We start from the raw sequence: 144,179 nt of genomic DNA, 5'->3' as shown, positions 1-144,179 counted from the left end.
ACTCGATCGCAAGATTATGGTAGTAAGGCTCCTGTTGATGGTAAAGAAGCAGAATCTTCTCACTCTAACCCATCAACCTCAGCTCCTGGTTCCGATCCACTACAGATCGAAAAACCTAACCCAGACTTAGTGATTAAGCCGCCCGCCAAGGGTGTACTTCGAAGGTCTGCTTTCAATCCACATGCGAGAGCAGCCCAGAATTACAACATTGTTGAAGACTTAGCTGTTTCACCTTCAGCAATGTCGGCACTCGAAGTGCTGCAATCATGTCCAGCGCAACGAAAATTGCTTTTGTCGGCTATCGGAGCTGTCGATGTTCAGGACCCGAACCTAATGATCTTTGATCTAGAAAATAGTACACCACGTCTCCCCCATCAAATGGCTTTCCAAATCCCAGTGATAGTCAAAAACAGGCCTATTCATCGGACTGTGATTGATGAGGGAGCTTCTACGTGTATTATGTCGATTCAATGTTGGAGATCGCTTGGTTCTCCTTCGTTGAACCAATCCCCCACCATCCTTAAGGCCTTTGATGGCCGTGGGTTCCGTCCGTTTGGTATTCTACAAGAATTGCCTATAGGGGTCGAAGGTAAAACCGTTAGTCTGGATGTGGAAGTGGTTGATGCCCCTCTAGACTACAACCTTCTTTTGGGTCGAAGTTGGTCATATGCTATGACAGCGGTCGTTTCATCGGTCTTCAGAGTAATTAAGTTTCCACATAACGGTAAGATCGTGACTATTGATCAGCTGACATACTTTTCATCCGACCCAACCTCTTCAGAAACTATCCAACATGTTGGTAAAACGACAATCCCTTATAGGGACATTGGTGTAGGTTTAGTTAAGGATTCCGGTTTACTGGGAACTTTTCCTCTCCCTCCACTCAACGTAGACCCTTCGTTTGCAACGATTCATATGATCACGTCAGAAAACATTATTCATGATGATCCTTGGTATGTTCCCTCTGACTCTGAGCTAGATTCATTCGGTGATGTTATGCCGTTGAGTCCGTATGAAATTGCTTATGAAGCTCTTATGTCTTTTACCGATTTTCATTCAACCGAAACCGACCAAATGAATGTGGTCAGTGAAGAGTCACTTTTCACCTCACCCTTAGAACGGATAACGTTTCCCGAAGACGTGTCATCTGACGAACGACTTCGCGAAATCCTAAGTGTAGATGATCTACCATGGGAAGATCTCCATCACAGATCTTCGTTTTTACCTAAGGATGATGCATTTGAAAATGATTTTTCATCTATCTTTACCGCTGAATATGTCAAAGACGCTCAGGATCCAACGAAACATTCTGATTCAGAGTTGAATTTAGGGAATATTTCTCGTACTATTCCCATTGATATTTCAGTGAAGCCCGGAATCGAGGAAAACATTCATATAGGTGCCGCATGTACTGAAGAAGAAATCCAAACTTACAAGGCCCTATTCCAAGAATTCCGCGACGTGTTTGCCTGGTCTTACGAGGAAATGCCAGGAATTGATCCTGCCATTGTTGTTCATGAAATCAAAACCTACCCGGATGCTAAACCCATTCGGCAACGGTTGCGTCAGATTCACCCTCGAAAAGCAGCTGCAATTAAAGCAGAAGTCGAAAAGCTGTTGAAAGCAGGTTTCATTTATCCGATCCCGTTAACGGATTGGGTATCGAATATTGTTCCCGTCAATAAAAAACAAGGAACAATAAGAATCTGTATCGACTATAGGGATATCAATCGAGCTTGTCCAAAAGACAACTATCCTACGCCTTATATCGATCAAATTATTGATGATTGTGCCGGAAGTGAGATGTTTTCCTTCATGGATGGTTTCTCAGGCTATAATCAAATCAATATTCTACCTGCCGACCAACCAAAAACGGCATTCATTTGTCCATGGGGGACATTTGCTTATTGCAAATTACCTTTTGGGCTTAAGAATGCCGGCGCTACTTTTCAACGGGCAATGTCTTATGCATTTCATGACATCAAGCACATTGTGCAACCCTATCTCGATGATTTGCCTGCTCATTCTTTACATCGAGCTGATCACCTTGTCCATTTACGAGCAATCTTTATGAGGTGTAGGCATTATCGAATTCGGTTGAATCCCCACAAGTGTGTTTTCTGTATAGAAACAGGTCGATTGCTGGGATTTGTTGTTTCAAAAGCCGGCATTCGCGTCGATCCCTCGAAAGTCGAGGCTATCATCAAATTGCCTCCTCCTTCGAGTTTGCGCCAACTCCAAAGTTTGCAAGGGAAAGCGAACTTTTTACGCCGATTCATCCCAAACTACGCCGAGGTCACTAAAGGTTTTACACGGTTGTTGAAACAGAACGTACAATTCTTTTGGGACGAGATTGCCCAACAATCTTTTGATGCATTAAAACACGCGTTGACCCATGCACCGTTATTGCATCCTCCCAACTACAACCAGGACTACTTCTTATACCTCGCAGCTTCGCATTCCACCATTGGAATGGTGTTAGTTCAAGAAGATGAATTCAAGGCAGAGCATGTGATATATTATCTTAGTAGAACCTTAAATCCCACTGAGTTAAAATATTCGCATGTGGAGAAATTGGCCCTGGCAGCCGTTCAAGCTGTCCAGCGTTTTCGTCACTACATTCTTCTCCGCAAAACTACGGTTATTTCGGATTGCAACCCTATGATTTATATTTTGACAAAACAACTGCTAGGGGGCAAGTACTCTAAATGGATTGTCATCCTGCAAGAGTTCGACTTGGAGTTTGAGAAGTCCAAGTCTAAGAAATCTTTAGTCTTTGCGGAATTGATGTGTGATTTCCCGAGTGCTGACACAGAGACTGTGGCAGAAGAGTCCATTGCGGACGAATCTTTGTTTCTTATTAGCACTGTAGATCCGTGGTATGGGGATATAATCATCTATCTCCAAACCCAAACCTTTCGGCCTGAAGCTTCCAAGGAAGACCGTCGAAAAATTCGGTTTCAATCCCAGCAATACAGAATTATTGGAGATACGCTTTATCGCCTGGGGGCAGACTTAGTTTTTCGACGTTGTTTAACTCACGAAGAGGCTGAGAGAGTTTTGAATGATTGTCACTCTGGAGCATGTGGCGGTCATATGTCTGGGTATGCCACAGCTCAGAAGGTGTTGCGCGCTGGCTATTTCTGGCCGTCTATGTTTAAAGATTGTATCCTTGCCGTCAGAAAATGCCACAACTGTCAAGTGTTTGATCGAAAGATGCGCGCTCCACCTGCTCCTCTCCACCCTATAATTGCCGCTGGTCCATTCGCCAAATGGGGTATTGACTTTATTACTTGTAACCCTCACTCGGCCGGGGGGCATGCGTATATCATCCTCGCGGTTGATTATTTTACTAAGTGGGCCGAGGCGATGCCTACATTCGACGCAAGCGGCAAGACAGCTGCAGTTTTCGTATTCAATCATATCATAACTAGGTTTGGTGTCCCACAAGCAATCATTACTGACCATGGGAGCCATTTTCGAAACGTCATGATGACTGAGCTTACAAGCCAGCTTGGTTTGCGCCACGATAGCTCTACTCCTTATTATCCGCAAGCCAACGGTTTGGTTGAGTCAATCAACAAAGTTCTAGTCATCATGATTCGACGGATCATTGGTATCCATCGAACGAATTGGCATAACATGTTATTTTCGGCGCTATGGGCATATCGAACTTCAGTGAAAAATTCAACAGGTTTCACCCCTTTCCAGCTAGTTTATGGCTTAGAAGCTGTGTTACCTATTGAATGCGAAATCCCATCACTTCAAATGGCTGTCGAATTACTTCCAGCTACTTCCGAAGAGGAGAAACGGTTATTATACTTGGCTAAATTAGATGAGACTCGACGTGACGCTACTTTAGCTATCGAGACTCACGCGAAACGAATGAAAGCTCAGTACGATAAAAATGTAACCCCTCGAAGTTTTTCGGAAGGAGACCTAGTACTATTATATGATCAAGCTAACGATAAGCTAGGTGCCGGAAAATTCGTTCCCATGTGGCATGGGCCCTACATTGTAAAGCGAAAGCTAGCAAAAGGGGCTTATGAGCTAGTTGATTTTGATGGGGACTCTTTGGGTAAACCCAGAAATGGACTTTACCTAAAGAGGTATTATGCTTAAAATGATGGGTATGGAGAAATTTTTAGATAGGTTAGATTTTCTTTCTAGCTAGCAAGTGTGTTAGTTTAGTCAGTGTGCTTAGCTTAGCGAGTGTGGTTTTTCGTCATTATTCTGGCTTATCTTGGTTTTACTCTTGATATTGTAGATGTCGACGCCTCTCCAAACATACATTGGATTTGCTGATGGTGCTTGTCGTAGTACACGGAATATCTCTTCCGCAGCTTGGGTTATCTATTCGCCCTCTGACGAGTTAGTTTCTATGCATGGGGTAAGCCTCGGTCAAACAACGAATAACATTGCAGAATACAGTGCAGTGGTTGAATTATTATCCGAATCTATTTCATTTGGAATTCGACGTTTGATAGTGAGGTTAGATTCTGAACTTGTTGTATTACAGCTTAATAGAGTTTATGCCATTAGAAATCCTGTGTTATTAAGGTTGTTTTTGAGAGTGCGTCTCTTGGAACGTGAATTTGATTACATTGAATATCAACATATTCCAAGGTCCTTGAATACATTAGCAGATGCAATTGCTTCTCGAGTGTTGGACAGACATTTACAATAATCATGCAAGTAAATTTAAAAACATTTCATCATACATGTTAAACAAGATAAGCCGGTAATAGTGATATATATAGATAGGAGTGTGTCAAAAATATATACATCGTCTTCGATCATAGGTTGAAAACACCTTATGATCGGCAAAATGATAGTACAAAAAGTCAAAAATGTCACATGTGACTACAAAAGTGACTAGTCAATCACTGGTGGTGCTCTCTGTACGACACCACTGCGCGGGCTACCTTACGCAAAAATCTCCTAAACGGTCCAGGGACCGCGACTACAAAACGCTGAAGCCTGATAGGAATGTCGTCCATAGTAGTCTCAGGTATGTCTACCGTGAGACGCTCTAGATCATGCTCCAACTCAGCTAGTACGTCTGCAGCCGCATCCTGTGGGGCCGGTACCGGTGCAGCTGGATGTAGTCTATCATAAGGCCGGAGGTTGGCTGGACGCTGTGGACCAACATCTGCATTTTGAAAATTTTACTGTTAGTTTGAGACGATATATATGAAAAATAAAAAATACATAATTAGAAAACTTGTGAAAATAAAAGTACCTCTGTCGTCCCATTGTTCTCCCTGTGGAAGAACCATGTCCGGATCACCTCTGAAATCCATTCCGGCATACGGAAAGTCCTGTATCACAAAAAGCTGGCCCTCTAACCAGTCAAAGTAACTGTCTGAGAATCGAACCACTGCCGCACCCTCGTCAGGATGCCGGGCCATCACCGCAACCCATCGTATCAGCTTTGGCTCCCGAGGACCCAAGTCATCAACAGTGAGTTGCTGAGGGATCAGCATTGGAACTCTCTCCAAGGCAAAGCTCACGACTATAGGCCCATATCCAAAAGTCTTTAGTCGTCCGTTCTTTGCCTTGGTCAGTTGGCTCTTCATATGAGCCGACACAGCTTCACACCAGTTGAAAATGGTGCCTTGGTAACAGTCAATTGCCATCCGCATTTGGGATCCGGAAGCAATGTGTAAAGCGGCCGCGCCGCAAATCCTGGTGACCGTGAACGCTATGACTTTGAGTTTAGGCAGAGTGATGTGTTTTATCTCTATGCCTTTTGAATGGTGAGCCCCACGTGTGCACCAATCCTCGCGGAGACTATCAAGGGGTTGGCCACCCGGCCTAGTCCCCGCAAGATTGAGTTGCTCACCTCTGTTTGGCAAGCCAGTGAGAAAGTATACATCCGAGGGCTCTATCTCGAGCTGGTGCCCTCCTATGTAAAAGCATTGTTCTTGAACGTTCCATCGCTCAACCAGCCATTCCAAGAATCTTACCTGGCCCCTCATGCCCGGTATGGTCCAATATTTGTATAACCCGCATGTTCTTAGGGCATCCAGAGAAGGTTGGTGATTTATTGCAGCTTCATCTTCCTCTACATGCTCTCTCTCTCTCCAGTCTAACATGATTAATGCCCTGCATATCAAAAAAGGCAATTAGAAATTGATTTGAGGATTTTTGGTAGTTTTTTGAGGGAGTTGGGGTTTTGAAATGCACACTTCTCGGAAAACGCACCCCAGCTTTGTAGCACAGGGCGTCCGGACGCAGCTGGCCTGAAGGCGGGTTGCGTCCCCCGACCGTTTTCCCGTATGAGAAAAAGTCGGGGGATGCAGGTCACCCGAAGGGCACCTGCCTCCGCCGAGAGGCGCATTATAAAACCAAAACCCCCCCAAAAAATGAAACTAAAACCTAAAAATTAATTCTAAACGGATAGAAATGCAGAGTAGGATGTGTAAAATACCTGGATGAAGCAGCGTTCGATTCCGACGGTCAGATTTTCCGCAGCAACCACGGGAAGTTTCTTGTCAAAAGCTCCTTTTTCAACCTCCAACGTCAAACGGTAAAAATGACATGGTAAAAGGTCTTTTTATAGGTTTTTTGGATGAATTAGTTCATTTTTTACCATGAAAAGATGTTTTTCGACGTATTTTTGCCTATTTTAAATAGGTATGAGTAATGTGTCGCTTTTGTGCAGGACAAAGGGATTTCGAGGGAAATTGTAATTTTCACAAATAAAATATCAGAGTCATCTTTTAAGCCCTTTTCTGACTCCTAAAACATGAAAAGATCGCCGAGTGTTTCTTTTTCACTCGTTAAAACGGAATTAAAAGACGGTCCCCTTTTAGCTCTTTTCTGACCGTAAAATCAGGAAAAGATTGCCGGGTTTTTGTCGTTTCAAACTCGATAAGGAAATAAAACGACGTGTCCTTGATCGCTTTTTACTTTTCAGGTCAACGACACTATCATGAAAGTACTCCTTGGTCGCAAGATCAAGCGGTTCCCCCAGGTATTATTTTATACTTTTTCGGGCTTGAGGGACACAAATTTACGAAAAAGTTCAACTTGGAGTTTCCTTAAGTTTTTCAGACTCTCTAAAAATGAAAAACGCCGAGTTTCTCCTATACTGGGCTCGTTAAACTTTTACAGTAAAGGACCTGTTCAATTACAAACAGGAACGAACCACTCCTTCCTAGGGTTCGAATTTAAACTAGGTTGGACTCGTCCGAAGGATGAGCTTATAACCAAGCATATGTTATCCTCCTCAAGCTTGTTAAAAATAAAGAGGTACTTGCCAGAAATGGTGGGGGAAAGAGAGAAGAATGAACCTATTTGTCACCTTTTGTCTCAAAAGAAACTTTATTACCACTCTTGAACACGACACTTTTCATTCACCTGGGTTGGGAAATCTTTTACCTCACAGTTGACCAAATCACTTTGAAAGTCTTTAACCGGGTTCCGGGATTAACTTTGAGTTATTCGTCACCAAACCATCTGTCGTGTCGTTATGTGTTCAAGAGGTCTGCAAGCAAAACTTTCATCTGCAAAATACTTATCATCCATTTGACCATCCCTGAGTCAGTCCTTACAGCAACATTTCTTCAACTTGAACAATGATTTCGTGTTGCAGGCTTGCCTGCAACGGGTCGCTTTCTATCGACATCGACACATTATCTAGAAAGATGACTTAGGAATCGACAGTACCTTGAAGTCTGCATGCATCAATGGCAGGTTTCTCGCCTTTGACGACAGTTTACATCATTGACTTTCGATCAAAGGATTCCGTGAAGTGTTCGACATCAAAACATCTATTCACATTTCACGGGTTGTGCTTGGTACTTTGAGAACCATTGACATTACTGGTGGTCTCTCTCACGCTTGTTAACAGTTTACATCATCGACTGGTAATCAAGTGGTTTCTAACATGTTCGACATCAAATCATTTAATCACATGGTTAGAATCGTACCAATTCGGGAAGTAGAAGTGAAGACCCTGGATCTAGTTTCTACCATCCAGGGTGCGAGGAGTTTTGTATTCATTATCTATGTAGACTAACCATAAACAGATGGCTGCGTCCATACTGTGTCTACAAAAGTCTATAAAATGATGTACTGCAAGATCATTCCTGTATCAGAATAGTTAGTCCATTAGTTAAAGTTTTGAATCTGAGTATGGGAATGCCTACCTCAGTGATGATATAATCTTATACATGTATTTTGTGTTGAAAATTGCAGGTTCCAACCAGGTCATCAACAAGACAATCCTTGAAATGATAAAGCGCTTCACCCTTCCTAGAATTACAAAACCCTAATCTATTCCAGGCTTCGCACTTTAGGGGGCAATCTGTTACACTAAAAAATGTCACCTTGACTACTTACAGTTAGTATGGCTCAAATCAATAGTCATGCTACCCTTTTAGGCAATTCTTATGCCTCTGTTATCCATCTCAAACTCAAAAAAGAGAGAAAGTCTTGTAAAAACTATGTTTATCTCTGGGGTCGCAGGTTCTCTCTAGCCTTACCTGCGGGGACGCTGACCATGTTCACAAAAGCTGCGTCCATGGACGCTCTGTATGTTAAGAGACAGGTGCGTCCTTCTGTAAAAGGCAAAATGCGCGAGTTTCATCTTAAAAAAGTTACTTGTGGTTACTTCTAGAACATTCTAGAGGTCGGTTTGATGAAATGGATGCGCCTCCAGTTGGTTCATGTATCTCTATTAAGAGGGAACTTATCCCATCAATAAGGGAGCTATCCCACCCAAAGAGGGGGATTATCCCATTGATGGTGGACCTGAATAACCTCTTTACAGCACTATAAATAAAGACATTGAGCCAGAGGGAGAGGAGGTTGGAGCTATACATTTTCTTTGGGTAAATGCTGCAGGATTTAAGTCTTCCATTAGAACCTTTGTGAGGAGAGATTGTCTTCACATGATTCTACTTGGAAGTGGGTGAGCTTTGTCAAAGTAGAGGAAAACACTTGATGGACCCTGGGAGGAACTTGCACAACACCAAGGCCAGGTTGTAAGAGTTTCTTTGTTTCGTTATTAATACAAACTGGTTTATTTTTCTCAATAGCTTATGTTAATGAGTTATTTCATGTGTTCCTTGGTCTGCATGTTGAATGTATGTTTTATTATATGAAATACAAGTGCTTGGTAATTGTTTGATTGTTTGTGGTTGCAGGAATTGACTTGAAGGAGGAGCTCATCCGGATCGGCAAGGACGGACTACAACAACAGCATTTTGGAATAAGGTAAGCCTAAACACTTGTAGTTTTCATGTTGTAAAAGGTATATTTAGAGAAAGATTACTCCATTTTGTCTTGTTTGTCGCTAGAGAGTTTAGACTCCTAGGGAGGTCAGTTGTGTCCGCCCAAATGACTTTTTCCGCCACGACAAAAAGAGAAGAAGTTCAGTAGTAGATTGGATGAATGTGGTCAAAAGAAAACCTGATAATGAAGTGTTTTCTCAATTCTTGTCCACCTACATGGCAACTTCTTACACTATTTTGAATGTTGCACCACCCCTAACAATTTTACCATAATAGAAGAAATTGTTACATCTTAGTAAGGATATAAGGGTTGGGGATTGGTACCATTTTGAATATTTTAAATAAATAAGGCTATATTGGTGTGAAGTGCAGCCTTATCAGTTGTCAATCTTCCTACTTATAAGGATATTCTCCTTGGAGTTCATAAGACAGAGCCTGCATGTACCCCAAGTCCATTTTCTTCCTAGGGGTAGAGGATACCTATTCAATGGAAAATGTTGTGGGTCATTTCTTAGCAAATTCTAGACAAGCTCTTTATCAAGTAAAGGAGATGATGAAGGAATTTCATTTTGAAATAGGGGATAAATGGTAGTATGACCCTCGCCAATTAATTTATGAGAGAAGGAGGAATGTAAATTTAACACCATACTCCCATGAAAGCAGGCCTGAAATTGAATGGAAATAAAATCAAGTTGTTTGGTCAAAGAAAAATATTTGAAAAAAAAATTGCAGAAGCAATGGATGTAGATATCATGGAGGAGGAACAACCATCAAAGAAATCCAAAATACAGTCTAAAGGTGAGGAGGAAACATAAGTGAAGTCGACATAAGAGATCTTTGGTCAACCAGGTTTTCAGATGAAGCTAGGAAACCCTAAGCTTGGTGTGCCCTCCAATATCACAGATTTGATAGTGCCCACAACTGAAGGGAGCTATTCTATGATAGCTAAAACATTAAAGGATTACAAAGACATGATTGAATAGAAATGTCAAAAGTTGAAAGGGGAGACAATTTCTTAGTTGACAATCCAAGCATCCTCTTATTTTTAGACCAAATTACTTTCAACAATGGACCTAGATAGAAATCAACTCAAACTCTCTCTTTTGCATCCCATTATCTAGTCACTCTCCTCGAGTGTTGAGTTTAAGGTCGTAGATTTATCTCTTAATGTTGTTGATGTTCCTTTAACTAATAAGATAAATTTTCACAGGCGGACAAGAGAAATGTTATACAATGATTTGAGTAAAGCCTCATTAATAGTCCGCAAAGCAGGATAGTCTTAGAAAAAGTCTCAAGCATAGTCAAACAAGAAAAGGACAATTCTAGAGCTCTATATTTACAAAATGAAGGTTTTAAGGAATTGATCATTAAGATTGGTGTTGACCCCAATGACAGAGAAGGCATGAAAGTCCTGATACACAAAACATAATCTACAATGTAGTCGCTAAGGCAAAAGTTAAAAGTGCCTGTGACAAAACATGTTCAAACTGTTGAGTTAGCCTTTGTGGAAAAAGAAAAGGAACAATTTAAAAGAAAAATTCTAATACCTGGAGAATACTATCAAAAATCATGTGTGTACCATTGTTGTGTCTAGTGAGTCTGAAGATATTGTAGAAAAATTGTCACAGTTAACAACCAAACTCACACTATCAAGGGTAGAGATGAAAAATCTCCAAGACAATCCAACATTGTCTCAAGAAGAGTTGAGTGCTAAAGAGAAGTAATTGAGCTCTGCAAAGATAGAAAATGAACAAATCTATGAAAAATATAAGTCAACAAAAAAAGAGATAAAATATCCAAAGGATAGACTGAAGGGTAATATGTCCTTATTTGAAGATAGACAAGTCATTTGGGATGACATCATCCAATAGGTGCATTATACATGGGTTTTATTTCAAGTTATTTCTGAAGAGAGAGCGACAATCACTAGTATTACTAAACTTGTAACTTCATGTAAGCAGGAGATGCAACAGGAAGTGTAGAAGAAAATAAAATTATTAAATTCTTGAATGAAAAATCTATAGTAGAGTTGAAAATAATGCATATTGTTGAGAGGGCTACAATTATTATGGAAATCAACAAAATCATTGAGAAAAACCACCTACACATTTAAACTGAGGGAAAATTGGAAATAGTGAAAAATTTTGTTGTTACTTTTGATTCCAAATTTGGTCAGAGATAAAGAGTTGGGTTGCCAGGATGCTAGGGTATAGATGGGAGCTTGTTGCCTTGGGAAAACTATGAGCCATGACTAATAGCTACCAAGTGTAGACTGGACTCATCACTTGAGAAAACTGTAGTGTTGAAGCTAGATGCACTTTTCAGATTTACTATCCAACTTTGTTCTTTTCTCCTTTGGAACATGTACATATGCATCACATCCAAATACCCTCAGATGTGAAAGAGAAGGTTTCTTACTAGTCCATACCTTTTGTGGAGTCTTATCCTCCAATGCTAATGAAGGTGATCTATTGACCAGGTAACATGTAGTCTCCACTGCCTCTGCCAATTCCTGTCCTAACCGACACCACTAAGCATGCTTCTTGCCCTCTCCATCAATGTCTTGTTCATTCTTTTTGCAACTCGATTTTGATGAGGTGTGTATGGAGTAGTCTTCTGCCGTGGTATACCACAGTTCTTACATAACTCTTCAAATTCCTTCTTGCAAAATTCTCCATTGTTATTTGTCCTCAACACCTTTATCTTCTTCTCTGACTGGTTTTCCACCAGAACCTTAAATTCTTTAAACCTGTCAAAGAATTTAGATTTCTTCTTGAGGAAACATATCCATGTATTCCTTGAGAAGTCATCTATAAATGATACATAGTACACAGACTTTTCCAGTGATGGAATCGACACAAGCCCAAACACATCACTATGCACAAGCTTTAATATCTGTTTTTCCCTCTTACCACCAGAGGGGAAACTCACTCGATTCTGCTTCCCATATACACAATTTTCACATAAATCAAAATACAGAGAGATATTAAACATACCTTCTACCATACCTTTACCATGAAGTATTCGAAGGCCCTTCTCTCCAATATGTCCAAGCCTTTGATGCCATAACATGGTCTTTTCTCCAGAGACCACTAGATTTTTTGCTCCACTTTCAGGAACCACATAACTATTGCACCCATCAATAACAGTGCTACCTTCTGATCAGGAGCTCAGGACCAAGTGTCGTAAAATGGTAAAAAAATGAAAGTGATCAGAACTGATTAGAACCTGAACGACCGGATAGAGCTCGTCTTCCTGATTCCGGCGCCGCAAACAGTTCGAAAAACGGTCGCCGTATGAGAACGTTATGCCAAAAATAAGAATTGCCTAATAACATTAGAATTTTGAATTTTGAAAAATAAAATTAAAAAGGAATATTCCGTAGAATATTCCTTAGAATATTCTAGGGAATATTCATTTTCAACAACCAATCACAGGCTGCCACGTGGCAAGCCTGGAGGCCGCCACGTGGCCCAGGATGACGTCAGCAAAGGTTGTTGGGTGCGTTTAAAAGTTTGGTCAGATGGAGGATCGAACCCACGACCTCCATATTACAAGCGAACTAACTTACCGTTGGGCCACAACGGCAGAAGTTGAATGGATGGCAGAACAAACTTTATTTAAAAGTTTAAATTTTCATTGGCGGGAAAGGAAGGGGGCCAGCCCCTAAGGGCCAGCCCCGCATGCCATATGACCTCAGGCTGAGAACTAAGGGCTTAAGCCCCAACCGCCAGCCCAAACGGTCAGCACGAAATCCGAGGCCAGCATTTAATATAATTGCAGTCAAGTTGGCGGGATTCTTGGCGGACCCGCCATAATTGGCGGACTTATCTGGACCTCCACTACAGTTAACTGGAGTTTTTCTAGGGACAGACTGGAGAAACATTAAATGGCCATAACTTTGGCTAGGAAAGTCGGTTTTGGACGATTTTTTTTTTATTTTGCGTCTCTTAGACCTTCTAAAGCCATTGGCATAGGTTTCACAACCATCTGAGGTCATTTTCAGGTGTTTTAGCTTCGTGGAAGTTCCAGGAGCCACCAGGGCCAAATCAGTATGGGAGCTGCATTGGGAATTGTGCAGCCAGTGAATGTGGAACGAAGGTCAATCCTGAAGTTTTCCAGCCTTCTGAATCCATTTCTACAGCTCGTTTTTCCTTTTGAGGCATTCTTTTCACTGTTTAGCTTTAGGGAAGCTTTCAGGGCCACCAGGGCCATTTCAGTGTTGGAGCTGTTTGGGGGCTATGTTCATCCATTTTTGGTGATTCAAAAGCCTATGTCTGCTATTTTCGACCTCCTGAGTCTAATGGCAGAGGTTTCAAAACCAATTGAGGTCATATTCACCTCGAAATTCTCCATGCAAGTTTAAAGGGCCACCAGGGCCAATTGGGGAAAGTACTGTATAAGGTACCAAATTCACTGTTTAGTGTTTGGGAAAGAGCATGTTTGGCTAATTCCTATCTTCTTATTCTGTATTTACAGTCAGATCTGTCCTTTGAGACACCCATATTCTTGTATTAGCCTTTGTAGCAATTTTAATACGAGAGGACAAGCCTAGTTGGAGAGGTTTGGTCCAGCAGATGTAGCCCAGGAGGGGGTGAACTGCTTTATCATTTTGATGTCTTTATTTGCTGAAGATGATATGCTAAACACAACTGATATAAAGTATTAAACAAAAAATAAATATAACTCTCATACACACATAATCACCTTTTCAGCTGCAGAAAGTTACTTGTCTTTTTCCGCAAGACTTTAAACTTCAAGTATGTGTATGTCAAAGACTTCTCAGTGTTTACTTTGTTATTTCTTTAGGCAGAGCCTGTAGAGGGCCAGGTAGCCTTTGGAACTCATCCTCTTTTTAGAGGTGACATGTCCGGTGAATGCCCCTACAGTCTATCTCTGTATAAGAAATAAGAAGTTTACACACTTTCAGAGGTCACTTGGAGTGTATAGCTCACAGTTGAAATTATGGGAAATGGATACCTTGCACCCGTAAACAAGTACATTCCATTTTCAGATCAGATGGTATCAGAGCACTAGGTTTTCTTGACTGACATCACTAGCTTGATTGTGTAGCTTGAAAGGTGTCTTAAGCAGTGTTGAAGATTGACTGCTTCATTATTCTGCAAACTACTTGTTGTTTGAGTTGTTGAAGCTCTTTTGTTCATTTCTATAATGACAACTTCCATAAGTGAGTTCTCAAAATCGTCCTCCTTCACAAGATTCTTTGATGAAGGCTTGAAGCAAGAATTTTTCATCATGATGAATATGGTGAGAGAAATGTATGAGGATGAAAGAAAGAGCTCTAGACTTCAAGAGCAGTTGAATTCCATGAGGGAAGAGAATCAGTTGCTTTCTAACCAATTGCAGGAAATGGAAGGCCAACTTCATATTGCAAACATGAAGTTGGAAAGGATGCATGAGTTGGAGACACAACTCCTTGTTGACAAAGAAGCCTTAGCCAAGTATCAGCTTGAAGAAGAGGTAAACAATTCTAGTTTGTCTTCAAATTCTTATAAGAATGTTTATGTTGGTTATTTTGAGAAACATACCAGAGGCATAGGGTCCAAGTTGATGTCCAAAATGGGATATGAAGGAAAAGGATTGGGCAAACATGCACAGGGTATAGTTGAGCCAATAATGGTTGAGGTAAGGCCTAAGAATTTGGGTCTTGGCTATGGACAATCTTGTGGGGAAAGTTCTAAAGCAGCCATGAAGGCAATTGAAACAATTCCTAGAAGGAGTTTCATTTCAGGTTCTCTATCTCAAGGTTGTAAAGGTTGTATCCTTGATGAATGCAATAGTTTGAAACATACCTTGCAGGAAGAAGGTGTGCATAAGCATACACTTGAACAAGAGAATTGTGAGAGCTCTAAAACCATTGAAGGGATTCATGGTGTTACAAAAGGAGCTTCTTCCTCATTTGATTCACCTCCTCATGAAGGTAACGAAGGTGAAAGAGAAAGGTATAAATCTGATTTCAATCATATTTCCTTTGATCATGTAAATCATGGAAAATTTCCAGACAAGCATTGGAAAAGAATTGCATGTTCTTTCTGTGGTTTGTTTAACCATAGTATTTCTAGATGTTGGAAAAGAATGGCAACATGCAGGAAACTTTTGAAGGAAAGGAGGCAAGAAGCCAAACTTCCATTGAACCATGAAAATCATGCTGTCAAGAAGATGAACATGTGTTGCACTTATTGCCATAAGCATGGACATACTGCTGAAAGGTGTTGGACTCTGAATCCAACCATGCTTCCACGAAAGTTAAAGAAATTGGAGCAAGAGTATGGCAAAAATGGGAAGGAAGTTTCCATTATTGATATGTGTCAGGATGATACACATGTTGATATTGATGTGCAGTTAAAGGAAGCGCCTTTGAAATGGATTGGTAAGAAGTGGTTAAAATTCTTATCCAATTAAAGTTGCATGTCTTTTGGTTGAATGCATTTCTTGGTTAAGGGAATGCAAGTTGCAGGATGGAAAAACTGAGTATGAGACTCACTCTATCGTAGCGAAAGTTATATTCATTTCAGTTTTGAAAGTACATGTACATGTGATTGAGGATATTGTACTTATGATTGTACTTAAGAGAAAGTTGAAGGATAAACTGCATGCATGAGAATGATATGCATGAGCACAGGGATCATGATGATTTTCTTGTATTTTAAACATGTATGTGTGATTAACTTGAAGGGTTGATTACTTTGTTTTTAACCATGCATGTAATGTAATATTGACTTGGAAAAAGTTATTTTCATCTCCAAGATTGTAAAGAGGAGAAATGGTGAGGTGTTTCATCTTTGTAAAAGCCTTCTCATTTGGGAGGCAGCTCTTCTTTTGGAGCGGAGGTGCCATGGATGGGCATCGTGACAGCTGGCAAGCCCAGATATTCAGGGGAATACTTCAGCTCATATATTAGCAAGTTTCATTGCTGGTTCCTGCAAACTTTCATTTTGTCTGGCAAAACAAGCTTGGTCGGGATTCAACGAGTACTTGGTTTATACAGCAACATTCGCCATGACGATAGTTGATAAGGCAGGACATTTTGGCATCAGTATGCTATTTTGGCTGAATGGAAGAGGATATTTCTGTTCCTCAAGTGCTGTGCAGTTCAGTTCAAAGATTCAGTAAGATTTTGGGGACCAAAAGCCTTCTCATTTGGGAGGTGTGATCAGGAGCTCAGGACCAAGTGTCGTAAAATGGTCAAAAATGAAAGTGCTTAGAACTGATTGGAACCTAAACGACTGGATAGAGCTCGTCTTCCTAATTTTGGCGCTGCAAACGGTTCGAAAAACGGTCGCCGTATGAGAAAGTTATGCCAAAAATAAGAATTGCCTAATAACATTAGAATTTTGAATTTTGAAAAAAAAAAATTAAAAAGGAATATTCCGCAGAATATTCCTTATAATATTCTAGGAATATTCATTTTCAACAACCAATCACAGGCTGCCACGTGGCAAGCCCGGAGGCCGCCACGTGGCCCATGATGACGTCAGCAAAGGTTGTTGGGTGCGTTTAAAAGTTTGGTCGGATGGAGGATCAAACCCACGACCTCCATATTACAAGCGAACTAACTTACCGTTGGGCCACAACGGCAGACGTTGAATGGATGGCGGAACGAACTTTATTTAAAAGTTTAAATTTTCATTGGCGGGAAAGGAAGGGGGCCAGCCCCTAAGGGCCAGCCCCGCATGCCATATGACCTCAAGCCGAGAACTAAGGGCTTAAGCCCCAACCGCCAGCCCAAACGGTCAGCACGAAATCCGAGGCCAGCATTTAATATAACTGCAGTTAAGTTGGCGGGATTCTTGGCGGACTGCCAAATTTGGCGGACCCGCCATAATTGGCGGACTTATCTGGACCTCCACCACAGTTAGCTGGAGTTTTTCTAGGGAAAGACTGGAGAAACATTAAATGGCCATAACGTTGGTTAGGAAAGTCGGTTTTGGACGATTTTGTTTTTGATTTTGGGTATCTTCGACCTTCTGAAGCCATTGGAATAGGTTTCACAGCCATCTGAGGTCATTTTCAGGTGTTTTAGCTTCGTGGAAGTTCCAGGAGCCACCAGGGCCAAATCAGTTTGGGAGCTGCATTGGGAATTGTGCAGCCAGTGAATGTGGAACGAAGGTCAATCCTGAAGTTTTCCAGCCTTCTGAATCCATTTCTACAGCTCGTTTTTCCTTTTGAGGCATTCTTTTCACTGTTTAGCTTCAGGGAAGCTTTCAGGGCCACTAGGGCCATTTCAGTGTTGGAGCTGTTTGGGGGCTATGTTCATCCGTTTTTGGTGATTCAAAAGCCTATATCTGCTATTTTCGACCTCCTGAGTCTAATGGCAGAGGTTTCAGAACCAATTGAGGTCATCTTCACCTCAAAATTCTCCATGAAAGTTTAAAGGGCCACCAGGGCCAATTGGGGAAAGTACTGTATAAGGTACCAAATTCACTGTTTAGTGTTTGGGAAAGAGCATGTTTGGCTAATTCCTATCTTCTAATTCTGTATTTACAGTCAGATCTGTCCTTTGAGACACCCATATTCTTGTATTAGCCTTTGTAGCAATTTTAATACAAGAGGACAAGCCTAGTTGGAGAGGTTTGGTCCAGCAGATGTAGCCCAAGAGGGGGTGAACTGCTTTATCATTTTGATGTCTTTATTTGCTGAAGATGATATGCTAAACAAAACTGATATAAAGTATTAAACAGCAAATAAATATAACTTGCATACACACATAATCACCTTTTCAGCTGCAGAAAGTTACTTGTCTTTTTCCGCAAGACTTTAAACTTCAAGTATGTGTATGTCAAAGACTTCTAAGTGTTTACTTTGTTATTTCTTTAGGCTGAGCCTGTAGAGGGCCAGGTAGCCTCTGGAACTCATCCTTTTTTTAGAGGTGACATGTCCGGTGAATGCCCCTACAGTCTATCTCTGTATAAGAAATAAGAAGTTTACACACTTTTAGAGGTCACTTGGAGTGTATAGCTCATAGTTGAAATTATGGGAAATGGATACCTTGCACTTGTAAACAAGTACATTCCATTTTCAGATCATCTTCAATAATACAAAATGAATAATTAGTTACTTAAAAAACAACTAAAATTTGCATATAAACGATAATTTTTCAGTCGGTGACCAATAGTATCTGATTTATAGTATCTTATAACACGACCAAATTTTAGCCATTTTTAGCTCAGTCATTAATTGGTTTCCTCAATTTTACCATCTAGTAGTATATTTAGTCATAGATTTGGTCATTATTTTTCATTGGTTTAGTCATTAATTGTCTCAATTAATGACCAAATATACAAAAAAATATATTACTATATGAATCCTCGAGAAAACCAATTAATGACCAAAATGTTGGTTGTGTTATAAGATACTGTAAATTAGCTACTAATAGCCATATATATGCAAATTTTAGTCATCATTTGAAACCAATTAATGACCAAAGAAATATGACTAAATTTTAGTCATGTTATAAGATATTGTAAATTAACTACTAATAGTTGTATATATGCAAAATTTAGTCATCATTTTAATCAAAAATTTATGATTGCATTAGTCATTTATCTTTTTTTGGTATTTTCATATTCATTATATAAACGATTGATTTAGCAGTTTCTGTTCATTTTATTTAATTTCATTCATAATCATTATAAAAAACTAATTTAGTCATATATTCATTTTATTTGTGTTCATTATTAATTAATATAAACTACTAATTTAGTAGTTTTAGATTGATTTTATGTGTTCATTATCAATCAACATAAATTAATTAGTATGATTTTGTGACTAAATTTAAAAAAAAATCCATACAATGTGCATGTTTATCTAATATGATAACACAATGTTACATATGTTAGTTACAAGGCTAAATAATATCAAGTGCAAATAAAAATAATTTCAACCATATATTTTTTATTATATAAAATATCAAGTATTACAATATGAGTTTCCAACTTAATATCAGTTGGACCACAATTTACATATGAAATATTATTTCATCATTTCAAAACATTATCACTATGTTTCCAAAGCATTGCAAGTGAATTCGCCAACTCTAAATGCTTGACCATCAATCACTATGAGTTTGTCTTACGCAAGATATTGGCTCTAAGGGTATCACTAGACAGATTCTCTTCTCTCTCTCATTTTTCATTTGTCGCTCCAGTGTTATTGTTCTCCTCTTTCTTCATTTGTTGCTTCTTACCATCAATATTGAGTTCCTCTCCTAAAAATGAAAGAAGATCCAATGCAGAGTATAAGACATGAAATAATATGAATACTTGAATATAAGATAAAGTAGACTATCAAATATTTATACGACATATACCTCAACATTCGATAGTGGCCACTATGTGGCTAGATCATGAATTGTATAAACAAAGAAAATAAAATGTCACCATTGAAAATAACACCTTAGGAACTTAGTATTCAACCTTCAACAAAACCTTAGGCACAATCATACCAACTAAGTTACATGTTAAAAATATTAGGCAATAGATTACTTGTGAAAACAAATGGAAAAAAAAAAATCAGTGTAAAAAATATTGCTTATTCTAAAAGAGTCATGTTCCTTAAATTTAGATATTCTTTTTCCCATTGTAAAAGTTCCTCACTATTATGACCTATGTTTTTAGGATCATGAGATTGATCCAACATCATATTGGATTGTGGAGACAAAATGATTCAACTTTCCAATAAGAGTACCTTACTTTTTTTTTGTTGAATGAAGGTGCTAGCTGTGAGTAGTGTCAAAACCTTAGGGAAACAAAACAATAATACCTAAGAAAATATATCACCACTTGTCAACTGAAAGAAAAAATTTCAATCCCACGATGGCCTCTGGGAGTACATTTCATTGGATGGATATCACACTCTGAGATATGATTATCTAATACAATGAGAAGTGTACATATATTGTCACAATGCACCTCACAGTCAGACCCTATAGTTGTGTCCTATAATATTAATCATATTATACTATTTAATTATAAATTATGACTATCAGATAATTATTAGTTTGAACAATTAGTCTAAAATTGCATTTTTAGTATTTCTGTATACATGAAAATATTCGGAAAAAAAAGGTACCTTTTGTGACTAGTTAATTTCGAGTGAATCTAAATACACAAGAAATTATGGTGCCTCGGTGTTTCTCTAGCAGTTATCCGCTCATTGTAACAATTGCTCCCATGTCCTCTACTGCTTTTGGTGAGTTCTTCTTTGATGATTTCCAATGCCAATGCAATGGACATTTATCCTTGATGTGTTTTTGAGCCAAAGGGAAACTCCACAAGTAACAACCAAAAAGTAACCTGAAATACATTATTGGGGGCCAAAATGCAATAATTATATGACAAGCCAAGAAACACTACACGCTAATCATCTTCCCTTTAATATTGATTAATACTTTATTTGCATGATCATGTAATATTAAAGTGTCAAGTAGGGACATTTAAAGTTAGTCTTCCATCAATATCACCTTTGAGAGTGCTTAGTAGTTAATACTTCCTATTACACACATAGTAGATCAGTAACTTCAAGGATATCAATATAAATGTTATAGAAATTTTTGTGCCTTACAGCATAGAGCATGAAATGTCAATAATCTGAGGGATCCAAAGTCCCTAAACATGTTGTTCCTACCCCTAGAGGAACAAGGTCAGCAAACCACAGCACTTCAGATCAGTTCTCCACTAAAAAACACTCAAAAACAGGTCAATTTTGGATCAAAGCAGCTGCTCCACTAAGCATCTGCGCTGAATGTAAAAAGCTCTATGGTGTACCTGCGTTGCATAGCAAGTGAAACAAAGGCTACCTGCGCTGGGCGTACTTTGACATGTGGAGGAATCTTTTCTCAATGTGCCAGTGCCCAAGAAGCTTCCAAAATGACACTTGGATCAGAAGATTCGCCTAATGATGAGTAAAGAGGTTCTAAAACTCCAAGTGGAAGGTAGAAACTCCGAGTGGACTCAAGGACTGAAGAACAACTGGAGTTGAAGAGGAAAACAAGTCACACATCAAGCTGACTTATCTTCACTCCAAAACTCTATATAAGGATCTCATCCCATGGGATCTGGAGGCCGGAATTTAGTGCAAAGAATTGTTGTTGGTTTACAGTGGAGAGTATTGGGTGATTGCTTGAGGGAGGTGAAGAAGAGATTTCTCTCCGTCGGGAAGGTGATGCTGGATTGGACCTCTCACGGTTGTATCACCGCCTGAACCTTACTTCCATATATTAATAAAGCATTTGAGGTTCTTCTATTCGCATGTGTTTCAATAGTGTATTGTCTTACTTGCGTCTTTGGTTTATGCTAATCCTTGAATCGATTATGAATGCATGCTTCTTGTAGTTTCCTTTTCTTGTCTTATTTGCAGGATCTCATGTAGCTGGGCCGGTGAAAAGACTTGGAGCTGGGAGCAAGCAGCAAACAGAGGAGATTGGATCGACCATTTGCGTAAGACATCGGTAAGTGGATCTCTTCCTTTTATCTCTTGCATGTCATAAAGAAGAAACTTTAGATAGCTTTGCTTTCAGCTGTTGCTAAGGAACTGTCACCCTTAGAGTGGGATAGGGTCATTCCGTGTTGGATACTTTTCCCCACAACAGACTGGAGACTCCGCTGGGGATCGTGTCTTGTTGGTAGCTTGTGTATTCTTGCTATTTATCTCTTGAACAAAGGGAGTACCGAATCGAACTGCATTCGAATCCTTCGAATGCAAAGTAGAGGGCAACTACTCTAGCCCAGTGTTGGGCATGTTCATGATTTAAAGAGCTGATCCACAAGGACTCTTTTTAGCTCTTTGTGATAGTGTTCACCTTCCTCAGTCATCCTCTAGAGTATACTTGACTGATAGCTTCTGATTTGGCCAAAAACTGTTGATTTTTGAGCAAACTGTGACCCGGAATCTGAGAGAGACGAGAGTTGTCTCATTAGTGCAGCTGCCACAAAGGCTACCTGCGCTGCAACGCAGGTCCCGAAGGGGCTACCTGCGCTGCATGTCAGATTGACAGTGCAGTACCTGCGCTGATCCAGTTTTGCCTTGTGCAACTGGGGTTCCCTGCTTTCTGTTGCCCAGTTTTCAGTATTGTTTTTGCAGCCTGCTGTCAACCTGTATACCCAGCTGAAACTACCTTTCTTTGCCCTCATTCCGCCTCAGTTGTATGTTGAAACCGTGATTTTTCTTATTGTATTTCTTACTTTCATTCACAGTTTCCCATAGCGAAAGTGAACTAGTCTTGCTGTGACCTCTTGGATCTAGACCTGTGAGAAAGTGTTGTTGTGATTCTAAGAGCTAGTTTATTGTTGTTCATAGCTACTTGAGCATTTGCTTTCGTTATATGGTTCGAATTTCAGTATTTCTTGTGTTTGAAACGAGTGAATCTTAAGGTGTTCTTTTGGTTATTGGACAAATACTTGTTTGCTTTTGCTTGAAGTTGAATTCGAAATCGTACAACAGCTTTCTTTTTGTCATACACCAAACATTAAGAGAGAAGAAAAGAAATACTTGCATTGTGCATGTGCATTTTGACAGTTTGCATGTCGATTTAGGAAAGTGCATCAGTGTGTGCTCTATGATCTGTTTGAAAAGATGATGTCTTTCTTTTCCCTCAGTAGTTAAGATTTTCAAAAGTTGAAAGAATTGAAAAAGCTTGCTTATCATTCTTAGACTGCATTTAGGAGTTGTATCATACATCACGTGGTGATCCATAAAGGCAAACTGCTAAGCAAGATCAACCTAGAAAGAACTGAATTTATCTAACAACGCTTTGAAACATAACGAAACACAGTAGAGGTCTAGGTAGAGACGTGAACCGGCGTCGTTAAACATAGTGACTGTTGATCTCTACGAAGGTGGGTGATTCCTCCTGAGGGACGATAGCACTAATACGTACTTGTGCCCCCGCGTACCGTCGCGTATATTGGGGGACCCCTATAGGAACAAAGCCTTTATCCATAGGAAGCTGTGTCGGCCGCCCTACTGATCGCGATGCAGTGAACACAGCATTCACGAAGATCGACCACTCGTACCGTAAAACGTATTCTGTGGTTTCGCGAAAGGTTTGGCACACCCTTGCCTAGAACTCCAGAGTAGTTTCTTTTGGCCTTTTTCAAACTCTATAACTGAAAAATTCCATCCGAGCATTTGTCACTTCGGGCTCGTTAATACATCGAAGGAGACTAGAGTCATCTTTAGCTTTTTCTCGACTCTTAAAAAGTGAAAAAGCAAGTTGTGTCTAAAGCGTCGTCATATAAAATTCATCTTAAACGGAACATAATTACCCCTGATTCCTACGTTGATCTTAAAGTTGAGAACATGGAACACACCAACAAAGGGATTCCACATGATGGGACCCCTAGCCCTTTCTCCTCTTGGGGAGAAGTTGGTGCGCCCCACATGGCCACATTGTCGCTTCCAGGACTGACAATTGGCCTGCCAGTTTGGCTATTCTCAACCGCTGTAGTTCAGACCACCACAGTTCCTGAACAGTCGAGTCAACAGTTAGACCAATCTAGAACTACCCTCCAGCCTTCCACTTCTTATGAGCCTTCCTCTGATCCTTCTTCTTCGAAAGGTCAAGCCGCCAAAAGCGCGGCTCCCATAGAAAAGAAGAAGGAAAAGAAGAAGAAAGGAAAGAAGCAGAAGGAGCCAAAGGCGCCTGGGGGCAAGTAGAAGGTATCTAACAAAAACCCACACACAGCACGGACCGGGCCCAAATCGCCATGTGTCATATGTAGAGGAGACCACCTCCACCGTGATTGTCCCAGTATTCCCCGGATACTAAGGGACTGGTCCCCTCGTTTGCACGAGTCGGAAGCGTCAACCTATGACAACTAGGTCGAATGCTTACCGTCGACCAACGAAAGTGAAGGTCGCAGGCGACGAAGGGGAATGAGATTCCCCTGCGAACTGTGTGAAGGCAATCACACCCTTCGCCGTTGTCCCTTTTTAGACGAAGCAAAGAGAGTTTTGGAAGATCAACCGGTTGCACCGTTGCTACTTCCTCCTGGATATCAAAAACTCGCGCCAAGTCCTTTGTTGGTCGAAAATACAGCTGCCCCGATCATAGGGCCAGCTGAAGTGTCAGTCACTGAAAGTGAACCTACTGAATCCGGACCGGATGAAAGTCCCAAGGTAGAAACGACACCTGACCCGGTTCTCCCTTCAGAAGTTTCATCTTCAAATACCACAGACACTGAGGATTCATCTTCAGTTGACACCCTCACCGAAGAGAGTAAGGATGACACCGTCCAGATTCTCTTCATCAACACCGATTCTGATGAACATCAGGGCAATGTGCCCACTCCTTTATCACAGGAAGGAGCATCGTCAGGATCATACCCGGCCGTATATTCGGTCCCACCACCAAGCAACCTAGTTGTGTCCTTTGATTGGAACCAACTAGGCAGACCCCGGTTACCAGCCAGTATACCATTTAGAATTATAGTCCAAATATACAAAATGGTGATGGCTGGAACTATCATTGATGAAGGGGCATCTGTGAGTATCTTGTCCTCTATTTCTTGGAAAGCACTGGGTTGCCCGGCGCTTTTGCCTGAGATAAGGAACCTCCCGGGTTTTGACAAAGGAACCAGTCGACCATTAGGGATTCTGCCTAATGTGCCTATTACCTTGAAAGGGAAGGCTGTCAAGATGAATTTGATGGTCGTCCAAGGACCCTTGGATTATAACCTACTCCTTGGACGAGACTACATATATTGCATGGAAGCAATAGTCTCCTCACTCTTTCGAATAATGTGTTTTCCATACGAAGGAAGGATGGTCAAGCTCGTAGACCAACTTTCACTTCCGGGATCACGCATCGCAAGTAGTCACATACCTATCCTCAATGGTCTTTTCGATCAAGAAAGGTCTTTTCCTCCGGTTCTTCTTCCTGATGAATGCGAGTGATTCGGGAAAGGAAGGCTGGAACCCAGGGGGCATGCATCCTGGTCTGCTCTGGAGGCAGAAAAAACCTTGGGTGTAAAGTAGAATTTCCGCGGAAGAATATGGCTAGTCCGTACCCCGTCCCCCTCCTTCATCTTTGTGAATCTTCCTCTGAGCCATCTTCATGGAGAAGAAGGACAAGAAGACAAAGAGAGAGTTGGACTCTCAGAAGGGGCTGTTAGGAATGCGGTTGTTCTGGAAAAAGATTCTTTTGTTAAAGTTAAGTGTCTAACGTTAGTCACGTCATTCACCGTCGCCTAGTCGGCGTCGCCGAGGAAAGTTCTGTTTGAAAGAATTAGCAGAACAATCTTTGGGTAACCTGAAAGAGGTAAGCCTCACCTGTTGAAAACAAAGGTTTTTGATGGAAAAGTTGGGGCGACCTTGAAATTAGACTTACACCTGGGGGCATGCAAACCTCTTGGAATGCAAGCACGGGCGGCTTTTTAGTTTTAGGTAGGACTAACCCCGCTAACCCGTAGGATGGGCCGATACCCAGCTTGCATGAAGAGAGGATATGGAGCAAAGCGTAGGGAGATGAAGCTCTTTAAAAAATAGGAATCTTCCATGAGACCCTACTACTTTATGACTGGTAAAACGAGCAGTTTTGGCAAAGTTCATGCTCGTTAAAAAATAAACGCAAAATCCGAGCAGTTTTAATGCGGAAGTTCATGCTCGTTAAAAAATAAATGTTAAGCATGTGAGCAAGCTTCCCCCAGAGTTCAAGCTCACTGGAAAAAATGAACCGGTAAATAACCATTTGAGACCGTAAATTCATCAGCCATAAAAGCCTTGGTCGTGTTTGTGCACCGTCACCTCCACTTTTCATTTGGTCGATCATTCACATCCACTTGATTGTTTACCTATTTTGAGGAACAGCTGCGAAGAGTGATTTCACCTAGCCATCCTTGTAATACTGCCGTGATTGGAAAATTCCAACCTGTACCTGGAATCTGTTGTTATCCCTGTTTATCACTCGTTCCTCAAAAGACGAGTCTTCTTTGAGCTCTTTTCACTGACTCGTAAAATATGAAAAGTTTGCCGAGTTTTGGCCTTCCAGCTCGTTAAAAGGACTGGAAGAGCTATCCCTCCTCTAGATTTTAATCTTTTTGGACCTGAGGGATTATTGCACAAAAAGATCGAGCGCTTGTCTAGTTCGGCTCGATAAAGATATCGAACATTCATCCCTTCTGTATTGTTTTATACTTTTTCGGACTTAAGGGATTAGATGACGAAAAAGGACCCCTGGAGTCTACTTTATGTACCCTTTTCAGACTCTCTAAAAATGAAAAGGACCGAGTTGTCGTTGTCGCTAGGCTCGTTAAAAATATTGGATAGCGACAAACTTGTCTTTGGACGAGAACGAGTTTCCCTATCGTTAGGCTCGTTAAAACATAGCGATGGGCTTGCCCGAAGGGCAGGTTATAGAACAATCATATGTTATCCTCCTCAAGCTTGACAAAAATAAAGAGGTACTGGTCAGAAATGACTGGGGAAAAATTGGGAAGAACCTCAAAGCTTAATGGTAGCAAGTCGCTCTTGAACATGACACTTTTGCCTCCGTAAATATCGGGTTGGGTTATTATCATTCACCGGTCCCTTCACCATGGTCTCGCCATACCATCCATACATGGGGTAATGCTACCGATCCATCACATCAGTGTCGTTATATGTTCAAGAGATGTCATTCAGAAAGTGTCAACTGGGTCCCATCCACTAGCATACATCATCTTTCATCCTTCCATGACCGCCACCCTGAATCATATTTCACAGATCGTTTTCACCATCATCACTAGCTCCGTTCCGTGTCACTGATGTGGGATTCATTAAGGCCCTCCTTTGACGGATCACTTCTTGTCGACATCAGCTCATTATCCAAGAAGTTGATCTAGGAACACCCCCTCAGTACTTTGAAACTTGCATGCCTCAATGGCAAGTTTCTCACTTCCTGCGATAGGTATACATTAATGACCTTCGACCAGGAGACTTTGCGTGGTGTTCGACGTCAGATCCTATATTCACGCCACGTGAATTGTGCTGCAGTACCTTGAGGGTCATCATCATTATCGGTGATTCCTCTCGCGCTTGTTAACAGTTTACATTATTGACTGGTAATCAAGCGATGTCTTTCCATGTTCGACTTCAAGAAATTCTCACATGGATCGACTTGTACTAGAGTGAAGATCGGACAAGTTTGAAGACCTCGGATCTAGTTTCATCCATCCGGGCTACGATATATATTCAGGAGATAAAAACATAGACATGTGCAGCAGATGATCATCCTACTAAAAGGATGATAATTAAAAGTAGAGAATTATCAGTCTATTATCAGACGATCGTCTGTTTATGTACAGCAAATGTATTTATAAAGCTGAGCATGGGAAATTCCCGCATCAGCTAGATCATGAAAAGAAAGTATGAAAAGATAATGTATTGTATTGTATTTTGTTACAGGTCACCTCCCGACGATTGAATGAACTTCGGATCCTCCTAATAAAGCATTTCACCCGATAAACGACCTCATACTTTAGGGGGCAACTGTTATAGACATTTTTGTGCCTTACAGCATAGAGCATGAAATGTCAATAATCTGAGGGATCCAAAGTCCCTAAACATGTTGTTCCTACCCCTAGAGGAACAAGGTCAGCAAACCACAGCACTTCAGATCAGTTCTCCACTAAAAAACACTCAAAAACAGGTCAATTTTGGATCAAAGCAGCTGCTCCACTAAGCATCTGCGCTGAATGTCAAAAGCTCTATGGTGTACCTGCGTTGCATAGCAAGTGAAACGAAGGCTACCTACGCTGGGCGTACTTTGACATGTGGAGGAATCTTTTCTCAATGTGCCAGTGCCCAGGAAGCTTCCAAAATGACACTTGGATCAGAAGATTCGCCTAATGATGAGTAAAGAGGTTCTAAAACTCCAAGTGGAAGGTAGAAACTCCGAGTGGACTCAAGGACTAAAGAACAACTGGAGTTGAAGAGGACAACAAGTCACACATCAAGCTGAGTTATCTTCACTCCAAAACTCTATATAAGGATCTCATCCCATGGGATTTGGAGGCCGGAATTTAGTGCAAAGAATTGTTGTTGGTTTACAGTGGAGAGTATTGGGTGATTGCTTGAGGGAGGTGAAGAAGAGATTTCTCTCCGTCGGGAAGGTGATGCTGGATTGGACCTCTCACGGTTGTATCACCGCCTGAACCTTACTTCCATATATTAATAAAGCATTTGAGGTTCTTCTATTCGCATGTGTTTCAATAGTGTATTGTCTTACTTGCGTCTTTGATTTATGCTAATCCTTGAATCGATTATGAATGCATGCTTCTTGTAGTTTCCTTTTCTTGTCTTATTTTCAGGATCTCGTGTAGCTGGGCCCGTGAAAAGACTTGGATCTGGGAGCAAGCGGCAAACAGAGGAGATTGGATCGACCATTTGCGCAAGACATCGGTAAGTGGATCTCTTCCTTTTATCTCTTGCATGTCATAAAGAAGAAACTTTAGATAGCTTTGCTTTCAGCTGTTGCTAAGGAACTGTCACCCTTAGAGTGGGATAGGGTCATTCCGTGTTGGATACTTTTCCCCACAACAATAAACACAACAAAAATGAAATTAAAAGAAATGCTAGGAAGTCAAATGCGAATAATCTTGATTCAAGAAAATACCAAGCCCTTTACATTAGCAAGGAATTCTTAGGAACTGAAACAAAAAATACTTCCATTGCATCATTTTCACTTTTTCTTTAATTTCTTTAATTGAGAAGAAAAAAACATTGAAAAAGGTCTCAAAATCCTAACAAATGCTCGAGTGATTGTCGTATCAATGTAACAGAAAGACAATCATTCGATATGCTCTTAACTTGTGGAATATATTGAAGAATATGAATATTTCTCATCCCTTGCTCCTAATCAAATTGTAATCTGTGGGTTCTAATCAAGTAATAAATTTCCCTCCAAGATAGTTAAGAGATCACTTTGGATAAGGACTTCTAGAAGCATTGGGATAGTAGAAATGGAATTAACTAGGAGGAAAATAAAGCACTTTAGTGGGTGCTCCAAAAGATTTGAATGCAACTGCAAATGATTTTATACTCGCTCCACACATTTTAAAACAGAAACCATTCAGACGCATCTCATATATTTTCCACCTTTCTGTAATATGTAATTCTTTGAGCAAGAATAGAGCATTCATAATATTGTCACGAAAGAGGATTCTTCATAATCCTAATAAGTTGGGCTCTAACAAATAAAAAATTTCATGTAGTGAATAAATCTTACATGGTAGATTTTAGTGACTAAAATTACAACTTTATTCTTATTCTCGTTACAACAAAAACAAATTCAAACCTAACTAGTTCGGATCTAACAAATCAAGAATTTCATGTAGTAAAGTAAACTTACATGGTAGATCCCAATTATTTGGAATGACAACTTTATTCTCAATTTTATTACAACATAGATAAATTCAGGGGTACATACATATTTCCTTATCTGAGACAAGCTTTGAACACATTCTGAGATTTCATAGAAATATAATGATACAGCTTACCTATAGGACATGAGAAAGCTATCTACATCTAGCACCCGTCACTAGACAATATTGTTATTGAGACACCATCTCATGGCATTAGAATCATGTAGATAGATAGTGTTATAGAGATACCTTGCAACACATGTTCAACACTACCTTCAAGCTTCAAATTCATCAATTGATTTACTTTAGTAGCAAATTTTAGTGGGATTTCATTAAATACAACTCGACAAAAGCCATTTATGATAGTTGTCATTGCCTTCTCTAGATCTATTCCCCTCTAGAAATAGAATAACTGATATTCCCCAGTTTTTGTGGTACTTGTTTCATGTTCAACATGGGCTATTGGGTTCTTCACGTGGAAAAGGTTGCAAATATTAGATGTATAATGGAAACAAACATGCAATTCAAGGTTTCTCCTAAAGTTTTCCGCCTGGGGTAGCTCAAGTGGTAGTGGCCATGGAAATGAAGTCTCACCGAACCGGAAGCCTTGGGTTCAAATCTTGTGCTACCCTCCCCCGTAGCGGAGTGAATAATGGACAAGTAAAAACACGAAAAGAGGAGTCCTACCAAGCTTACAAAAAAAGGGGTTCTCCTAAAGTCTCTTGGGTGAATTATAAAACACCATCTACTTAAAACATGATATATGGTAGTAACAAAAACCTACCCAAGATCCCACTTAAGAATTCAAAATGTTGCAAATAGGAGATGTCTTAAACAATATCAACTATTTAATTGCATAATCACACTAAATTAGACAAATCTTTAAAATGTTGAAAAGTGTGAAAAAAAGGGAGTTGGAATATTATAGTTATGTCAGGGTAGATATATCTATGTGAAATGTAAATTCTATCTAAAACATTTAAATGTAACTTCTATAGCTACATGAAATATAACTTCTATATAAAAAAATGGAATTGGAATATTATAGTTACGTCAGGGTAGATATAGCTACGTGAAATGTAACTTCTATATAACATTCTAAATATCCTTTTTCAGTATGTTTGGTTAATAACTTAATACTCCACCAAAAATAACATTGAATTGGTTCTTCAACAACCAAGGGGAAATTTTAAATTAGTGTGAAAATGCTTACTCATTCCCCTGCCATATTTTTGATATTTTATTTGTGTGCAGATTTAAGCTAGTGTAATGTAACTTCTACATATTTGACAAGTTAAATGTAAAACATTACGCAGATTAAAGTATACAATTAACATATGCACAATAAGATACAATATGCATGAGTTACAAGTAATATGATGTTTACATGTTATATCAAGACAAACTTTTTCTCATCTCATTAACTCTTATCTTATAGTTGGTGATGGATATAGCCTTTAAAATTATGAGCCATCCTTGTCATATCTTATATTTAATGATGGATATAGCTTTTAAAAGCATCAACCTTGTTTGTTATTTTATGTATGGTCAATTTATATGGAAGTGCTAATAATTTTATTCAATATCGTATTATACAACTGGATATAAAATGATGTGGGGGTGGTGTTTCTAGTGATTTTCAAACTTGTTTTAATTACCTAAATTTAGCATATTTAAAGTAAATAGTTGCATTGGGCATCTTATCTTCAAGTCAGTAACTTTTCTTGAGGGAATCTTCATGACATGCACCATCTCTGGAAATTATGAAATATTAGTAGTATCTTGCACTAAATAGACAATGTTGGCATATAATCTTTTATTGTGTTTTTTACTATGTGTCACAAATTTATTGATATTTTATGATTCTTGGTTTCGATTTCCATGCTAAGATTAGATTCATCATGCCTGCTAGGAATTTTGGTTGTGCACACATCATATTTCCCACTTTTAATTGTATAAAAAATAGATAGTATACACAATGACATGTAGTGGCATGTGGGTGTCTATTTTACTCAATGATATGCTTGATTCTTTAACCCATTCCAATCCTAGCACAATAAAATTAAGAGAGACGAGGACATAAGAAGGACTATCAATAAATGAAATTAGAGACTTTAGAATGCAACTCAAATTGTAACTGAATGTAGCGATAAGTATTTGCAGTTGCCTGCTCACGGATGAGCATCGAATCACACTATGAAAAAATCCCTACATTATGAGAATTTGGTTGCACCTACACTAATCCTCTATAGTAGTTCCTTGACTTTCATACAGATATAATTTTAGAAACAATCCTACTCTTGCAATTCTTCCCAATATGGATCATCTTTGTCCCCACTATTGATAGTTACTTTTCAAGGAAACAGAATAGAACTCTCCAATTGCATCATCGCCTTTTAAAACAATGCTCGAGTATTTCCAGGTGATTGTCTAACTAGTCTCTACTCAGGTCCATGAAATCCTTGATTTTTCTCCATCACACAAGCCACTTTTCGTAATAAAATTATAAATCCCACATCTGCATTCCTCTTCCCCGACATACCAATTCTTTACAGTGGAATACTTTATCGTTTCTCCCTTGGTGCAATAGAGATCTAGTACTATGGCATGGAGATGATTGGTGTCATAAAATGGTGTAGTGCATCCTTCAATATATGTCACATAACTCCTCTCACTTCACAAAACTCCTCTCATCTACAACAATAATATTCCTGTCAGAATTCCTGGTCTCCATCTCATTCATCCTAAAATAAGTGGATATTTCCATGGGTGACAAAGTATGCTTGGGGATTTAATAGAAGGAGCTATCACTGAGCAAGAGGAACAACTCTGCCAAGCTAATTCCTAACTATATCAAGATACTCCTGAATTACCTCTTATAATGAGCAAAAGATAACCTCAACTACCTATAGAGTCTACCTATGCATGGTTGAAATGAAAAAACTGTCAAAACAACATCTACAACAACGTTGGCCAATCTCTTCTTCTAGTTAAGGGCATGCCCAACTTTTGAAAAGTATCAAGCAGGTTAGGGTCCACCTCATCCAAGCTCCTCTTCTTCTTCTACTCTCTCTGTTTAGGTTCAAAATAATAGCAAAGGTCTTGGAAATTTATGGGTGGGTAAAAGTTATGAGACCATTTGGGTTCTTCCATTTTTAATCATTCTTTGTAAGCATTGAGTCTAAATTTCAAAAGCCATTCAATTTCCTTCTTTTTAGCTGAAATAAACCTAAGCTTTGGAGAGTTGTAAGGTTTAATGGATCTAAGTATATTCTACTTAAAATATAGTAACATGGTTTAAAACTATAGGCATTGAGATCAGAATCTAAGGATAAAACAGAAAAGATTGTATGTTCATGATTACAAGAAATTTTAATTTCATGTAACAAAGTTTGAGGAAGGTCTAGTATTTGCATCCTCCCAGAAAATTTGCTTGCATCACTTGAGCTCTTTGAATTTGGGCGTGGTAGAGTCCATTACACAAAAATTCAACCACTAACAAAAGGTGAAAAAAATAAATAAAATTTCATGCATTCTGACCCTAGAAAAGTTAGGGTGGAGCGAACTTAAGGAAATGCAAAATGCTTACTTGTCCATTGTCTTTTGATGAATTGTTGGCCACAATCAAGATCTGCATTATCATAATCATTAAACCCTTTGTACAATAAGGACATGCAAAATTCTTTCTTGTGCATTTTCTTTTGATGAATTGTTGGGCGCAATCAAGATCCGCATTATCATAAACATTAAACCCTCATCTCTAGATGAAATTTATCCTTTGATGATATAAACCCTCAAATTTCTTACCGATAAGAACAAAAATCATCTTTAGTAAAAATGATCATCTTTAGTAAAAAGGAAGAATAACCATATACAAATGGCCAAAATATCCATGCCCAATGACCGTGCCCTTCCTCCATGATGCTCTCCTAAGGTGTTTCCCATCCAAACTCCATCTGCGGTTCGAATCCCATGAAATCCATAGATCACGTTGATGGTCTTCCTTCTTTTGGAATTTCCATGCAGATATCAACAAGGCAGAGAAAAATGTAGTGCTACAATGTGGTGTTCTAATTTGTGAATATTTTATTTGAACCCAACCCTAAAGTAGAAATGAAAAAGAAAAGAAATGTCTATAATGGAAAAAATAAAATAAATATTTATAATATAAAATAAAATATATAAATTGCAATTGTGTCAAATGATCAATTTTTAATATGAATTTCTTATTTTTGTGTAAGATGCTAAATTAAAAAGAAGAAGAAGAAGTTAAAAATGATATTGGGATGGGTGCAAACATTTAAATATGACCTCAATTAATAAAAAAGTTAAATTAATAAAAATAATAAAACTCAATTTGTTATATTTTGATTTTGTTATTAACTTGTGAATAGACTTTGTTACAATACCATGGGCCAATACCATGGCTTATCAATAATACAAGTCCAAAAACCATAACTTATTTCACAACCAAAATATTTATAACAATATGACAAGATTCTTGACCATGGATACCCATATTACGGTAGATAATTATTTAACAATCAAAATGTTTCATAACAATATGACAAGATTGTTAACCATGGAAATTCACCCTCACTTTACCATGGATATTAACTTGTAAATCGGCTTTGTTACAATACCATGGGCCAATACCATGGCTTATAAATACCACATCCCAAAAAACCATAACTTATTTCATAGTAAAAATATTTTATTTTAATTTAATTTTACAACATTTTTTTAATTGAATCTAATAGTAAAATGTTACAATTTGATATATATCTAAACCCTCTATCCTCATGCTACTATAAATATTCCCATAGAAATTAAATTAAGGTTTTAATAAAATTAAGCTAAGATGGATCTATGTCGATTCTATATATATATATATATATATATATATATCTATATATATATATATATAAAGAAATCTTAGCTAAGGATTCAAAGGATGAGAACAAGCAAATTGACTAATTATAATAGATTAAATATAGTGCATGATTTTTTAAAGTTTTTCATTATTTTATTTTCTTTGACATGATTTATCCAAAATATAGGTTTAATATTTTACAACCAATTTTATTTTTTATTTTTTTAATTTAGATAATTTCTTAAACACAATACAATGTGATCAAATTTAAGAGAGAGATAGGGAGGGGATGGAGAGACGGAGGGAGATAGTGAAATAGTTGGAGGGAAGAGAGAGAGAGAAAGAGATAGTGATGGGGGGGAGAGAGAGTGAGGTGGGAGAGATGGAGTGAGGGGAAGGAAGAGAGAGGAGAGAGAGATGCAGTTGGAGTGGGAGAGAGAGGGAGGAAAGAACAAAGACATAGAGAGATAGATATGGAGAGAGAGAGGAGTGAGAAGGGAGTGATGGAGAGAGAGGAGAGGGGGGAAGAGAAAGAAGAGGGGATGATAGAGATAGGGAGAGAAGGGGAAGGGAGAGATATGTAGACATAGATATGGAGAAGGATAGGGAGGGGGGGGGGAGATAGTGATAGAGTTGGACGGAAGAGAGAGAGAGAGAGGGAGAGTGATTTGTGGGGGACAGATAGAGCAAGGTGGGAGATAAGGGATAGAGAGGAAGGAAGATAGACATGAGGAGAGAGAGATGGAGTTGTGGGGGGTAGGAGAGGGAGGGAACAAGAAAAACATAGAGGGAGAAAGGCGGAGAGAGAGAGAGGGGGTGACAAGGGAGTAATGGAGAGGGAGTGAGGAGAGTGGGAGGGAATAGAGAGAAGGATATAGATAGAGAGGGAGAGAAGGGGAAGAGAGGGAGATAGTGTGCATGTATGTTTTGGGGGGTGAGATAGAGAGAGGGAATAACAAAGAGATACAAATACAAATATAGATATTATATAGTATTATATAACCAACCTAGATCCATATTAATTCTATAAGTATCAAGTGCCGAGAGGGATCCAATCTCTCGAGGTGCAAACCTTTCCTCAAGTTTTGCACTAGAAAAATAAGTTTGCACCTTGAGAGATTGGATCCCTCTCAGCACTTGATAGATCTGGGGTTAAGATGGATCTAGGTTAGTTAAAATGAAATTAAAGTAGTTTTTATTTGATATTAGTCTTAAAAATTAAAATTTCTCTTCAAATTAATTTCAAATTGGAAGTAGATTCAATGAATATATTTTTAAAAAATACATAAAATATTTTATTTATTAAAATATATATTTTTAAAACTAGAAATGATGAGAGATAAATAATGCAAATTTGGCTCACCTCTACACCATGTGAGGATGAAGAAGTGTTTAAGGAAGGATAACCTCTCAACCAATCTTTAACAATGTTTCAGTTCCCTATCACTTGTAAGTTTAGATTTCTTCACACAATTAAGGTGACTAACATAAAAAACTAATTCATATTATTCTAGTACTTGTTAGGTAGTTGTATTTTTGTTCTTAGACTAAATTAGTCATTCATGTTAGTCATTTTTAGTTTTTTTTTTTAAGCTTGGTAGGACTCTCTGATTTTTGAATTTACATGTCCATTATTCACCTCACTATGGGGGGAGGGTAGCACAAGATTCAGACCCAAGATCTCCGGTTCGGTGAGACTTCATTCCATGGTCATCGCCACTTGAGCTACCCCAGGTGGACTAGTCATTTTTAGTTTTATTACTTATTAGCTAGTCACATATTTTAACCCACGACTAAATTACTGATTTATGTTAGTCATTTTTAGTTCGGTCACTTAAGATTGCTAATTTTTGGTAGTATTTCACTTGGAAAAGCTATGGTGACTAACTTTTTTAGTCACCTAGTCACTAATTTCTCATTTTCTACTAGTGCTTGCAGTTTGTACATAGTTCCAATCTAAACTCCCTGCATCAATACCAGTGTTCCCCGAACCATCTTGCAGGTATCTTTTTCGAACACTGTTTTTACACCTGCATCATCCAACTTCCTTATAAAAATCAGATTTTTAGCCAATGCAGGAATATGCAGAACACCTGGAAGTGTTCTAATCTTTCCACTTGAAAATTCAACTTGACTTTTATGTGCCGAATGATTATAGCCTTCCTGTAATTCCCTAAGGAGACATCACCGCCATCATATTTCTCATACTCGCAGAACCATTCTCTATGGGGGGTGAAGTGAAAGGATGCACTTGAGTCAATAAACTATGCCGCATGATCTACATGTGTGCTTGAAGAAGAGGCCAAGTACACATCCCCACCTTCATCTGTGGTGGTTTTCACTTTTGCAGAAGGAGAATCATTAGATCCCTTTCCATTCTCAGGAGCTTTAGATTTACAGTCTCTTTTGTAGTTCCCTTCCTTTCCATATTTGCAACACACCTTTACAGGTTTTCCTGGAGATTTAGATCTCCCTCTAGATTTAGATCTCCCACTCGAGGACTTATTTTTGTTTATGTTCTAGGACTGTCCTCGTATAAACAAGGCATCACCATTCTGACCCTCCATATTTTTCCGTCTCGTCTCCTCCAACAATAAGGATGAGACTATTTCATCAAACTGAAAGGCAGTTCCATTGTTTCCTATTGCAACAACTAGAATATCCCACGAATTTGGTAGAGAACACAAGAAAATGATGCAATTATGTTCATCTGAAATTTTAATATCAATAGATAATAACTTACTTACCATAGTATTAAATTCGTTCAGATGCTCTGTCACTAAGTCACCATCTTTCATCCTTGGGTTATACATTTTTTCTGTAAGAATAGTTTATTCACCAGAGACTTAAATTGGTATAAAGTACCTAACTTGTCCCATAAAGCCTTTGTCGTAACTTCCTGATCCAGGTGGCTCCAGACACAGGCAGAAGTCCCAGAGGATTCAGAAAGGGGAAAATTTAAAGTTGTCAGATTGCTCCCAAAACAACACCAAATTGAAGTTCTCGTCACCCTGATTCCAATAGTGTGAACGACACTCAAATCCGAGCTTGTATGAAGGAGAAAGAGCCAGTCAAAGTTTTTGTCAAAGTTGGGTTATGGGCTAGGTTTAAGTGTCCTACAAATTGACCAAGTCCCAGTGGTGGAACCTAGCACCTGAAAATGGGTGAATTTGTTGGATACTTAATTTGTCTAATATCCTTAATATTAGACAAAATCAAAACAACATTTCTTGTATTGAAAAATAATATATCTATATATATATATATATATATATATATATATATATTATAAAACAAGTGGCAAGCCATGACCCCCGCCACCCCCACTGGAAGCCAAAACCATGTAAGAATTTTATTTTTAATTAAATGGGGTGGCAGGCCATCAACCCCACCACCCAAACCATCAGCATATCATATATGGTGGCGGGTGGTCAAACCCCGCCACCGCCATAACCATACAAATGACATATATTACATATATGGGGTGGGCGGGCCACCTCTGGTGGACCCAACCCCCACCCCCACCAAACAAACGTACCCATTATAGTTATGGGTCGGCGGGAATCGAACCCGCCCGACCATGTGGTTGGCCCACTCCACAGGCGGCCCAACCCTAACCACCTCACCACTTAAATGCAGCCATACAACACTAAAAAAAATCCTTGCTCAAAACAAACATATAATCGTTACTTGGATTTTGGTTAATGCACCGAGTTTGGGAGAGGTAGGATTTGATCCCCTGACCTCTTCGCCTCCATTATTCTGCCTAACCACCGTGCCCCGAGTGGCAGCTTTGTAAAGTTCGCCACCCTAACACTATATAAACCCACATTTCTTAATGCACTAGGGGAGGAGGCTACAAGGAAGAGTGGTGTAGAACACACAGAACATAATAGAACAGAGGCCAAGACAGGGTGCATTTTTCGAGACATATTTTTTCTTAATTAATTTGCAGGTGGAACCATGAGTGAGGAAAAGAGGCATGTGGAACCATGATTGAGCCCAATTTTCAGGAGGGCAAAATTTTACCAGTGTCCAAATTGGACAAACCTTATGTCGATCCTACACCTCTCAGCAACACGAACCTGATGACATAGATATAATTTTGATCTGTGAAACAAATATTCAGATGACCCGGAGGAGGGAATATTTGAGGAATCTAGGGGGAATCTAAAAGATTCCTATAGCCCCAGATTTCCACTTTGTCAGAATTCAGAAGTTTGACAGTTGATTTTACACTATTCGATGCCACGAAGTTGATGGCATAATTAGATTTTCCATTTGATCATTCCCTTTTTTGGCCACTTTTCAAAGTGGAGTGCAAGTGTCAGTATTCAATGTGCGAGTAGTCATTTCCATGATATTCGACGCCGCATGATTGATGGTGCAACTAGATCTAGAAGTTTATCATCCTCTTCTTCAGATAACTCCTTGATGTGAGGTATATGCAGTGTGATCATGTTCTTCTTTGTCTCTTTGATTGAGATGCATTGTGTTGTATCGATCCCTGTTTGATGTTTGATGTGGGATCTTGTTTTGTTCTTGATGTGAGATGTACTTATTGTCATGTTTTGATTGAGATCCCTTCGTCGTCATGTTGACAGGATAATCCTGTGTCGCCATTTATGTTTGAATTGAGATTCCTTTGATGCCATGTTGGCGGGATACTCATTATTAACATAAGTGAAATTATGTCATGCTGATAAGAGTCATTTTTTGAATGAGAGTTCCTGCAGCGGAACATCTCTTGGAGCCACTCCTACATGAGGGCATATTCCTTGTATGATAGAGAAAACACATGCATGTACATCATCACCATTTCTAGCACTTAATGCAATGGCCTACACCATCTTGACATCAGGGCTCGAAGACGTAGTCACTCCTGGATGAACTCCATTATCAACATCTTGTATTTTATGTTGTTGATTCTTGTCATGTTCCTTCTTCTTTACAACATGCATATATGTTCATTTATGCTAATTTTAAATGCAATTCTAATCACATCAAAAAAGTAAAATATCTTGGTTAAATACGGGAGTTGAGTCAACTCGGATCAAGTTTGGTATTAGAGCGGTCTTTGCATGGATGTGAATTGCAAGCATGAACAATGGAACGTGCAGTGATGGAGGATGACAAAGCAATGTATGAAACCATGCTAAGAATTTTCCAAAAGGTGGAGATAATGTATGAAGCCCTACCAAAAGAGAGAGAGGAAAAGCAACAAGTGTAGCTTCGGTTGCAAGCCACAGAAGAGGCCCTAGAAGAACTGAAGCACAACAACTAGAGTCTTCAAGTAGAGAACACTAAATTGAATATGCTTCTACAAGAAGAGAAAGAGAAGAAACATAGTTTTCTATGACAACTACAAGTTAAGGACAAAGCCTTGGAAAAGTTGTAGCATGACCCATGTGAGGTAAAAAGTAATTCTATGTCTTCATGTATATTTCCTGATGATGATTTCCTTGTTTTTGAAAATCATACCAAATTAATTGGCTCCAAACTGTTGAAGAGAATGGAGTATGAAGGAAAAGGCTTGGGCATTAATGGCCAAGTCATTGTCAACCCCATCAAAGTAGAAGAATTACCTTGTCAGGCAGGACTTGGGTATGTCAGGAAAGAAGTTGGGGAATCCACCAAGACAGACAGTGAACCACCAACAACAGATGATGAGCAACCCTCATCAGTTATTTCGAACTTGACAGTGGAGGTAAAAGATGTCGAATCCCCTTCATTTTCATCTTCCCATAGTATGATTTATTTTGGAAATGTGGAGATACCAATCACAGGAACAAACATGAGGTTCCTTACCAGGATGAGGTACAAGGAGGAAAAATAACTTGGTGTTAATAACCAAGGCATAACTCAACCATTGGAGGTTATGGACAGACCTTAATTTGCATGCTTGGGATACACTGAAGGAGAATGCTTGAATGTGTCAGATGCTTCCGAGACATCATCGAAATTATCGAGGAAATAGAATGATGGGAACACATCACCATCATCCCATGGTAGTGCCCATTGCAGGGAAAAAGTTGAGGCAAGCTCTCATTTCCATAATGACACCAGAGGTAGCAAGGAAAGGTATAACCAGTCTCGATATTCGAATGTTCATTTTAATTGTATTCATGTTATTAATGATGGACGTAAAACATGGAATCAAAAAACATGTACTTTTTGTGGATTATATAACCATACATTTGTTGAGTGCTTGAAAAGAATAACAGCACACAAAAGGAGGAGGCGTGAAAGACCCTCTCAATACTAGGTAAAGAAACATGTTAAGCATATCTAGAGGAAGAAGATGTATTGCTTCATTGTAACAAAGGTGGCCATCAAAGAGCCACTTGTTGGAGGATCCATTGAGAGCAGTGCCTTAAAGACAAAGCATTGGTGCATGAACCAGATGAAACACTTGTTCGACCAGCGAATGCGCCACTACAAAATGACCCATTCACATTGATAAGTGAGAAATGGTTCTTCTAGGCGTGATAGAATGTCATGTTCTTATTTTTTCCAATCATGTGTTTCATTTTAAAATGTAAAAGTGATGATGTGTTTTACATCACTTGTTAAGAAACAATGATGTCTGGTCTTATTTTGTATTGCATGTTAAGCTGTGAAAGTGATGTTGTGTTTCCATCACTTGTCAAAGAAACAATAGTGTTTGGCCTTATTTTTGTAAATCATGTGTTGCAGTGACGATGATTTTTCCATCATTTGTTGAATCAACAATGATATGTTGGCCTTGCTTTCATAACTGGGGTATTGTTTCCATTTTGATGTAAACTTGACCATCAAGTATGTGTTATAAACTCATGGAAAGTATGAGATGCTTGGTTCATTAGTTGGTCATGAAAGTCAAGCATGTAATTTTAAAAAACAATGTACTACAAGTTTGCAGGGGTTGCAGGTGTCGGCTCATCGCTTATGACTCCGAAGGACAAAGGTGAAGGAGAAGGAAGGGTGACTTATCAGATACTTATAAGTGCAGATAGGGTACAAAGAAGTGGTAGATTATTTTCATGCTTTTGGTGGACCAAAAGCTCCTCAGTGGGGAGGATTGATCCAGGTGGCTCTAGACACAGGCATAAGTCCTAGAGGACTAAGAAAGGGGAAAATTAAAAGTGGTTAGATTGCTCCCAAAACAACACCAGATCGAAGTGCTCGTCACCCTGATTCCAACAGTGCAAATGACACTCAAATTTGAGTTGGTATGAGGGAGAAAGCTAGTCAAAGTTTTGGTCAAAGTTGGGTTGTGCGCCAGGTTTAAGTGTCCTACAAATTGACCGAGTCTCGGTGGTGGAACCTAGGTCCCGAAAACGGGCGAATTTTTTGGATACTTAATTTGTCTAATATCCCTTATATTAGACAAAATCAAAACAATATTTCTTGTATTAAAAAATAAAATAAAAATATTATAAAATAGGTGGCGAGCCATGACCCCCGCCACCCCCACCAGAACCAAAAACCATGTGACAATTTTATTTTTAATTAAATGGGGTGGCGGGCCACCAACCCCGCCACCCAAACTATCGGCATACCATATATGGTGGTGGGTGGTCAAACCCCGCCACCACCGTAACCATACAAAAGACATATATTACATATATGGGGTGGGTGGGCCACCTTTGGTGGACCTGATCCACACCCCCACCAAAACGACATACCCATTATAGTTATGGGATGATGGGAATTGAACCCGCTCGGCCACGTGGCTAGTCCGCTCCACGAACGGCCCAACGCAAACCGCCTCACCACTTAAATATGACCATACAACACCAAGAAAAAATCCGAGTTCAAAACAAACATATAATCGTTACTTGGATTTTGGTTAACCATGCGTCAAGTTTGGGAGAGGTAGGATTTGATCCCCCAACCTCTCTGCCTCCATTCTTGTGCCTAACCACCGGGCCTTGGGTGGCGGCTTTGTAAAGTCTGCCACCCTAACACCATATAAACCCACATTTCTCAGTGCGGTGGGGAAGGAGGCCGCATGGAACGGTGGTGTAGAACACATAGAATGGAATAGAATGGAGGCCAAGACAGAGTGCATTTTCCGAGACATATTTTTTTTAATTAATTTGCAGGTGGAACCATGAGCGAGGAAAAAGGCAGGCGGAACCATGATTGAGCCCAATTTTCAGGAGGGAGAAATTTTGCGAGTGTCCAAATTGGACAAACCTTATGTCGATCCTACACCTCTCAGTGACACAAACCTGATGGTGAAAATAGAATTTTGATTTAAGCAACAGATCTTTAGATGACATGGAGGAGTGAATCTTTGAAGAATATAGGGGAATCTAAAATATTCCTATAGCCCCAGATTTCCACTTTGTCAGAATTCAGAAGTTTGACAGTCAATTTTACACTATTCGATGCAACGAATTTGATGGTGTAATCAGATTTTCCACTTGATCATTCCATTTTTCGGCCACTTTTCAAAGTGGAGTGTAGGTGTGAACATTCAATGTGCGAGCAGTCATTTCCATGATATTAGATGCCGCATGATCGATGGTGCAACCAGATCCAGTGGTTTATCATCCTCTTCTTTATATAACTCCTTGATGTGAGGTATATGCAGTGTGATCATGTACTTCTTTGTCTCTTTTCTTGAGATGCATTGTGCTGTATCGATCCCTATTTGATGTTTGATGTGGTATCTTGTTTTGTTGTTGACATGAGATGTACTTATTGTCATGTTTTGATTGAGATCCCTTTGTCGTCATGTTGACAGGATACTCATGTGTCGCCATATATGTTTGAATTGAGATCCCTTTGATGCCATGTGGGTGGGATGCTCATTATTAACATATGTGAAATTATGTCATGCTGATAGGAGTCCTTTTTTGAATGAGATTTCCTGCAGCGAAACATCTCTTGGAGCCAATCCTGCATGAGGGAATATTCCTTGTATGATAGATAAAACACATGCATGTACATCATCACCCTTTCTAGCACTTAATGTGGTGGCCTACACCATCTTGACACCAGGGCCCAGAGACGTAGTCCCTTCTAGATGAATTTCGTTATCAACATCTTGTATTTTATGTCGCTGATTCTTGTCATGTTCCTTCTTCTTTACAACATGCATATATGTTCCTTTATGCTAATTTTAAATGCAATTCTAATCACATCACGAAAGTAAAAGGTCTTGGTTAAATCAGGGAGTTGAGTCAACTCGGATCACTTCCACTTATATGTTCAACGATATTGAATCTGAGACACAGAATCATATTTTTCTTTTTGCCTTCCGATCCAACTTCTTCCAGTCTTCATCGGACATTGTCATTGTTATAGTACTTGTATCTACTACGATCCACTGATCTTTATCCACCAACAAATCCTCCATATTGAGTTTCCACAACTCAAAACTCTGACCATTAAATTTTTCGGCCTCTATCTTTCCACTTCTCGCCATCTTCTTTCACCACAAGAATCAATCCCGTAGATCTCCCACTGAACAAGGTCTACCATAGGCTCGAGAAAAACCCCTCAGCAGCAAAGGCGTCCCCTTGAAGCCAAAACAACTCTAATAGCAAATGTAGGTTTTAACCCCATACAAAAATTACCTGCATACGAACTCTAGAAAACAGAAAATAAACAATGACGAGAGCATAAAACATAAAACAGATATACACAGAGATTTTCCCGTGGATCCCAAAATCGGGACTACCAGCTTGATTTTTCATTATGTTCCTTTCAATGTTAAAATACATATATATACATGCCGAAGCATCCATAAACACCAATCCATTAACCCTAGATTAGAACATAACTGTAGTTCCCTTGGTGGGATCTATAAAATACCATGGACCGAAAACCATCATGCCCAAAAGCATCTGTGAAATCCATGCACAAAACCATAGATAGGTCCGCCCACCTAATATAGGGTTAAAAAAAAATCTCCGGGCGCTACCACGGACCCCATGTAGGGGGGCTACCGCCCCCTTGCATACCCCCCTATGACTCCCCGACAGTGCCCGATGCAATGTAGAGAAGGAGATTCCACCCCCTCGCACATGGACTAGTCGTGGAAAGAATATAACACAACCCAACAAAGCAGATGTACAGGAAGTTGTGGGAACATGGCCAAGGGAGTGGCTACACCCCACAGATCTTGGCACAGGTACCAGTAAAGGAGGATAAAGCTCCTTCACGTAGACAACAACTACACAGAAGCAAAAAGAGGTAGAGCAAGTAGCAGCATGAGAAAAGGCCACTCAAAAAAGAAAGAAGTTGCTCCCAAGGTAGCTGTTGAAAAAGAACGCCTCATGAAGGAGACCATAGTGGAGGTTGAGGAGTCGGCTTCTCAACATATTGTAGAGAAGGAAAGGGTTCAAAGGGGAAGGAGGCAGTTGCGAGGAGCAAAGTACCCATTTTAGGATTAGAAAGCTGCAGAAGGAGACAACTACTAGACCCAAGAAGAAGCAGAAGCCAGATAAACATGCACATGTTAATCCAATGGTCCTCACAGAGGGGGACTTGGGATGAAATCGGCGACAAGGTCTGTGACACAACCACATAGTTGTGGACATAGCTTGAATAACAATATTAGCAGGCACTAGGCAATGTGTAGAAGGATCTACGCGACTTACATATTCAGAAAGGTCGGCTATAGGCAAGCATGGGTCAAGCAACAGGGATTCAAGCGAGCACGTAGCAAGTGAACGCATCGATATTAGACTCAGATAGAACTTTGGACCTCAAAGTTATATTGTTATCGGATGGTTCGCTGTGTGCAAATGTAGCTGAAAAAAGCACCCAGCTCGGAAAGCTAAAGGATGTTGGCATCAATGTATCAGTGCTACCCATTCAGACCCTTCATGCACTCCATTAGGGAGTATCAGATGAGCTTCTAGTTAGAGAGCAACATGCGCTATTAGTAATCAATGAGGTAAAGCTAAATAACGAGTAGATTTTTGCAGAAAAGGCACAAGTACTGAAGAAAAAGGAATACCTGGCCGCACGAAGCCAGAGCTTGGAGGCATTAATTACACAAGCATGTCAGACACTGTCATAACTTCACATTCCAGAGGATGCAGAAGCAACAACAAAGATTCGGAAGTTGGTTGCCGCTGTCAGAGAATCAAAGGATGAGATCGGCCAAGTAACATTTGAGATCCAAATGAATATCTCAGAGCTCAAGTTAAAATTGCAACCAACAAATTCGTTAGAAGTCAAGGAATAATGTGGAGCTGCTATCAAGGAGAGTATGGTCGCTTTGGATGAAATAGTCACAGGTTGCATGCTGATCTTCGAACAGGCGATGGAACTATGGAAAACTTTGCAGGAGGACCTGGACCTGCAGAAACTAGGCACAAATATCGAAGAGATGCAACACAAGTTTGATGAGCTCAGACCGACTACACGCACTTTGGCTCCAGTCCAGTGTTTCGGTTGGTTGATCGAAGGTAGACAGATTCAAACGCAGATTGAGGAGCTGTAAAGGCAATATGTTGTCTTAAAGGCCAAAATAAAACCATGGATAGACGAAGCATGCCAGCTTACTCTGTTAATCCAGGAAAAGTTGAAGACACTCTAGCAGACACAGAGGACAATGTGGCTCATGATGGAGGGCCCGACTACAGAAAAGTTGGTAGAGGAAGTGCAACAGGCCATGATGTAGGGTTCTATTGACATGGCAGTGTTGAAAGTAGAGTTCAGTTACCTCCACAACAAGATCGAGGCACCATTTGAGTGACTCGAGGGTGAATCACCCGATTCATGTTGGGGGCATGTTGGGAATGGGTCCCTAGGGTCAATTTTTTTAATTTTTGAGTCATTTTTGCAATATATTTTTGTAGTGAAGGTAAAGTCTCCATGAAATGTGGAAAGCATAGTGCGAAGCTAGTAGAAGTCAAAGGGGATTTAGTTCCTTAGGTGGGTAGGTGATAGAGTTGTTTTGAGACCCACCCATGGTTTGTGAACCATGGTATTGTAAAGAAAATGTTATAAATTGTTGAGGCATATCAAGTCTAAGGATTAGTTAGTTTTCGAAGAATCATTGTAAAGGAAAGGTGCTAAGGCAGGAAAGGTCTGTTTCTTGTACTTAGTCAAAAGGAGAAGGCTCCTGTAGCTGAGTGTGCAGAGACCTTGGTAACTACGCAGGCTAAGTGTGCAGGCCCCTGCATCTGAGTGCACAGGGAGAAAAATTCTATAATTGAACACTTTTATCTAATAAAGACTGTTTTGGGACAATTCTGATGCATCTAAACCTTGTTATTTACTTCTATTAAAGTTTATGTATCTTTGCTCTATGATATGCTTTATATTAATTAATGTGTATTTACTACGTGAAACTGGTATGCATGATTATTACAAATAAGTACCTTTGTGAACATCTAGAAGTCATTTACATATAATTACAATAGTTTTCCATTGAAAGGATTAGAGTTGCACAAAGACAGATCTAAGCCTCGGAGACTGAAGGAAACACATCACACAAACCCCTAGATGTAGAAACATGGTTCTACAATCCCCCAATACTACTTCAGGTGAGGCTACAACCTATGGTACGTAGGTTGTTTCTGAAAGGGCCAACAATGTAGGGTTTTGTTGGTTGGCGCAATTAAAGTTGAACCTAGGTTAGACCCCATCAAGCCATCAAGCAATCCAGGATACCACTGACATGGCAATGTTGAAAGTAGAGTTCAGTTACCTCCACAACAAGATCAAGGCACCAGTTGAGTGACTTGAGGGTGAATCACCCGATTTATGTTGGGGACCTATTGGGAAGGGATCCCTAGGGTCAATTTTGTTAATTTTTGAGTCATTTTTGCAATATCTTTTTGTAGTGAAGGTAAAGTCTCCATGAAATGTGGAATGTGGAGTGCGAAGCTAGTAGAAGTCAAAGGGGATTTAGTCCCTTAGGTGGGTAGGTGATAGAGTTGTTTTGAGACCCGTCCATGGTCTGCGGACCATGGTATTGTGAAGAAAATGCTATAAGTAGTTGAGTCATAGCAAGTCTAAGGATCAGTTAGTCGTCGAAGAATCATTGTAAAGGAAATGTGCTAAGGCAAGAAAGGTTTGTTTCCTATACTTAGGCAAAAGGGGAAGACTCCTACAATTGAGTGCGTGGAGACCTTGGTAAGTTCGTAGGCTGAGTGCACGGGCCCCTGCAGCTGAGTGCACAGGGAGAAGAAGTTTGTACTTGAACGCTTTTATCTAATAAAGATTATTTTGGGACAATTATGATGAATCTAAGTCTTGTTATTTACATCTGTTAAAGTTTATGTATCTTCACTCTATGATCTGCTTTATATGAATTAATGTGTATTTACTACGCAAAATTGGTATATCTATAATGTTTATGCATGATTAGTACAATTAAGTACCTTCGCGAAGATCTAGAATTCGTTTAGATAGAATTACAAAAATTGTCCATCAGAAGGATTAGAGTTGCATGAAGACAGATCTAAGCCTCAAAGACTGAAAGAAACACATCACACGGACCCTTGGATATAGAAACCTGGTTCTAGCATCACCCAATACTGCTTCAGGTGAGACTATATCCTGCACTACACAGGTTGTTTCCAAAAGGGCCAGTAGTGTAGGGTTTTTTGGTTGGCGCAGTTAAAGCTAAAACTGGGTCAAGCCCCATCAAGCCAAAAATTTTCGAACAACAAAGAAGGCACATTATTATTTGTTTGTGGTAATTGATAGGTTCAACAATATGTGCATTTTAATGCCTTCTGGAAATACCATCAAAGGACAAGAAGCAACAAACATGTTCTTTGAACAAGTTTGGGTGCACTTTTGGAAACAAACATGTTCTTTGAACAAACATCCAAGGTGGAAGATAAATTTTTGTTGCAATTGAACAAAGAAAGGTTATAAGATCCTAGTAACAAGATTGCAGCTTGGTCATAGGATTCTTTTGAGGTATTTGAGAAGGTGAGCAATAATTAGGACTTTGTTGTATAACCTTTTTGAGGAAACTAATGAGTGGGCCCTACCTACTACAGAGAACTTAGCACAAAAATATTCGTTAGAGTTGACACAAGGTATTGTTTTGAAAACTAATTCCAAAACTACTAGACAAGTGCAACATGATGTTTGGTAAATTGGGTTGAAAGGAGAACTAATCAAGGAAAAATGGTGCTTAAGTGATAAGGTAGAGAACATATTTTATCACCTTATTCAATAAAAACTTTTAGGGATGAAAGTCCTTCCTAAATTGGGAGATATGATATGGAAGGGATCATTATATAACTTGTCATATATCTTAGTATTTTCTAAGTGGAAAAGATGGAGGAATTGTCTTGTGGTGGCTATTGTAGTGGCAGGTCCCATTTTGGATATTTGGGGTTTGAAACCTTCCAAACCCATTTGGATGTGTCAAACAACACTTCTTGGGATAAAATTTTACATGCATCGCTTCAAAACCCTCCATGTTGTTCTACACACAAAGCAAAAATCACCTCAATTAAAGTTTGTATGTGGAGGTTGTGCCTCACACAAGTTGACCTGCCTTGTTGATCACCATGGTATTAAGTGGATGTCAAATTATACACCATTACTCACATGTGGGTATATTCATGTGTTGAATTTCAAGAACATTTTAGAAGGTCCAAAAACCTAACACTACTTAAGAATTTAGGCATGCAAAAACCCTAAACCAAAGAAGCTATGAAAATATGTCAAATACTAAACCATCAAGAAGAGAGGGGGTTCCATTCTTTTAGCATTGTATTTTTTCCCGAGTTAAGCGAAACATCTAGGAGAAGGATTTGAGATTATAACAAGGGAGGAACAAGATTCTATAACAACCATTTAAGGCATATTAGCATAGGAAACTCCACAGTGAGTGGCCCTTTCTTTGTATTTACATTTTCATCACTATAGAAAAGAGAGTGGATCATAGTACAGACCGTGTAGCTAGGCTTCCTCTAGTATCAAGCTTCTTAGGATTCATATTGCGCTTAGTAGTATGGAAAGTGTGTTCATCTTCTTGTTCTTTCATTTTTTCAGTTTAGCTATTTTCATAAATTTGCGCATTAAGCTAGTGATAACAAATATGGAATCTAAGAAATAAATTGAGTAATAACAAATTTCAAAGTATTGCTAATTGTTTTGTGACAAATTGTTCCAATAAAATATTTATGACAATTTATAAACCAAAATTGATTTTAATAACCCCTTAAACTAATTAATAGTATATGTGTTTATTAACTTAATCACAAACAACTACATCTTAAACTACAAAAAAAATGTTGTATATTATATTAAAATTTCTTAATATAATTGCAAGAAATTAATATTATTAAGAAATGTAAATTTTAATTCAAAAACATAGGTTGAAATTGAAATTATTAGGTTTGTTTTTAAAATATTTAACTTAAATTAATATTATTAATATTAAAACCAAATAAATTAAAAAATTGTACTCCAATTTTGTTTCTGAATTATTAGAAGAAATTTTCACAAATCACTAACACATCATTTTATTTAATTATTAATTTGTTCAAAAGCAATTGCATGTAATGAAAATGTGAGAGGCACTTTCATTCATATGTTTAAACATATAAGTATTATAAAAAAAACAATTAGATAGTCATCCCCATGCCCTTCTCAATCATCTTCATGAAATCATGAGCAACATTCCATTTTTACTAATCTAAAAATGCCTTTCTCCCTCTTTACCTCCTCAAATTGTCCACTATTACACACATATCCATTCTTCCTCTTTTTTCATTATGACAACTCTAACATGGAAGTCATGGAAATCTTTAGGTGCAGTGGTGGTTTTCTCCCTAAGCAACATTTAATTAAATTTTTCCACATAGAAAAGCAAACTTGCAAGTCCATTTCTCTTCATTTTCATGAACCTCACCCTCATATATTACCATCAAATTTTATGGTTAATTATGAAAAATGACAACCTCATCGGATAAATTATTGTTTATAGATCATATCGTTTTTTATTATCATATCTTTTCTCTGGGCTTGTTATCTTAATCCCAATGCATGTTCTCTATTTAGTTTTCATTGGTGCTTTTTCCAAGTATTAGACACCTTTGTAAGCTTAACTTCAAATCATTCATTAATGGGGATGGCTCTAATTTTGTTGAAGATTTTGTTATTTCATTGTTATAAATATATAATATATTTTTACATGTCAGTTTTATATTTTATGGGATGGACCATGTCAAATGTTTTTTCCATATGTGATTTTGTTTGTAGTTTTACTTTAAAAAATAATTGGGTAATTATTAATTTCCTTTCTTATTTATATATATATATATATAATTGATTTTTTACCAACTTTAAAAAGTCAGAATAATAATGTTTCTATTAATATATACATTAGATTGAGAAGTACAAGGTAAAAATGGTAGAAATTTGCATATATCAATAAATAATAATTTTTTTCTTTTATGGGATAAAGATCAAGTTTATTTGTTTTCCATAAAATTAAATTTTTCATTACATGCTATTTAAAAAAAAATGCTATTAAAAGTAAAATCAAGTATTTCTTAGCAATGAAATTTTCATGAAATGAATATTGATTAAAACTTGTGTTTTTTTACATATACTAATTAAACTATTAAAGTTCACCAAAAATTTATTGGTTTTTATTGAATATTCTTTTTTTGGTCAAGTAAGAATGGAGATTTCTATTAACTGAAACAAGTACATTACATATTTTACATGGTAAACCAAACTTCCTTGTGTTTACAAAAAATGGTCCACATGACCTAACTGAAGCGGAATTGGCTTAAAACCTTTAAAACTTGGAACCATCACCACTATTGAGAGATAAGGCTAACATAGGTAATACACAAAATCTGACCTGCAGGCGATAAGGTCGAATTTCAAAATTATCACATTCGTGACCATAAATAAAAACGGTGGGTCCTCATTCCCGTTACAGTGCCCTCCCACTGCGCTCATCCAACCCCGATCACTGATCGGCCTGAGATCCTTCGTCCAACCCATTCAATGCTCAACGACTAATGTTGAATCATATAATCGCATCTAACCCTTCACTTGCACAATCGACCCTCCACCATTGATCTACCCTTCATGGATCCTACGGTCCACGCAGATTTTGGGTGGACAAGTAGCTCGAGGATTACCCACCCAAAAAGTGGTATCCTCTTTCCTTCTCTCTGCTACGTGTCACTTGAAGAGTGGAAATGGAAGCCTTCCTCTCAATACCGGTTACCACTCAGATCCCTTCCGAAATACCACTTGTGGTACGAGAAACCCCTTCCTCGCGAATTAATTTGCTCATAATTCTACTGAGCAATGACCATCAATCCAACCCATTGGACGCTTCATGCTCCTTCCTCCCTAGGCCATTGATCTTTTGTTTTTCGATGTATTTAGGCTTAAACCCCAGTTTCTCTACTTTTCACTGAATCACTGTGTCGCCATTGATCCATACAGTGATCAATGAATGGACAAACCTGTAGCACTTCCAGAATCGGTCCTCACACCACTGTATCCTTGGTCTTCCTCCACTGATCTCAACCTTTCCCATTGCTCCATATCTTTGGTAGCCTGACAGAGACAATCCTCTAACAGTTTGCCTAGGGGTAACAACTCCCAGATGTGTCGGGTGTCCCTTTCCTTATTAATCCCTCCTTCGTTCGCCAAACGATCTGCTACCATGTTAGCTTTTCTTTTCACATGGGCAAAGAATACAGTTTTTAAGGTTTTCAGGTGGGAGTAGATATGGTGAAAGCCTTCCGAGAGCCTCTAGTGTTTCGACACTTTATCTGGTGATGTACCATTTCATATCTTCTTGGCCACTCTAATAATCAATTATGAATCTACTTCAATGATGACATTATGTGAATCAGAATCCACCAATATTTCCAAGCATTGCTCTAGGGCCATGAGTTCTGCCATGTTACTAGTGGCCTTCCCCAAGTGGCCATGAAAGATCTTCTTTATTTTCCCCTGTTCATCTCTTATAACACCTCCAAAGCCAGCTAACCCTGGGTTGCCCTTAGATGCTCCATCTATATTGACCTTTAAGAAACCATAAGGAGGAGGCTTCCAAATGTTTATATCTGAATTTATTTGGCTCACTCCCTTGATAGTGCCCTGTGGGCTTATGGACTGGAGACCCAAATGTAGTAGAATACTTGCATCTTAGGGCAGAGGAGGGTCCTTAGGAAGTGTCCTCAACAAGCTACTGACTGTGTCTTTGAGCTGCCTTAAAATTTGTTCAATTATGTGTTGGGGCTTGCTTGCTTTGTTCTTGAAGATCTAACTATTACGCTCTTTCCAGAGATTCCAGATGACAAAGCCTAGAACCAGGGTCTAGGCTCTATTAATAATTTCATTCCTTGAGATGTTTTTCCTCCAATTCTTCAAAGTGTTGGAGATGCTGAGTCTGTCCCTATCAGTGTGCCTAAAGATTGAGGCCACCCATTCCCACATGATGGAGGTGAAAGGGTAGAGGTTAAGAAGATGATCCATCATCTCCTCTTGTAAATCACAAAGTTAGCATTTGGATGGTATAGTGAAGCCTTTCTTTAGGATATTCTCCCAAGTTAAGATTTTCCTTTGATGAACTAGCCAAATAAATAATTTTATCTTCATCCAGTGGGGACTTTGCCAAAGATTCTTCCAAACTTGATCCAGATTGTGATAGTTAAATATTGTTACTACCTGTTTAGCTTCTTTGAGGTTAAAGTTTCCTTCGGTGTTCTTTCCCCATCTTAGTTGGTTAGGCAAGGAGGATACCAGAATCCTTCTATGCTTTAGATCCTGGGTAAGAGAGTCTGCCTGCGCCCTCAGAGGACTCTCTTCATTGTGGCTTAGATCCTTCCAAGTTATCCATTTTCCATTGTTACTTTCCTGGTCCCAGAATTCTTTTACAGTAAGTAGACCTTTGTTGTCTATGTCATTCTTGAGAGCTGCTAATCCATTCTTAAACAAGTTAGGTTCTTGCTGCCAGTTTTCCTCCCAAAAGCGTGCTAGGTTCCCAGCTCGAATTTCTGAGAAACTATGTTGCTGAACAATACTTTTATTTTCCTAGGCAAGGTTCCAAATGTGGGAGCCCTTAATGTTCCCTGACATTCTAATGTGATCTTTCTCCTGCCAATTCTTGGCATATTTTTGTTTCCAAAGCTTAGCCCAGGGAGTTTCCAATTCCTTGATCCATTTCCACCAGAGTTTAGCTCCCGAAACCTTGTTGATGATTTCAGGATCATGAAGCCCCAAGCCACTGTGGCTCTTGGGTTTGTAGATGTTATCCTAGGCTACTAAAGCCTATTTCTTTTTCACTTCTCCTTTGCCCCATATAAAGTCCCTTTGTATGCTCCTGATCTACTACTTGACTCCTTTAGGAGCAGGAAGAGTTGAGAACATGAATATGGGAATGGCCTGCAGGACAACCTATGTGAGCACAAGGCGCCCTGCCAAGTTTAAAGACTGGCATGTCCATTTTTGGATCTTGTCCTGCAGTTTATTTATGATTGGCTCCCACAATTCCTTGCTGAGAGGTTTATCTATGAGAGGTATGCCCAAATACTTGGAAGGTAGTTGGTACCTTTGAAACCCAAGAATTCTGGTGATATTTCTTTGAATAGAAATATTAGTGTTAAAGAAAAAAACTTTTGATTTGTTGAGGCTTACCTCTGTGCCAACAGCCATATCAAAGTCATTCAAAATTTGTTTGATCGTTCTAGCTTCCCTGACTATGGGTAAGCCCTGCAGCATTGTTTCATCCACAAATTGTTGATGTGTGTTTTCCTTTCCATCCAAGGTGCGTTTGATGCCCTGGATTCTTCCTTCAGCATTAGGTATTTTGATTGCTCTACCAAGCCCTTCCATCATGAGAACAAAGAGGAAGGGTGAGAGTGGATCTCCTTGTCTGAGACCTTTGGAGGGTGTGAAGAGCCTTGAAGGAGTGCCATTAAGCAGGATGGAGAAACTAGTCATAGTAACTAGTGCCATAACCCATCTTATCCAATTTTCATCGAAGCCATAGGCTTTTAGAACTGCCCTTATATAAGACTAGCTTAGCTTGTCATAATATTTCTCTATATCTAATTGAATGATCATACCAGCTTGTTTGTTGCTTTTGAGAGAGTCTACCACCTGAGGAGCTTGGATAATATTATTAAGTATTTGTCTTCCTTCCACATAGCACGTTTGCTCCTTTGAGATGAGATCTGGTAAGAGTGGCTTGAGTCTATTGGCTATCACCTTGGAAATAATTTTATACACCACATTACATAGGGCTATGGATCTGAATCCATCCGGAGTCATGGCATTTTCCTTTTTTGGTATCAAAGCTATGAAGGAAGCATTAAATGCATTCAGAACCATTTTGGATCTTCTTGAGTCTTCCACCACCTCAAAAACATCTTATTTGATTGTTTTCCAACATGTTTTGAAGAAGCCTACATTAAACCCATCCAGGCCTAGAGCTTTTCCATTTTTCATTTCATTGATCACCTCACTAACTTCCTCTTCTGACACTGACCTATTAAGATTGTGGTTATCTTCTTTGGTGACCTGCTGAGGGATGTATTGAGTGAAATGGTTGATGAACCTAGATTTGTCCTCTAGAGGCTCCTCTGCAATACTGAGGAAATGTTGTACAAGGAGAGATTCCATGTCTATGTGAGAGAAAAATTCTCTCCCCTGAGATTCTTTGAGCTTTGTAATTTTGTTGTGTGCCCTGTGATCCATGATGGATTTGTGAAAGAAATTCGTGTTTCTTTCTCCCTCTCTAATCCACTGTATCCTTGACTTCTGTCTCCATAAGATCTCCTCTTACAAGCACCGATCTTCCCATTCTTCCTGCAAAGATTCAGCTAGCTTTTTCCACTCCTCGGTAAAGCCCTCTACAATGTTGATCCAATTGATTTCCTAGAGTTTCTGCTCAGCTTCTCTTTTGAATTTGAAGATATTGCCAAATTCCTTTTTGTTCCAACCTTTAAGCTTGGATTTGATATGTTTAAGTTTCTTTTGGATCATGAACATTCTAGTGCCTTGAATGTTTAGATCATCTTTCCACCATTTGTCAATATTACTATTGAATTCAGGGTGAGAGAGCTAGGCATTCTCAAACTTGAAAGGTCTGTTTCTTGGTGTACCCATGAAAGTGGCTTCTAGCTATACAGGCCAATGGTCTGAACCTCCAAAGGGAAGAATAGAAGCTGTCATGGCAGGGCCTTAGAGAAAGAGTTCCTCTAAGATAATAAATCTATCTAATTTAGAGGTGACTTGTGAAGCCCCTCCCCTCTTGTTGTTCCAGGTGAAGGTCCCATTTATTGTTTCCATGTCCACTAACCCCATGTTCATTATGAAGTTCTGGAAAGCCATGGAGTCTCTGCCTAGCTGCCTGATGCCCCCTTTTTTCTCTGTAAGAGATCTTATCATATTGAAATCTCCTGCAACAATCCAGGGCATATTAGGGTATCTTGCTCTTAGTTCCTCAAGGGAGGTAAGAAGCTTGAATTTGTCTTCTTTATTTTGAGGGCCATAGACATCTATGATCATGTATATCTCCTTATCCCCTAAAGGTTTACATACCAAAGAAAGATAGTTCCTAGATGCCTCAGCATCTAGGATTCCAATTTTTTGTGGATCCCAAAGTGTGAGAATCCCCCCCGCTGAGTTTTTTTGCTTTAAACTCTAGATACTCATACTTGATTAACCATTTATTATGTATTTCTCTAATCTTCTCCTTCGAACATTTTGTCTCCTAAATAAACACCATATCTGGTTTTTCTTCTTTTATTCTATTACTGAGATTTCTTTGTTTCCTTCTATTTCCTATGCCTCTGATATTCCAGGTTGTAAGCCTCATTGAGAAAGATTAGTAAAGGAGTAACTGGTAAGCTCTTTCATCTTACTTGAGTTAATTAATAGTTTCCCACATTCGTTCAGCAACTCCTTCTGTTTTTTCCTTCCTCCTTTCCTACCTGGGTTCTTTGGAGATTGTGCCTGTGTCTCCTCCATCATTTTGACCCCTCTATATTCCCGGCTTTCATGATTTCTTTTGATTCCATTTCCCTTCGATTGTGATCTCCATAGGAAGAGCTATTGAACCTTGTCATATTCCTCTTTTGGCAGGGAGTCCACTCCTTTGGTCATTCCTTGTTCCAGAAATTTTTCTAGATCTATATTTTCCCTATCTAGAATCTCCTGTAGTTCATGGTCCTCCGTTCCTGCCTCACTTGGAGTCATCTCATGGTCCTTATTTATCTCCATCATGGTTTCTATGATATCTTCCATGCTTTCATCTCTTTCCTTCTCAGTGATAATGTTCTCCATTTCTTGGTTTGTTTCTTTGTTTCCTTCTTCTTCTTCTTCTAGGATTTTAAAGCTATTGTGGTTCGGTTGTTTTTCCTCACTGATCTTATTTTGCGGCCTCTTTCCGCCTTTCCCTTTGCCCCAACCTTGGTAGAACCCTCAGGATTTTTATCCACTGTGGTTTTCACATTTCTCTCCATGTTGTTTTTTGGGCAGTCTCTATATAGATGCCCATGCTTATGCCATTTGCGGCATCTAAATGGGATGTGTTCATAGTCCACCACCTGTACCCATTCTTCATCATATACTTCTAAAATTATCACGTCCGGAAGTGCTCCAAATAAGTCCATTTCCACACATATCCAGGCGAAGGAGCTTTATTTTCCTTTCAAAGTCGCATCTGAGATCTTTAGAAAATGCCCTAGCTTGTTGCCTATTGTTTTCAGAGATTCCAGTAGCCAATAATCCAGAGGAAGGGAGTATAGTCTGATCCATAACGGTACCGATGTAAATGTCTCACGTTCCGGAACAAAGTTCATCATCCATGGCCGCATGTAGAGGCCTGCCGCAGCATAGAAGTATGGTCCTCCTTTGAACACTCTATCTCTATCCTCTAGGCTTGTGAATACTACTGTGAAGAAGCCCTTAGATCCTAGATGAAGATGTATTTCCCCCTTTGCCTTCTAGTGGCTCCTTATCCATACATGCAGTGCCCTCTCCGTTGGCCATATCCCCATGAATTTGCATATGACCGCATGTTTCGTCATATGATTCCTATGCACTTGAATCACTGGGTCGCTCAAGATGACCCAAGGAATGATGTTCGACTTAGGTTTGCAGACCCCAGTTGTCTTTATGGAAGTGTGTTTTTGACTGCTACCCCCTTTATCCTGTTCCTTACTAGCTTCTTGTTGTTCCCCTTCCTGTTCATGAGTTGTAGTCTTCTCCAACGGTTTCTTGAAATATTGCTTTCCAGCGTCTTTGCTTCTGTTTGTAACTACTTGACTGTAGGAGGGAGCATCACTCCCCCCTGCACATCCCGCCATGGTGCCCAATGTCAAAACCTTAACCCTAATATCAAGTTGCAGAGCCGCACATGCCAGTCCCTCTAATCACGCTTTTCAATCTCCCATTAGCCGCCCCTCTCATTTTCGGTTTTTATTGAATATTCACTTACATGTCTATATGTATAATTTTTTCAAACCAAAATAGTCAACTACAACTCTTTACATAGGTATAATATTTGAATCCAAAAAATACCTTGAATACACTACCACTTATGTTGCAAGAAACCAATGACAAGAAATCCTAGAATTTAATGTGTTATAGGGCATCATTTGACTTTTAAGATGTATTTGGAAAATTAATTTGATAATGAACATGGAATTTACATAAACTTAACAAGCCTATTAAACAATGTGTCAAATTATGTTACAACATGTATATATATTATAATGGAGAACTCTTCCCTGAGTTTCAACAATCGACATAGATGGAGACCATCATTCTGTGCATTGTCACATTTCACACGTGGCGTAGCATATCATTACTTGAGGATGGGGGTGGGGGTATCCACATAGACAGAGACCATCATCCCTTGCATTGTAACATTTCACATGCAGTTTAGTATGTCATTGCTTGAGGATGGGGGTAGAGGTATAGCATATCACTGATTGAAGATGGTGGGGGGAGGTAGGTGGAAAAAAGAGAGTACCTTAAAATATTTATATTGTAAATTCAATATATTTGAAGACACTTTTGGTGGTTGTGACTTTGGTAGTCAGATACTATAACTCAAATATGTATCATAGTAAAGAACACATGTTCAATATTTTCATAGAGTATTAGGCCCCACTAAGCTAAAGGATTTTTCCCATGTCATAATTTTTTGTAAATTATCAAATTCTTCCTGTTGTCACCCCATCATGGGAGAAACAAGGTCTCAAATGCCTATAGATTACTTGGTTACTCCACCCTAACTCACATTGGATGTTCCATGTAGTTGAATATTTCAATGCCCTATATCTACCTACTTGTTTTATTGTTGTGACATGCTTACCCACCCATAGAAATACATTTGGTCACTTTCTTTGAAGCATCATTTGTCTACCATAAGAATACATTGGATCTCCTTCTTTGAAGCATTGTTTGTCTACCTTCTTGTTAGGGAAAACCCAATATGTGGATAGGGTAAAATGAGGGTGCAATGTAGGATAAGATGGGGTGCAATGTAGTGATCCAAAGTTCCACAACTAAAGTGTCACACCCACTTAATGACATGGAAGTGGAAGTGTTCACCAAGAATTCAAGGTTGGAAGATGTGTAAGATTTTACAATATGGTCATACCTTGAATGCAAGTTTAGTTTAAGCATATCTTCATCTTAATAATTAATTTTTTCTCACTTAAGCAATGCCATAAGATTGAAGGGCCTCTTATTGATGTACTTTAATGCATGGAGCTTGGCAAACTAACAATTACAACTAGTTCCAACACCTCTTTCTGAACTAACAATTACAACCTAGCTCTGACACCTCTCTCAACCATATAGATGCCCTTATTAATTCTCTTTAATTTTTTATAGTTGTTTCTCTCCCCGCTATGCCACACTTTAATTTTCCTTCGTTTAATGATGCACACATCAATTCATTCATTCTCATAATCTCATATTATTCAACAACACTATCTCTGAGAACAAGAAATTTAGGGCAATGTTCAAATTCAATGCAAGTTTCTTCCCTCACAAAAAAGGTTAAAGAAGAAAGACTTTCAAGTCCATTTTTCTTCATTTCCAAGTTATCTCACCCTAGCTATTATAGACATGTTTCTTGTATATTTATAACCAACCTAGATCCATCTTAACACTCGATCTACAAAGCGCTAAGAGGGATCAAATCTCTTTTCACTCTAAAAGGGTTCTGCTTCTCAATAGATTTGATCACTATTAGTGCTCGGTAGATTGAGAGTTAAGATAGATTTAGAATGATTTTATTAATAATTATAATTACAATGATTATATATATGTGTGTGTGTGTGTGTGTGTGTGTGTGTGTGTGTGTGTGTGTGTGTGTGTGTGTGTGTGTGTGTGTGTATCTATATATATATATAGATATATATAGGTAATTTGATGAAGCAAATTTTTTTTATTGGTAATTATTATTGTTACTTTGTTATTATTTTTTTTTAATATTAATTTGGTGAAATCAAAATGTTTACAACATTACAACATCTTTACATAATGAAATTACTTTTAACCTTATATTATTTTTTAATTGAGCCCACATGTAAATGTTTACAAATATTTACACTATTACAAGATTTCCCCCATAGTTTTTTGTTTCTAGATTTAACTTAACATATGATATAAACAAAATTAAAATAAAATGATTTTGAAATAAGTTATGGTTTTTGGGCAACAGGCATTGATAAGCCATGATATTGACCCATGCTATTGTTTTTTGTTTTTTTTCAAGTTGTCTATGATCCTCCAGGCTTGACCCATGGCTTGAGGAGATGTGACCCAAGGGCATCTAATCTGTCAGAGTCACCTAGGGATCGCACCCAGCCTGGGCCACACCAACCGTTAGCCAACTAGATTTTTTAGCATGTCTTCTCCCCCTAACACGGGACACAACCCCCCCTATGAGGTTTGATCCTGGGTCGCTTTGCTGACGAGGCCCATCCTCAATGGATTCTGCTAGTGAGACATCAAATTGACCCATGGTAATTTCTTTATATTTTGAAGTGAGTTATAGTTTTTGGTATGTGGAATTGATAAACCATGGTATTTGTCCATTGTATTTTAATAAAGCCTATTTAGAAGTTAATAATACTCATGGTAAAATGTGGGTGACTATTCATTGTTAAGAATCTTGTTATATTGTAAATATTAAATTTTTTATTTGCTTATTAATTAAATTTAAATACATTAGGAGATCATTATTTTAATTTATATAGTAAAATAGATATTTATTTATTTTATTTAAAAAAAATGTTGATAATTTTATTAATAAAAACGAAAATTAAATTTAAAAAATATTTACATCTAAACATATAACATCTAATGCCTACTCATCCAACTCCCAAACTATTATGTTTCTTTTATTTTCACTTCAACCATCATTCTCAAATCTCTGGTGTATGGTCTACTATTAAAATTTTGTTTTCAAGCACTGCACCTTGTCTTCTTTTGTTCTCCACCCTGAGGCATTCCTTTTGTCCCATAGACGCACAATGCCCAACGGTATCTTATGCATATTATAGAAAATTTAACAAAATGAATATGATATCTTATCTATATATATAGAAAAATTATCATATATATAGATATAAAATGAAAAATTATCATATTATCTTTTATATATATATATATATAATAATGAATATCTTATGCATATATATATATATATATTTATATAGAAAATTTAACAAAATGAATATGTTGTCTTATGCATATTATCAAGATTATGTTCCATGTGCTCCATTTTTTGTCACAGTGCCTCGTAATGATTGACATTTTCCTTTAACCAATAATTTTGTGTTTCAGCGTCACCAGAAACAATTGACATGATTGTGTTGTGGTCACCAACAACCCCCCTCTTTGTTTGATATTAGCCATAACACCAAGCAAAGGGGGACCCTTAACAAAAAATCCAAAAAATATTTTTATCAAATTTTTTGTATTTTAACTCCCTAAAGCTAGATCGCATTGCGAAGACAGAGTGAAGCGTTTCCTATGCGCATAAATAAGTTGCGAAGAAGCGACGCGAAATTCATCGCATCGCATATATTGAAAGCGCTCTTAAATGAAAAATCTTAAGGAATCGTCGACGGCTGATATGCGACGTCGCATATCGCAACATCGCATAAGCAACACACAGTGATTGAATGAAAAACGCGATCTGCGATGAATGAGACTATCAATTCCTGCGATGACACTTCTTGACACCGCAATCCTCGATACTGCGACGCGAATCGCAGAAACCACTCATCGCAAGAGTTCCTCGACATAGTCTGTAAGCCCAAAATTGAGCGCGCACCTTAAGGGAAATTAATGATTGTACGCCTGAGTATCCAAGAATGATTGTGTCGCGTTTTTTGAAGAGTCAAGTCATTTATGAGTGTCATGATTATGCATTCATTAGAACTTAAAGCTTTCATGTCAATCTTTTCGTCATTTCTCTTTTCCTTTACGTAAATTGTAAGGCAGCAACTAATATAAATCAATATGCAGGAAACATCTAAGGAAAAGGGGAAAGCGCCAATACTAGGAGAACAGAGAGGAGATGCCTTCGCAAATGGTTGCCGCATGCAGCAGGACCGCGGATTCCAGAGTATCACTCAACAGACACTGATGGAAATAAATTATCCAAGACTCAGAGTCAAAGGCGCACAAAAGCAGCATGTTTACAAAAGATCCTGAAGCTCAGACTGAGTAAAGAAAAAAGAAAAACGCTAAAGAGGGAGGACGCTCCAGAAAAGCCTGGAACAAAGAACGGAAGCAATTTTCAATACAGAAGATTGTTCAGGCAAAAAAATCCCTAACTCATTGAGTCATTCGCACAGCCGGAAACCGAAATAGCAACAGCACAATCAGTTTGAAAGAAATCTGGGTTATACTAAGTATACACACAGCGAATACACCCAGCCAGAGGAAGATTTTCGAAAATATCTTCTAGTTTGTCAGAAAGAGGTGCCAGCTCTTGTTATTTCTACTTTTATCGCTCGAACGAAAGGAGAAGACAACCAACCGACTCTTTCCAGGCGAACGTTGCATTGCTTACAACACTAAGGAGCAGATACAGAAACGGTTAGAAATTAGATTCAATTTTTAGAAATAAATTTGTTTTAGCAAAAGGGCTGTCATTTGAAGCCGTTTCCTAAATTTGTGTAATTAAGATTAATTAGTTAGTAGTATATAACCCTTCTCATGGCATTTGGAGAAGGGTCCGGAAATTTGTCAAAAAACTTGTCCTCAGAACATGCACTTTTGCACCCTCGGAGGGGGTTTTTGATGAATGAATGGATCGAGATTTATTTATGTTTGCATCTTAATGTCTGCTACTGATGTTGCACTTCTGTACTCTTAGTAGATATTAGAACAAGTAGAGATAAATCGTTATTGCTTGAAGTTTATGAGTGAAATCAGTCATAAATGGTACTTTTATCTCTTGACCAATTTCTGCTCGTATTCTTAGAGTGATATGCAGTTTTAGTTGTTTATATGTTAATGTATGAATGTGTGGGTTACCATTTGGCACTTCTGCACGGTGGAGTCAATTATTCGTGCTTGACATATGAATAACTTATTATGCGATATGCTGTTCACAACTGTTTTGCCTAACTTTTTATGCAGAATGGTTTATCTTAATTGATTTCTATTCTTATGATAGCTGAATGATCTTTATTACCAGTTATTGTTCGAAATCTTTTTAGATCGCATAATAGAGGAAATCTACCCCGGGTTAGCGTAGATTAGATGTGTTGTTTTTGTTAGATTACAATAGCATAGGGTCAGTTTCGGAGTTAGAATTAAATTAGCTTAAAATACTTCTAGATCAGCATCATCAAACTCTACACACACACACACCCCCCAACATTGGGAAACTGGTCCCATTATCCCTAGTCAGACCCGCTATACCAAACGGACAAGGAGCTGCCAACCAAGTTCCGGACCGGGTGGGTATCCCCCTTGTTGTTGACCCGATTTCAGGGCCCTCAACATAAATGGCGCTAGAAGGAGGGCCCGAACTACGAATGGCACCTAAATCAAAATCTAAATACCATTCTGAGAGTAAATCACCCTCATCAACTCCCCTGACTTCTCCAGTATGATTAAACTCAGAGTTAGAAGTCACTCGAGTATCCACCGCTGCTACATACCCTAATATATCAGACCAACTTATCATTGAACCCCCTGAAATTCAAACTTTGATTCATAAACTCCAGGGATTCTCTATTTTTACTCAAAGGTCTGATAAATCTAAAAGCAACGTGACTTCGCAATACAACCCTGCTCATCCCCTAACCAGATTGAAGAGTGAGAAGTTTGGCATCCAGCCAACTGAACTCCCTCTCCCTACTAGGAAAAGAGCAAGGACAACACCACTAGAGTCAGACAGTGAGACTCTTTCATCTACTTCGTTCATTTCGACTCCCTCACCGCGAAGTCAGCCACCCACATCTTCATCCCAAATCACTCATCCATCTTCCACAACCCTTCCTCTTCAATCATCAAAGATCATAACATCTTCATCTTCTCATCATTGGGGATCATCCTCTGCACTTTCATTAACTAGCAGCTCAACGATGGCCCAGTCTACATGGAACAATCCTGGGGCGGTTTTAATGCCTCCACCCCTGAGCCCAATACCGGCCCATCCTGAGAAATGGCTACCTAAATTCAATCCAGAAACAGGCATGCTAGCTGAAGAGCATATCAATAATTTCATGCTTTCCGTTAATCTCAATGGAGTTACCAATGAAGATGCTGTTGTCCGGCTTTTTCCCTATACAATGCAAGGAACAGCCGGGTCATGGTACTTTTTGTTACCTTCCGGGTCTATCACAAGTTGGGACATTTTTCAAAGTCAATTCCTTACCAAGTTCGGTGATGCAGATCAACAGCGACATTGATTAATGACCTATCCAATCTTAAAGCTGAGGCTAGAGAACCCATTAAAGATTTCAATTTACGGTTCAATAAGATCCTCAACAAAATTCTCGCTGCTTCTCAACCTAGCGAGGAAGTAAGATGTGAATGGTATATCACGGCCTTACCATCAAACTTGGCTATCTTCATAGATAGGGAAAACAAGACGACCTTAGTTGAAAACTTGACAGAGGCGTTAGCAGTAGAAAAGCGCGTAGTAGCCCTAGAAAAGAGATCTGCAATAGAGAAACGCAAATCTAAGAAAATCTCTTTCAAAGAAGACACCAAGAAGAAACAAACGAAAGATCCTTTCGATTTGGAAGGATTACAAAAAGTGTTAAAGGCCATGTCCAATGAGATGATTGACATAAGAAAACAAGTAGCAGAAACTTCTTCAAAAAAGCCCTACAGAGCTTTTAAAAGAAATCCTCCCATGGATGTGAAACCACCCAATGTTGTCTCAAACGTTGAATCTGAAGAAGAAGAAGAAGAAGAGAATACCACTGAAGGGAAAACCGATGATGAAGAAGTTGTGGAACTACAAGGAATGTGGGATTTCATCCTCCCACAAGAAGGAGATCAAGAAGCATTTTCGGTTAGCACACGAAGCAAAAATCAACTTGATCCTCCTTAAACTACCCCTAAACAGAAGGGCGCAAGCCTTGCAACAAAAGATAAGGTCGCAAAAAAGAAAACAACCGCTAGAGCGACCCAATTTAGCCCAGTCCAATCAGATCAAGCACCTCCATCACGAACACTGATAGTGTCAGATGAAATGGAGTATAACATTATCGATGACATGAAAAATACTAGGGCTAATATCACTCTTTACGAGTTGAGCAAATTGAAACATCAACAGAAAATAATGATGAAAGAATTACATGTCGTGCCTACTACATCTTTACCTACAACTGTAGCTTCCCACAACGTAGGAAGACCTCCAACCAACACGATCAATAAGATTGATCCAAATGACATCGCCTTGATTGGAGGAAGATCAAGATCTCATACTCCTCCTTTTCTTCTCACTTATGAAATTTTCAATAAAAACGTGCACAATTGCTTGGTTGACTCTGGTGCTTCAACGAATATTTTACCCAAATCAATATGTGCCAAATTGAATGTTCAACCACAAAAATCCGCAGTGCGCATAGTTCAACTTGATCGATCTCAAGTCGAAGTGATTGGTGAACTTAATCAAGTGACCATAAGATTGTCGTCTAACCCGAAGGTATGCCAGGTTATCGACACACTAGTAGCTGATATCCCTGAATTCTATGGTTTGATTCTTAGCAGGGATTGATCCGAAAAACTCCACGGATATTTCTCAACCGACTGGTCGCACATGTGGTTACCCTACAACGGTAAACTGAATCAAATGAAGGTTGAACGAGAATTGCACCAAAAGTACATAGTGACGGAATTGGAAGGAGAGAATGAAGCAATAGCATACAACAAAAGTATCATAGGCAATTACTCGGTAGATTCCTTCCTCAGCAATTTCAATGCTCATACCTCACCTTACTTAGAAAATTCAGTTTTGTCCCAAGTTGAAATTTTTTCCCAAACTAATAATTCAAAGTGTGTTAATTTTTTAGATAACCCTGTAAATACATCTTTGTTTTGGAAATTTTATTTTGATGGCTCTAAATCTAACGAGGGAGCAGGATCAGGATGCGTTCTGATTAGCCCAGACGGAAATAAGACCATGCTTACGTGCAGACTTGAGTTCGATTGCACAAACAATACAGCGGAATACGAGGCCTTGGTACAAGGCCTATACAAAGCAATCGGGTTGAACGTTAAGTACCTTCAAGTCTTTGGAGACTCTGAGATCGTCGTCAAACAGGTACGTAACACCATACACTGCCTATCAGGTCATTTGAAGCACTATCAATCTTTAGTACAAGATCTGACTGCACATTTCATAGCATTCAATATTTCGTCAATCCCAAGACTCCAAAATGCGAGCGCAGACCTATTAGCTAACGTAGCCTCTAGACTTATTCCCTCCGAAGATTTTAGTCCAGATAGATTCTCAATAGAATTAATCTTTAGACCATCCATCCCTGACAACATCACCACCTAGAGAGTATTCAACGACGATCCTGACATTGTAAATTTCCTCACTTCTGAAGGATCCTACTCAAACCAAATAATTGACGAAGACCATCATGATCACCAAATATAACAAAATAGCACTGATAATGCTATACCTAAATCGGTGGTTAAGTTAGAAGACTTATATGATCTAAAAAGTTGGTTTAAAAGGTCTGCCAATGCTAAACTCTACAGTTCGACTCTGAACTATGAATTAGTGAACCTAGGAACCGATGAGAAGCCACAAGACGTTAATCTAGGCCACGGCCTAGCCCCTGAAGAAAAATCAGCATATATCTGTCTTCTGAGACAATACAAAAACGTTTTTGCCTGGAATTACGATGAGCTGAAGACATACGACACTTCTATCATTCAACACACTATCCCTATGATTGACAATGAAAAACCTGTCCAGCAGAAACTCAGAAAAATCCACCCCAACTTAGAAAATCAGATAAAGACTGAGCTAAATAAGTTGTTAAGAGCTAGAATAATTTTCCCCGTCAGACATTCCAAATGGGTATCCAATATGGTGCCCGTTAGAAAGAAAAACGGAGATATTAGGATCTGTATCGATTTCCGAAATCTCAACAAAGCCTGTCAAAAAGACAATTTTCCCCTCCCACCTATGGAGCAAATATTACAGGCAGTAGCAGGCTCAGAATTAATGTCTTTTCTGGATGGATTTTCAGGATACAATCAAGTGCTGGTACGCCCCGATGATCAGTTAAAAACCACATTCCGAACTAAGTGGGGCACATTGGCATATCGGAAGATGCCATTTGGTCTGATCAATGCCGGCGCTACCTTTCAGAGGGCCATGGACATCGCATTTAAAGGTTTAGTCAATAAATCTGTAGTGATTTACCTGGATGATATAACAGTGTACTCCAAGAAGCGAAGCGACCATCTCAAAGACTTGAAACAAATCTTTCAACGATGTTTAAGGTATGGGATTTCACTTAACCCAAAGAAATCTTTTTTCGCATTAAGTGAAGGGAAATTGCTAGGATTCATAGTGTCAAAATCTGGTATTCACATTGAACCTGACAGAATCAAAGAAATTTCTGAAATATCCATGCCTCATAACAAAAAAGCCATGCAATCTTTCCTTGGTCAAATCAATTTTGTAAAGAGATTTGTCCCAGATTTTTCACGTATTGTTTCTCCTTTGCAAAATATGATAAAAAAGAATTCAAATTTTAAATGGGTTCAAGACGAGCATGAAGCATTCAACTTGATCAAGCAAGCCATCATTAACGCTCCATATTTAGCAACCCCAAATTTTTCAGAATCTTTTATCTTATACACATTTGCCTCAGAGAAATCGTATGCCGCGATTTTAACTCAAGCAAATCAAGAGAAGGCGGAAGCTCCAATCGCATTTTTTAGCTCGAACCTACAAGATTCTGAACTCAATTATTCAGACATGGAGAAACAGGCATATGTTGTTTTCAAAGCAATCAAATATTTCAGACCTTTCTTACTTAAAGCCCATACCAAAGTCGTAGTACCGTTCCCAGCAGTAAGAAACCTTCTAATATAGAAGGATGTGGGCGAAAAGAGAGCAAATTGGATTACCGCCTTACAAGAATATGATCTTGAGATCAAGCCAGCAAACATTGTAAGAGGTCAAGGCTTCTGTAAGATATTAGTTGGAGCATCACAAATTCCTGAGAACTCATCTGAAGAGGTACATACGTATGAGGTAAGCCTAAACAACGCAGAATCATTATATGCTGACACCATTTACTATCTTAAGAACGGGTATGCTCCATCACACCTGGATCACACCAAGAAAAGAGCCCTAAGGTTGAAAGCTAAACAATACCAGCTCATAAATGATGTTCTGTTTAAAAGGAATTACGATTCTGTACTTCTTAGGTGTCTTGAGAAAATTGAAGCCGAAAAGGTTTTGCAGGAACTCCACGATGGACCAGCAGGTGGACACTATGATGGAGAAGCTACTGCACATAAAATATTACGTGCAAGATATTATTGGCCCACGTTGTTCAAAGACTCACACAATTACGTAAGGAAATGCCAAGTCTGCCAGACTACTGCAGGGAAACAAAAGAAATCGTCCATGCCACTACAGTCGGTTAACATCGAGCAACCATTCAGTCAATGGGGCTTGGACATAATAGGTGAGATTGTTCCTCACTCTTCTAAGCAGCATAGGTATATCCTCACGGCAACTGATTATTTTACTAAATGGGTAGAAGCAGTTCCTCTCAAAACAGCTAATTCTGAAAACGTTATTGAATTCATAGATCAATTTATCATCACTAGGTTTGGATTGCCAACGACCTTAATATTTGATAATGCCTCATATTTTTCTGGAAATACAATGACTGAGTTTGCACTTAAAAGAGGGTTCAAACTGAAATATTCTGCCAACTACTATCCGCAAGGTAATGGGTTGGCTGAATCAACAAACAAGAACCTAATCAGGATTATTAAAAGAACAGTCGACCAAAACCAAAAGAATTGGCACAAAGCATTGGTAAATGCTTTATGGGCAGATAGAATTACGAAGAAAGCTTCAATTGGCACTTCTCCCTTTAATTTAGTTTATGGGAAAGAAGTGGTTCTTCCAACTCACCTAGTCATTCCCTCTTTGTCTTTAGTACAATACATCGATGAAGTATCTACTTCCTCCTTACAATTGAGACAAATGGAAATAATCAAACTAGAAGAACGACGAGAACAAGCTAAGAAAACTCATGCTCACCACCAAGTGCTAATAAAATCCTCTTTTGACTCAAGCATAATGACCAGAAAAAACTTTCAGATGGGAGATTTAGTTTTGAAATGGGATAAGGCTCATGAAGAAAAGGGCAAACATACGAAATTTCAGAAGCTGTGGCTTGGTCCTTTTCAGATTGTAGAAGTCATAGGCCCATCAACGTTTGTGTTGCAGGATTTGGCAGGTAGAAGAGATTCTCTGCGTGTGAATGGACAGATTCTTAAAATGTATTTTCCATAGAAGATCATTCTTCTATTTTTGTAGGATAGTTTTAGTTTTTTATTTTGTTTTTCTCTTTCTCATAAATAAAACCAGTTGTAGATGGTCACTGAAAGGATTCATGAAAGAGCACACCAATCCTCTATCAGATTTTGATTTCACTTATACAAGTAGCAAAACTTTTCGAAAAATCTGATTTTTATTATTGACAAATAGATTTAACTTTAGCCTAAATATGATGCTAGTTTCAACCTCAAAAAACTTTGATGAAAGCAACCTTTGGTAAAAAATTGTTTTATATCAGCACAATGAAAGGTATCATCAATAATAAAATAAATATTCTCTGTAAAGTTGCTGTTTTCAAACTCTATTATTGTCGTCCAGAGATTTCTTAAGGAAAAACAATGACTTCCTCCCTGCTAAAGGAAATTGCAGCATTCAGAGAAACAATCCGAGAGAACACTATATCTCAAAGAATAAGAGGTCTCATCACGAGCCGGCTTATCATGATCACAGATATTATAACTTGCTGACTTTGCCAATACTGTCTATCAAAACAGGGCAACGACTCAAGATTGTTGCAATCAAAAGACAAGGGGTCTCATCACGAGCCAGCTTGTTCAGCAAAAGTGTAAATCAAGTGAATGACTGTGTCATAATTTGGCCACCAAACCAAGACATTGTTCTTTAGAGAATAAAAAAGGAAAAAGTGTTAAAAAGGATTTTTCTCTGAAATGTTGTAAATAACCTCAAGCCGGAAAAAGGATCATTGTTGGATAACATGGTAACCCTGTTGAGGCTATGGACGCTTGCGGGCAGCAAAGGCTCTACCTATGACAAATGAGCATATTTTAAAAAGCCAGTACGCAGAGAAGACCTTATTTTATCTTTAAAAAGACCGAGTAATGTCTGGTATGAATGCAAGAACTAAGCCTGAGGAAGCAGACAATTGGAATATGAAAAGGTTGGGGCAAAGTATCATTGACGGGATAAGGAGTAATGTACTCTATCTGTCCATAACAAAATTTAGACATATGAAAATTTTTCTGTTTCGGAAGTGAAAATCCAATAGAAAAGCAGAGATAACTGGTTCTTCACAGTGAATCGCCATTGTTGTGGTCACCAACAACCCCCCTCTTTGTTTGATATTAGCCATAACACCAAGCAAAGGGGGACCCTTAACAAAAAATCCAAAAAATATTTTTATCAAAATTTGTGTATTTTAACTCCCTAAAGCTAGATCGCATTGCGAAGAGAGAGTGAAGCGTTTCCTATGCGCATAAATAAGCTACGAAGAAGCGACGCGAAATTCATCACATTGCATATATTGAAAGCGCTCTTAAATGAAAAATCTTAAGGAATCGCCGACAGCCGATATGCGACGTCGCATATCGCAACATCGCATAAGCAGCACACAGTGATTGAATGAAAAACGCGATCTGCGATCTTGCGATCTGCGATCTGCGATGAATGAGACTATCAATTCCTGCGATGACACTTCTTGACACCGCAATCCTCGATACTGCGATGCGAATCGCAGAAACCACTCATCGCAAGAATTCCTCGACATAGTCTGTAAGCCCAAAATTGAGCGCGCACCTTAAGGGAAATTAATGATTGTACGCCTGAGTATCCAAGAATGATTGTGTCGCGTTTTTTGAAGAGTCAAGTCATTTATGAGTGTCATGATTATGCATTCATTAGAACTTAAAGCTTTCATGTCAATCTTTTCGTCATTTCTCTTTTCCTTTGCGTAAATTGTAAGGCAGCAACTAATATAAATCAATATGCAGGAAACATCTAAGGAAAAGGGGAAAGCGCCAATACTAGGAGAACAGAGAGGAGATGCCTTCGCAAATGGTTGCCGCATGCAGCAGGACCGCGGATTCCAGAGTATCACTCAACAGACACTGATGGAAAAAGACTATCCAAGACTCAGAGTCAAAGGCGCACAAAAGCAGCATGTTTACAAAAGATCCTGAAGCTCAGACTGAGTAAAGCAAAAAGAAAAACGCTAAAGAGGACGCTCCAGAAAAGCCTGGAACAAAGAACGGAAGCAATTTTCAATACAGAAGATTGTTCAGGCAACGAAATCCCTAACTCATTGAGTCATTCGCACGGCCGGAAACCGAAATAGCAACAGCACAATCAGTTTGAAAGAAATCTGGGTTATACTAAGTATACACACAGCGAATACACCCAGCCAGAGGAAGATTTTCGAAAATATCTTCTAGTTTGTCAGAAAGAGGTGCCAGCTCTTGTTATTTCTACTTTTATCGCTCGAACGAAAGGAGAAGACAAACAGCCGACTCTTTCCAGGCGAACGTTGCATTGCTTACAACACTAAGGAGCAGATACAGAAACGGTTAGAAATTAGATTCAATTTTTAGAAATAAATTTGTTTTAGTAAAAGGGCGGTCATTTGAAGCCGTTTCCTAAATTTGTGTAATTAAGATTAATTAGTTAGTAGTATATAACCCTTCTCATGGCATTTGGAGAAGGGTCCGGAAATTTGTCAAAAAACTTGTCCTCAGAACATGCACTTTTGCACCCTCGGAGGGGGTTTTTGATGAATGGATGGATCGAGATTTATTTATGTTTGCATCTTAATGTCTGCTACTGATGTTGCACTTCTGTACTCTTAGTAGATATTAGAACAAGTAGAGATAAATCGTTATTGCTTGAAGTTTATGAGTGAAATTAGTCATAAATGGTACTTTTATCTCTTGACCAATTTCTGCTCGTATTCTTAGAGTGATATGCAGTTTTAGTTGTTTATATGTTAATGTATGAATGTGTGGGTTACCATTTGGCACTTCTGTATGGTGGAGTCATTTATTCGTGCTTGACATATGAATAACTTATTATGCGATATGTTGTTCACAACTGTTTTGCCTAACTTTTTATGCAGAATGGTTTATCTTAATTGATTTCTATTCTTATGATAGTTGAATGATCTTTATTACCAGTTATTGTTCGAAATCTTTTTAGATCGCATAATAGAGGAAATCTACCCCGGGTTAGCGTAGATTAGATGTGTTGTTTTTGTTAGATTACAATAGCATAGAGTCAGTTTAGGAGTTAGAATTAAATTAGCTTAAAATACTTCTAGATCAGCATCATCAAACTCTACACACACACACACCCCCCAACATTGGGAAACTGGTCCCATTATCCCCAGTCAGACCCGCTATACCAAACGGACAAGGAGCTGCCAACCAAGTTCTGGACCAGGTGGGTATCCCCCTTGTTGTTGACCCGATTTCAGGGCCCTCAACAGATTGTAAGATCAATTTTAGTGTTTTGGATTTTATTGCACTGACTCTACTTCTGTTGTAGTTTTTGTTATTTTAAATTGACAAATAATAACATGAGATATTAAAAGTTTGTAGATTAAATGATCCCTCCAAAGTTTGTAGTTTATAAATCATCCCTCCAAATGCTATTTTTAAATGAGTCTTCCCTTTCAAGGAACATTTTGGTAATAGAAATTAAAAAGGCCACCCTCCACTTAAAGAAAACTCACATGTTGTTAATCACGTGAAATGATATGTAGGTTGGACTTTGGAGGTATAGTGTGAAAAAAATGCCTTGAAAATTTATGTGAGATGTAAAATGAAAGACACAGAAAAGATCTAGCAAGCAGAGGTAAACGTCAAATCTAGGGATGATGCTAAGTTAATGCCTGATGTATGATTTATCACTAATTGATATTTTGACAAAACTTCAAATCATTTAGGCTAAATCCCATTGCAATGTGAATATTATATCCTTTGTCGCTAATTTACTCTAGCCTATTCAATGTAAGAGTGTAAATCAACCCTAATTTATTGATATTCAGTGATCAAGCCAAGGAACGCTTTCAAAAAACTAGTATGTTGGTCAATTATAAAATTATATGGATTAAATCCCTATGATGGGATTTCATTTCACATAAATACACTCCCTGGCCTCTTTCAAGACCAAAAAACCTCTTAATCGAAGAGTTTAGTAACCCATGAAAACATGGCCAAAGATTGATTAGAAAAGGAACATCACTACTTTACATACTATTGACCTTTGAACATGGCTACCAAATGTGAGTATTAACCTTTGAACATGAAATGCAAGAGGCTAACCACAAAATATTGTGGAACTATAAGGGCATAACATAACAACCCCCCTCATGATTTCCTTGCAAGTATTTACTATTTTCAAGGTTAAACACCATATTTTAAATGAGTGATCCAAAGTCAAGTGCAAAGGAAATAGTACAATGTTAATGATGTTACACTTGCCCTTGTTTTCTAATCTTCTTGAAATGCACGAGTGTTCCTCAGCATGCCTTGACCCTGAAACTTGGACAATAATATATACTTATTGGTTTAACCTTTTTTTATGAAAATTCCTAGTCCTTACTCATCAGCAAGCAGTATGAACATAACCCACTGCTAAACCAAGTTTGATCTTAAAGTTGTTTTCTTTATATTCTACGCCCACTCTTTTGAACGCAATGATGGTTCATTACTACAAAAGAATGAAAGTAAAAACAATCAAAATAACGAAGATATAAATATTTTTAAAGCAACAGAAATCATTAAGAGGCATAGCATGTGAGTTAATGCACATGTAGATATTTGTGGATTTTGATAGTGGGCAAAAGAGCATAAGAAAACCATTAACTCATCTAACAAGCAAACTAAAACACATGCTAAGATAGTTACTAAGCATAAGAAGAAAAGGCGCATGTCCTATGTACAATGGGACAAAAGAAAATGTGGCAAAAATATCATCAATGTGACAGAGAACAGGAAAATAGGTGAAAAAATAAGAAAACCACAGTCAACATTAAAATTACAAAACAAATTAATTCTTTTAATTTTTTAAATATAAACAAATTGCAACATCAAATAAGCACATTGATACATAAATATGGAAAAAGAAAAAACACCAATATAAAAGTAGTGAAGGTCAAGTCATATATAATATATCAAAGTCGATACAAAATCCTCTTCATCCACTCAAGACTAATAAACACAAAATTACATAAATCTAGGAGCTAGCAAGACATATGAAGGAAAAACCACCCCACCCCATAACCACTCATAAGACCGAGATCCTACAGATGAAATTTGGCCACTGGATGAGCGAAATTATCGCCTCTTTAATCCGTCTATGAACCCTTATTTTTTGATGGATTTTTTTAAACCAATTATATTTAAAAAAAAAAATGTTGGGGTGGTGGGCCACCAACCCCACCACCCCTCTAAATGAACCAACATTTTTTATACAATGGTCACATCACATACATTATAACGTTTCGTTATATGGGTTGGGGCCTGGGAGAGACCCAGGACCCCACCCCATGGTCACGACATATGTCAATATCCAATGGGGGGCCGATGGGGGTTAAACCTACCCGACCCATGTGGGTTGGCCCCAAAAATCAATGTAACAACAAAATTCTAGGGCCATTTGAACATCGACCAAAATAAATATCCACCAACAAATAACATTAATCATCTTTGAGTTGTAACCACATGCCATATTTAAAACAACACGCCAACACATATGTTAATCGGAATCCCTCAAATAAAAGGCCAACTCCAACCGCCACTGTAACCACTCCGCCCACAGCCAAAAACATATAAGGTTCCATTTATGTAGGGGGGTTCAGTGGGGTCTTAACCCTAACCTACCTGCTCCTAAACTCGACACTTATCAATGGGCCAACAACCCCACTTGGTAAAGTCACCTCAAAAAATTATTTATGAGTCGCTCATTTAATTTGACTGAACCAGCAAGAGTGGAGGGTAGAACCAGGAGTGAACCAGAGGGTGTGGATCCATGAACATGGAGTATCTTCACATGCTGAAAAGATTCCCTTAGAGGGCTAGAGATGCTAGTGTCAAACTTTGACATGTGGATAGTCATTTTTGCACAATTTCTCACCAGGAGTTCAACCGTGCAGTTAGAATCTCCATCTGAGTAGCAAACATTCAGGTGTCCACTAGCACATAACCTTTCGAGAATCTTGTGCAATCTAAAAGATTCCCTTAGAGGTTGATTGACAACTTTATAGTCATTTTTCACATAATTTCATTGGGAGCTCAGTGGTGCATCTAAAATCTTCATCGAAGCAGCAGATTTTTTTGGCCATCTTCAAGAAGGAATCTTTGGGGGAATCTTCAAGATTCTTGAGGGTCCATAATTTGAAGGTGTTAGAAAGGGGCACAGTTTGTAGTCATTTGACATGATTTCGGACCACAAATTCAATAGTGGTGTCTATTTCAAGACTTGAGCTTTTCATTTTTTAGCCATCTCCAGGAGTGGAGGTATATGATGGAGTTATGTCATTCCTTTCTTTGATTTGATGAGATACTTGTTATGTCATTATTTTCATTATATTGAGGGATACTTGTTTGGCACATCATGTGATATTTTCTTAGCTTTTCATGTTGAAGGAATGCCCATTTGAGTGAGAATTCTTATAGGAAGAAAAGCCATGCCCATGACAACAAGAGAACCAAGAACACACATGCATAACCATGCATGCTAAATATAGCAAGGAAATCTCACATGAAAAATGATACCTACAAATAATCCTTTTGTAGCTACTAGAACCTGCTCTTTCTTGCTTTATCTTTGCTTCGTCTTTCCTTCTTTGCTTTTATTGATCCAATGCTGAAGTTATCCAATAAAAATCTAAGTGTCTAAGAATGAGAGGGAGAGAGAATAGAGAGAGAGCTCCAAAACTAAAATGACAAAAAGGTACCAACTGATCCTCAAAAACCTTTTTATCAATGAGGCCTCTATTTTCTTCATTTTCCATTATTTTCCTTAATTTTCCTCTTCACATGCAACCTGTGACCTTTCACCTTCCTTTTCTCCTAATTTCCTTTATTTTCGTAAATAAAATGCCACTTAATTCCATTTTTCCTTTCCAAAGCCTTTGTCATTGCCTTTGCCAATTTCCTTAGCCATAATAAACCAAACAAACACCCACAATAGGATGTCTTTCCCAACATTAAGCTCGGTATAAGTGTCCCATAACCGTGGTTATTATTTTTCCTTAATTAACTTTTATCACATGTAATTTTCACCAAGGTTGTTACAGAACCTTCCCCCTTGGGGCAACACTGTCCTCGGTGTTCAATGACACCTATAACCAACAAGACTATTGAAAAAAAAACATACTTACCATGGAGATTTATAACTTAGCTTGATGCATTATTTACAATGATTAACCTGCTGAGAAGCAACCCAACATGACAACATAAATACATGATAACCATAATGACATGACAACCCATACCACTTATTGGAGCTTTATAGCATAGCTCATGGCAGTATTTAAATCGATATACATATACATACACATACCAAAAACATCATACCAAACATATACCCAAAACATATATCAAGGACATTCGCTCATCCAGTAAATAACGAAGGATACATAGCCTCCATCTAATCAACCATCTCCCATATAGCTTCATTGGGCCCAAAGTGCTTCCACTACACTTTAACCTACTCGATTGCTCAGTTACGGAGCATGAGTGTTTTTCTTTGCAATAAACATTGCAGTTTCGGCTAGAATTCTCCTGCTGGCTCCACCTTCAATACATACCAATCAATCACATGATCAACATATTTAACATTCTTCTGAAGCAATGACACATGGAAAAGATCATGGAATTTCACTATCGGAGGTAGTTCAATTCAATAGGCTACTAGTATGATCCTTTCAAGTATCTTGAAAGGTCCATAATGGAGGTGCTAGCTTGGCACATGACCTAATCCGCAAGGAGATATTCTTGGGCTTGATACGCAAGTACACCTATTACCCAACCTGAAACTCCTTAAACAAACTATTCTGGTCTGCATAAATTTTCTATCTATCTTGTGTTGTCTTCAGATTCTTCTTTATTCCCTGCATTTCATATTCCATGTCTACCAACATATCTAGTCCAATCAATATCCTATTCACTGGATCACTCCATATGATGGGAGTATTGCAACTCCGCTCATAGAGTGCCTCAAACAAACTCATCCTGAAAGAATACTGGTAATCATTATTATAAGTGAACTCAACCAATGGAAGATACTTTTCCCATGTCCTTTGTAGGTACATCACATACATCCTCAACATGTCCTCCAATATCTGTTGACCCTCTCTTTCTGTCCATCTATCTATAGATGATAAGTTGTGTTGAATGCCAAATCTATACCCAAACCTACAAACAAGTCTTTCTAGAATCTAGAATTGAACTTAGCATCCCTGTTTGACACAAAATCCTTCAAAACACCATGCAATCTGACCACATCTCTAATGAATACCTATGCTACATCACGGGTTGAGTAAGTGGACTTCACTTGAATGAAGTGCACTACCTTTTTTAACTTGTCTACCATATCCATGATGGAATCATGTTGTCTAGTTGTCCTTGGAAAACCTATAATGAAATCCATGGAAATGACCTCCCATTTCCACTATGGAATCAGAATTGGCTTTAGTAATCCAACTGGGTGCTTATAGTTTTCCTTCACCTGCTAAAAATCTGATCACCTACCCACAAACTCTACCACATCCTTCTTCATATTTGGCCAATAATATAACTTCTTAACTGCGTTCATTGCCTTCTGATAGCGTGGATGTCTTAAATACAGTTTCGCATGAAACTCCCTCAAGATAATCTTCTTGAGTCCATTTTTGTCTAGCACATATATCCTATCCCTAAATCTGATCAAGCCATCTGATGAGAGATGATAGTCTACATCCTGTGCACATGTACCTATACCTATACCATGTACCTATACATGTACTCTACTGTAACTTGTGCATGAAATCCATGTACATGTTATCCTATTGAACTTCTCGTAAGATTTGATCATGTAGATCTGTCCCATAAGAACTTATGGTTGCAATGTGATTTACCTGTATCAGCCTTGTAAAAGCATCTTCAACCCTATTATTTTTACCCTTTATGTACTTAATCTAAAATTCAAACTCACTAATTGTTGCCAACCATATAGCTTGCCTAGCATTCAAATTAGGTTGGTTAAATAGTTACCTCAACCCACTGTGATCGCTCATCAATACAAGCCTCTTGCCAAGAAGATATTGCCCCCACATCTTCAATGTATAAATGATCATTGCTAACTCAAGATCATGAGTCAGATAGTTATGTTCGTGCTCATTCAGTTTCCGTGAATCGTAGCACACTGCCTTTTCTTCTTGCATAACGACTCCACCACATCCTCTATTGAAAGCATTTGTACATACCACAAACTCTTTTTTTGGATCTGCAATATTTAACGATTTAGCAATTGTCAATAATTTCTTTAACTACTCAAAACTTTCTGCACATTCCTCTATCCATTAAAATTTGTTACTTTGCTTCTGAAGTGACATAATAGGATATGAAATCTTGGATAAGTTCTTGATGAACCTCATATAATAACCTTCTAACCCCATAAATGATCTTACCTCTTCCACATTTCTAGGAGCTTCCCACTACATGACAGCCCTTATCTTCTATGGATCCATTGCTATGCCCACCTTGGAAACAACATGTCCCAAGTAATGCACCACTATCTGAAAGAAACTACATTTACTGATCTTAGCATGCAACTGATGGTCTCTCAACAATCTTAGTACCGATGTTAAATGCTCGACATGCTCTTCCTAATTTTTAGAAAATATCAACATGTGATCAATGAATACAATAACAAACTTGTCCAGATAAGGATGCAACACACTATTCCTCGAGAACATAAAGGTAGATGGAGCATTAGTCAAACTAAATGGAACTACAAAATACTCATAATTCCCATACCTGGTCTAGAAAGTTGTCTTCTAGATGTCCTCTTCTTTAATGCGTACCTGATGACATCGGGATCACAAATTAATCTTTGAGAAAACTGTTGCTCCCTTTAACTGATAAAATAAGTCATTAATACTTGGAAATAAGTAATTATTCTTGATGGTCACCTAGTTCAACTGCCTATAATCAATGCATAGCCTAAGAGTAACATCTTTCTTCTTCACAAGAAATATTGATGCACCCCACGGTGAAACACTTTGCCTAATGTATCCCTTGTCAAGCATTTACTTCAACTGCAACTTAAACTCTTCTAACTCTAGAGTGATCATCTTGTAAGGTGCCTTCGATGTTGGTGCTTCCCCTAGTACTAACTCAATAGAAAATTCCACTTCTTTATGAGCCGATAACTCTAAAATCTCTACTATAAACACATCTTGAAACTGTTGTAAAATCGGGTACCTACTCAATTCCTCTGCATCTTTATCCTCCTTACCTTTTTCACTAGAGATACGTACTGCAAATAATACACACCCATTTCCACGACTGATTTTTTCTTGCATAGTAGTCACCATCCCAATTGATGTTGCTTTGTTCCTACCCTGTAAGATTCTTTGCTCACCATTGTCATCCAAGAATTCAATGGTTTTGTCTTAAAAATCCACCTTGGTCCTATGTGGATACAACTACTCCATACCCAACAACAAATTGTATGATCCCAATGGAAATACATTCAAATGTGTTGATGGAGGCATACCATTCAATTCAAATTCACAAACTCTTACCCAGTGATGAACTCTCTTCTTTGTACTTCTTTATTCATGCATACACTTCTTATGCATTCACTTCTTTATTCAAACCAAACTTATCCACCACATCATGACTAATATAACTATAATTAGATCCAAGGTCAATCAAAATAGAAACAACTTGATCAAAAAGCTTACAGTCCATCTCAATGATAGATGTCTGGAGATACGCTTTCCTATTATCCAATGCTGCATAGATACAAGGAATGCTCTACCTGATATCCCCAATAGTTTGTGCCTCCTGTGCACTGTATATTTGAGGCCTACCAACCTTATATTGTGAAAAATCTCTCTTGAGATGCTCTTTACCACATATCCAACACTCCAACCATATAGTACCATCACCTCTATTTTGTTGTTGTGACCCATGTCCCTGTCTAGCTACATTGAACTTCTTGTATGGTGAAACATTCTCTTTCTCTTTTGCATTCTAAGGCCTTGTTCTTTTCAGCTGCTATTTATCTTTAGCTTTGTTTTTCCCTTTCCAACATTGCTGATATTCTATCTTGCATTCTGAATGTTCATAGCAATGATTTAGTTTCCTAATAACTTCCTCCAGTGACTGAGGATCATCATACTCAATCCGATCCTTGAATGCTAATCGAAATCTAGTGAAAAATCTCTAACCTTTAGCCTTCTCATGTTTAAGATATGCTACATACCTCAATAGCTCCAGGAACTTAGTCATATACTCCTTATCTGTCATCGATCCCATTTTTAGCTCATAGAATTCCTTAGCTTTATTGTTGTAGTACCTCTCCGACAAGTATCTCTTCCTAAAATTTCTCTTGAACTCATGCCAACTCAACTCTTTTGTCCTGATGTCTCTGACCCACCTCACATCTTCCCACCAAATACCTTCTTTACCTTTCAGGCTGAACATAGCTACTCTGGCCTTCATATTATCTATGTAATTATGAAACTCAAAGAACTTCTTCATCCCACGTAATCAAGCCTCTACATCCTCTGGCTTCTTCAAACCTCCATCAAAGGTAGGTGTCTTAGCTTTCTTAAACTTATCTGGAAAATGTCCCTTGTAACTCCTCCTGTAAGGATGATAATGCTGATCATCGTAGTGCCTGTCAGAACCAACACTAGAATAGTACCTATGTCCATCACCTCTCTGATCCATAGTATCCAAGTACCTTCCATATCTAACTGTGTCATCCCTGTCTGACCTATGCCCACCATGAGATATACATAAGCCCCATTAGTCCTTTTCTCATATCCATGGTTGATCCGAAGTGGTGCTTGTCTCTTCAAGTATTAAAAACTTTGAAGGATTACTGCATTGACTTTTGCTTGTTTCTCTTGTGCCTACATGATTCTATCATTATCTTCCTTGCAACTCCTTAATTATTCCTTCAAGCTTCTCAATGTGTCTTCTAAGTTAGAGGTATTCCCAACACCACACTACTCATCTGTTCCATAGGGAGATTCTTTAGAATTGTCATCTACCATCTTGCTAGTCAACTTTGTTGTTTTCTTCCTCCAAATCATACCATGTCAGCTAAACCAAAATATAAACATAATTTACATACCTTTGTATAGTTTGGGGAGGATACCTCGTATGCAAGATCAACCAGATTAGCACAATACATCTATTAACATAATCATAACAGCATATATATATCATCCTAACCGTAGTCCAGTCATCAATGCATGACCATATCAACCACACATCATGACCTCATGCATGAAAACTACACCCATATCATTGTATTCATAATCAACATGTCGACAACATGCATGCATACACAATACATACAAACACTGACATGCTTATCCAATGCATAATCTACCTATACTCATGATAAACACATCCAACAACACACCATCCACTTTCACATGGCGACATCGCTGCAACCATGACCAAAACCATGCATATGCAACAAGAACATAGACCACAAGTATAAGTAACACATATGCAATTGAAATGAATGCATGACCAACGCACACTGCCCATCCAGTCTAAGGGGTGAACCATGCTCTGATACCACTCTGTAACACCCTCCTCCCATATTTACCCAAGTTAACCGTTGCACTGGGGTAAAGATGTGATGAGAGTTTACTAGAATCTGATTCAACTCCCCATGCACAGTTAAGGAAGTGGAACCAACAAAACACAACCATTCTGACCTTCTGCACATAATACAAAATGTATAGGAGCCACCCAACCCTTCCATGTGATCAACCCCTGCAACAACTTGACACTTCACTACCTTAGATCCTTAGTCATTCCCATGACATGGGAATGCATGCGACTGGAGCCCTCCAATTGCTCTGATAGAATGGGCATGTAAGAAACTGGTGTCCTTTTCAGTTAGTTCTAAGACTGCAACCCTAGATTCTGTGCCATTTTTTCAAGGCCAAGACTGAGGCCATTGCCTAGAACTCCATGAAACTTTCAGGAATGGAAAGTAACATCAAATCAATGGTACAAATAGAAATACTTGAATAAGGACTTGGTTGGACACCTACTAGCCATGACAAGCATTTCACCAGACATGTCACAAATATGCATTTTACAGGTCATAAAAACATATCTGAGTTTAGGGGTCGCATACTTATCTGAGAATCACTAAGAAGCACTGATGCCATATCAAATTAGATTCATTATCATCTATTAGCTCATATATTCATTGTACATTCATTTACAAATCAAAACATGATGAGATCCATACATCATCACTGTCATAAAACATGCTCATAACTAGCATATAACCAACATAAACAACAAGGATACATCAGCCATAAATGCCTCATATGAACCAGTATATTTTCTCATAAAATACCAAGGAGAAATAGTTCTCAGCAATGAATGATTAGGCCAACCAGGTTAGGGACTTCCACATACCATCTGACCATAGATTGGCTGAATGAAATTTTTCTTTCAGTCAATCACCCCCGTGCCATATTCCAAGCATGAATGTAGGACTTAAAACCAAAATCAACCAAGGATTCCCAAGGCTACACCACTTCACCCTCAACAATAGAACCAGGCTTTATCGCAATCCCCACCAGATCACTAGGTCAAAACAAGCAAGGATGCCACTGGATCTCTCCACCTACACCATGAGGTATTTTTCCATCCCAATCTCTCTGCCTTACCATGTATCCCTCCATTACCAGTCAAGGGATTCCTAGACCTATGAGACTCCACCCTCTGGGTTTTACTGTGTATCCCATCCTGGGATTCCTAGTCCCAATCAAGGGTACTCACCACTAAGCTTGACTATGTATCCCACTATTCATAGGTAAAGATATTCGTAGGCTCAATCGAGGTGTTTAGATTCAGGCTTTACCGTGTATCCCATCCCAGGATTCCTAGGCCTTGTGAATAATCTTTGGACCACCCCATTCAACTTTGATTCCATCCAACAATCTAGCTCAACCATATACAAAAGCACCCACCACACCATGGCTATCTGGAAATGGAAAGGCTAGGCTAAAAAACACTATCACACCTGGAAAAACCCATGCCCATGAAAACAAGAGAACCAAGAACACACATGTATAACCATGCATGATAAATCTAGCAAGGAAATCACACATGCAAATCGATACTCGCAAATAATCTTGTTGTAGTTGTTAGAACCTTCTCTTCCTTGCTTGATCTATGCTTCCTCTTTCCTTCTTTGCTTTTCTTGATCCAATGCTGAAGTGCTCCAAGAAAAATCTAAGTGTCCAAGACTGAGAGAGAAAGAATAAAGAGAGAGCTCCAAAATTGAACTAACGAAGATGTACCATCTGATCCTCAGAAGATTTTTTTATTATTGAGGCCTCTATTTCCTTCATTTTTTATTATTTTCCTTAATTTTCCTCCTCACATGCAACCTATGACCTTTCACTGTCGTTTCCTCCTAATTTCCTTTATTTTTTTAAATACAATGCCACTTAACACCATTGTTCCTTTACAAAGCCTTTGCCATTACCTTTGCCAATTTCCTTAGCCATAATAAACTAAATGAAGACCCACACTAGGATGTCTTATCCAATATTCAGTTTTGAACAAGTGTCCCATAACCGTGTTTATTATTTTTCCTTTATTAACTTTTATTACATGGAATTTTCACCAGATCTGTTAGAAAACCCTCCCCCTTGGGGGAGCATTCTCCTCAGTGTTCATTATCACCTATAACCAACAAGACTGCTGAAAGAAAAACATATTGCCCATGGATCTTTATAACTTAGCTCGATGCAACATTTACATTAATCAACCTATTGAGAATCAACCCAACATGACAACATTTCTACATGATAACCATAATGAAATGACACCTTTAATGCTTATTGGAGCTTTATAACACAACTCATGGCAGTATTTATATCCATATAAATATACATACACATACCAAAAGCATCATATCAATCATATGCCCACATCTGATCGTCCATTTCCCATTTAGCTTCATCAGGCCCAAAGTGCTTCCACTGCTCTTTAACCTACTCAATTTGTTGGTTCCAGAGCATGAGCATATTTCTTTGCAATATGCACTGTGGTTCCGACTGGAATTCTCCTTCTGGCTACACCTATAATACAGATCAGCCAATCACATGATCAAAATATTTAACATACTTCTTAAGCAATGACACATGGAAAATATCATGGACATTCAATGTCAGGGGAATTCCAAGTCGATAGGCTACTGGTCTAATCCTTTCAAGTACCTTGAAAGGTCCATGAAACTGAGGTGCCAACTTGACACATGACCTAATTTGCAAGCAACTCTTCTTGGACTTGATACACATGTACACCTATTCCCCAACTTGAAACTCTTTAAACAACCTATTATGGTTTGCATAACGTTTCTATCTATCATGTGTTGTCTTCAAATTCTTTTTTATTACTTGCATTTCCTGTTCCATATCCACCAACATATCAAGTCTAATCAACACCATGTTCACTAGGTAACTTCAACTGATGGGAGTATTGTAACTCCACCCATAGAGTGCCTCAAACAAACTCATCCTCAAAGACTCCTAGTAACCATTATTATACGTAAACTCGACCAATGGAAGATACTCCTCCAATCTCCTTCGCTGGTGCATCACATACATCCTCAACATGTCCTCCAATATCTGGTTGAGCCTCTCTGTTTTTCCATCTATTTGCAGATGATAAGCTAGGGTGAAGTCCAACTTTGTACCTTAACCTGCAAAAAACTCTTTTTAGAATCTAGAAGTGAAATTAGCATCTCCATCTGACACACTCTTCTTCGAACCACCATGCTATCTAACCACATTTTTGATGAATACCTGTGCTAGATCACTATATAAGTAAGTGGACTTCACTTGAATGAAGTGCACTACCTTTGTTGACCTTTCTACCACAACCATGATGGAATCATGTTGTCTGGATTTCCTTGGAAAACCTATAATGAAATCCATGGAAATGACCTCCCATTTTCACTATAGAATTAGAATCGGTTGTAGTAATAAACCTGTGTGCTTACACTTTTCCTTCACCTACTAACATTCCAAGCACCTAGCCACAAACTCTGCCACATCCTTCTTAAAATTTGGCCAATAATAGAACTTCTTAACTACCAGCGTTGTCTTTTGATATCCTGGGTGTCTTGAATATAGTTTCGCATGAAACTCCCTAAAGATAATCTTCTTGAGCTCACTGTTATCTTGCACATATATCATGTCCATAAATATTATCAAGCCATCTGCTGAGAGACGATAGTCTACATCCTATACACATATACTTGTACCTGTACCTGTACCTATACCACTACCTATACCTCTAATTGTACTCTGTTGTAACTTGTGCATGAGCTCCATGTAACTGTTATCCTACTAAACTTCATGTAAGATATGATCCTAAAGATCTATCCCATAAGAACTCATAATAACAATGTGATTTACCTGTATCCTCCTGCTAAGAGCATCTGCAACCCTGTTCTTTTTAGCCTTGATGTACCTGATCTAAAATTCAAACTCACTAATCATGGCCAACCATCTAGATTTCCTAGCATTCAAATTTGGTTGGTCAAGTAGGCACCTCAACACACTGTGATCACTCATCAATAAAAACATCCTGCCAAGAAGATATTGCCCCCACTCTTCAACATATGAATGAAAACTGCTAACTCAAAATCATAACTCAGATAGTTCTGGTCGTGCTCATTCAATTTATGAGAATTGTAGCATGCTACCCATCCTTGTTGCATAAGGACTCCACCAATTCCTCTCTTGCAAGCATGTGTACATACCACAAACTCTTTGTTCAGGTCTACAATTTTTAACACTATAGAATTTGTTAATAACTGCTTTAACTACTCAAAACTTTTTGCACATTCCTCTGTACATTCAAATTTCTTACTTTGCCTTTGAAGTGACGTAATAGGATATGAAATCTCTGAGAATTTCTTGATGAAACTCGTATAATAACCTTCTAACCCCATAATTGATCTTACCTATTCCACATTTCTAGGAGCTTCCCACTCCATGATAGCCCTTATCTTCTATGGATCCACTGTTATGCCTTCCTTGGAAACAACATGTCCCATGTAATGCACTTATGTCTGAAAGAAACTACATCTACTAATCTTAGCATACAATTGATTCTCTCTCAACAATCTCAATATTGTTGCTAAATGTTCGGCATGATCTTCCTCATTTTTAGAATATATCAATATGTCATTAATGAATACAATAAAAAACTTGTCTAGATAATGACACAACATGCTATTAATCAAGCACATAAAGGTAGTTAGAGCACTAGTAAAACTAAATCGAACTACAACAAACACATAATTCACATACCTCATCTGGAATTTGTCTTATAGATGTCCTCTTCTTTAATCTGTACCTGATGATATTCGGATCTAAAACTAATATTTGAGGACACTACTTCTCCCTTTAATTGATCAAATAAGTCATCAATCCTTAGCAACAGGTACGTGTTCTTGATGGTCACCTTGCTCAAGTGCCTGTAATCAATGCAAAGCCTAATAGTAGCATATTTCTTCTTCACAAACAAGACCGGTGTACCCTATGGTGATACACTTGGTATAATTGATCCATTGTCAAGAATTTCCTTCAACTGAAACTTCAACTCTACTAACTATGGAGTTCTCATCTTATAATGTGCCTTCCATGCTACTGCTGCCCTTGGTACCAATTCAATAGAAAATTCCACTTCTATATGACGTGGAAACTCTGAAATATTTGTTGGAAACACATCCTGTAACTGTTGTAAAACTGAGTACATGCTCAATACCTCTGCATCCTCATCCTCCTTACCTTTTTAAATAGAGATATGTACTCCAAATAATACACACCCTTTTCTGTGACTGCATTTTGCCTACATAGTTGTCACCATCCTAACTGATGTTTCTTTGTTTTTACCCTGTAAGATTATTTTCTTTCCATTGTCATCCAAGCATTCAATGGATTTTTTATAACAATCCACCTTGGTCATATGCAGATACAACCAATCCATACCCAACAACAAATTGTATGATCCCAATGGAAATACATTTAAATGTGTTGATGTAGGCATACCATTCAATTCAAATGGACAAGCTCTTACCCAATGATGAACTCTCCTCTTTGTACCAGTAGCCAACTATACTAAACAAGATTTTGCATGCACTTCTTTATTCAAACCACACTTATCCACCAAATCAAGACTAATGTAACTATAATTAAATCCAGGGTCAATCAAAATAGAAACAACTTGATCACAAATCTTATAATCCATCTCAATCATAGATGCCTGGTTATCTACTTGCCTATTATTCAGCGCTGCCTGACATCCCCAACACTCTGTGCCTCCTGTGCACTATAGATTTGAGGCCTACCACCTTGATACTATAGACAATCTCTCTTGAGATGCTCTTTACCACATATCAAACACTCCAACTGTCCAGTACCATCACCTCTGTTCTGTTGTTGTGACCCATGTCCCTATCTAGCTACATTGAATTTCTTATATGGTGCAACATTATATTTCTCTTCTAAATTATGAGGCCTTCTTCCTTTCGGCTTCCATTTACCTTTATATTTGTATTTCCCTTTGTAACCTTGTTAAGATTTTGTCTTACATTTTGAATGTTCATAGAAATGATTTAGTTTCCCAATATCTTCCTCCAATGACAGAGGCTCATCACACTCAATCCGATCCTTAAACAGGGATGGAAATCCGCTGACAAATATCTAAACTTTAGCCTTGTCATGTTTAAGATATGGTACATACTACAATAGATCCAAGAACTTAGTCGTATACTCATCATCTATAATCGATCCCATTTTTAGCTCATAGAATTCCTTAGCTTTGCTATAGTAGTACCTCTCTAATAAGTACTTCTTCCTGAAAAATCTCTTGAATTCATGCCAACTCAACTCATTTGTCCTGATGTCTTTGACCCACTTCACATCTTCCCACCAAATGTCTTCTTTACCTTCCAGAGCAAGATAACTACTTTGGCCTTTATATTATCTGTGTAATTATGACACCTAAAAAACTCCTTCACCTCAAGTAACCAAGCGACTACATCCTCCAGCTTCTTCAAATCTCCATCAAAGGTAGGTGGCTTAGATTTATTAAAGTCATCTGGAAAATACCCCCTATCACTCCTCCTGTAAGGATGATAATGATGATGATCATAGTTCATGTCAGAACCAAAACTAGAATAGTACCTGTGTCCATCACCTCTCTAATCTAGAGTATTCAAGAACTTGCCATCTCTAATTGTTTCATCCTTATTTGACCTGTTCCCACCATGAGATCTATTTCCATATGCCCCAATAGTCCTTTTATCCTGTCCATGGCTGATCCGAAGTGGTCCCTGTCTCTTCAAGTCTGAAAAAATTTGAAGGGTTACTCCATTGACTTCTGCTTGTTTCTCTTGTGCCTGCATGATTATGTTGTTATCTTTCTTGCAACTCCTTAATTCTTCCTTCAAGCTTCTCAATGTGTCTTCTAAGTCAAAATAATTTCCAACACCACACTGCTCATTTGATCCATAGGGAGAGTCTTGGGAAATGTAGTCTACCATCTTTCTAGTCATATTTGTTGTTTTCTTCTTACAAAGCATGCTATGTTAGCTAAACCAAAATATAAACATAGTCAACATACCTCTATATAGTTCGGGGAGGATACGTCATCTGCAAGATCAAGCATATTAACACAATACATGTATAACCATAATCATAACAACATATAGATATCATCCTAACCATATTCCAGTCGTCGATGCATGACCATATCAACTAGACATCATGACCTCATGCATGACAACTACACCCATATCAATGTATGCATAATCAACATACCGACAACATGCATGCATACACGATATATAAAAACACTGATATGCATAACTAGTGCATAATCGACTTATACTCATGATAAACACACCCAAAATCACACCATCCACTTTCACATGGTGACATTATTCCAACCATGACCAACACCATACATATGAAAAAATCCCATTGACCACAAGTATAAGTAACACATATGCAACTGACATGAATGCATGACCAACACACACTGCCCATCTAGTCCAAGAGGTAAACTGCACTCTAATTCCACTATGTAAGACCCTCCTAACACATTTACCCAAGTTAAATTGTCCGCTGGGGTAAACATGTTACTAGAGGCTACTACAATCTGATTCAACTCCCCATGTATAGTTAAGTTTAACCAACACAACACAACCATTATGACCTTCTACACATACCACAGAACCTACAAGAGCCAACCAACACTTCCAGGCGATCAACCCCTGCATCAACTTGACACTTCACTGCCATAGTGCCTCAGTCGCTCCAACGATATGGGCATGCAAGCAACTGGGGCCCTCCAGTCACTCTCAAAACATGGGAATGCAAGTGACCGGGGTCCTTTTCAGCTAGTTCTGAGCCCGTGACCTCGAATTATGTGCCACTTTTTTAGGGCTAGGACTCAGGCCACTGCCTAAAACTCCATGAAACTTTCAGGGATGGAAATTCACATCAAAACAATGATACAAATGTAAATACTTAAATAAGAACTTGGTTGGAAAACTACTAGCCATGATAGGCATTTCATTAAACATGTCACAAATATGAATTCTATAGGTCATAACAATAAATTTGAGCATAAGGGTCTCATACTTATCTAAGAATCACTAAGAAGCATTGATGCCTTACCACAATAGCTTCATTCTGATCTATTAGGTAATATATTCATTGTGCATTCATTTACAAATTAAAACATGGTGATATCCATACATCATCATTGTCATAAAACATGCTCATAACCAACATATAACCAATAGAAATAAGAAGGATACATCAACCTTAAATTCCTCGTATGAACCTGTACATTTTCTCATAAAATACCCAGGAGAAATAGTTCTTAGTAATGAATGACTAGGCCAACCAGGTTTGGGACTTCCACATAGCACCTGACCATAGATTGGTTGAACCAAATCGTTCTTTCAACCAATCACCCCCCAGCCATATTCCAAGCATGAATGTGGGTTTGGTAACAAAATCAACTAGGGCTTCTCAAGGCTACACCACCTCACCCTCAAAAATAGAACCAGGCTTTACTCCAATCACCACGGAACCACTAGTCCAAAAAACGCATGGACGTAACCAGATCTCTCCAGCTACACTGTGAGGGATTTTTACATCCCAACCTCTTGGATTTACCATGTATCTTGTCATTACCGGTCAAGGGATTCATAGGCTTACAAGGTCTCCACCCTCTATGCTTTACTGTGTATCCATATAGGGATCCGTAGGCCTAATAAAGGGTACTCACCACTAAGCGTTACCATGTATCCCACCATTCATTGATCAAGGGATTCCTAGGCTTAATCGAGGTGTTCACATTCAGGATTTCACACATATCCCATCCTGGAATTCCTAGGCCTTGTGGACAATCCTGTGACTAGCCCACTCAACTTTGATTCCATCCAACGATCCAGCTCAACCATATGCAAAAGAACCCACCACACCATGGCTATCCAGAAATGGCAAGGCTAGTTTGAAAAACACTATCCCACCTACTAAAACCCATGCCCATGATATAAAGAGAACCAAGAACACACATGCATAACCACACATGCTAAATATAGCAAGGAAATCACACATGCAAATTGATACCTACAAATAAGCCCATTGTAGATGCTAGAACTTGCTCTTCCTTGCTTGATCTTTGCTTCCTCTTTCCTTCTTTGATTTTCTTGATCCAATTTTGAAGTGCTCCAAGAAAACTATAGGTGTCCAAAAGTGTGAGAGAGAGAATAGAGAGAGAGCTCCAAAACTGAAATGACAAAAAGGTACCACCTGATCCTCAGAAGCCTTTTTATTAATGAGGCCTCTATTTTCATCATTTTCCATTTTTTTCCTTCATTTTCCTCCGTACATGCAACCTGTGACCTTTCACCTTCCTTTTCTCCTAATTTCCTTTATTTTCATAAATAAAATTCCACTTAATGTCATTTTTCCTTTCCAAATCCTTTACCATTGTCTTTGTCAATTTCCTTAGTCATAATAAACCAAATGAACATCCACACTAGGATGTATTTCCCAACATTTAGCTTGGAATAAGTGTCCCATAACTATGGTTATTATTTTTCCTTTATTAACTTTTATTACATGGAATTTTCACCAAGGCTTTTACAATGTTGAATTTTGAAATAAGACAATAGATTTGGTGCAAGACCTGGGAAAAACCCCATTGTGGGGGAAAACCCTTTAATAATATTCTTGTATTAGGTCTTCATCAAATGTTTAGTAGAAATACATAGGCAGAGTACAAAATCCTTTTCTCAATGACATCAATATTAACCCTTTTCAAACTAGCACAGATCTTCTAAAGTGGGAGATCTTATCACAAATGTAAAATAAGAGATCGTTCAATAGTTCAATAAACATTACAAGTGCAAATAGGAGATCTATAATAGGATTTCTCGAACGAGATAGAAAAGTCTCTAGATGCATGCTATAAATCTAAGAAAATACACCTTCACAATAAGATGATATGGCCACAAATAATAAGTAAATATCCTCCAAGTGCAAGCGAATGAGAGTTGTAATTTGATATCTGTAAAAATTGATACAAGGGAGATCTACCACCAATGGTAATACAATATATATATCTTACCAATAATATGAAATATTCCAAAAAATAATGCAAGAATGAAATCTCCAGAAATGCGAGAGAGAAACTTCCACTAGATCTTCCAATGATGAAACAAAATAAAAGAGTTCCAATAAATATTCTAAAAATGAGAGAGATAAAATATTGATGCAAGGGCTTTATCACCAATGTGAAAGAGATCACCAATGATGATAAGAGATTGACCACTGATAATCTGAGATATGCCAATGATGATAAGATATTTTCCACTGATAATCGGAGATCTTCTTGTTAGCCTTGGAGGCAAATGGCCAAAATGGGTCTAAATATGCCCCAAAGTCTCCAAGTGTGCTTTAAAAATCATCCCAAGGGATCCAAATATGCTCCAAAGCACTCCCTTAGTCTTCAAAAGTTCTCAAAAATAATCCATCGATCAAAGAAGCAAGGGAGGAAAGCCCTTGGAAGGGCTGAAAATCACTATCGAGAGGCGAAAATCAAAGGAAAACAGTGAAAAACCCACAAACGCAGCCTTAAACAGTGAATGAACAACCACCATTTGGCCACTCAATGGCAAAAATATAGGTGGCAAATCACATATTGGCCAGGCAGAGGTGACAGGCTTAAAGCGGGTGCATGACACCACCGATCAGTGATCGCCGATGATCGGATCGGCGGGTCGCATCGGCAGGGAGCTATGTTATATATATATATATATATATATATATATATATATATATATATATATATATATATATATATATATATATATATATATATATATATATATATATATATAGATATAGATAAAGATATAAGGCCCAGGGAATAAGCGATCAACGATTGCAATCGTATTGCATCGCTGTATCACATTGGCGCACTACCATGGGGCGGGACCTCCGCACATACATACAGGCGACCCGATAGGCCAAACCCGACGGCGCTACAAATGATTTCTTATAAAATTCTAGGCCCGCGCCCAAGCATTTTTCAATGTTTTTTACGTATTTTCGTTGTTTCAATGAAATACAAAGGAAGCTTGGCTAGTGCGATTGCGATGAGCCCCAGACCCGAAAGGGTCCAAGAAGTGGAATATATGATATTTGAAGTCCGCCAGGGCCGTTTTCTCATAAATTTTCAATGATTCGACATATTTCCAATATAAAGGAAAAATCAAAACAAGCAGGATTTCGGGCGGGCCATGGGCGGTAAGTGGTTTAGACCGAGCTCCATCCAATGCCATACAGTGGCTGCCACATGTCCAAGACAAGGAGAGAGAAAACCGCCCTCATCGGGCAGTTAACTCTAGTACAAAGGAGGTGCTCAGAATTAATCATCATTGTTGGATCTAGGACTCGTAGATCGATGGCGGAAACATGTTGTCATTACAAAGGCAGACCCAAGAGGGGAATAAGCCATTTCTAAGGATTTCTCAAGTCAGAAAAGGATACAGGTAGGTGGGATTTTCATAGTGTCTCTACATTTTCTGTTTTAAACAGAAAACAGTCCTATATTGACAAAAAGGGGTCATTTAGAGGGATATACGGTCCCAAAGACCCATTGCACCATATAACAGAGCCCAGGAGATATATTGCTAGGAAACAAGAGCCTAGAAAGGGAAAAATAAGAGCCATTCCACCACACAGACAGTACAACACAGAAGCATCATGGAGCACGCGCATCTAGCCTGAAACATAATCAGCCATGAAGCATCAATGGACAGCGCAACTCATCCATAATAGCAGAATCAATTGTGGGGCATCTCTGGCATGAGAGAGCTCCCAAACAATGCAACAAACCACCCAAAAATATCTTAAAATTGTTAATCCTCTGTCAGAAAGAGAAAAAACCTCCAAGCCATGCTTGCCTTCAGGGAATCAAACAGTTAAGGGATAGAGGGGATAGATTAAGACTTCGAGCCTTCTAGAGAGCTCAGGAGCATTGTAAAGGGCCTATAAAAGGCAGAAAACTAAATGTAATAAGGGTTCAACTTCTGGAGACTGTTGCTCCTCTGTTCCATCAAGCTCCTCATGTTTATTCTAGCAATACAAGCTCCTTTTGCTATTACATGTTCAATCCCCATTTTCTTTACTGTCCTATGCTTTCACTTGAACAGTTTGTTCATGTTTCCTTTGTGTTTAAGGTCAGATAATTGTCATCTTATCTTTTCTTTGATAACTTAGATTTGAAAGCTTCTTCACTGCCTATAGCTAACCATTCATATGTGGTCATATATGCACCTTCCAGTACAGTCAGTATTCTCTTTTGATACCCATAACTGGTCATTCATTTATGTTTATATATGCAATCTGTTGATACAGTTAGTATTCTCCATCTATCCATTAAATCTATAAACTATTGAGCATTAGTGGTTTAAAGCCTTGTGTTGTTGAGAGTTTTCATGCATGTATTGAGTGGGAATAGAGCTGAAATGGTCATCTAACTTGATCCAAACCATCATCCATTCCAATAGCTCGGACAAAAATATTGAAGATTGTATGTTACCAGGCATCTCCGAGCTGCAACCTAGGAGAGTTTCCTGGAGTGCTAACATAATTGGCGCCGCTGCCAAGGAGAGGAAACTAAAGCTCAGCTTCCCTAGGAAACAACATAGATCCAGCTTTGATGATAGACAAATTCTAGGCACTTTTTTGGTTGTAATCATATATCTGGCGACTCTATTGGAGGCCGAACCTCTTGGCAACTCCACTTCATGGTTCTAGCTCAGTTTGTGAGACATACTCGGAGAAATCCTCAAAAGCTACAAGCTGACCTAGTGCTTGACCCTGAAAAAATCATCAAAGAGAGAAAGGTATTGCAAAAAGGAGCATCAGGTTCAGGTAAACCTAAACAATATTCTATATCCCATCAAGAAAATCCTGCAATAGAACAAATACATGTTGAGAGTACAGATTCTAATACTAGCAGTGAAGAAAAACTATCACAAATTCATAAAAATCCTTATTCTTTAGGTTCTCATTTTGTTGTAAGCCCAAAGGAAACCTCACCCCCTATCCATCATACTCCTTTAGTATTATCAGTCACTCCTCAGCCCTCTGTCATTCAGACTTCCAGTACCCTTTTAGCCACCATAGCTATGGCAGGTCCACAAGCACCTACCAAAATGGAAAGAATCATAGCTGCTAGGTATGGGCATCTAATACTGCCCACTCCTTCAAATGCCATGCCTACTGGAGAATATCAAAAATATAGACCTAAGTTCACTGGGACTAAAGGTGTTACTGTTGAAGAACACCTTGAGTCATTCTATAGCTATGGTGATAATCTAGACAATAGTGAAGATGATGTGTGGATGAGAGTCTTTGTCCAAAGCCTAGATGGAAAAGCTAGAAAATGGTTCAGAGAACTAACCCCAAGATCTATAACAAATATTGAAGCTTTAGATGATGCATTTCTAAAGCATTGGGAGGATAAAAAGGACCTCCTCTACTACGACACTGAGTTTGGAAACTTAAAGAGAGAAATGGTGAGTTGTTGTCTCATTTTAATAAGAGGTTTAACCGTATGTATAGCAAGATACCAGTTGAAGTAAAACCCACTACTACCTTTGCTAAACTCACCTATGCCAATTCTTTTGATTCTGACTTCTGCCTATTATTGAGGGAGAGGATATGTGCTACTTTGGCTGACATGTAAGATGTAGCCTTGGAAGTGGAATCAAACATCACGGCTGCAGAAAAGCTCAAGGGAAATGTTGATAGAACAAGACAGAGAGGCGAGTCTTCATCATCCTCTGATCCTAAGATAGATAAAATGACCAAAAATGATCGAGTCATTAGCCTCTGAAGTTTCCAAATTAAAGGTTGAGAAACATTCTGGGAAAGGAAGGGTTAATAATACCTTTTCTCCTCCAAATCCAAATCTATATAGAAGAGCTAATGAGTAGTTGTAGATTTTGCAAAGAAGTAAAGAGGCCAATGAAAACCAAAGGCTGAAGGTCCCTTTTCATAATGCAGTCATGGAAGAAGAGCAGTTTGAGGAAGATGATGAGATCCATGGTATGGAAGACAAAGGCAGCTCCACCTTTTTATTAAAGCTGCCTATGAGAAGTCATTATTCAATGACCAGATCAGCCAAGAGTGGGATGGTGAAGCTGTTCTACAAACTGAAAATTAGCACCAATATAATATGAGGTCTATGATGAATAATTTCAAAGAAACTCTTGTTCATAAAGCTGTTGTCCCTGCAAAATAGCAAGCTAATAAGAAAAATCAATCAGCAGTTGGTCCTATCATTCTCAAAGCTCCAGCCATAGAGGTAATAGGCCTTGACAAGTCCCCTTCTTCTTTCGGTTTTCAATTAGAAATCCAGAAGCCAAGAATACCTATGCCCCTGATTGAACCAGTGAAGAATGAGTCCTTCAAGAAATCTATCCTTGAGGCTCCTGAGCCTAAAACCATCCAAGCTTCCACTAACTATGTAAATCTGCAAGATAACCAACTAGTTGTTATTCTCAGCCCAATGATCGAAAACTGTGAAGACAACTCCCCATCATTCTATGTTTCTCTGTCTATTTATGATGAAATCCTTCACAATTTCCCTCTGGACACTGGAGCCAGCCATGATCCAATGCCCAAGGCTGTCATGGATAAGCTCGGTCTTGACATTACCAAGCCTTATCAGTTGGCCTCTACGTAGCTTAAAAAATCAATTTTCTAGATCACAGAGGAAGAAGGCCCACAAATTTGGGACATGTTCTTTGATGGGGCTTGCTCTGAGGGCATTGTAGGAATAGGTGAAGTCCTTGTGTCCCCCATACAAGAATGCATTGATTCATCTTTCATATTAACTTTCAGGTCACTAATGAAATAGTAAAGTTTGAAGTAGACCTTATCATTCATCAGGTGTATAAAACCTCCCAATCAAAACATCCAAGGCTGAAAGCATACAGAGAGGAGGTGAAATATAGACCATCTCTACTTGATAATGTCAAGTGTTCCAAACTTTTTGAAGTCGAGGATCAAATCAATAGGATTTTGCAAGTCTTTGATGAATTGGCTGATATACACATTGACCAAGAGAAAGAAACCTTTCATGGAAAGGTAAAAAGGGTCAATTTTTAGTTTGGTGACTGTTTTCTCAAAAGGGATGCATCAAAGGAAGGATATGTTTTTGATGGCCCATTCAATGGGCTGTTCTTCGAACTTTATTTTAGTTAAGGCTTTCAAGCCTTGGTATTGTAAATATGTTGTTTTCAAAGTTTTTAGTTCATGCTTAATAGACTCCATGCCCAATGCAACACTAGGAGGAAGATTTGATCTTGTTGTATACAGGAAAGGCATTGATCTGTGGTTCTTGAAACCTCACAGGGAGGATTTCATCCCCAGAAGGAGCCAATGTTAGCCTTGGAGGCAAATGGCCCAAAAATGGATCTAAATATGCCCCAAAGTCTCCAAATGTGCTTTAAAAATCATCCCAAGGGATCCAAATATGCTCCAAAGCACTCCCTTAGTCTCCAAAAGTGCTAAAAAATCATCCATCGATCGAAGCAACAAGGGAGGAAAGCCCTTGGAAGGGCTAAAAATCACTATCTGGAGGCGAAAACCAAAGGAAAACAGTGAAAAACCCATAAACACAGGCATAAACAGTGAATGAACAGCCACTGTTAGATTTGGCCAATCAACAGCCAAGATCTAGGTGGCAAATCACATATCGGTCGGGCAGAGGCGACAGGCTTAAAGCGGGCGCCTGACACCACCGATCAGTGATCGCCGATGATCAGATCGGCGGGGAGCTATGTTATATATATATAAGGCCCAGGGAATGAGCGATCAGTGATTGCAATCGGATCGCATCATTGTATCGCATCGGTGTACTACCATGGGGCGGGACCTCCACACATACATACGGGCAACCCGATGGGCCAAACTTGACGGTGCTACAAATGATTTCTTATAAAATTTCAGGCCCATGCCCAAGAATTTTTCAATGTTTTTTACATATTTTTGTTGTTTCAATGAAATACAAAGGAAGCTTGGCTGGTGCGATTGCAATGAGCCCTGAACCCGAAAGGGTCCGAGAAGTGGAATATATGATATCTGAAGTCCGCTAGGGCCTTTTTCTCATAAATTGTCAATGATTCGACATATTTCCAATATAAAGGAAAAATCAAAACAGGCACGATTTCGGATGGACCGTGGGCGGTAAGTGGTTTAAACTGAGCTCTGCCCAATGCCATACAGCGGTTGCCACGTGTCCAAGACAAAGAGATAGAAAACTACCCTCATCGGGCGGTTAACTCTAGTACAAAGGAGGCACCTAAAATGAATCATCACCATTGGATCTGGGACTCCCAGTTTGACGGTGGCGACATGTTGTCATTGCAAAGGCAGACACGAGAGGGGAATAAGCCATTTCTAAGGATTTTTTAACTCCGAAAAGGACAGAGGTAGGCGGGATTTTCACAGTGTCACTATGTTTTCTGTTTTAAATAGAAAATAGTCCTGTATTGACAGAAAGGGGCCATTTAGAGGGATATACAGGCCCGAAGACCCATTGCACCATATAACAGAGCCCAGGAGACATATTTCTGGGAAACAAGAGCCTGGAAAGGGAAAGAGAAGAGCCATTCCACCACACAGACAGCGCAACACAGAAGCATCATGGAGCACGCACAGCTAGCCTAAAACAGAATCAGCCATGAAGCATCAACAGACAACGCAGCTCATCCATAACAATAGAATCAATTGTGGGGCATCTCTGGCACGAGAGAGCTCCTAGACAGCGCAATAAACCACCCAAAAATATTTGAAAATTGTTATTCCTCTATCAGAAGGAGGAAAAATCTCGAAGCCATGCTTGCCTTTAGGGAATCAAATAGTTAAGGGACAGAGGGGATAGATTAAGACTCTGAGCCTTCTAGAGAGCTCAGGAGCATTGTAAAGGGCCTATAAAAGGCAAAAAACTAAATGTAATAAGGGTTCAACTTCTGGAGACTGTTGCTCCTCTGTTCCATCAAGCTCCTCATGTTTATTTTGGCAATACAATCTCCTTTTGCTATTACATGTTCAATGCCCATTTTCTTTACTATCCTATGCTTGCACTTGAACAGTTTGTTCATGTTTCCTTTGTGTTTAAGTCCAGATAATTGTCATCTTATCTCGGCTTTGATAACTTATATTTGCAAGCTTCTTCGCTGGCTGTAGCTAACCATTCATATGTGGTCATATATGCATTTGCCAGTATAGTCAATATTCTCTTTTGCTGCCTATATCTAGTCATTCATTTATGTTTATATATGCAATTTACTGATACAGTTAGTATTCTCCATATATCCATTAAATCTATAAACTATTGAGCATTAGTGGTTTAAAGCCTTGTGTTGTTGAGAGTGTTCATGCATGTCTTGAGTGGGAATAGAGCTGAAATGGTCATCTAACTTGATCCAAACCATCATCCATTCCAATAGTTCTGAGAACAATATTGAAGATTATATGTTACCAGGCATCTCCGAGTTGCAACCTAGGAGAGTTTCCTGGAGTGCTAGCACTTCCACTGATAATAATATTGTTGGCATTATGAGATAAGTGTTGTCCTTGATGGCAAACCTTACTGATGACAAATCATAGTACAGAAGGTCACAGCAGCAAGGAATTCATAGTACAGAAGGTCAGCAGCAAGGAATTGATGATCTGGCTATCAGAAGAAGAGAAAGTTCATACACGCATGTTCTTTAAGCCCAAGTCGCGTGTACACGCAGTTTGGCTTCAGCAAAAGCGCGTGTATGTGGAAACGTACTTTTGGTCCATGGCAGTTAGTCCTTGGAAGTTGTGCCGATGGTTTTCGGACCATTGTGTCTCGACGGGCGTGTCGATCCCTAGTTTTTGAAGTTGATGGTATTGAGTTACTATGGTTTTGGCTCTTGGTATTGAACAAGGCCTAAGGCTATATAAGGAGAAGGAATTCATTAGGCAAATGTATCTGAAATGTCTTGAATATCTGATGAAGCATTAGATCCAGTATACAGTGTTAAGGGTTGATGATGCATTGCTTGATCTGAGCTAAGGAGAAGAACTCACCGGTTGATGGAGAACTAGATCTAAGGATAGATCGGGATCTAATGGTTTGGAATGCACTATCATGATATATTATGCGTATTTCTAGATCTGCATATTGTCGCAATGCTATGTTCTGGGTCTAACTGATGTCTGGTACAGCTGCAAGTTGAGAAAGTTTATTTTTAGATCTGTACGCAGGTTGGTTTCGGTAAAAGAGCGTGTATACGCGGGTTTCACTCATTGAAGTAGCGTATATCTCTTGAAGCTTGATTTTTGGATTTGCAGATTGGATCTGTCTGTTATTACAGAGTTCTGCAGACTGCTCTGTGTTCTGGTGTCTGGTGATTGACAGGGTTCAGTGGTTCAGTGATTCAAAGTTTGATAATGCTAGTATTGGTTGTTTTATGCTACAATGATCTGTTGTGAAAGTTGAATGAATTGTGGTCTACAGATAGTAATGTTGTGCTTCAGGAATATCCAGTTTGAAAATATATGAAAGGTGATACCTGAAAGGAAGGAGATTGTAGGTCAGCACCTACGTACTAGTATCTTGGCTAGTACAAAAGCAAAGGGGGTTGGAGCTCCCTTCCAAGGAAGTTTGGAGAACGAGAGAAGGTTGTAGCCTTCTGCAGGTTGTAGCCTGCGTGCTGGTATAAGGCTGCACCAGTACAAAAGAATTGTAATTTGAAGTTTCATATAAAAGATAGAAACAACTTGCAGCAGGTGGTTTTCACCCACATTGGGTTTCCACCTTATATCTTGGTGTTCATATGTGTGATTCTGTGTGTTCTGCTCTACTGCATCTGTTTACTCTTAACATGGTGAATAAATGTCCTCATACACTTAACTGAAGATAAACTGACTGAATCATAAGATTTCTAGTTATACGCTGTTTTCTTTATTCACAGTTGCGTGTACACGCTGGTTCACTTAACGAAAGTAGCGTATATGTTTCTGAGCATTGAAAAGTTTTTATAGTTCTGATAATACTGATTCACCCCCCCTCTCAGTATTATTTCCAACAATTGGTATCAGAGCAGGTCCTTCAGAGAAGCTTGATCGCTTGAAGGTAGATCGGTCATCATGAGCAACTACGAGAAAGAAGCATCAGTCAGGCCACCCGTTTTCGATGGGACAAACTTCAATTATTGGAAGGTAAGAGTTACTGCATATCTTCAATCTCTTGGTACAGAAGTTTGGAACATTGTAGAAACAGGCTATGCCTTTCCTTCAGCTACTCCTACAGATCCAGCTGAGAAAAAGCAGTATGAAACAAATGCAAAAGCAGTCAGTACTCTATTAGGAAGTATATCCCAAACATAATTCATGAAGGTCATGCACTTCAAATCAGCAAAAGAAATATGGGACAAAATGATCACTAGCTATGAAGGAGATGAACAGGTAAAAGAAGCTAAACTTCAAACTCTCAGGATTCAATATGAGACTCTCAAGATGTATAATGATGAAAGTGTGGCTAATTATTTTCTTCGGGTAGATGAGATTGTTAATTGTATGAAAAATTTGGGTGAAGAAATAAAAGATACTATAGTAGTTCATAAGATTCTAAGATCATTATCCCCCAAGTTTGAATCTAAAGTATCTGCAGTAGAAGAAAAGGAAAATCTCCGTGTTCTCACTATGTCTCAGCTGCATGGAATTCTAACTGCTTATGAAATGAGAAAGGGAGGTCCATCAGACAGAAGGGAAGCTGCTTTTAAGGCATCAAGAAAAGAAGATTACTATGAAGCAAGCCATGTTCCAGAAGAAGAGGAAGAAGAATCAAACTTTGTCAGAAATCTTCAAAGGGGTTCTGGAAGGTTCAGAGGTAAGCTACCTTTCAAATGCTTTGCTTGTGGAAGAGTAGGTCATTATGCTGCAAAATGTCCTTATAAGGATAAAGGAAAAGAACCTGCTAGATGGAACAAGAAACAAAGTACAAACAAGAAAAGCTACTACACCCATGAGGATAGTGATGGCTTATCAAACAGTGATGAAGATGAACAAGGTAATAAATATAAGTTGTTAATGGCATTTGAAAATGAGGATTATGAGGATGCTGTAGATGTGGATAATCTCTATGATGAAATTACTAGACTCAAGAGATGCATAGAAGAAAGGAATGTGATCATTGATACTTTGCAATTTCAAATTGATGAAAAGGAAAATCATCTTGAAAAACTAGAAGGTGAAATTGTTGGTCTCAGAAAAGAGATTGAGAAAACAAAAGCTATTAATCTTAAGTTTGTCAAAGGATCTGAAACTTTGGATGAGATTATCAATGTGCAGCGGTCTCCTCTAAACAAAACAGGTTTGGGCTATAATGGAGAAACCACTCAAGCCTCTACCTCCAAAAGTTATCTTGATGCAACAAGGAGAAGCGAGCAAAGGCCAAATAAAAGTCATCAGGTGAATCAGGGACAGTTTATCTCAAGAACAAATAAAGACCATCAAGAAATTCAGAGAGAAACAGCCTTAAGGACAAACAGAAGCTACAATCAGCCACAGGTAAAATCTTCCCAATTTGCTCCAAGAATGAATAGAAGCTATAATCGGTTGGATGATAGATCTGATTACCGCAGAAGTTTCTTTAATGGCCAATGTTTTTCTTGCCATAACTTCGGTCACAAAGCAGCTGAATGTGTTGCCTACAAAACAATCATGACTAGAGAAGCTCAAAAGCAAGAAAGAAGGACTGGAATCATGAAGAGGACTTATAACAGTTTTTCGGTTCTTGAAAATGAAGTTGAATGCTCTATTTGTAATAACTTTGGTCATGAAGACTCTGAATGCAGGAGCAGATTCCGGAAGACAACTCAGAAGGAACAAACCTCAAATGTTAGAACATGGAGAATAAAAGAATCACAACCAGAAAGATGTGGGATAGCCTTGTATGCAGAAGGACAAGAAAATCTATGGTACATCGACAGCGGATGTTCGAAGCATATGACAGGGGACAAAGAAAAGCTTGAGTCATATACCGCATTAGAAAAGGGAAAGAAAGTTTCTTTCGGGAACGATATCTCTGCAGCCATAAAAGGAAAAGGTGTTGCTCCGTTGAAAGAAGAGGTCAAAGCAGGAAATGTTTTATATGTTGATGGTTTAAAACATAATCTTCTCAGTGTCAGTAAAATGTGCGATCAAGGAACTGAGGTAATATTTAGATCAAATGGATGTTGTGTTCGAGATCTTGATACAGGTAAAACAGTGATCAAAGGAAGAAGGACTCCAAATAATCTATATATCTTTGAGGAAAGTCAACAATGCTACTTGAGCAAGGATGATGAACATTGGCTATGGCATCGGAGGTTGGGGCATCTAAGCTTTTCACAAATAAGGAAAGCATGCAAATATCAGGCAGTTCGTGGTCTTCCAGATATCAAAATTCCAGACAACACCATATGCAAATCTTGTCAGTTTGGAAAGCAAACCAGAACTAACTTTCCAGATAAGGAAGGATCAGCTAGCTTGCCTCTTGAGCTAGTCCATACAGATGTCTGTGGTCCATTTAGGAAAAGAACACCTCGTGGAGAAGAATATCTGATATTATTCATTGATGATTTCTCAAGGTTTGTTTGGTTGGGACTTATGAAGCACAAAGATGAAGCATTCGAAAAATTCAAATCCTTCAAAGCTTTGGTTGAAAATGAATCAGGACACAAAATTAAGTGCCTCAGATCTGACAGAGGTGGGGAGTTCACCTCAAATGAATTTTTTGATTTCTGTGACGAACATGGGATAAGAAGAGAATTCTCTACAGCTAGAACTCCTCAGCAAAATGGGGTTGTGGAAAGAATGAACAGAACTATCCAACAGATGGCTCGCGCTATGCTCGATGAATCAGGTACTCCTGCAACCTTCTGGGGTGAAGCTGCACATGCTGCTGTTATTATTCTTAACAAAACAAATGTCCGAGTAAACAGCACTCAAACACCTCATGAGCTTTGGAGTGGTAAGACTCCTTCCGTGAAGCACTTCAAAATCTTTGGGAGCAAATGTTATATTAAGAATACTGATGAGCAACTTGGCAAACTTGAACCAAGAGCAGATGAGGGCATTCTTCTCGGTTATTCTCCACATAGCAAAGCATACAAGTGCTACAATAAAAGGCTTGGCAGAATTGTTGACAGTATTGATATAGTAGTTGATGAGAAGGGATATATTCCTAGGCAAGTTCATCAAGAAGACATTGAAGAAGATGAAGGTTACTCTCAAAGGCGAAATGATGAAGAAGAAGAACCTCAAGAAGAAGAAGAATCTCAAGAAGAACCAGAGGAGCAGACAAGAATTGAAGAGAAGACTCCATCCAGATATGTTCAAAAGAACCATCCAGAAACTCAGATTGTTGGGCAGAAAGAAGCAGGAATACAAACAAGAAGGACACTTGCAGAAGCTTCAAGCTACTTAGCATTACTCTCCTCCATTGAACCACAAAATGTGAAAGAGGCATGCAAAGATGAATGTTGGGTCAAAGCAATGGATGAAGAACTTGAGCAAATCGAAAAGAACAACACTTGGGAATTAGTTCCTAGACCAAAAGATAAGAATGTAATAGGAACAAAATGGGTCTTCAAGAATAAATTGAATGAAAATGGAGAAGTAATTAGAAACAAGGCCAGACTTGTTTGTAAGGGGTATGCACAGCAAGAAGGAATAGATTTTGAAGAGACCTTTGCTCCTGTGGCAAGACTTGAGGCCATCCGAATGTTTCTTGCCCTCTCAAGCTTTCAAAACTTCAAGGTATTTCAAATGGACGTGAAATCAGCCTTCCTGAATGGAGACTTAGAAGAAGAAGTATATATTGAGCAGCCAGATGGTTTCATTCTTGGGAATGATCCAAACCTTGTATGCAGATTGAAAAAGGCACTCTATGGACTCAAACAAGCTCCAAGGGCTTGGTACTATCGGTTGGACAAATATCTTCACCAACAAGGCTTCTCAAAAGGATCAGCAGATAGCAATCTCTATATAAAAGTTGAAAATAACAAATTGCTAATTCTTGTTGTTTATGTAGATGATATTATTTTTGGCAGCAATGAAGAGACTATGAGTCAAAACTTTGCCTTGGTTATGCAGAAAGAATTCGAAATGTCACTTCTTGGAGAATTGACATATTTTCTTGGATTGCAAATCCAACAAAATGAAGGAGGTATCTTCTTGTCTCAAACTAAATACCTCAAGCAGATCTTGAAGAAGTATGGCATGGAAGAGTCAAAGCCAGTATGTACACCCATGATTACAGGATGCAGCCTCAGTGCAAATGATAAATCAGCAGCAGTTCACCAACCCACTTATAGATCTATGATTGGGAGTTTGCTTTATTTGACAGGTACTCGACCAGATATTACACATGCAGTAGGAATGGTTGGAAGATTTCAAGCCAACCCAAAAGAAACTCATCTTCAAGCAGTCAAAAGAATCTTCAAATATCTTCAAGGGACTCAAAACTATGGCTTATGGTATCCCAGAAATACAGATTCACTCTTCATGCTTACACAGATGCAGATTGGGCTGGAAGTGTGGATGATAGGAAAAGCACAAGTGGTGGTGCTTTCTTCATGGGTTCCAGATTAGTATCTTGGTTCAGCAAGAAACAGAGTTCGATTGCTTTATCTACAGCTGAAGCAGAATATGTGGCTGCAGCATCTTGTTGCACACAACTTCTTTGGATGATGCAGACTTTGCAGGACTTCCAAATCACTTGCACTCCACCCGTTTCTATCTTATGTGATAATACCAGTGCAATCAGCATTTCAAAGAACCCAGTCATGCACTCAAAGACCAAGCACATACCAATCAAGTATCATTTTCTCCGGGAACAAGTACTTGAGCAAAAGGTTAAGTTGGAGTATGTTCCTTCTAAGAAACAAGTTGCGGATATTCTCACAAAACCACTGCCCAGAGAGACTTTTGAATATCTCAGACATAAGCTGGGAGTAGTTGATGCTTCATCCTGCTGTTGAAGCTTGACTGTTCTACAGAAAAGATGGTATACGCGAGTTACGAAAGGTGTATACGCGTATACACGCCGATTTATGCGGAGAAAGTCGCGTGTATAGAATACGCATGTTGCAGAGATTATATCCGCGTATATACGCTTGTTTAGGTGGATGCAGACGCGTATATGGAATTTTTGAAGGAAATCAGCAGGGACAGATGTTGGTTGCAGAAAGTCTGATATGGGTCTGACAGAGACCTTCTGGCACAGGGTCAGGGGGAGCAGATAATCTTCCAATGATGCATTTTTGGCATAATTTTAAAACTTTTGGTTCTATGTCATATATCTTTTTGTGGTATCTCTTTCATGGTGTCAAGGTCATGTAACGGCCTATTTTGGTTTCCCCACTATGCCTGGGATGATTGGTTGTCATATGTAAACTTTTGATGTATCCCCACTTGGTTGGGTGGATGAGTCATTTTTTTTGTATATCCTCACTTAGTTGAGAGATGGATGTATGTATGAGTCTTTGGTGATAGGAAGGTCTTTTATGATGTATAGAGTCATGTTCTTCAAGAACATTTTTTTTACAGATCTTGCCCACCGACAGGAAGAGCATGACCAGCACACTTCAGCAGTACAGAGACTTGGCAGGTACTCAGGGGGAGCATTGACAGATTGGTACACCTTGGCATCTACAAAGGGGGAGATTATTCAGAGACTTCAGCAGGTACTCAGGGGGAGTATGGACAGTGGAATGATTCTACAAAGGAAGAGAACATCTTGGTTTACCCTTTGCCCTTGATGTCAAAGGGGGAGAATGATTTGGTATTGTTGCCATCAAGTCCAAAGGGGGAGATTGTTGGCATTATGAGATAAGTGTTGTCCTTGATGGCAAACCTTACTGATGACAAATCATAGTACAGAAGGTCACAGCAGCAAGGAATTCATAGTACAGAAGGTCAGCAGCAAGGAATTGATGATCTGACTATCAGAAGAAGAGAAAGTTCATACACGCATGTTCTTTAAGCCCAAGTCGCGTGTACACGCAGTTTGGCTTCAGCAAAAGCGCGTGTATGTGGAAACGTACTTTTGGTCCATGGCAGTTAGTCCTTGGAAGTTGTGCCGATGGTTTTCGGACCATTGTGTCTCGACGGGCGTGTCGATCCCTAGTTTTTGAAGTTGATGGTATTGAGTTACTATGGTTTTGGCTCTTGGTATTGAACAAGGCCTAAGGCTATATAAGGAGAAGGAATTCATTAGGCAAATGTATCTGAAATGTCTTGAATATCTGATGAAGCATTAGATCCAGTATACAGTGTTAAGGGTTGATGATGCATTGCTTGATCTGAGCTAAGGAGAAGAACTCACCGGTTGATGGAGAACTAGATCTAAGGATAGATCGGGATCTAATGGTTTGGAATGCACTATCATGATATATTATGCGTATTTCTAGATCTGCATATTGTCGCAATGCTATGTTCTGGGTCTAACTGATGTCTGGTACAGCTGCAAGTTGAGAAAGTTTATTTTTAGATCTGTACGCAGGTTGGTTTCGGTAAAAGAGCGTGTATACGCGGGTTTCACTCATTGAAGTAGCGTATATCTCTTGAAGCTTGATTTTTGGATTTTCAGATTGGATCTGTCTGTTATTACAGAGTTCTGCAGACTGCTCTGTGTTCTGGTGTCTGGTGATTGACAGGGTTCAGTGGTTCAGTGATTCAAAGTCTGATAATGCTAGTATTGGTTGTTTTATGCTACAATGATCTGTTGTGAAAGTTGAATGAATTGTGGTCTACAGATAGTAATGTTGTGCTTCAGGAATATCCAGTTTGAAAATATATGAAAGGTGATACCTGAAAGGAAGGAGATTGTAGGTCAGCACCTACGTACTAGTATCTTGGCTAGTACAGAAGCAAAGGGGGTTGGAGCTCCCTTCCAAGGAAGTTTGGAGAATGAGAGAAGGTTGTAGCCTTCTGTAGGTTGTAGCCTGCGTGCTGGTATAAGGCTGCACCAGTACAAAAGAATTGTAATTTGAAGTTTCATATAAAAGATAGAAACAACTTGCAGCAGGTGGTTTTCACCCACATTGGGTTTCCACCTTATATCTTGGTGTTCATATGTGTGATTCTGTGTGTTCTGCTCTACTGCATCTGTTTACTCTTAACATGGTGAATAAATGTCCTCATACACTTAACTGAAGATAAACTGACTGAATCATAAGATTTCTAGTTATACGCTGTTTTCTTTATTCACAGTTGCGTGTACACGCTGGTTCACTTAACGAAAGTAGCGTATATGTTTCTGAGCATTGAAAAGTTTTTATAGTTCTGATAATACTGATTCACCCCCCCTCTCAGTATTATTTCCAACAAATATATGTACAAAAGATGATAAGAGATCTGGCATTGATAATCAAATATCTTCCAATGATGATAAGGGATTTGTCATTCATAATCAGAGAATTTCCAATGATAATAAGAGATATTCCATTGATGATAAGATATCTACAAATATGTAGCAAGTCTGCTAACAATAAGAGAGAGAACTCGATGTGTTGCAAATGAAGGCTTCTCTTCAATATACATAAACGTTTGAGACAAAATAGTTAACTCAAATTAGGTTTTGAAAGCTTTTCACATGTCGAGTTAGATCACTTAAGTGATTTTACTTTTCACTTTTCAAAATAAATTTATAAAACAATTTTGAAATAACTTTTGCACTAATAAAAATAATTTGCACTTGAGAAATAATTCACTTAAAAGGTGAAAGGGGTTAACTCATAGAGTGTTTTTTCTAGGGAAATTTCTTCCTTAGTTGCATAAAATTCAACAAGGACTTGGCTTCACAAGGAGCAAAGAAGATCATTGTGTGTATTTTAAATTAATTTGTGATCATGTTATTTTTTTGGTCTTGTATGTGGATGATATGTTGCTGATTGGAAATGACAAAGAAATTATCCAAGATTTGAAGGCACAGTTGTCCTCTAAATTCGGCAAGAAGGATGTTGGTGCTGAAAACTATATTTTGGGCATGGAAATTAAACGAGATTGGGTAGAGAGGAAGATTTGGTTAAACCAAAGGAAGTATGTTGAGACAACATTGCAGAGGTTTAATATGCAAGATATAAAACTGATGAAGGTTGCTATTCTTGTAGGTGTAAAGTTATCTGTTGAACAATATCCCAAGGCAAAGGAAGAGGAAGAGGACATGTCGCATGTTCCATATATGGGTGTAGTTGGTAGCTTGATGTATACAATTGTCTATACTAGACCATACATTGCACATTAAATGGGAGTATTGAGAAGCTTTATGTAAAAATGAGAGAAGGAGCATTAGAAAGTAGTGAAGTAGGTTTTCAAGTATTTGTGCAACACTAGTGATTATGGTTTGTGCTACCAAGGAAGATTGGGATTGGATATAGTTTTAGACATACATGGATTTGTTGATGCAGACTAGGTTGGAGATTTTCATTGAAGAAGATCTGGAAGAGGGTATGTGTTTAACCTATTTGGAGGAGCAGTCAATTAGATGAGCAAAAGACAATCTCTAATGGCACTTTCAACTACAGAGGTTGAATACATGGTATCCAGTCATGCAAGAAAGGAAGCAGTTTGGTTGCAGAGATTATGTTCAAGTATGGGCTTGGTACAATGAGCTATAAGGATAAATTTAAATAGCAAAAGTGCAATTTTATTGGCAAAAAACCCTACTTATCATTCAAATACAAAGCACATTGATGTTTACTATCACTTTGTGAGGGATATGGTTGAAGATAAAAGGTGTTGTTGGTAAAGGTGGACACTCTGAAGAATGTTGCATATGCATTGACGAAGTCTGTGTGCACTAAGAAGTTTTCTTGGTGTAGAGAAACAATGGGAATTGTAGCCCTAGACCAATGACTAAGCTCTATTATGACACCTAGTGTGGAAAGAAAACAACAAGTGGGAGAATGTTGGGTGTGTGTTATATTTTTTGTGCGTGTCATGGGGCTCAAGGAAGTACCCCAGAAAAAAATTTATTTTATGCAGACCCAATAATAGTTAGGTGGACACAAGGATGGGGGTCATAATCATAGATGGTGGGCATACCTACCCATGGTTTTGTGCATCGTTTTCACCCATGGTTTTTGGGCACACTGGTTTCTTCCCATGGTATTGGTAGATCTGCTCAAGGGAACTACAATTATGTTCTAATATAAGGTTAGTGGATTGGGGTTCATGAATTCTTTAGAATGTATATATATGTATTGTAACATTGAAAGGAATATAATGAAAAATCAATCTGGTATTCCTGGTTTTGGGATCTAGGGGAAAATCTCTGTGTATATTTGTTTTATGTTGTCGCCATTGTATATATATATTTTTTTAAGAATATGCTTGTAGGTAATTAATATATAAGGTTAAAACCTTCAAAAATATTTCATTGATGTCAAAGGGTATGCATCAGATAGTAACAATAGTACCATCTTTGATAACCAAATAAGAAAAAATTATCTTTCTAAAATGATATGATAGTTGGATCTTTCACAAGGTCTCATCATATGAAGATATAGGTGCTTGAAGTTATTTAATTTTTTGATGAAGCTATGATGCCCAAAATATATTACAAACAACAAGGTTACATATAGCTTGTTGATACCTTTCCAACACTATATCCTTCTAAGAAAAACTCCTCATAAATAAGAAGTTATGGCCAATTGAAGTTTCAGTATTAACTGAGGGAATAAAATTTAGGGCCAAAACACAGAAATTTAATCTATTAAATAGTGGGAAAGTTTAGGGTGGATCCACCATTGAATAAAGAAATCAATGCCCATGGGCACATGAAGTTGCACACTAGTTAGCATCACTAAATGGGTTGTATCTCTTGGTCCAATCAATGGCATACCTAACAAGTCAACGAATGGATGGTGACAAATATGCATGAGGTTTAATAAATTCTATTGGACCAATAAGATGAACGACATGTGGACCTCTTACATAGTCCACATGACACCTTAGCTAGTTAACGTCAACATGGTGATGTGGTGCCACTATAGGTTTCCATGTGTCATCTTCATTTGGCACATATTGGTTTGTGAAAAGCCTGAAATAGGGTGACACGTGGCACCCCTCACAGGCTTCCACATGGATCAATGATTTCATGATGATGTCATCAAGGAAACAACTAGTGACCCTTGGGTCTTAGCAATATGAGCATATTCATAAGGTCATGGAGCTTCAGATATCAAGAACTAATCATTGGACTTGTCCAAATTACAAGGCCACATGGAACCATGGCATGAAATTTAGTGAGACTTGGTGACATAAAATTGGTCACCCAATTGCAAAGACAAATTTCATGGGCACTCAAGGTTGGCCCCATAAGACTTGGGATGCCCAACCAAATGTATATGTATATGAATAACCCTCATCTCAAAATACAATCATTTGAACAACAAGTGTGATGAAACCTATCCAAATTTATTTTGAGTTTATAGTTTCAAAGTGTTTGTATTGGTTTTAATTCTGAATGATGCTTTTCTATGAAATATTTGTTTACCACCAAGTTTAATCTTCCATTTCTTGTTCAAATACGACTAAATTCTAGTTGTCTAATTTTGGTTCTTTAGTAAAGTTTCTAGGTTGGAAAAGGAATTGTTATACTATGATGGCATAACCATATTGTTGGCTTACTGGGCCCTGACCCAGGTTCAGAAGAGTTATTTTGCCAAACAAATCCCACAGCTACTGGCCCTTTCGGAAACAATCTACGGAGCGTGGACTGAGGTCTCACCCGAGGTAGCAGAGGAGGGTGTTAGAACTAGCTTTCCGCACCCTTGGGATGTCTTGATGTGGTCTGGAGGGGTTGCACGCCATTCTGTGGCCTCGCGCCATCCTGCTTCTACATAGATCCAGAACATGATACTTTCTTAATGCTTATTATTAATGAGTTGTTATAGATTAGATCTACTTTTTACAGTCTTTAAGAAAACATTTAATGGAGATAACCAGTGCGTGCACCCAAAACTAGTATAGATTTGCATAAACTCAGAACATAAGCATAAGCGCACAGATCAAAACAGATATATCAATCGTAAATTAACCGGATTCACAATATTCCAGATTCAACACAGTATTTCAGAACCAACTTATCTTTATTAAATTCTTTCACAAATACAACCAAATCTACCCTGCGCACTCATCTGCAGGGGTCCACGCACACAGCTGCAGACTCTACCAGGCCTCTACGCACACAGCTACAGAGCCTCTATCTCCTACCCAACACCCTTGACTCAAACTTACAGACACAGAAAATATTGTCTTCACAAACCCATAGCACTAAGATTCATCAAACACCAGAACTGCCTTTTACCCTTAGAGCCTCACTCTAATTATACATTCCCATGGTTCGCAGACCATGGGCAAGCTAACTTACTTCCTATTATTATATACTATTTCTTGGGCGGACAACCCTTTGACTCAACCTATTACGTTTCGCACTCTGCCTATTTCGTAGATTTACAACATTATTATCCTAACTTATAGGCTTTAAGCCCCAAAAGTATTACATGAGACCTCCACTACCGAACAGGCCCCCAACACAATCATCATGACTCATCTTGAGTCACTCATCAGTGTGGCGATACGCGCTACCTAGGCTCTGTGGTTCACCTTCCTGTGAGTGATGCAGTGTTCCCTCTTTGTCTCCTACAACGCTTCTTCCAGCTCCTGCTCCATTGTCTTTACCAATTCACGCAACCGATAATGCTCATTCTGCTCTGCTTGGTTAACACAAAACACCCCCTCATAGGATTTTAGCTCTAGTTGGGGTGCCACATACGGGAACTCCTCGTACCAACGCAACCATTTTCCAATTTCATATCTTCTGTATGCACTTTCTGTGGCAACTTGTGTTGCAATTTTTCAATACCATTGCTGCTGTCCGTGAGATCCCAATATTCAAGGTGCATTAGAGATGACTTGTTAACTACAATTCCACCATTTTTCTCCATATTTACAGCCTTTCCCTTATCTTTTATGGTTCGCCGACCAGCCCATGGGTGAGGCAGCGGCATCCAGACCAGTTTTGCTTCGTGTCTACAAATTTTCGGCACATCCCCTACTGTTGATGTTGAACTCTGCGTGGTACCCACAGCTAACATACTATTCAAAAAGCCCTGCATCTCCATTGGCCATATCACGACCCTTGGACTTACTCCTTGAGCGTAGATAATGAATAGTTCCATAGTGGTAGGAAGGCACAATAATTGTTGTTCTCAGAAGCACAGCTCGTTTGGTGGATGCCCCCTTGTGAATTATAAGTGTTTCAAAATTCAAATTCGTTAGCTCTTGCCTTTCCTGGTGGCCTCATGTTAAGCCTGCGGCAGATCGTTCCAGATCTGGCTTGTACGTCGTCACTTAATTTCCTATTGCCCGCTCCCTTTTTCCATAACTCAAACATCTTGTCATGAATAGTGACAGCAATGGTCACCTCTCTGCTTGTCGATGCAGCAGCGTAGCCCTTTCTGTGCAACCGTGGCCCTTGTAACAGACCAAATCTATGTGCACCCCAGTTGTCACGCAGCTTTCCCCCAGACTGCTTTAACATCCCGCGCTCCCTTTCAACTGGTTGGAGCGATGAGACTGTCCTTCAGTCGATTAGTCAAGCAATCAGCCCACTCGTGTAGAGCTTCAGGCGACTCCCATTTACTCTGCCCAGGAAGGGGTCTCCATTGAGTTTGGCAAGTTTGACCGTGCCTCCATCTGTAACTTCTTTAACTACATAGGGTCCCAACCAATGCATTCAGAGCTTGCCCGGGAATTTCTCAAACTTGCTGTCATATAGTAATACTAGATCATTCTCCTTGAAAGTATTCACCTTGATATGGCGATCATGCCATGCTTTCTCTTGTTTCTTCTGTACCTGCTGATGGAATCCTACCAAAAACCGCTCCTCAAGTTCCTCCAGTTGCGCGATCCTTTCTTCCAAAGCCCCGCGGTTTTTCATGCCAGTCGTTGCTGCTATTTGTAAACTGGGTATAACATATTCCATTGGCATGATGGCTTCCTTGTGGTAGAGTAACTGGAAAGGTGTCTGGCCCATCAACTTCTTGCACATTCTTCAGTATTCCCATAGCACAGCAGATATGTGCAAATCCCAATCGCTTCGCTATGCATCACAGACCTTGGTCAATGTTGTCTCTAAAATTTTGTTAAATGCTTCAATAGTCCCATTTTCTTGCAGATGGTATGGCATAATTTGTTGATGGTATATCTGAAATTCCTTAGTGACCACGCTGATAATCTCATTTACGAAATGTGTTCTGCGGTCGCTCATTAGAATTTTTGGACATCCAAATTGCGTTAACACGTTCTCGAACAAGAATTTCGCGGTTATAGCAGTCGTTCATTCATTAACTGGCTGCGCTTCTGCCCATCAGGTCAAGTATTCTGTCGTCGTGATGATATATCATGCCCCTATCTTTCCTGGAGGTGTGATAGGTCCCACAAAATCGATTGCCCATTTCTCGAACGGTTGCAGCATCATCTGTTGCTTGAGTGGAATATCATCCCTCCGCGATGGTTTCCCAGTCTGTTGACCTATGTCGCAGGCCCGAAAGTATGCTTTCGAGTCTTGATGTAGAGTTGGCCACCATAGTCTCGCGTGAAGAATCTTCTGTGTTGTGGGGTGGCCCGCATAATGTCCTCCCGCAACCCCCCCATGTGCTTTGGCCAGGATCTGTCCTTGCTCGAATTCAGGTACATATCTGCATAATATTTCGTCGTTGCCCATTTTGTAGAGGTGCCCTACAATAACAGTAAAGTCTACTATGCATATCACCAATTATTTCTTTTGTTGGACAGAATATCCCTGTGGCACGATTCCTGTGGTTAAGAAGTGGATTATATCCTCAAAATGGCCATCTGCGATGCACACTGCGTATAATTGTGCATCTGGTAGTCCTTCGTCTAAGTTTGTGGGCCTTTCGCCATTCTCAATTTGGGATAGGTGGCCGGGGCCTGCATTTAGACATCTTTGTTTTACAATGACTTCAAAGTCATATTCTTGAAATAATAGCAACCACCTACAAATGCGCCCCCCAACACAGGCTTATTCACCAGGTATTTTATCGCAGAGTGGTCAGTATACATCTTAAAGTGTCCTTCAAGCAGATAGTGGTGGTATTTATGGAGCACGTATACCATTGCCAATCCTTCTCGCTCAGTGGTGGAGTAGTTCTTCTCAGCTTTTGACAATTGTCGACTTGCAAACGCGATCGGATGATCAATTCCCTCCGTTCCTTCTTGAGTGAGTACTGCGCCCAACGTGATACATGATGCGTCGACGTGCACATGAAATTCGATGTCCCATTTTGGAAAGACCAATATAGGGGCTGATGCCATCTTTTCCTTCAATTTTTCCAGACTTTTGTTACATTCCTCATTCTAGCAATAAGTAGCATCCTTCTTCAGTAACTATTCCATTGGTGTCGTGATCTATGCGTAGTTTTTTATGAAATTCCGATAGTAACCAATGTGTCCCAGTGTGGTGCGCAGTAGTTTGACACTTCACGGTGCTTGCAGATTGAGTATGACAGCAATCTTCATCGGATCCACCATCAAACCTTGCTTACAAACCACATGGACGAGCAGGTTCCTGAAGGGGATGAGGAAAGTACACTTCTTTAGGTTTAGTGCAATCTAGTGCCGTCAGTAAGTATCCAGCATTAACCATAAGCTTGCGGTATGTTTCTTAACTAGCTTGAATACGGTCCAATCATCAAGATATACTTCTAAGAACTTGTGTATAAACTCCTTGAATGTAGCTACCACAACACGTGAGAATATCACTGGCACGTTATTTAGTCCAAAGGGCATCACCATATACTGAAAATAGCCCCATTTGGTAGCGAACGTTTCTTTACTCCTATCCTCTGATGCGATCTTGATTTGGTGGTACCTCGAGAAGCCGTCCGTAAAGGAGTAGGCTTCTTGTCCTCCCAAATTTTCCAGTACCTCGTCTGTAAATGGCATAGAAAATGGATCATTAACACAAGCATCAATGAGCTTTCGGAGAACCATGTAAATGTGAATTTCACCTTTCTATTTTTTCTCCTACACAGCCATAAGACTCACCCAGTCAGACTCCTCCACTAGTTCAATTATTCCTGCTGCAAGCATCTTATCCAACTCTTTACGGACCTTCGCTTTGTATTTTGGATTCAACCGTTAAGGTCGTTGCTTGACTGGCTTCACATTCAGCGTCAATGTTATCTTCATCATTCCCAGGTCACCGAGGATCCCTTTTAGCTTCGTGATTTTAGTCGGGAATAAATCTCGATACTCTCACAACAATTCGACAACCTTTTCTACCATGGCATCATCCCAATATTCCCCAAGCGTTGCATACTTTGGCTCTTCCTCCGTTCCGATGTTGACCTGTTTCGTTTTCAGTGGTGTGGTGATGTCTGGATCCTCAATCGCTGGTCCACGGACCTTGGACTCCCCTCTGTTTCCAGAATATTAATGTTTCTAGGGTCGTCCTCATCATCTTCTACCTACACATTGTAACATTCCAGGGCCTGGCTCAACTGTTGCGACCAGTTTGGTTACACGATTTCCTCTGGTTCTAGTGGTATTTTGAAGATAGCAGCCTTTACAACCTGTAACGCGTCATCCACAGTATCCATCCATTGATCTTCAAATAGGAACGTTAACAAAAACCCTTCACGCAAGATATCCCATTCGCCTATACCATGTTGGAGCTCTGTTTCAGTATACCAGTCCCTTGGAATGACATCCAGGGTATGATAAAATAGGTGTACCCACTCTGGTTGAGGCTCTTCTCCATAGGCTTGGACCCATTTGGTAAGGTGCATGTGCGGGTCATCACGTCCATCATATTTCTCAGTTATGCATAGTTTTGGCTTTCCAAATCTTATCTACATCATGCCCCTGCAGCCACGCCAATCATCGAAGGTTCCTTCATGTGTGGCCCACCAACGCACAGGCATCACGTGCAATGCCCATCTCAATGGATCAAACCGTTGGTGCTCTGGAACCGTGCTTTCAAATTTAGTCAAGAATTCATCTACTGTTGTCAGCCCATCATACATCGGCAGTTTGTGATCCTGAGCTCTGACGCAATACAGTGAATTAGTCATCATATTTCAGTTTAATGTGGTTACTCCGTTCAACTGATTATGCCACCGCTCGTCTTCCTCATCTGAATCTTCGGTGCAGGACTCTGCATGCCCCCACGATATTCTCCCTTCTACAGTTGGATTGACCCATTCTTGACTCTGTGCAGTGATTTTATAGATACAATCTAATTCATCATCACTTCCTTCGTCGCGCACGGGTTCAGTGTAATGTGGTCCTTTAGCCAGGTCTAGTGGAATGACTATGCGGAGCAACTTCTTCTCAAATATAATTTTCCGCTTCTTTAAATTAATAACCCCATTCATATCGATGGCCCAATTGATCCCTAACAATGCAGGGTAAGGGCTACTTTCATCCACGATTTCTATTACCTCAAAGTCCATTCAGGTGCTCTCGCCTTCTTTATCTACTGTAATTCCTTGCAGTATTCCCATGGGCAGGATCTTCTGTTGGTTCGCCATCCTAATTGAATAGGAGACCATTGTAGTGTGGGCTTGCCCATGTGCTCCCAAGTTTGTTGAGGTAGTACATTTGCATCTGAGCCCAAGTCCAGAATGATCTGATCCATCTCATAGTCGCCAATCTGCGTCGTTAATCGTATTTCCTACCCAATCCGTGACACATGTTTTCCCAATTTTCAAACTACGCGAGGTTCACACGACCTGGCGCACCTAGTGATCAATTCTTGTGATCCTTTAACCGCCCTATTGTCGTGAAGCAATTTCATGCATGTCTCTAAAATGGTAGTTAGCATCAAGGGATCCCTCTCCGGTTTGGGTTGATCCTTACTACCTGGGGTAGAGACCTCTGAGAAGCTCTTCCTAGCTTCTAGATTTGTCTCCTTGTGAATCCCGACCTTGTCCTTGGTTACTTTCACCTTATCCTCCCCTATACCTGTGCAACTTCTGATCACCATGTTTATGTTGGGGTCTTCCTTGCGTGGTTCGTCCCTCATCATTTTGGCGTTCTGTGTCGTCATAGGTTGTGCTGCCCTCTTCTCACGTATTTGTGCTATCAATGTGGGGCAATCTATCATTTCATGATGGAACTGTTCACAGTAAGGGCACGATATTCTGGTCAGGTTGGTACAGTCCCATGTGTAGTGTCCTGGTCCTCCGCAGTTGTAACAGATTAGCTGCCCACAACCCCTTCCTAGCCCCATTCCTCCTTGTCCCCATCCACGTCCCTAAAACCCACCGCGCACTACCGCCACGGCTGGATTCTGCCCTCACGCTTCAGTCTACATTCTATAGGTAGGTGACCGGTCCATCAATAATTGATAATTACGGCAGTCTCACTCCTCATGGACCACCGAACTGCAAAAGTTGCAAAACATTTTGGCAATAGATGACAGTTGTCTGTGTTGTGCTTTCCTCCCACTTGGCAGATTGCGCACCAAAGCGAGGGTACCGCGCTTGGCCCTTCTTGTGCCTCTGGTCGCAATGGTGTTGGTTCCCCGTTGCCACATAATTCGCAAAGACTGGACAATGATATTTATCATGACCCTGGCTTCTAAACTTTACACAGCACACCTCCTCCTATGCTTCTAGGTGGGGTTCTTGTTCTTGTCTCAACTTCTGCATTTCTAAACACAGGTTTTGTATTTGCGCATGGATTTGTTGAACTCCCAACCTCGGATCTTGTATTGGAGTTTCATGCAACCTCATCATTGTCTCTAATTCTTCATCCTAGGTTGAGATCTTTTACTATGACAGCGCCATCCTCAGACATGGTGTCATTGACGCCACAAACCACGTGCAGTGCTGTGCATATGACAGCGTCATGTTTGCTTCGCAGATTGTGCTTTTCAATCTCTGATCTAGATCCCACGGAGTTTCACCAGGCATCATCACAATCTCCTTGAACCCTATGATCAACTATGTTTCTGATTTCGGTCGGCTAAATTCATTTTTCAATTTGGTCCGGATCTCCATTGTTCCTGCATTCGGATGATCACTTGAGTACTTTATATACCATGTTAGAGCTTGGTCCTGCAGTGCGCTAACTAGGGTAGAATTTTTGATGTTATCATCTGTAACTCTGTGCGCTTCCCATACTGTCGTTACCACGAACCAAAATTTTTCTGGATCTTCGCTTCCTACGCCTTTGAATACCGGTAACTGGATCGCGCTCGTCGTGTTTAACCTCTAGTTTGCACGTTAGTGTACTAGGACCTACTATGAACTCATACCGCTCCTAATCCAATCAATCCTCATACTTTTCTCCATAGGGTTCCAGTGTCCCAACATTAGACACCCTTTAGGCAGTTCCTGGTCCCGACAAAGGAACCATTTGTTAGCTTATTGGGCCCTGACCCAGGTTCGGAAGAGTTATTTAGCCAAACAAATCCTGCAGCTACCGACCCTTTCGGAAACAGCCCACGGAGCGCGGGTTGAGGTCTCACCCGAGGTAGTAGGGGAGGGTGCTAGAACTAGGTTTTGGCACCCTTGGGATGTCTTCATGTGGTCTGGAGGGGTTGCACACCGTTCTGTGGCCTCACCCCACTCTACTTCTGTGTAGATCCGGAACAAGATACTTTCTTAATGCTTATTATTAATGAGTTGCTATAGATCAGATCTACTTTTTACGGTCTTTAAGCAAACATTTAATGGAGATAACCAGTGTATGCACCCAAAACTAGTATAGATTTGCATAAACTCAGAACATAAGCATAAGCGCACAGATCAAAATAGATATATCAACCGTAAATTAACCAGATTCACAATATTCCAGATTCAACACAGTATTTCAGAACCAACTTGTCTTTATTCAATTCTTTCGCCTATACAGCCAGATCTACCCTGTGCACTTAGCTACAAGGGTCCACGCACACAGCTACGGACTCTACCGGGCCTCTGTGCACACAACCACAGAGTCTCTATCTCCTACCCAACACCCTTGACTCGAAATTACAGACGCAGAAAATGTTGTCTTCAAAAACCCATAGCACTAAGATTCATTAAAAACCAGAACTGCCTTTTACCCTTAGAGCCTCGCTCTATTTATACATTCTGTTGACTTACTTCCTATTATTCTATACTATTTCTTGGGTGGATAACCCTTTGACTTGAGCTATTATATTTCGCGCTTTGCATATTTCAGAGATTACAACATTATTATCCTAACTTATAGGCTTTAAGCCCCAAAACTGTTACGCGGGACCTCCGCTACCCAACACATAGACATTTTATGGTTATGGTGTAACTATTAACCATGTTTGATGGCTTTTATAATAAACTAGTCTAATGCCACATTTGGCAGAAGTGTTGCAAACCACGAATCATGTTTGGATAGTTTTAACCTTTGTTAATTTCCATTAAACAAAGCCATGTAAGAAATGACTAACTTGACTGATGATACAAACTATTGGAGTTTCTTGCCACAGTAGTGGCTCAGTGGCAGAGTTAACTTAATACAATTAGTGACCCGTCAGAATTTGCCTATATGATTGTCATGAAGAGTATCCATGGGATTGGCCCATGGCCTCTACTTCATTCGAGCTATAACACTCAAAGTAAAATGAAGTCAAGAGGATGGCTTAAGAAGCCACAATGTATAGCTAAAATGGTAAGTGAGGAGGATTGTAAAACATAGGTCACTAGTTTGATCTCCTTCGATTGACAAGTCTGATTATTTTTATTTTTTATTTTTATAGACTACCATTTTATCACTTTTTAACAATTACAGGTGCCTAGTACTGAAATCTAATGGAGTGGTGAAGAGCACCAAGAAAAGGGCTATATATAGACAATTTAAATAATATAATGTTTTATATGGTTATTGAGATTTTCTGGGGTCAATATTGGTCCAAATTTGATTCCAAAAGAAGTTGGGCGACCATGGATCAGAAATGGATGCAACTAGAGGGGTATGATGCTAGTTTGACCCTTATTTGATGTCTAGAATCTCTTTTGTACGTTTTAAGGGTCCATGAGCATGTAGCAAGTATTTTGGATACAAAGTGAAAACATGATCCAAGAAAGGATTTGAGTCATCAGACTGATGAACTTTTTAGCAAAGCATGGAAACCAATGATTGCAAGATTTGTTTATAGTGATTGTGCTAGTGACTGTGTTTTCAAGTTGCCATGATAGTGATTTTTGTAGTGACATTGTTTGTAGACTGCAGTGACAGTGAAAGTGGCAGTGACAATGCTTACAGGTTGACAATGATGGTTGCAATGATAATATGTGTAGGTTGAGATGATCATAGAGGTTGTGATAATGAAAATATAATACATATTGTGACATTTCTTGTATTTTAGTGATATATGATGACAGTGGATCCAATTTAAAAGTGAGATGAAATAGAGGTCCACAAGGACTTTGAAGGAGTTTGGCGCCTCCACTGGGCTTGGAGCCTAAAGAAGGTTAGAGATTATGCATTCTTGAGGTTTGAGCCTCAATTAGTTTGAATCCTAGAGTAGGTTGGAGCCTACTCATCAACTAGTTTGTCCTCCATAAACATCAAGAGAGACCACCTAGTCAGGGCTTGTTACACAGCATTTTGTCACTGTACCTATACTCCCCATTCTTCGATCCTGGAGGACCTCTACAATGAACCTCATGTGTTTTCCTATGATGAAGAACATGTCTTTACATCACTCTTCATCTGTAGAAAATTTCCCTCTTACATCATTTTCAGAGAATATTCCCTCAAACTCAGTTTTAAAGGTCAACGTTATACCTCAGTTTCTTCCCCGTGCAGACTTGCAAAGTTTAACACTGAGCCTAGTGCCCATCAGCGCTGGTATCCATCCATTACCCGCACTAACCCACTTTTGGAAAGTTTTGAAAAATGGATTTGAAACTTCCAGGTCTAGAAGCTCCGTGAACGGAAGTCTGGTAAATGGTTAGTCGCGATAGAGCCGAGAGAGGCAGTTTAGGCTCCTTTCCCCTATTAAAATGGAACAAACCAAAATGGATAATACATCTCCCGTCATAAGAGGATCCATATCCCCTCTCTCAAGCTATATAAACTTTTCCTATTCCAACCTTAGCTAGTTAATGGAAGGGTTGGAATAATCTTCAAAAGATTGATAGCCTAAACAACACTTGATAGCCTTAGTCTTCTAGTTTGCACTTGTAAAGGGAGAATAAGTTTGTAGTTTGTTTGGTTTGGAGCAAAGAGGATGAAGCCTTGAACTTCTATTGCTTGAGGTGAATCATGAGATGCTAACAGTGGTGCTACAATCCAGACACGTCGAAGGAAACCTGCAATGCTAAGGCAAAGGTTGTACTTTCCTTTTTGTCATAATAATAAAACTGATATTTTGTTTCCTATATCAATCAGATATGGTATTTGGTAGCTTAAGACTCCTTAGCCTCTTAATTAGGTTGAATCTATTGTATGCTATCATGTGTGCTTTGGTTTCTTGTCTATTTGTTTTAGGCGATTGATTGACATAAGGAGCTGATGGCTGGAGCAAAGGCACAAGGACTTCATCAAACAAGGATAAGTGTTACAAGAGGTAGGATCTTATCCATTCTCAATCTAAGGGAACTTATGTCAGATTGTATTGTTTGTGGCTAGACCCTCTCCCCTGGGCTAGAGGGATTGTCTCTGTCCATAGAGAGAATCTTCCTACTCCAAAAATTGGCGACTCTGTTGGGGAGCCACCCCTCTCTTTGGATTGTTTTTCATATCATGATCTGTGACGACTTTTCTCGTATCACTCTTTGTCTTTTGTAATTTGATCTTTACATTATCTATTGCTTTGATTTTTTAATTTAGAGTGATAGGTCTGGTTTTGGTTTGTGGAATTTTTTTGTTTTTCTTTGAATCCCTCGATCAACGCTATTATTTTACTAGCAGTAGCACCGTCTATCACAAGTTCCTCTTGAACAGTCGCGCCACAACCCCTTATGGTGTTGGTTTCTAGTTAGACAGTCGTGCTAATTCCTATAGGTTAAACTTAGGGTTTCTCTTAAATCATCGTTAGTGTGCCTTGTCCTCATAGATCCTGTTTCTTGGCTTGTTTGCCTTTACTCTCCTTGGCTATAATGCTTTGTTAACTTGATTTGTTTGATTGATTCGTTTGAGATTGAATTACTTGATTTTTTATTTTTTTTTGCATGGTTTGTGTTCCTAGGGCATCTAGGTCATTTTCCATTCATTTTCTTATATGCTCATAAAATCAAGTTGGTGATTTGCTGCTTCATGCATTTCATGTTTTAGTCCTTGCATCTATATTGCTTTGTTTTCAATTGAACAAGTGAAAAAGTTTGGTTTTCTCTTCTCCTGTTGAATGTCTCTTTTCTGAGCATCGATTACATAGCTCGGCTTGTTTTGATTGAATATTTGCATATTTGGTTTGAAAGGGGTTGTTTTTATCGTGCTTTGCATATGATTGATATTTGGTTGCTTGGAAATTTTCATTGAATTGTTTATGTGAAAGATTCATTCTAGCATTCCATTGGAGAAAATACATCATTCTAGTTTGTTTAATTGATATGTTGCATTAAGTGGCATCATTGAAAACTATAATTACATCATCCTGAGCATTTGAAATGAAGTCAACTTCTTTTACTATTAAAAGGACTAGTTGAAGTGCATCTGAGAGGAAGAGTAGGAAGTGGAAAGAATTTTCATTGTTTTGTTTTGAGAAGGGAAGTAGTGAAGAGTCATCTTACTTTCGGTTGCTTTTTTTTTTCTTTGATTGTTTTATCGTCTCTCAATTAGTGTAAGAATTCATCTAATTGAAAGGGTTTTGTCTCATATAGGAGCACATAAGAGTTTTACACGGGACATCAATAAGACCTAAAAACTGAGACTTAATTTCAAGATAAACCTTTAAAATATATTCAATTAACCTAAGGCTCATTTGAAATTAAACGCTTACATTTATAGGTCTGGGCTAGAGATGTGTTGTGGCATCTTTAAACCTAGCAGTTGTCTTTCGCTTCGGCATTAGACAATGCTAGTATGGACTTGTGCTCCCCGTACTGTCATGTATATAAAGGGAGACCCCACTAGGTTTGCAATCCTTTATCCATAGGAAGCCGAATCTACCGCCTTGTAAACGTGATACATTGAACACAACATTCGGGGAGATTGCCCGCTCATACGTTTCAGTTCGATGGGAACTATTCTGCAGTTCACGGTTACCTGGTAATCCCTTTTACCTAGATTTCCTGAGCAATCATTTTTGTCTTTCTAACTCTTCAAATTTAAAAGATCATCGAGCACTTGTCCTTTCAATCTCGTTCAAACCGAAAGTGACTAGGGTCATCTTTGCCTTGTTCTCGACTCTTAAAACATGAAAAAGCATCAATCTATTTTAGTGTCTTATCTTTTTATTGCCCACAATCACATCAAATTCATGATAGTTTTATTGTGGACCACATCGTGAGTATATCCTTAATATATTTTAAAGAGGCCTTGAAATTAATATCTCTTCCATTTTTGTTTGAGACAAAGTCATCATGGCTAAACCATTAGGTTTGCCTCGTTCCTCTTCCTCTCCTCCATTTGGAAGGTCATTTGGAGAAGATTTCCCTGAACTTCTGTAATCGCTTGAGGATCAAGGTGTTGAAAATGGAATTGTTTTGAGCATCCAACCTTTGTCTTCTCACCTGCCTCCATCAAATTTTGGGTCACCACAAGAATCTAATCCAGATTCCTCTGGTAATCCCATCCGGACACCCAAGAGTCTGGAGACTCCAGAAATTCTACCAAGACTGGTTGTTTACCCACCGAACCCATTGTTCCATCATGTTTTCATATCTCCATAGTGTCCGTACAGTCCATATGATCAACCTGGTATTCCTTTGGAGTTATCTACTCAGACATCTTTGGTTCCTAGTTGCCAATTGTTTCCATCGATAGAGTCAGAAGGTGAGATCCCAGTCTCATCTCTGGGTCATTCGAAAGTTTCTGCTACACACACTCCTCACATAGGTGATGAGAAGGGATATGATTTCCCTCCAGAAGGCTTTCCTTATACAGGAAACATCTCGTCTCTCTCTTATCCTGATTTTAGTGAGCCTGTATTGCAGCATGGTTATACCTCTCTATCTTGGTTGGTTTCAAGCACTCCTAGTGCCTTGTCATCGTATCATAACCCCATATGGTCTTCTGGAACTATGCCTACATCAGGTCCGTTCAATCAAAACGTGACCTCTCGACCGATTGTACAAACTGCGGTCACTTCAGTTCCAGTTCAACCTACTGTTCTGTCTCAACTTGTCTCGTCATTTTGGCTAACTCTTCCGGTTTAACCGATAGTCTCAGGTTAGGTCTTGGTAAGTTCTTCTACCCCTCCAGTGAGTGGACAAACTGTACCACCACTTGGGGGGAAAGATCCAAATATCCCCATGAGGTCTAGCAAAATCAATGTGAGTGGATTACAAACTCGCATGGTTGGTATGAATCAACCCTTTTACAATGCTATCCCTAACCCTGTTGGTCAACCTGGGTCGAGTAACATCCAATAGCAGTAGTCATATTTGGCTTAGGTCGAATTACAACTAGCTTATGTCCCATATTGTTCGCAAGCTATGGTAAATATGCCTTACATTCCTCAAGATGGGCCTTATGTTCAACCTGGTCAATCCACTGTGCTTGGTGGATATAGCAACATCTAATTCAGGAACTATCAATACCCTTAGGATCAGCCCAGGAACTAACCTTGCAGCAACAAGGACAACCTTTGCAGCAGTAAGGGAAACCTTCATAGTAGCAAGGGCAATCTTTGCAGCAGCAAGGGCAAGTATTGCAGCAGCAAGGGCAACTGCTACAACCACAAGGGAAACCTTTTCAACAGTCACAACAAACATTGCAGTCACAGACGTAGTTTGTTAAGCAGTCCTCCCAACCTTTGTCCTCGCAAGGCCATCCTATGCAGTTGTAGGGCCAACCTTTATAGTAGAAAAGCCAGCCTTTGTAGCAACAAGGTCAGCCTTGGCAACATCAAGCCTTATACACATATCAACAACGTCAGACTTTGCAAGGTCAAGGTAAACCCTTGCATTGGGAGGTTCAAAATCTATACATCCAGGGTCAATAGGTTCAGAAGCCTTATAACTGATATGCCACATACAATTCTCATCAGTGGCCTATGGCAGGGTAGTATCGAACCTACCCAGGACTGAATCCTCCTTATGGGAAAGGTAACCCTTAGTGGGGAAAAAATCAAACTCCATATGGACAAAATCCACCACTAGGGGTGAAAAATTCTTACCAATAACGATGGACTTCGCAGTTTGGGTCTCCTCAAAGGCCTTATATGCCATTTAATATGCAATTTCCATTCTTGGCTATGTTGGAATTTCCCGATGTTTCCTGGCTCACAAATGATCCCATTCTTCATTCGCCATACTAGCCTCTAACTCCATCAAATATTCCAAGCAATTGCCCCAAATTTGAGGGAAAATAAAAGGAGGATCCACAAGCTCACATGATGACTTATCACCTTTGGTGCTCCTCCAATTCGTACATTGATGATTCCATCCATTTTTTATCTTTTAAAAGAACTCTCACAAGGTTTGGAGCAAAGTGGTACATCGAATTGCCTCGAGGTACCTATGGTGAATTCAACTCTCTCACTATGGCTTTTCTCACTCATTTCCAGCTTCCAGTTTGCTATGAAACTGGCACCAATTTGCTTAAGTCTCTAAAGAAAGACAATGCGACTGATATCTCTTATCACACACACGAATGGAGACGTCGATGTCACCTCATCAAGTTTGAAATTGCTGATGAGTTATTGAAAGAACGGTTCACAAAATCATTCGTCGGAAAAATTGTTAAGGACATAGCTATGGGTGGGTGTGTTACTAAGGAGCAAGCCATCACTCGTGTCCAGTATTAGGACCTTGTCTATTTGTAATCTGGCACATTATATGATATGTTACTCAATGCTCCAATACCATCATCAGATCTGACAACATTGAAGTCTCTAGATACACCACCTATTGATGGAGTGATTGGTTCTGTGTCTCAAACTCCCGCAAAATCTTCTTCAAAGCAGAAATCAGTCTCGAACACTGGTTCCAATGATCCCTCTAGAAATTCATCTAGTCTTGGTAAGACCTTTGAGGTTCATGTTGTCCAGTCTATTGCAACGAACAAAACCTCTAAGGGTAAAAGGAAGGGAAAAGGTAAGGCCAAAGCCGATGCCCTGAAACAGGACCCTCCTAAATCTTCTGCTAGCGATGCCTCTCAAAGAAAGTTGAAGTATCCTTTCCTCATCTCTGAGGAGGATCATTACACTAAATATTGTCAACGACGATCGAAAGTTAGTCGCTTGCTAAAATCGACCCCGGATGTCTTAAAAGAACCCTTTCCATCCCAGCAGACCCAAATGGTATACCAACCTTAGTTTTCCACTTCCATAGATTCCCAAGTGTTTATGATGAATACCCTATAAATGTGACTACCAAATATAAATATTATCAAACCCCTCCTCTGACGACAGGGAAAGAGAATGAAAATACCCCTTCCTCCTCTATCCCATCTACCTCCAGTCCCCTCCATATAGTGCGACCTAGTCCTAATTCCTCTATCCAACCACCCTCTTGAGGTGTGCTACGAAATTCCTCATATAATCCAAACACTCGAGGCACTCAGGATTACAATATTGTTGAGGATTTAGCTCAAGCACCATCAGCCATGTTTGCCCTCGAGGTCCTTCAAAGCTGTCCCTCTCAGTGGAAACCATTATTGTCGACCATTGGAGGTGTAGATCCATCTGATTCCAATCTCATTTGATTTGATCTGGACAACCACGTTCTGTACTTACCCCATCAGATTTCCTTTCTCATTTAGGTGATAATTAATGAAAATATTATTCACATGATCATCATTGATGAAGGTGCTTCCACCTGCATCATGTATGTGTCTGGTTGGAAGGCAACTGGTTCTCCTACCCTGAATGATCACCTAACACATTGGAAGCCTTTTATGGACGTGATTCTCGACCATTCAATGTCCTTCCTAATATTTCCATTACCTTGGAAGGTAAGACAGTTAATGTTAAAGTAGAAATTTTTGATGCAAATCTTAACTATAATCTTCTACTCGGGTGAAGTTGGACCCATGCTATGCATTGTGTAGCCTCTGTTAGTGTCAATGTCTTCGCCACTGCCATCAGTGATCAAAATTACTCTTTTGCATTTCATACTAGGTGTCCCATTCTAATGAGTTGCATTCCATTAGGTCATGGATCAACTGATGGTAGGGTTAAATTCAATTTTTTCCCTCATGACTGTCGTGGCGGAAAAAGTCATTTGGGCTGACACAACTGACCTCCCTAGGAGTTTACACTCTCTAGCGACAAACAAGACAAAATGGAGTAATCTTTCTCTAAATATACCTTTTACAACATGAAAAGTACAAGTGTTTAGGCTTACCTTATTCCAAAACGTTGTTGTTGTAGTCCGTCCTTGCCAATCCGGATGAGCTCCTCTTTCAAGTCAATTCCTGCAACCACAAACAATCAAACAATTACCGAGCACTTGTATTTCATATAATAAAACATACATTCAACATGCAGACCAAGGAACACATGAAATAACTCATTAACACAAGCTATTAAGAAAAATAAACCAGTTTGTATTAATAACGAAACAAAGAAACTCTTACAACCTGGCCTTGGTGTTATGCAAGTTCCTCCCAGGGTCCATCAAGTGTTTTCCTCTACTTTGACAAAGCTCACCCACTTCCAAGTAGAATCATGTAAAGACAATCTCTCCTCACAAAGGTTCTAATGGAAGACCTAAATCCTGCAGCATTTACCCAAAGAAAATGTATAGCTCTAACCTCTCCTCCTTCTGGCTCAATGCCTTCATTTATAGTGCTGTAAAGAGGTTATTCAGGTCCACTATCAATGGGATCATCCCCCTCTATGGGTGGGATAGCTCCCTTATTGATGGGATAAGTTCCCCCTTAATAGAGATACATGAACCAACTGGAGGCGCATCCATTTCATCAAACCGACCTCTAGAATGTTCTAGAAGTAACCACAAGTAACTTTCTCAAGATAAAACTTGCGCATTTTGCCTTTTACAGGAGGACGCACCTGTCCTTTAACATACAGAGCGTCCATGGACGCAGTTTTTGTGAACATGGCCTGCGTCCCCGCAGGTAAGGCTAGAGAGAACCTGCGACCCCAGAGATAAACATAGTTTTTACAAGACTTTCTCTCTTTTTTGAGTTTGAGATGGATAACAGAGGCATAAGACTTGCCTAATAGGGTAGCATGATTGTTGATTTTGAGCCATACTAACTGTAAGTAGTCAAGGTGACATTTTTTAGTGTAACAGATTGCCCCCTAAAGTGTGAAGCCTGGAATAGATTGGTGTTTTATAATTCTAGGAAGGGTGAAGCGCTTTATCATTTCAAGGATTGATTTGTGGATGACCTGGTTGGAACCTGCAATTTTCAACACAAAATACATGTATAAGATTATATCATCACTGAGGTAGGCATTCCCATACTCAGATTCAAAACTTTAACTAATGGACTAACTATTCTGATACAGGAATGATCTTGCAGTACATCATTTTTATAGACTTTTGTAGACACAGTATGGACGCAGCCATCTGTTTATGATTAGTCTACATAGATAATGAATACAAAACTCCTCGCAGCCTGGATGGTAGAAACTAGATCCAGGGTCTTCACTTCTACTTCCCGAATTGGTACGATTCTAAACATGTGATTAAATGATTCGATGTCGAACATGTTAGAAACCACTTGATTACCAGTCGATGATGTAAACTGTTAACAAGCATGAGAGAGACCACCAGTAATGTCAATGGTTCTCAAAGTACCAAGCACAACCCGTGAAATGTGAATAGATGTTTTGATGTCGAACACTTCACGAAATCCTTTGATCGAAAGTCAATGATGTAAACTGTCGTCAAAGGCGAGAAACCTGCCATTGATGCATGCAGACTTCAAGGTACTGTAGATTCCTAAGTCATCTTTCTAGATAATGTGTCGATGTCGATAGAAAGCGACTCGTTGCAGGCAAGCCTGCAACACGAAATCATTGTTCAAGTTGAAGAAATGTTGCTGTAAGGACTAACTCAGGGATGGTCAAATGGATGATAAGTATTTTGCAGATGAAAGTTTTGCTCGCAGACCTCTTGAACACATAACGACACAACAGATGGTTTGGTGACGAATAACTCAAAGTTAATCCCTGAACCCGGTTAAAGATTTTCAAAGTGATTTAGTCAACTGTGAGGTAAAAGATTTCCCAACCCAGGTGAAATGCAAAAGTGTCGTGTTCAAGAGTGGTAATAAAGTTTCGCTTGAGACAAAAGGTGACAAATAGGTTCATTCTTCTCTCTTTTCCCCCACCATTTCTGGCAAGTACCTCTTTATTTTTAACAAGCTTGAGGAGGATAACATATGCTTGGTTATAAGCTCATCCTTCGGACGAGTCCAACCTAGTTTAAATTCGAACCCTAGGAAGGAGTGGTTCGTTCCCGTTTGTAATTGAACAGGTCCTTTACTGTAAAAGTTTAACGAGCCCAGTATAGGAGAAACTCGGCGTTTTTCAATTTTAGAGAGTCTGAAAAACTTAAGGAAACTCCACGTTGAACTTTTTCGTAAGTTTGTGTCCCTCAAGCCCGAAAAAGTATAAAATAATACCTGGGGGAACCGCTTGATCTTGCGACCAAGGAGTACTTTCATGATAGTGTCGTCGACCTGAAAAGTAAAAAGCGATCAAAGACACGTCGTTTTAGTTCCTTATCGAGTTTGAAACGACAAAAACCCGGCAATCTTTTCCTGATTTTACGGTCAGAAAAGAGCTAAAAGGGGACCGTCTTTTAATTTCGTTTTAACGAGTGAAAAAGAAACACTCGGCGATCTTTTCATGTTTTAGGAGTCAGAAAAGGGCTTAAAAGATGACTCTGATATTTTTATTTGTGAAAATTACAATTTCCCTTGAAATCCCTTTGTCCTGCACAAAAGCGACACATTACTCATACCTGTTTAAAATAGGCAAAAATACGTCGAAAAACATCTTTTCATGGTAAAAAATGAACTCATTCACCCAAAAAACCTATAAAAAGACCTTTTACCATGTCATTTTTACCGTTTGACTTTGGAGGTTGAAAAAGGAGCTTTTGACAAGAAACTTCCCGTGGTCGCTGCGGAAAATCTGACCGTCGGAATCGAACGCCGCTTCACCCAGGTATTTTACACATCCTACTCTGCATTTCTATCCGTTTAGAATTAAGTTTTAGGTCTTTGTTTCATTTTTTGGGGGGGTTTTGGGTTCAAAATGCGCCTCTCGGCGGACGCAGGTGCCCTTCGGGTGACCTGCGTCCCCCGACTTTTTCTCACACGGGAAAATGGTCGGGGGACGCAGTCCGCCTTCAGGCAAGCTGCGTCCGGACGCCCTGTGCTACAAAGCTGGGGTGCGTCCTCCGAGTAATGCGCATTTGAAAACCCCAACTCCCTCAAAAAACCACCAAACTTCTTCAAATCAATTTCTAACTGACTTTTTTGATATGCAGGGCATTAATCATGTTAGACTGGAGAGAGAGAGAGCACGTAGAGGAAGATGAAGCTGCAATAAACCACCAACCTTCTCTGGATGCCTTAAGAACATGCGGGTTATACAAATATTGGACCATACCGGGCATGAGGGGCCAGGTAAGATTCTTGGAATGGCTGGTTGAGCGATGGAACGTTCAAGATCAATGCTTTTACATAGGAGGGCACCAGCTCGAGATAGAGCCCTCGGATGTATACTTTCTTACTGGCTTGCCAAACAGAGGTGAGCAACTCAATCTTGCGGGGATCAGGCCGGGTGGCCAATCCCTTGATGATCTCCGCGAGGAGTGGTGCAGACCCGGGACTCGCCATAAAAAAGGCGTAGAGATAAAACACATCGCTCTACCGGAACTCAGAGTCATTGCGTTCACGGTTACCAGAATTTGTGGCGCGGCCGCTTTACACATTGCTTCCGGATCCCAAATGCGGATGGCAGTTGACTGTTACCAAGGCACCATCTTCAACTGGTGTGAAGCTGTGTCGGCTCATATGAAGAGCCAACTGACCAAGGCAAAGAACGGACGACTAAAGACTTTTGGATATGGGCCTATAGTCGTGAGCTTTGCCTTGGAGAGAGTTCCAATGCTGATCCCTCAGCAACTCACTGTTGATGACTTGGGTCCTCGGGAGCCAAAGCTTATTCGATGGGTTGCGGTGATGGCCCGGCATCCTGACGAGGGCACGGCAGTGGTTCGATTCTCAGACAGTTACTTTGACTGGTTAGAGGGCCAGCTTTTTGTGATACAAGACTTTCCATATGCCGGAATGGATTTCAGAGGTGATCCGGACATGGTTCTTCCACAGGGAGAACAATGGGACGACAGAGGTACTTTCATTTTCACAAGTTTTCTAGTTATGTATTTTTTATTTTTCATATATATCGTCTCAAACTAACAGTAAAATTTTAAAAATGCAGATGTTGGTCCACAGCGTCCAGCCAATCTCCGGCCTTATGACAGACGACATCCAGCTGCACCGGCACCGGCCCCACAGGACGCGGCTGCAGACGTACTAGCTGAGTTGGAGCATGACCTAGATCGTCTCACGGTAGACATACCTGAGACTACTATGGACGACATTCCTATCAGGCTTCAGCGTTTTGTAGTTGCGGTCCCTGGACCGTTTAGGAGATTTCTGCGTAAGGTAGCCCGCGCAGTGGTGTCGTACAGAGAGCACCACCAGTGATTGACTAGTCACTTTTGTAGTCACATGTGACATTTTTGACTTTTTGTACTATCATTTTGCCGATCATAAGGTGTTTTCAACCTATGATCGAAGACGATGTATATATTTTTGGACACACTTCTATCTATATATATCACTATTACCGGCTTATCTTGTTTAACATGTATGATGAAATGTTTTTAAATTTACTTGCATGATTATTATAAATGTCTGTCCAACACTCGAGAAGCAATTGCATCTGCTAATGTATTCAGAGACCTTGGAATATGTTGATATTCAATGTAATCAAATTCACGTTCCAAGAGACGCACTCTCAAAAACAACCTTAACAACACAGGATTTCTAATGGCATAAACTCTATTAAGCTGTAATACAACAAGTTCAGAATCTAACCTCACAATCAAACGTCGAATTCCAAATGAAATAGATTCGGATAATAATTCAACCACTGCACTGTATTCTGCAATGTTATTCGTTGTTTGACCGAGGCTTACCCCATGCATAGAAACTAACTCGTCAGAGGGCGAATAGATAACCCAAGCTGCGGAAGAGATATTCCGTGTACTACGACAAGCACCATCAGCAAATCCAATGTATGTTTGGAGAGGCGTCGACATCTACAATATCAAGAGTAAAACCAAGATAAGCCAGAATAATGACGAAAACCACACTCGCTAAACTAAGCACACTGACTAAACTAACACACTTGCTAGCTAGAAAGGAAATCTAACCTATCTAAAAATTTCTCCATCCATCATTTTAAGCATAATACCTCTTTAGGTAAAGTCCATTTCTGGGTTTGCCCAAAGAGTCCCCATCAAAATCAACTAACTCATAAGCCCCTTTTGCTAGCTTTCGCTTTACAATGTAGGGCCCATGCCACATGGGAACGAATTTTCCGGCACCTAGCTTATCGTTAGCTTGATCATATAATAGTACTAGGTCTCCTTCTGAAAAACTTCGAGGAGTTACATTTTTATCGTACTGGGCTTTCATTCGTTTTGCGTGAGTCTCGATAGCTAAAGTAGCGTCACGTCGAGTCTCATCTAATTTAGCCAAGTATAACAACCGTTTCTCCTCTTCGGAAGTAGCTGGAAGTAATTCGACAGCCATTTGAAGTGATGGGATTTCGCATTCAATAGGTAACACAGCTTCTAAGCCATAAACTAGCTGAAAAGGGGTGAAACCTGTTGAATTTTTCACTGAAGTTCGATATGCCCATAGCGCCGAAAATAACATGTTATGCCAATTCGTTCGATGGATACCAATGATCCGTCGAATCATGACGACTAGAACTTTGTTGATTGACTCAACCAAACCGTTGGCTTGCGGATAATAAGGTGTAGAGCTATCGTGGCGCAAACCAAGCTGGCTTGTAAGCTCAGTCATCATGACGTTTCGAAAATGGCTCCCATGGTCAGTAATGATTGCTTGTGGGACACCAAACCTAGTTATGATATGATTGAATACGAAAAGTGCAGCTGTCTTGCCGCTTGCGTCGAATGTAGGCATCGCCTCGGCCCACTTAGTAAAATAATCAACCGCGAGGATGATATACGCATGCCCCCCGGCCGAGTGAGGGTTACAAGTAATAAAGTCAATGCCCCATTTGGCGAATGGACCAGCGGCAATTATAGGGTGGAGAGGAGCAGGTGGAGCGCGCATCTTGCGATCAAACACTTGACAGTTGTGGCATTTTCTGACGGCAAGGATACAATCTTTAAACATAGACGGCCAGAAATAGCCAGCGCGCAACACCTTCTGAGCTGTGGCATACCCAGACATATGACCGCCACATGCTCCAGAGTGACAATCATTCAAAACTCTCTCAGCCTCATCGTGAGTTAAACAACGTCGAAAAACTAAGTCTGCCCCCAGGCGATAAAGTGTATCTCCAATAATTCTGTATTGCTGGGATTGAAACCGAATTTTTCGACGGTCTTCCTTGGAAGCTTCAGGCCGAAAGGTTTGGGTTTGGAGATAGATGATTATATCCCCATACCACGGATCTACAGTGCTAATAAGAAACAAAGATTCGTCCGCAATGGACTCCTCTGCCACAGTCTCTGTGTCAGCACTCGGGAAATCACACATCAATTCCGCGAAGACTAAAGATTTCTTAGACTTGGACTTCTCAAACTCCAAGTCGAACTCTTGCAGGATGACAATCCATTTAGAGTACTTGCCCCCTAGCAGTTGTTTTGTCAAGATATAAATCATAGGGTTGCAATCCGAAATAACAGTAGTTTTGCGGAGAAGAATGTAGTGACGAAAACGCTGGACAGCTTGAACGGCTGCCAGGGCCAATTTCTCCACATGCGAATATTTTAACTCAGTTGGATTTAAGGTTCTGCTAAGATAATATATCACATGCTCTGCCTTGAATTCATCTTCTTGAACTAACACCATTCCAATGGTGGAATGCGAAGCTGCGAGGTATAAGAAGTAGTCCTGGTTGTAGTTGGGAGGATGCAATAACGGTGCATGGGTCAACGCGTGTTTCAGTGCATCAAAAGATTGTTGGGCAATCTCGTCCCAAAAGAATTGTACGTTCTGTTTCAACAACCGTGTAAAACCTTTAGTGACCTCGGCGTAGTTAGGGATGAATCGGCGTAAAAAGTTCGCTTTCCCTTGCAAACTTTGGAGTTGGCGCAAACTCGAAGGAGGAGGCAATTGGATGATAGCCTCGACTTTCGAGGGATCGACGCGAATGCCGGTTTTTGAAACAACAAATCCCAGCAATCGACCTGTTTCTATACAGAAAACACACTTGTGGGGATTCAACCGAATTCGATAATGCCTACACCTCATAAAGATTGCTCGTAAATGGACAAGGTGATCAGCTCGATGTAAAGAATGAGCAGGCAAATCATCGAGATAGGGTTGCACAATGTGCTTGATGTCATGAAATGCATAAGACATGGCCCGTTGAAAAGTAGCGCCGGCATTCTTAAGCCCAAAAGGTAATTTGCAATAAGCAAATGTCCCCCATGGACAAATGAATGCCGTTTTTGGTTGATCGGCAGGTAGAATATTGATTTGATTATAACCTGAGAAACCATCCATGAAGGAAAACATCTCACTTCCGGCACAATCATCAATTATTTGATCGATATAAGGCGTAGGATAGTTGTCTTTTGGACAAGCTCGATTGATATCCCTATAATCGATACAGATTCTTATTGTTCCTTGTTTTTTATTGACGGGAACAATATTCGATACCCAATCCGTTAACGGGATCGGATAAATGAAACCTGCTTTCAACAGCTTTTCGACTTCTGCTTTGATTGCAGCTGCTTTTCGAGGGTGAATCTGACGCAACCGTTGCCGAATGGGTTTAGCATCCGGGTAGGTTTTGATTTCATGAACAACAATGGCAGGATCGATTCCTGGCATTTCCTCGTAGGACCAGGCAAACACGTCGCGGAATTCTTGGAATAGGGCCTTGTAAGTTTGGATTTCTTCTTCAGTACATGCGGCACCTATATGAATGTTCTCCTCAATTCCGGGCTTCACTGATATATCAATGGGAATAGTACGAGAAATATTCCCTAAATTCAGCTCTGAATCAGAATGTTTCGTTGGATCCTGAGCGTCTTTGACATATTCAGCGGTAAAGATAGATGAAAAATCATTTTCAAATGCATCGCCCTTAGGTAAAAACGAAGATCTGTGATGGAGATCTTCCCATGGTAGATCATCTACACTTAGGATTTCGCGAAGTCGTTCGTCAGATGACACTTCTTCGGGAAACGTTATCCGTTCTAAAGGTGAGGTGAAAAGTGACTCTTCACTGACCACATTCATTTGGTCGGGTTCGGTTGAATGAAAGTCGGTAAAAGACATAAGAGCTTCATAAGCAATTTCATACGGACTCAACGGCATAACATCACCGAGTGAATCTAGCTCAGAGTCAGAGGGAACATACCAAGGATCATCATAAATAATGTTTTCTGACGTGATCATATGAATTGTTGCAAATGAAGGATCTACATTGAGTGGAGGGAGAGGAAAAGTTCCCAGTAAACCGGAATCCTTAACTAAACCTACACCAATGTCCTTATAAGGGATTGTCGTTTTACCAACATGTTGGATAGTTTCTGAAGAGGTGGGTCGGATGAAAAGTATGTCAGCTGATCAATAGTCACGATCTTACCGTTATGTGGAAACTTAATGACTCTGAAGACCGATGAAACGACCGCTGTCATAGCATATGACCAACTTCGACCCAAAAGAAGGTTGTAGTCTAGAGGGGCATCAACCACTTCCACATCCAGACTAACGGTTTTACCTTCGACCCCTATAGGCAATTCTTGTAGAATACCAAACGGACGGAACCCACGGCCATCAAAGGCCTTAAGGATGGTGGGGGATTGGTTCAACGAAGGAGAACCAAGCGATCTCCAACATTGAATCGACATAATACACGTAGAAGCTCCCTCATCAATCACAGTCCGATGAATAGGCCTGTTTTTGACTATCACTGGATTTGGAAAGCCATTTGATGGGGGAGACGTGGTGTACTATTTTCTAGATCAAAGATCATTAGGTTCGGGTCCTGAACATCGACAGCTCCAATAGCCGACAAAAGCAATTTTCGTTGCGCTGGACATGATTGCAGCACTTCGAGTGCCGACATTGCTGAAGGTGAAACAGCTAAGTCTTCAACAATGTTGTAATTCTGGGCTGCTCTCGCATGTGGATTGAAAGCAGACCTTCGAAGTACACCCTTGGCGGGCGGCTTAATCACTAAGTCTGGGTTAGGTTTTTCGATCTGTAGTGGATCGGAACCAGGAGTTGAGGTTGATGGGTTAGAGTGAGAAGATTCTGCTTCTTTACCATCAACAGGAGCCTTACTACCATAATCTTGCGATCGAGTCGCAATCCTGACATGAGACATCATCAAAATGGGTTCTTCACTGGCATTCGAAGAAGAACCTATCATCTTATTCTCCTGCTCTGGAAATGGATTCTTTAACACAGCAGGAGTGGAAGAACCTTTGACAATTTTCACTACCTCGGCCCGATGAGGGCAGTCTCTCGTAAAATGATCTTCTTCACAAATGAGACAAGGATAACGAGGTTTGCGCTTTTCGTCATTGGTTTCCGATTTTTCTACTTTCTCCTTTGGAGCCTTGTCTGCTTTGGCCTTCTTCTTTCCTTTCTTCTTTCCACCGTTTTTTGGTTTGGCCGTAGATGACTCTACGGCGTGAATGTCGGCGGTGAGTTCAGGAGAAGACTCTCCTGTCGGAGAATCAGGCAAAGTGATAATTGGAGTAGTTGAAGCCTTGGAAGACTTCTTCTTGCTCTTCGTAGTCACGATACCAATCATACCATCAGCGGCATGAGATCCCGAAGGAGCAGCAGCGATTTGGTTTGACTTGGGAAGATCCGGAATTTTCTCGTGTAACGTACCCGACTGAGTATAAACTAAGTCAAGGTATTGTGCTTGAGCAATGACTTGCTCCTCAGTAACTACTCCGGCCTTAGCTACATCTTCAGTAATTCTTGGTAATAATGATTTTACAAACCATTCAGCTAAGATTTGGTCCGGGATAAAAACTTTCACTAATCTTCTTCGACGTCTCCACTCATGGATGTGATCAGAAATGTACGTGGATGTCGATTGTTTTAGCGAAGTTAATAATTCTGTACCATTATCGTATCTGACTGGTAACTGAAAATGAGTTAAGAACGAGGTAGCTAACTGGCTAAAGTTGTAAAAAGAGGCCCGTGGCAACTCAATGTACCACTTGGCCGCGAGACCAATGAGTGTACGCTGGAAAAGACGTAAGCGGATGGAATCATCTGAGATGGAATTTGATGCACACCAGAGGTGGTAAGTCATCACGTGATTGGACGGATCCTCTCCAGACTTACCTTCGAACTTGGGTATATCGCTGGGCAACTTATTTGGCATTGGCGGCCAGAACTGAAGATATTGAATTGGATCGTTCGTTAGGCGCGTCAAGTCGGGTAAATCTAAAGTTGCAATAAACGGTAACTGCCGGTTAGGATCTCTAAAATTCTGAGTCACAATACCAGCCCCAGGAGGAGGATATCCAGGATAACTAGGAACAGGAGTCGCATTTGGGATATTATATCCTCCTGGAAAACCAGGATTAACCGGACCGTACTGGGGTTGCTGAGGTTGTTGATAAGTGTACCCAGGATACGGTTGATACTGGTAAGCCGGTTGTTGGGCAGCTTGCGCAGGTTGATACGGTCCCTGGTACGGAGGTTGAACAAATTGAGGTTGAGTAGTAACAACCGTACTTGTACCAGGTGGTCCTACAGGCATCTGGACTGTGGTTTGGACCGTAGATCCAGACAACGGTACAGATGTCTGAGGAGTGGTTACAGGGACTGTAGAAACCAGAGCTGCCGATACTCCAGAAGTAACCATGGTAGATGTAGCGGTAGTTGCTGCAGCCGTGTGAGGTGGAGTACCAGGTGCAATTGGCGGCTGAGTAACTACCGAAGTTACAGGGGTCTGAACACTTGACTGGACAGGTTGCGGTTGCTGGGATGGACCAGGAACTGCAGGTTGTCCTGCTTGAGGTGCCGACTGTATACTTGGCTGCAACATCTGTTGACCCTGTGAAGGATCCCATGTTAACAATCCAGGGTACTGACTCGTAACAGGTTGAGGGTACTGAGATCCATAGCCGTATTGAGGATAGGGTTGATAACTGTAAGGTGCAGTCCCATATGATTGCCCTTGAGGTGGTTGATAACTTTGACCAGGGTATTGACCCGTAGGTTGATAACCTTGAGGTAAATACGAGTACTGGGGTTGACCTTGACCTTGAGGTTTCCATCCTTGAGGTTGATACTCTTGGGGTTGATACCCTTGGGGTTGATACCCTTGGGGTTGATACCCTTGAGGTTGCCATCCTTGAGGTTGCCATCCTTGAGGTTGATATTGATACTGAGGTTGACTTTGGGGTACATATTGAGGCTGGGGTTGATACCCTTGAGGTTTCGCCCCAGACGCGAATGAAGTACCTTGAGGTTGCCCCCCAGGCATCAACGAAGGTTTCCCCCCAGGCGGTAATTGGCCACCTTGAGGTTGGTTAATGGGAGTTGAACCTGACATCATATAAACATCACCTATACTCAATGGTACATTACCACTGTTTCCAACTAATAACCCATGATCAATGGGTCGAGGAGATGCTCCCGCAAAGGTACCAGAAAGTGATTGATACCCAGTAGGAACAGAAGGACCACCATGTAAAAATGATTCAGGACTTTGCGTAAACACAGATGACTGACCAGACATATTTACAGGAGTATGTATTCCTCCGGGTGGAAAAGGAGTACGAGGTGTGGAAAAACCTACTGCGTTGTCTAAAAAATTGGTTAAAGCAAGGTACCAAGGTTCACTTCTAGGAGGACTGTAAAAGATGGATTCACGCTCCCTCAAATCAAGGGTAATTATATCTTCAGAATCAGAAACGCCTATTTCTTCCTCTGGAACAAGTTCTTCTATAGCAATTAACCCAACAGGAAGATTTTCGGTGATAATTCTTTCTATTCTTGGTGAACCAGGGACACTAGGAGTTGGAGTAACAGGTTCGGAAATTTCAGGTTCTTCGCCTGTTTCACTGGCAGATGAAAAACTACCAGTAAGCTCGGAAACTGTAACAGCTTCGGGATTGTAACCTGTTTCTAAACTTTGGTAATCTGGATGGACTACCAAGGCAGACTCTCCTTCTTCAGGTGAACCTACACTACTGTCCCTAGAAGGAGTTACAAGGACCTTTAAACCTTCTAAAACACTGGGGTCGTCTCGAGGAGGTGAACCCCTAAGTTCACGGGATCTTCTCAACAATTCGGCCACAGAAACAACTTCAGGAGACTGGCCCGCAATGCGACGGGACCGTCTCGGTAATTCCGCCACAATTAATGATTTTAACTACAACACACGAAAACAAAGTAAAAAATTTCAAATCAAACCACCTAAGTCTTCTAAAGAACCAAACAAATTTGAAGCACACGCCTAAATAATCTAGAGTGTCAAAGCACACACAAACAGTATCTTCCGGACCAAAAGCGCTAGTTGGTGATTAGGTCCAACCTCGCAGGATTCAGTACAGAAATGGCGGGTGGAACAGTTACACCGACAACCTGCTTAATGAATAGACTGGACCAAGTACCTCCACTTTAACCGTCTCGAAGTGAAGCGTACCCCCCAGAAAATCCAAGTGAGTATAGCCGACGTCTGCTCCAGGTACAGTGGGACCTTCCCTCCACCGTCACCTTGGGTAGAATCCTAGATATTATGGCCCCTAAGGTTACCAATCACAACAATTACACCTGGGGGAACAGTCTAAACTCCGACAGCATGCAAGGGCAGAGTAACAAGCTCCAATCCCCTTACCGGCTCCTTGACAGTAATCCAAGGTTTACCGATAAGTGACCCCTGGCTCCTCGACAATGGTTAATCCGAGGTTTACCGTTTTTAATACGTACTGACTGGCGTCGTTCCCAACGAGGGAGGAATGATCCCCTCACTGGTTCGGACATGAGCTCGTGCTTCTCCTTTAAGAGGAGCTTTCCCAGAATGTAACTGAAACAATTGGATTTGTTCTACTCAAGATAGACTAACTGTTTGGTTTTATAGTCTTGGAGAGTTAAGTACTCACCTACTCCAAGACCCTAGCCTAAGCTATGTTGGTGCTTCAGAGCCCTAGAAAATAAAAGTTACTAGTTCAATTTTAATTTAAGCGTTACTTTTAAGGTTGTTCTTTAAGTCAAAAGGTGATGGAAGTGAAACTAGTGGTGTGTTGACTCGACTCGAAACCACTACAAAATGCACCTAGGATGATTTATCCACTACTTTTGCTTTTTCGATGAATTTTTTTAACTAAAAAGTTGAGAGAATGCAATCTTTATAAAAGAAACTTCTTAATTGAAGACAATCAAAGAAACAATTCGATTTTCTTTTCCAAGCATAAAAACATAACTTCTCTTTACATGCACGAAAAAACTCTTTTCTTCTTTGAAAAACAAAAGCTACTTGAAACAAGACTTTTAAAGAAGATGTTTTTTGTATTTTTCTTCTAATAAAGCAAATAAAACTAATATAACCAAAAATCAATCTTTGACAACTATCAAAATCTATGAAAATCCACTCATAAGCAAACTAAAGGCAAATTTATCCTAAGCAATTCTAACAAGGCCAAAACTAACAATGATTATTCTAAGGTGTTTTACTTGATCACAATCGAATCAAGGACTAGCTTATTGCAGAACCAAAAACTAGCCAAAACAAAACTCTAATCTTTTTGTTGTTTTTGAAAATGGAAATCAACACTTTATAAACAAGCAATTCGAAATTTGACCCAAAACAACTCAAATGGCAAGTTGCTCAAACAAGGAGACTTTACGACAGGCCCGACTTCTAAGAAGGTTGACTAACCAGAGATATCTAAGGCTGGACAAATTTCTACGCTCAAAGTCACTACAGAACCTATTCAAAAATCAAACCCTAGGTCTAAACTTCGTTGAAATCCACTAAAACACTCAAAGCTCACAAAACCAGTTCAGGTGAGAATTCTTGACAAGGTACTGAAGGATCTGGGCAGAAAACACTAAGTAAAAACAAAATCTAAAAGCAATTTAAAGCAAAAATGGAATTTTCTTAACTTTTACAGGAAGACGCAGGCCACCCGTTGTCACAGGTGCGGGCCCGCTCTGTGCAGACGGCAACAACGCGTCCGAGGACGCACTGTGCAGTATACAGAGGGTGCGTCCTTCTGGAAAAAGAAAGAAAAAACAAAGCTAACTAAATCTAAAGCTAAGCCACCCAAATACTACTTCTCACAGTCAAAAACCAGAAAATAAAAATGATTTTCACAAAGCAAAGTTCATATAAAGGAAAAGACTCATTCATTAATGGATTCCCCAGTGGAGTCGCCAATTTGTCGTGGCGGAAAAAGTCATTTGGGCTGACACAACTGACCTCCCTAGGAGTTTACACTCTCTAGCGACAAACAAGACAAAATGGAGTAATCTTTCTCTAAATATACCTTTTACAACATGAAAAGTACAAGTGTTTAGGCTTACCTTATTCCAAAACGTTGTTGTTGTAGTCCGTCCTTGCCAATCCGGATGAGCTCCTCTTTCAAGTCAATTCCTGCAACCACAAACAATCAAACAATTACCGAGCACTTGTATTTCATATAATAAAACATACATTCAACATGCAGACCAAGGAACACATGAAATAACTCATTAACACAAGCTATTGAGAAAAATAAACCAGTTTGTATTAATAACGAAACAAAGAAATTCTTACAACCTGGCCTTGGTGTTGTGCAAGTTCCTCCCAGGGTCCATCAAGTGTTTTCCTCTACTTTGACAAAGCTCACCCACTTCCAAGTAGAATCATGTAAAGACAATCTCTCCTCACAAAGGTTCTAATGGAAGACCTAAATCCTGCAGCATTTACCCAAAGAAAATGTATAGCTCTAACCTCTCCTCCTTCTGGCTCAATGCCTTCATTTATAGTGCTGTAAAGAGGTTATTCAGGTCCACTATCAATGGGATCATCCCCCTCTATGGGTGGGATAGCTCCCTTATTGATGGGATAAGTTCCCCCTTAATAGAGATACATGAACCAACTGGAGGCGCATCCATTTCATCAAACCGACCTCTAGAATGTTCTAGAAGTAACCACAAGTAACTTTCTCAAGATAAAACTTGCACATTTTGCCTTTTACAGGAGGACGCACCTGTCCTTTAACATACAGAGCGTCCATGGATGCAGTTTTTGTGAATATGGCCTGCGTCCCCGCAGGTAAGGCTAGAGAGAACCTGCGACCCCAGAGATAAACATAGTTTTTACAAGACTTTCTCTCTTTTTTGAGTTTGAGATGGATAACAGAGGCATAAGACTTGCCTAAGAGGGTAGCATGACTGTTGATTTTGAGCCATACTAACTGTAAGTAGTCAAGGTGACATTTTTTAGTGTAACAATGACATATATCTGCTGACCTCTCTTCATACTTTTTAGGTCAATGGTTCATGTTTAAATAGGTCTTAGGTCTTAGGGCTTCAATACCATTAGGTCTAGGGTTTCCTCCATGGTCAAATTTCAGTGATTATTGCTAATAATGGTCAAAAAATACATGAGGAGGTTAATAACGATCATAAAAGTCAAAATTTGTCAATTTGTAAGCTTAATGAAGGGCTCACCTCAAAACTAGTTTTGAGGTGAAAATAGAGCATTTGGATTTCATAGTTAAATTTAATG

This window comes from Pinus tabuliformis, chromosome 1_2 (assembly GCF_031772625.1).
Source record: "Pinus tabuliformis cultivar Carrire ecotype Pingquan chromosome 1_2, CPIR1, whole genome shotgun sequence".
In the NCBI taxonomy this organism is placed as follows: Eukaryota; Viridiplantae; Streptophyta; class Pinopsida; order Pinales; family Pinaceae; genus Pinus; species Pinus tabuliformis.
The sequence above is the reverse complement of the archived record's forward strand: the minus strand, read 5'-3'. Positions refer to the sequence as shown.